This window comes from Aphis gossypii, chromosome 3 (genome assembly GCF_020184175.1).
Source record: "Aphis gossypii isolate Hap1 chromosome 3, ASM2018417v2, whole genome shotgun sequence".
Classification (NCBI taxonomy): Eukaryota; Metazoa; Arthropoda; class Insecta; order Hemiptera; family Aphididae; genus Aphis; species Aphis gossypii.
The window spans coordinates 1,216,867-1,326,090 of NC_065532.1; the positions used below are offsets into that span (position 1 = coordinate 1,216,867).

At 27.0% G+C, this 109,224-nt stretch overlaps 8 protein-coding genes and 1 long non-coding RNA gene across 13 annotated transcripts; 4 read left to right on the top strand and 5 right to left on the bottom strand.

The window, feature by feature from the left end:
* Positions 1–7,699: 7,699 nt before the first annotated feature.
* Positions 7,700–10,506, bottom strand: LOC126550959 (zinc finger MYM-type protein 1-like). The gene has a single exon (XM_050203703.1). The coding sequence runs from the start codon at positions 10,017–10,019 to the stop codon at positions 7,860–7,862; it is 2,160 nt and encodes a 719-aa protein (XP_050059660.1). The 5' UTR covers positions 10,020–10,506; the 3' UTR covers positions 7,700–7,859.
* Positions 10,507–17,420: 6,914 nt separating this feature from the next.
* On the bottom strand, positions 17,421–22,109 carry LOC114123089 (chromatin assembly factor 1 subunit A-like). The gene is made up of 13 exons (XM_050203702.1): positions 21,888–22,109; positions 21,545–21,792; positions 20,728–21,048; positions 20,576–20,661; positions 20,160–20,499; positions 19,845–20,052; positions 19,531–19,709; positions 19,274–19,450; positions 19,052–19,190; positions 18,805–18,954; positions 18,205–18,388; positions 18,000–18,149; positions 17,421–17,910 (listed from the first exon to the last, which is right to left on the bottom strand). Exons 2-13 carry the CDS (start codon positions 21,773–21,775, stop codon positions 17,622–17,624), a joined length of 2,454 nt encoding a protein of 817 aa, XP_050059659.1. The 5' UTR covers positions 21,776–21,792; positions 21,888–22,109; the 3' UTR covers positions 17,421–17,621.
* A 3,157-nt stretch (positions 22,110–25,266) lies between these two features.
* On the bottom strand, positions 25,267–31,370 carry LOC126550631 (protein AF-9). The gene is made up of 4 exons (XM_050202535.1): positions 31,085–31,370; positions 30,623–30,800; positions 29,045–29,271; positions 25,267–27,787 (listed from the first exon to the last, which is right to left on the bottom strand). Exons 1-4 carry the CDS (start codon positions 31,118–31,120, stop codon positions 26,384–26,386), a joined length of 1,845 nt encoding a protein of 614 aa, XP_050058492.1. The 5' UTR covers positions 31,121–31,370; the 3' UTR covers positions 25,267–26,383.
* Positions 31,371–32,529: 1,159 nt separating this feature from the next.
* Positions 32,530–37,618, top strand: LOC114123098 (microprocessor complex subunit DGCR8-like). The gene is made up of 12 exons (XM_027985960.2): positions 32,530–32,966; positions 33,632–33,713; positions 33,778–33,926; positions 33,997–34,087; positions 34,154–34,241; positions 34,304–34,422; positions 36,062–36,199; positions 36,271–36,479; positions 36,558–36,658; positions 36,720–36,888; positions 36,956–37,136; positions 37,377–37,618. The coding sequence occupies exons 1-11, from the start codon at positions 32,874–32,876 to the stop codon at positions 37,130–37,132; spliced, it is 1,416 nt and encodes a 471-aa protein (XP_027841761.1). The 5' UTR covers positions 32,530–32,873; the 3' UTR covers positions 37,133–37,136; positions 37,377–37,618.
* A 1,633-nt stretch (positions 37,619–39,251) lies between these two features.
* On the bottom strand, positions 39,252–43,360 carry LOC114123095 (uncharacterized). Its single transcript, XM_027985957.2, has 7 exons — positions 42,914–43,360; positions 42,528–42,848; positions 42,150–42,393; positions 41,932–42,078; positions 40,025–40,268; positions 39,653–39,958; positions 39,252–39,587 (listed from the first exon to the last, which is right to left on the bottom strand). The coding sequence occupies exons 1-7, from the start codon at positions 42,994–42,996 to the stop codon at positions 39,421–39,423; spliced, it is 1,512 nt and encodes a 503-aa protein (XP_027841758.2). The 5' UTR covers positions 42,997–43,360; the 3' UTR covers positions 39,252–39,420.
* A 584-nt stretch (positions 43,361–43,944) lies between these two features.
* Positions 43,945–78,073, top strand: LOC114123090 (cadherin-23). 2 transcript variants are annotated; one of them, XM_027985955.2, is made up of 29 exons: positions 43,945–44,361; positions 67,380–67,611; positions 67,684–67,832; positions 67,910–68,128; positions 68,412–68,576; positions 68,709–68,838; positions 68,957–69,132; positions 69,197–69,536; positions 69,649–69,904; positions 69,971–70,245; positions 70,303–70,637; positions 70,756–71,070; positions 71,144–71,417; positions 71,504–71,668; positions 71,742–71,990; positions 72,058–72,146; positions 72,217–72,374; positions 72,446–72,630; positions 72,762–72,985; positions 73,084–73,272; positions 73,347–73,479; positions 73,566–73,726; positions 73,813–74,052; positions 74,143–74,468; positions 74,542–74,740; positions 74,809–75,010; positions 75,078–75,219; positions 75,533–75,631; positions 75,678–78,073. In XM_027985955.2, exons 2-29 carry the CDS (start codon positions 67,461–67,463, stop codon positions 75,682–75,684), a joined length of 5,553 nt encoding a protein of 1,850 aa, XP_027841756.2. In that variant the 5' UTR covers positions 43,945–44,361; positions 67,380–67,460; the 3' UTR covers positions 75,685–78,073. The 2 variants fall into 2 exon arrangements, with proteins under 2 accessions (XP_027841756.2, XP_027841755.2); XM_027985954.2 differs by having other exon boundaries at positions 43,948–44,361; positions 75,703–78,073.
* LOC114123092 (uncharacterized) lies at positions 60,241–61,489 on the bottom strand. Its single transcript, XR_003592326.2, has 3 exons — positions 60,993–61,489; positions 60,619–60,929; positions 60,241–60,556 (listed from the first exon to the last, which is right to left on the bottom strand). It is a non-coding gene; the product is annotated as an uncharacterized LOC114123092 (long non-coding RNA).
* A 2,944-nt stretch (positions 78,074–81,017) lies between the features above and the next one.
* Positions 81,018–87,518, top strand: LOC114123101 (uncharacterized protein F21D5.5-like). Of its 4 annotated transcripts, XM_050202537.1 has the most exons (8): positions 81,018–81,142; positions 81,210–81,378; positions 83,618–83,952; positions 84,022–84,339; positions 84,399–84,689; positions 85,009–85,302; positions 86,586–86,647; positions 87,300–87,518. In XM_050202537.1, exons 2-8 carry the CDS (start codon positions 81,216–81,218, stop codon positions 87,415–87,417), a joined length of 1,581 nt encoding a protein of 526 aa, XP_050058494.1. In that variant the 5' UTR covers positions 81,018–81,142; positions 81,210–81,215; the 3' UTR covers positions 87,418–87,518. The 4 variants fall into 4 exon arrangements, with proteins under 4 accessions (XP_050058494.1, XP_027841765.2, XP_027841764.1 ...); XM_027985964.2 differs by lacking the exon at positions 87,300–87,518 and adding an exon at positions 85,373–85,480 and having other exon boundaries at positions 81,022–81,378; positions 86,586–86,636; XM_027985965.2 differs by having other exon boundaries at positions 81,023–81,378.
* A 7,393-nt stretch (positions 87,519–94,911) lies between these two features.
* On the top strand, positions 94,912–107,300 carry LOC114123102 (cytochrome P450 4C1-like). The gene is made up of 11 exons (XM_027985966.2): positions 94,912–95,214; positions 101,352–101,458; positions 101,627–101,717; positions 101,809–101,997; positions 102,135–102,204; positions 102,282–102,408; positions 102,509–102,575; positions 105,084–105,265; positions 105,727–105,895; positions 106,057–106,236; positions 106,327–107,300. The coding sequence occupies exons 1-11, from the start codon at positions 95,028–95,030 to the stop codon at positions 106,485–106,487; spliced, it is 1,530 nt and encodes a 509-aa protein (XP_027841767.1). The 5' UTR covers positions 94,912–95,027; the 3' UTR covers positions 106,488–107,300.
* The last annotated feature ends 1,924 nt before the right edge of the window (positions 107,301–109,224 follow it).

The following is a 109,224-nucleotide window of genomic DNA, read 5'->3' on the forward strand; positions in this document are numbered from 1 at the left end:
TTATGTAAAATCAAGTTAAACTATAACGATATATTGTTTTGAAACTACCTAACGTCACACATCGATTCCGTTAACCAAAAACCTTGACTAAAAAGTAGAAACACAAACTCATCATAAATATATGTAAAAATATTAAACTCGGAGAAAATACCAAGAAAAAAAGAAGCGTTATCTCGCCAAGCTATGTGTATTTCAGCTCCTCAGGTTGATATTATATCTTTATAGCTGCAAAGAGTAAAGCATTTTCTTGACCCTTGGGTGTGGGGTGAGTACTGTTGTCTGTGGTTAGAAGTGGCAAAGCGGTAAAGCTTGTACTTGGTTAGCTGTAATTCATTTCTGTCCCTTATACATGAGAAAAACTCGTAGGAATTTCCCAAAGGTGCCCTAGTTGCAACAGTGGCGCGTGCAGGGCAGTGATGGTGAGAGAAAGAATGGGCGAAGAACGAAAAATATAAGATATATATGGGGAGTGGAATATATGACAATACCACATAACCTCATATATATATATATAACCATCGTGACCACTCGATCAACTGTTTGATTCTATTACTCCCAATACGCCTCTATTTTTCACTATGTACACACACACACATATACACATAATACACCACAACAACGACCCTATAGTACGTTTTCTGCCGATCTTTATATATTGTAAATCACTAATAATAAAACGTATATATATATTATACCCACGTAATATACTTTAGCCACCACGCTACAACCCCTGAGTACATTATATTATATAGTTTGTGGGCCTTTTACGGTTTTCTTTACCGCAATGGTACTTACGGTTAAGAGTTTTATTCTTTTTTTATTTGTGTAGGTATAAATACGTATGATATTAAAAGTTAAAACACACTGATGATCAAACCGAAAGTGATGATAGTCTGACTCGTATGAGCAAAAAAAATATAAACATATTCTATACTGAAACTGACGAATAAAGTGCACCTACCTATATCATTCTTAACGATAATCGTATAGGCTGCAGATATTTCGTGCACGCATGCATATTAATGTATTACTAATGTAGGTACATATAAATAATTATAATAGGAAATTTGATCAACATACTCTCCTATCTCTAGACTATCTTATATTTAAGTTAATACACATTTATTAAAACCCTGTTTTCAAATATTTTGATTTTTTTATACTAATTAAGGTGTACCTTTCTGTGAAAATACATACTTCTTCCTTAAAATAATAACCACCTTTTTTTCAAGCAAAACATTGTTTTTAATAAATTAATACATAATGAATAAAAATTCAATCTAGTAATTTGCTAGTTATTAAATTGTACGTAAAATAAAAATATACTCGTAATACCCAATATTAGTTAATGGCTTTACATAAAATATCATACATATATAATATTTAGTCTATAAAGTATACACCACTTAATAAACTCAGAAAATGTTTGAAAATTCTAAAATTCAAATAAGTTAATAGTATTTTTACTATAATTTTAAAATTATCATTGTCCTCCAATCTTAAAACAAATTACCATGCATCATTATCCTATACAATATAGTGTTAAATATAACTATAGAAGTTCAAATATCTAGTTATGCCAATATAAATTTAAAAATTGCTTATCAATTAAAAGTAAAAAAGTTATCAATTAAAAAAAAAGTTTTTATAGATGCATCAATTAATTTACATATAAAGTAAATATTCATAGCATGTCTAATGAGTCATACTATAAATAAATAAAGTACAAGAAAGTTTATTAAAAGCATTAATACGAAACAAAAAATATGAACTGTTTACTGAAATTATATTAAGAATTATACATTTTAATTAGATAACTTACCATTGTATTTTAAATTTTAAAAAGCGGCTTCAATTGGTTAATAATAAATTTAAAAATTATGGAAGATATAGAGGCTCTACATTTTTAATTTTAAAACAACACAGCCTGTCGTCTTGGTTTGATTATATTTCAAAGCAAAAAACAGCTCGCTATATTATAGGTAACCAATAATAAGGGCATCATTTGCGAGATGTAATGTTATGCATTTGAATTCCGTAGTAGGTGAGTATACTTAAAAAAAAAACTATCTTAAATTATCGTCTGAATTTTATTTTATTTTTTTTTTTTATGAATCATTTTTAATAAAAAAAATATTAATAATCTTTTTTTATTATGTACTTATAAGTTTTTATTTGTAACAAAGAAAAAACAAACATTTTTTTTAATCCTATTTTTAGGATAGCTTTGATAATGGTTAGCTATATTCGTAATTTTATTTGCACATCTTGAACATTCTGAATTGACGCTCATGATGGTACCATATTCATCTTTTAACTTAATTTACCTATACAATATAGTATAATAATAATTATTAAGTATTTGGTTACTTATTATATAGATTAAAAATAAAATGTTGTTACATAGACACGATATTATTAAATCTTTCCATTCATCGAAGATACAAATACTTAAGGCAAGACTTAATTGATTGGACTAGAATTTTAGAATTATTTTATGTGGAATTAAACGTAAACGTTGATTTTACGAATAAAATAAAACTTTAATTCCCATTTAGGTTAAGAACGGAATGGATTTAAATTATACGATTCAGCTATAATTCGGATAATTCATATTAATTTATTAATTCAATTGTATTAGAATTCTTAATAAAAAATAAAAAAACTGAATATAATAAAACGTATTATACATAGATCAACAATAATATTATACATTTAATGTATTCAATATAAAATGTTTCTTTATTTATAAGTACTTTCGATGAAAATCAAATTAATTATAATAAATGATATGAGAAAAATTTATATTAAAATACATACATATAAAACACATTCGTTGGTAAAATAATTGTTTACAAAAATATATCCTAATAGATATAATTTAATAATAAATGATCATTATTACGAATGGAATGTTAATTAAAATCATTACCTAATTAATATTACGAATGTGGGAATACATAAATAAACGAAAAACAATAATATTAAACATTTAAATACAGCTGCAGCCTTTGTAATATATTTATGCTTAGGTACTTTTGTTAATCGTTCCTATTTTTCCTTTAATTTATTATATTTATCTAGTATCTAGGAAATGCTAATTTATCATATGAAAAAAATGTGACCTATCAAGAATTCACTAAGATGAAATAATTCACCACAAAAAATTACGCGTTTTAAAGTTGTGTGATAGCAAGAATTTATTTATTTATTGGATAATAAAAAATTATTACATAATATTGAAGTGGATTCTGATGACTTTAGTCGTTGTTTATTGTTGTCCGCAAAATTGATGTTGTGAGAGAAGTGAGAATAAAACACTAACTATATCACTTTTTAGAATTACGAAGTATTTAATTTATATTTATATTTTATATGACTTTTAGCCTTTTGGTACACATTTTATTTCTAGTCCATTTTTTAGCTAACCTAGGTTACCTAACCTAACCTCTAAAAAGCAAATAGTATAGTTGATATAACTACTGAACAACAATAATCATGAATAATTTTTTTCTTTCTCAGCTCGAGTTTTTTATGACACTAAAATTTCAAAGAGTTTTTCAGCCCGAATACAAACAAGCAATATAAATAACATTCTTGATTTCATGCATTATTCGGACGTTATAAGATGACGTGAATTGATAATGAATAATTAGCATTTAGTAAAAAAATTCTTGTTTCTGAGTTACACCTGTGCTAGACGAGTGCAGTGTTTTACACTACACGCTACAGACTATACCTTATAAATTACAATATCACAATTTTGAAACAAAACAAAAAAATTAAAACAGCCCACATATTTAAATATTTCGTATACGACTGTAGTTGGTGTGAATACTATTTTATATACCCTATATAACGGTCACGGTATATAGGATTTAATTATACATATTAATATATTATGTATAATACATAAGTCACACAGCACACGATAGAAATAACAACCACGCACGCACCGTAATAATTCTATATTATAAAATACGATCTCACACTCAATAATATATCGTTATTATTACTATTGTGTGTTTATATATCACTCGTATATTTGTGTATTTCTTGCTGATCCATAGCGGCAGTATACAGTATGATTCACCAAACATGCTTATTGCTTACTCCCCCCCCCCCTATTTTTTATTTAATAATAAATTTATTCAAATTGTTGAGATTTTTTGTACTACTTAAGAAATTTCCAGAGGAGATACAAACTTCTGTTTGCAAAATAGAATTTTTTTTTTTTTAAATTGATATATTTAGTTCAAAATTTGAATGAGTATCTTAGTGATTGAAACATCTATATATAATATATATACAATATATTTAATACAATATCCAAGTCACAATATCTTCATCATGTCTTTCAAACTCATTAGTCATTACTCATTACTCATTACTCATTACTATGGACCAATATTATCCTTAGTAATGTATAAAGCTAAATAACTTATTTATTCGAATTTTGATTTTGATATGTAAAAATTCTCAGAAAAATTATCCACTTAATAAAAGACTTCTCATTTGCAAACAGAAGCTTGGGTTTCCATAGGCACTACTTATTAGAGAATACAATAAAATTTCAAAAGTTTTAAAATATAAATATGATATTTGTGTATTTTAAAAAAACAACAAAAATCAAATTTTGAATAACTGCAATATTGAAAAAAAAAATAATCACTAATCATGTTCGTTGAATCACCCTGTATATTTTAATGATCCTATACCTAAAAATATCATAATGGTATACATATTAATGTACATGTAATAATCGTATGTACTCCAACGATAATAATAATATATAAAAATGACTACGACAACGCAAACGACGACCGCGGTTGAGGCATACCTACCTATCATATTGTGTATTATTATTATTATTATATGATGCAGCTCGTCATTCGTCTGTCACTCGGTGGCGGCTCGCGACCTCTTAACCTGACCGCGTGAGACGAACAAGTAACAACCGATCTATAATAATAATAGGTATAGTACATACATATAATATATATAGGTGTATTAACTATTGAATATATATTATATATATATAATATTATGTACCTATATAAGAATTATACCTACATGAATCTTATATTATAAATAGGTATGGACTATAGAGTATATTATGAATCGAACTTCGAAGTTGAAATAGCGTTATTGTCGTCCACGTTGTATAACTATTGTTATTAATACTATCATATAAATAAGTGTCACACCAGTACACCACTGGATAGAGTATAATATTTAATTTATCGACAAAAATATTCTTGATATTTTATCACTGGTCAGTGATCACGAATATTAAAAACATTTCACTGTCTTCAGGTGCGAATAATATTGAAAACTCAGTTCACACACGCATGTTAATAACCTATTGATGTTCATATAGCTGGTGAATTATTAATTATTATATGACTATACGCGACTGATTAAATTGACCAGAATTTGCAATTACGATATAGTTAATAAAAATAAAATAAGGCAGTTATCTACAAAAAAAAATTTAAAAATATGTGTACAACAATCTAAAACTTTTATTAATTAATTATAAAAATTGTACACAATACTATATTTGAAATTATTTTAATTTTTATGTAAGTATTATTATACTTTTATTAAAAAAAAATAATAATAATATATTAATCCTCTATCCCTGTTTTCCCTAACTTGTTTATCTATTGTCGTCCACATTTTATAACTTTTGTTATTTTTTTTTTTGTTATAAAAACCTTTACAAAAGATTATAAATAGAAATTCTGTACAAAAATAAAAAATTTTATTAATTTGTTTGATCCGATTGAGGTTGTAAATATCCTAACTCCTAATAAGTATTATTAATACAAATTGATTGTTCTTACCAATTAGTAGGAAAAATATAATAATAATATGTCATTTACGGCTTTTTTGAGAAATCTTATGACCTATTGCGCTTATTCACATACCTATATAAGATAGTTGTTAATTGTAATTAACAAGTTAATCACTCATACAATCAACGACAAAATCAAAAATTAAAAATATTTAAGAGGCATCCGCTAAAAGTTGAATCAGAAAAAAGTTGGGACAAAAAGTCCCAATGTTAAGTTTTTTTATAATCATCATGCAAATAATTATAAGTTATTGTTACTAAGTAGAAATAGTTTTTGTATTAGTTTCATTATAAAACTGATTTATCCATAGAAGCATAGAACAAACATTTTATTTTCATAACTAATGAATTATTATACTTTTACTCGTTATAAATAAAAATAAATATCTAACGCAGGTACCAGTGTTAGGTTAGGTACAACACTAATTATTTCGAATCATGTATTCATGTATATAGATTGAAATGATTATTATTCTTTACGTAATAATATTGTTTATGTATAGGTATGATGTACACTACGTGCATAATATATTATTTAATTATCGATATTTTAACGACAAATTCGAACATCGAAAATCGCCTCTATATAAAACTAAAAAAGAGGAAATAGATACTCTTGCAATCAGTTTTCAAAAATCAAAACTATCAATACCAAGCCTTGCAATGTTGTTAACTACGCAAAATTGATTGAATTGAACACAAATTTGCCAAATTTTGTCTATTTATAAGACTCAGTTTTCATGTAATACTGGTAAGATATTGCTTACTCTCATTAAATTCTCAGTTAAAAATGAAAATGTTATTTGTAATACTAAACAATAAATTCAATTTTTCCACTTAACTAAAATATACCCAAGTAAAAAAATAATATAATTGAAGAAATGTTATGATAATGTGATAGAAAAACCCTCTAACATTTTGTTCGTATGAACAAAATATCAATGATAAAAGTGCTATTATAATAGACGCGAACTATAAAGGAGTTGAATATCTTAATTCTTATTCCGTCAATATACAAGTGTATATCATTACATAAGTTTTAATGAAATACCCATTGTCAGTACTCACTTGGCACCAATGATAAACAAGAACAAGAATATTAGATTTTACGTGTTTTGTCATTACGCGTTTTAAACCGCGTTTGACGTAGGTGTAATTAGTTATATTTTTCATTCTATTTTGGTTATTTTTTCAATCATAAGAATGTACCTATGGATGAAAAAATTCTACTCATATATCTACACATATTTTACAGTTGTTCACGACCAATAATCACACACATTCTCATCTCAAAATTATATAGGTACCTACTGACTTACCGTACCACCGCACTGCCGCCTCTGCACTATTGGACACACAAATCGCACCGGTCGATCGCTCTGCATAATATTATTATTTTTACATACACACACACATATAGGTAATATATACAATATACATACACGGTACACACACACACACATGCACACACGTACACATTACACGCACCAGACCTATTAATAACCAATGGCGTAATTTGTTTTTTACCTACACCATCACGTCTGCAGCACTTCACATATTTTATATTATATATATTATGTTGTACGTATGACTATATCTCGTGTATATTCGTATTTATATGTATATAAATATGCACGCGCACTTATGTGTGTATGCAATGCATATAGGTACAAAAGTCGTCGTCATTATATTATACATACGTCGTCCCAATAGAGCGTCTCCTGCAGCGTTACCGATATATTACCGTTGCCGGTCACGATTGGCCGTGGCCATCAATCAACGGTCCGTCGGTCGTTTTCTCTTGGAAAAAAAAATCACCACACGACAAGAGGCACCAGTGGCGTGGCGTGGGTTGTGAGTGAGTGTAAGCAGTGGTACATTTTAATTACTCCCCCCCTGCCACAGACACAATCACTGATACATACAAATTACAAGTTAATTTATTTATACATTTTACAATTTTATTTAAAAAAAACACATCATAAATAATAAAAACACTTTATTTATATATCAAATCGATTCTTCTTGTTTTTTTAGTGAAATCATCAATTACATTATCATAAAATGAATTTTGATTTTGAATTGTGGTTAACAATCGCTTTTCAATTGTCAAAAGAGACAGATCTGAAAGTCTATTTTGGGACTGGGAGTTTCTGAGATGTGTCTTTATTCTTTTTAAACAGGAAAACGAGCGTTCAGCTCCTGCACTTGTGGCTGGAATAGTTACAATCAATGATGCTAATTTTGTAACCTGTGGTAGGCTATCTGATAAGCCAGTAGATTTGAGATACAACCAAAGTTCATGAATGTTTACTTTATGAAATTCAGTTGATGAGTATATAATAGATAGTTCACTTCGTAGAATTGCAAAATCAAAATATTCACCATATTTATCTTTTAACGAGTTCATTGCATTTGTAGGAAATTTGTTGATATACTGTTCAAAATTTGAAAAATCTAATAAAGAAAAAAAAGTCAGTTGAGTTATCTCTGTAAATCTTTCATTAGTTTTTGAAATTAATACGTCGATGATTTCAAAATAGAGCCTTCGGTAATTTGTTTTTCTATCTACAGATACTTCAGCCACTCTTTGCCTTTTTGATCTTAACGGTAAATCTGTATGATACTGTTCCGATTTCAACCAAACGCGTTCAAAATCATTTTTCATATTTTTTAAATGGTTTAAAAAATCAAATATTTTTTTATTACAATAAGTCACATCAAATATTTTTGTTTGTATTATATTAAAAAGTATTGTTGCTTGAGGTAAAATATTTCCAAATATTATAAGGAAAAAATTGAAGTCAAAATCTTGAATTGTTTGACAAAATCCTTTAGCGCACAATAATGTTTCACTATCCCATTTTTCACCATTTTCTACGATTGAGTTCATGAGATTTAAAACTTCTTCTCTGTACTCAGACATCATTTCAATAAGTCTACTATTATAATTCCATCGTGTTGGAGCCACAGACGGAAATCTCTTTTTGACTTCTTGATCAAGTGCATGAATTCTTTTTGTTGATTTTGAAAAAAATGATGAAAGACCAGAGAGCGTGGTGAAAAATATTTTACATTCCTTTATATAATCAACAGATTGTTTTAATATTAAATTTAATTTATGAGCATAACAATGTACAAATATCGCGTTTTTACATTTTGAGCGAACTAATATCTGTAAACCGTTATGTTGTCCTGACATGACGGCAGCTCCGTCATAAGTCTGTGCAACTAATTTATCTATGCATTTATATTCATTTAATAAACGAAAAACATGCTCAGCTAAACACTTAGCAGAGCGATCATGACTGACATCTACAAATCCCAAAAATCTTTCTTCTACCCCTTCATTAGTCACATATCGTAAAATTGTAGATAACTGAGATTTGGACATAATATCTGTTGTTTCATCCATAATTATAGAAACAAAATTTGTATGTTCAATTTCGTTTTTTATAGTTTTTAATAAAACATTAGAAATCGATTGAATGAGATCATTTTGTATGTCACCGGAAAGTCCAGAAAAAACCGTAGATGTCGATAGATGTCCACTTAATTTTGGATCGAGTGTACCCATTAAGTGTATTAGTTCGACATAATTTCCTCTGTTGATAGATATAACTTGTTCGTCATGTCCGCGAAATGAGAGCTCTTGTTTTGCCAAAAAACATGTTGCATCAATTAATCGACTTAAGACGTACCTATTATTTTTAACAGACTCATTATGTTTTTCGATACTTTGTTTATATGCATCACTAAGACATGTTTCTATTCTAATATTACCAAATTTCTTTAAAGTAATTAATGATTCAATATGAGAACGATTTATTTCGTGGCGATGTTTTAAATTATGATAGTTGTTTAAATCACTACAGCCATACTTAGACCAAGTATTTGATTCATGCGAAAATAAAATACACGGCCAGCAATATAATTTTTGCGTTTTTTGACAACCAGACAACCATTTGTTAGTATTATAATAAGAAGGATTAAAGTAACGAAAATTGTTTTTACATTTTGATTTTAAATCCTGAAGTGTTGGTGTAGGTCTCCCGTTATTTATAATATTTTGCTTTTCAATAAAAGTATTCGATCCAAACGATTTTAATAGTAATTTTTCAATAATACAATTGCATTCGTTATTACCTGAAGAGTCCATTTTTTCAAAAAACGTAGTTCTATACAGATACACGTCGTATTTGATGGTTTGTAGCAGTATAGCGAATAAACAGTGTCGCGTTACACGGTCGCGTATGCATTATGAAAAGTGCTTACGAACTATGTAATAATACGTGCCCCCCTCCAATGACACTTTGTCTATGTCTCTTTAGTAGGCTCGCGTAAGCAGTTTCAATCCGCATTACACGGCGACGGCATGGAGTATAAACTATAAATAAAGTAATACGAAAATAAATCGCTAATAATTATTATGGCCATCGATAATGTATACGACGGTGGGAGTGGTGGCTCGGTGGCCCGTACCATTACTTGTGTAAGCAACCATCAAACATGTTACGCACATCGTAAAAATAACTGATAACTTTTGTAAAATTATTTGACTTGATTTTATTTGAAAACTTTTTTTTCTTTTTTTCAAGTGTAAGCAGTGCTTACAGTGCTTACATGTACGCTACGCCCCTGAGAGGCACACAGGACCAATGCCGCCGCCACTGCTGTGCCGTCTCCCGTAAGTACATTATATTATTAAATATCATTTTTTTTCTACCGAACCGCCGCCACCGTCTTGACTGTATCTATATAATATATACATACTATACATATAAATGCTATTATATACACCGACAGTCACAGACCGTCGTCGTTGTTGTTCTGATGAATACAAGTTCGTTATTATTATTATGATTATTCATCGCCTCGGACACTATTTGACAATGTATATGCGTTTATATTATTATTTTGTCCGTTATTGGCGTCTATACGTCTACATATAATATTAAATTGTCGTAGGTGCATAATATAATAATACACAGGACGATTCATCAAACATGATCGTTCTTTTTTTCCCTCCAGTAATGTAGTGTTCAAAATCTGATTTTTGGAACTTTCAAATATATTTGAAGGCTCAATTCTTAATTTTTATTGTAATAGGTACCTAAGAAAACCATGTAGAGACACTAACTTATACTCAATGAATAACCTTCTTTTCTACTAGCTATAAATTATTTAGTGGATAATTTTTTCTGAAAATGTTCACTTAACCTATCTAAATCAACGAATAGTATTTGAATTACTTAACTTTTGTACTAAGTATATAATATAGGTTTATGAATAATGAGTTTGAATAGTATAAAAGAGCTATATAGTGACTTAAAAATTGTGTTAATTCATATTAGTCTATCAGTAAAAAATGGTGCAAGTATTATAATAAACACTAGATTAATTAATATTACATCTATTTTATATTTTTGTAAATCAATTTTCAAGGACTTGTAAGTATTTTAATAACTGAAAAACTATTCATTTGAATTTTACAGTCAAGTATGCAAAATCAAAATTTAGTGGTCAATTCCATATTTAGTATTATGATTTATCAAGATTATTAACAAAATGTTAAGAATTAAAAGGAAAAAAATTGCTTAACATACAAATCCGGGCTCTACTCATAAATCATGATTCATGACCAACAAGAGTAGTGTTTATTATATATTTAAAATTAAACGAATGATTAAGTTTAAGTGAGTATACTAATTATATAAATAGTAAATTAAGTATTACACCTAATTTATAGTTTATGTAAAACTATTATTAAAGACGGTTATTCTTTAATTTTTAAACAAATAATGAGTATGTAAAATAAATTAATTTAAAAATGCTCTTAACTCACTTAAAAATGTAAATACTGTAGAAACTCATAAGAAAATAGAAATAATGTTTTTGCCTTTAAGTTTGATAATAGGTCAATTCGCTCTATTATAAATGCTTACTAAACAAAATTGGAACTGCTAAACAGAAAAGGACTAGCAATATTTAACATTTAGTTAGACAGAGAGAACACAATAATGCGAATGTGGCATCCTCTTAATAATTCCCTTAAAGGTTAAAAACTTGGAAACTATTGGTTCAAATTTTATATGTATCACAGTTTTATAATTAAATAATTATATCTTTAGACTTTAATAATATATAACTAAAATTAGTGGTTCCAATTTAAAAAAAAAAAAAATTGGTCACAGAATATTTTGTAAATGGTACAATAAAATCAAATTATTTTAGAATATATTATTCTTTTATATAATAAACTATTAACAAAAAAAAGGCGGACAAAAGAGTTAAGATTTTCTGTATACATTAAGTATCGAGTTTGTCGCTGTAATGGATGTATTAAATTTGATATTAATGAGGTATCATTGTATAAACAAAAACAATTCTGAAGCGGAGACGATCTGCATATTTCATTTAATAATAAATACCTACATATTTTTATATACCTAACTAGCCATTAAGGTAATTTATTTTATTATTAAAATTTAATAATTATATTTATAATAAATTTAAAAAAAAATGATATTTATTCATTTTGTTTTTTATTTAAGTATAAACTTTTATGTTATTTTAAATTTGTTGTAGCATACGTTCAATATTTAATACTGCTATTAAAGGATGTTATTTAAAAAAATATTATTATTGTTTTTTTATAACATTATATAATCTATATATTTAATATTATTGTTATTAACTTTTGTGTTAATACCACCTACTACCGTAAAGCAGTATGAATAATACAATCTACATTATAGATAATATCTATAAACTATATTACCTACCTAAACATGATAATTTTTACCTTAAATTTATATTTTTACTTTCAGACAATATTATAGATAGGTATGCACTTACATAATGAAGACCAATATTCATTATTGTTCAATCATAATCCCTTAAATTATATAGCTTTACAAATTATATATTACGAGGATAAGAATTGAATTTTGAAATACTTCCATGATGCCGTAAGTATACAAATTAAAATAACTCTTTAATACTTTTACCCAAGATTCCCTCCATTATTATGCCCCTCTACACACAAACAACAAAATAAATACATACCTATCTAAACTTTATATATATGAAATGTAACGCTTAACAATTGTTACAGATGCATAATGATGTCTAAGTGTCTCACAACAAATATATTAAACATATTGTATATTTTACAATTTTATTAATTATCTGGTCAGAAAACATATTAATATAAAAAGTAACAATACAAAAATCTATTAAGTGTCGCACTCTATCGGTCTGCAAGATATGTTTATTATGACAGAATGGCAGATACCGTGGTAGGTACCATGGACGATATATTAATAATATAAGGCAATGTTTGTGTAAATAGATTATCAGGGCTGCCACAACGCAATTGCAAGATAAGCGACCGCTTAAGAGTGGTACCAGCAAGTTACTTAGAGCAGAAAATTTCAAATAACCCCATGAAAAAATAAAACTGTATTTTTTTCTTATGAGCAACCTGATAAATTTGAAATAATCGAAGGTATAATTTTATTTGACTGAAAGGTTGAAAGAACTACGTCTTGACGTCTTGTCTATAATAATAAAAGTGATATGTAAATATTTTTTATTATTTATAATTTTTAATTTGGAATATTATGCTTCCATCGTTATGATGACTTTATAAAAGTTGGATGGCGACAAAAAAGTTATTATTAGAAGTAAAAATGATTTTGTCATCGAAAAATTCTTCTACTGGCATTTAAAGAGAAATTGGTTGATCAGACAAGTATAAGTTTTAAATAATATGGAAGACAATGTAGCACCTAGAGGTACTCCGATTTGGATGGATGCAAAGTTCGAGATCTTAGAAGTTAGAACCTACCTTTGTTACAAAGTGACGATTTTCCAGGTACGATTTGAAAAATAAGAAGTGTTATCCAGTGTACCAAATCTTGTACACACTTTTACATACATAAAATGAAATTATTCACACTATTAATAATTTTAAACCTATTAACATTAATATATTACTATTTACTATGGTATAAAATATAATATTTATTATTATAATAATTATATACTAACTACGATGGAGGCTATATTTTGTCGGAAATGTATGCTGTCTGTAAGTTCAATATTTTTAGAAAAAATTATATTAACTCACCGTAAAAATAATAATAATAAAATTAATAATAGCTATATCGAAAAACATTTAGTGAAATATGCCAACAGGCCCGGTCACTTGAATTAGGTTAAAAATGTTAAATCGTATAAAATTATGATATATCTTTGAATTCAAATTAACAAATCTATTACAGTAACCCATTCTACACTTACTCAACAGCAGAAAACTGCCCATCTTGCTCACCTTTTTTTAATTAAAAATATTCTTCTACACCTAGGAGTGGCATAAATTAGATATATCCTATGTAGAGCGGCAAAAAACCAAGGTTAGCCCAATACCTAATTTATCCACAACTAAATCATTCGTATTCGTGGTTTTGAAATTCAATACTCGAGGGTGTGCACCTTGATGCATGGGCGCCTATAAGTAAAATTTTAGGAGGAGGAAGTTAAAATAAAAAAAAAATCTCAGCATAATGAAGATTTATTAAAAAATCTAAAATAGATATGTTATTTTCACATATAAATGTAAATATGTCATATTTATTGAACTACAAGCGCATAATATTTTTTGCTCAGGAGGCAAATTCCCTATCTTACCCCTCCCACAATGGGTGCCGACATAGGCGTAATTTGGAGGGGGTGAATGGGGGCAACTGCCCCCTCGACAAAAAATTGGTGGAGGCATTGCCCCCGCCAACTTAAACATAATATTATAGTTAATTGCAGGCTGTTCTGACTGTTCCTAATATTATGTTCATTTGCTAAAAAAATTACTAATGCCCCATGTGAAAAGTCCAAGTTACGCCTATGAGTGCCCATGCTTTAAAACCAGGTTTTTAAATGTTTAATTTTAAATAAGGCTCACACAGAGATTCGTTTAGTCACAAAAAACGATTTGTAGGTTTATACGGTCACCATATGTATTTTATATTTGGTCAAAACTAAATGTCTGTTGGTATTTAATAAATTGGCATTACTATATAGAATTTTTCATTAATCGTAGGTACTTTATTTATTTGAATAATAAACCATAATAATATTAAGGTGCCCGGTGCCGATGCGATTTTGTACACAAAAATACACTCTACGGGAATAGGGATCCTGTTCTGTAGAATCAACCAAATCTGATAATTTTTTTTTTTAACTAATAGAGGGTAATATTCTACAGGCCGCATCGATATCCGTTTTTCAATATTTTAATCTCAAACTTTATAATCTGTCTTCAAAAATAATAAAATTTTAAGCAATTTTGTATACCTGAGAATTATTCCCGTGAAGTCATTTTTTCAATATAATACACCCTATCAAACCCCCTTAAACAGACATCGGGTAGTAAATTAGTGGAAAAGTATTATAATTAAGGTGGTAACTAAAATACAAAATTTAATTTTCAAATTTTATAGAATTACGGAAAATTTGAAAATCTGGCACCGGGCCCCTTTAGAAGTAACATAGAAAATGAACCCATAGCAGTGGTGTAGCTGAATAACCTATCCAGTGCGCCGTTTCATTATTATAGTAGGTATTTTATTATTATTATAATATTGATATTTCTAAAATACGTCTATACAACAAAAAAATAGCTATTCATTATACTCTATACATTATGTTTTACAACGATAATCAAAAATATCTAGATAAGATAACAGACAATTAATTTAAATTTTATCTAGGTAATATTATAGATAACACAATAACACATTAACGATTAACACATAATATAATGTTTATCTAGATAATAGATGTTCAAATATCTGTAAAGAAAAATAGATATAACATATTATAATTTAAAGCTTGTATTATTAAAACAACTTTTATGCTATAAATAAAATATATAATTTATATTTGTATATTTTGTGGTATACCCGTATTGCAGTATACGTGGTATAAATAACTAGGTACGTCTTACCCTCGTATTCTCTAGTTAATGACACTCTCTAGTCTCTAAAAATCAATTAGAATGGCACTGTTAACTTGTAAGGTACGATGGTATGCGCTTGTCGATTCTACGCTCCTATTTGGTGGAAATGACTCAAAAATTATATATACCCGTGGTACGTATATCCCGACGCTGTATCCTATACAAAGGTAAGAACGTAAAATGACTTAAATAATATTCAACTCGGGTTGTTCAGGTCGGAAACACTTTATTAAATTAAAAACAAACATAAAATAAAACAATGAGAATACTATATCGCCTAGCCCGTACTACGATCACGCGTGATCGTCGTACCTACGTTCTTGCCGACTTACTCAGTGACAATGCCACAACGGACTGCCTGTGCTTGCACGTACGGCGGTCTTATATAAAAAATTTTCTTGTCGCCTTAGCACATTTAGCTTCAACGGCCTCTCTTATGTTAACGATTTTATTTAAAAATATTCTCCCATATATATTAAATAATAATTTTTAGACGACTGTCTATAATATACGACAATTTATACTTAAATTTTCACGATCGTAAATAAAATTGTGTCTTAAAAACGATTACTCGACGGAAGAATTTCCTACATATTTTAAGAATGTAATAACAAGTAGTCATGATTGGTGTTCATACAAAATGAAAGTGGAAAATAAAAAAAATTTTCTAGTCAAAATATTTTTGTTTGCATATTTAAACATTCACACATTCAATATTTATAACAATTTATCAAACACTTTTTATGGACAAGATTCATACATCTAAAATTATTTTTTTAATCTTTTTTGGGCTAGAATGGCATTTGGTAAGTACAAAATCCACAACCCTAGCCAACCCTTCTTCCAACTATATTGAACTACCATATCCAAAAATATATTATTCAATTGCTTATGTATGCCGTAAACCCATTGACTATAGTATTTGTTACACTAAACTAATTTAATACATCAATAAATTAACAATTATACATAGTCAGGTATTCATAATGCATGATAGAAGTATGCACTTGATTACAAGATAATAATTCATATACAATAATAATAAATATTAATTTAATATTAATTCTTTATCAGATCCTATCTTGAATGTATTAGGCTATCCTAGTAGGAAATAAGTTGATATAAATTTTAAGTTTATTCAAAGAATTATTAATGGTAGATATTATGATGTACCCACCATCCAACCCTATTCTCCTGTATTACAGTTGCATTAGTTTCCGAGTTAAATTTAAAATTTAACACATCTATTACACAAATGTGGTCCCTAGTCCCTGCGGAATATACTAAACAGCAGAATGAATTTCCAATGAATTTTAATCCAATAATTATTCAACAATAATAAATATTATTTTTTGAAATTTATGAAAAACTATTTAATTTTAACATGATATTTTTAAAATTATATAGTTTTAATACATAATATCATATATTATTTTAAGAATACATTTTGTTATTTGGAACAAAATATAATTACTAGTTTAATAAAAAATTCACGATTTCAGTAGAATGATCAGTTACCATTTAAAGAAATAACACTATTCATAAAAGATTAATTTTAATTTATTATTTCGTTATGTTATGTAACTTTTGTTACAATACTATAAAACTATAAAAAAAACTTCTTATATTCATTAAATAACTTATAATTAATAAAATAATTGGAATAATATAAACAACATATAAACAAATGTATTAACAATTCTAACTGTAGACACCTACATTTTACAGAAATATCAAATAATTTCATACAGTTTTAATGTTAGGGATAGATATATCTTCACTAACTTCATCCATGTTGGGGCTCAAAGATTTTTCCTTAAATTTTCTATCTACCATTGATTTTAATTTTTTTTTTGGCGATAAAAGAATAGGTGTAATCCTTTTTTTACCTCCAACAATGTTGACTTTTTGTGCTTCCTTAGTTATGTCGATTACTAGTGATTTTGTGCTCTCTTCAGTGTTGAATAGGTTTTTTGGGATAAAAACATCTTTCTTAGACTCAGTCATATTTTGATCCATTTCACCACATGGCCTAATTTATTAATAACAATGAAAAGTAACTTCAAATTAACATTTTGTAAAAAGGAAGGAAAAAATACAAATTATAAAGGTAAAAATTACTTTTCCAATAAATTGGCTTTTGCTTTTTGGCTTTGAGGTGTCATAAAACTGGTTATTTTTTTAACAGAAGTTTTTAATTTAGGAATTTCATTTTCTAAATTTGTAGGATATTCAACTCCATATTTCTCAAAGTTCTCTTTACTTACACACCTAAATAAAAATAATATTAAAATTTTTTTTTAATAATTAGCAATGAGTAGATTACCATGGAGCAACATGTGTAGATTTTGTTGCAATAGATTTTATGGTTTTCTTAACAGTAGATAAAGAGATAGAGTTATCATCGTCAGTATTTCGGCCATTTTTGACCAATTCATCAATAAAATTCTTAACAGCCAATTTCATGCCATTTGTATTACCATGTATAAATGTAATTAAATCTGGAATAACTAAAATAAAATAAACTGTTAGTAAATCATAATATTATAAATAATATCAACATAATATCAATCAGATAATTGAAGAAACATTGATTTAAATTACTTGATTTTAAAATTAGTTAAATGGTATAAACAACTATAGTTTTAAAAAGAACTCAAAACTTATGATACTTATAAGTCTTTCAAATATTAAATACATATATATATCAATAATTCAGTCTACTCTTTTTCAAAACGATAAACATAATCATTTAATTAAAAATTCCATGAAGTGATTTCTAAAATATCTAAAATCTATTACTGTTTTACTAATATTCAAATTTCAAAATTATTTTTTCAGATTATTTATTTTTAAACTTCACAAAAAGGAAAACTATAAAATAACATTATAGACAAAAAATATTTTATAATATTAGTAATAATACTTGAATCAGGAAGTATTTTAGTCTTTTTGGTTTCAGTAGTAGTTAGGTCTTTAGGTGAATCTACTTTGATCTCTGCTTTTGTTATGATAGGTTCTTCCTCGTCCCAAACACAACGATATTTTAGTAATGTATCAGCTACTGATTTACTCACTAAAATTAATAATCAATAAAAAAAAAATAATAAAAAAAAGTATAGATAATTAAGGATTAGAAAATAATTAAAAATATTTCAATATTTATTATTTACCATTATTAGAATTTGTAACATTATTTGGTATCCATATACAACCAACTAGCCTTGGCTTAATACGCTCCGTTTTTTTCTTGATTTCAGCTTCAAATTCTTCCCCTAAAAGCTTTAGTTTTTCTTGTTGTACTTCTTCAGTCTTCAATACAATAAAAAAGTGTTAATACATCATTATATATATATATATATATATATTATATATGTATAAAATCGCATACTAACATCGCTATCATTATCTTGACCTTCTTCATCGCTCAAATATCCATGTGGAACAAAAACATCATTATCAACTTCATACTCATCCTCAGGTTCTTCTTCATTATCTGTACCATGTATACTTTCACCAGGATCTTCTTCTTCCCACTCATCATCAGAATCAATTTCATAGTCAAACATTATCTAATTAAAAATTATATTAAAAAAAAAAAAAAAAAACAAAATTAAATTAATGTTTGTAAAAAATAAATAATGGTTCATACTTTATCACAAGCAAATGGTCTTTTTGGTTTTACATAAAGACTTTTTTTTCTCCATGTTCCCCAATAAGGAGGACGTTTGTTTTCATCAAACTGTAACAGTTTCCAACGGAAGTTTTGAGAATTTTTTTTTAGAGTAGTACCAACTTTATTCACATCTTCATTGTTGGTTGAACCAGTTTCTAAATAAATTATGATGAATTTCTAAATTATTTTTGATTAAATAATAGCATTAAGTATATTATAATAATGAATAATATAAATAATATTATTATTAAAATTATATAAAATAATATAAATTAACAAAAAATACATACCAATAATAATGACATCTGTATCATTTTCAACTTGAATAGGCCAAGTTGCATCTGACTTAGAAGGCTTGTGTTTTCCAGTTTTAAGTAAACTTAAATATAATAATTCTTTATTTTGTTCACAGTGACTAATACATTTATCCACAACTTTTTTTTTATCAATATTTAAATATGCTCTACGTATTGGTGCTATTTTCATGTCTTGCTTAGTCTATAAAATTTAATTTAAAAATATATATTACATATTTATATAATATATTATAGCTATAATATTATAATAATTTCACGTAAAACAATACACAAAACGTTAGATATTACCTGAAAAGGCATGAAGTAAGTTTCTAATTCTTGATTAAATATCTCATCATCTTTTTTAGAAATCTCTAAATTCAAGTTTTTTGGTTTAAAAAACCCAACAAAAGCAGCTTTAACCTTTTCTTTTTTTTTCTTTTCCATTTCTTCTTTTTCTCTTTGTTTTTCTTTTTCTAATTCTTTAGCTTTTCTTTCATCTTCTTTTTGTTTTCTTTCTTTTTCTTTTTCCAAATCTCTAGCCTTCTTTTCTTCTTCTTTTTGTTTTCTCTCTTGTTCTTTTTCTAACTCCTTAGCTTTTTTCTCTTCTTCTTTAAGTTTTTTTTCTAACTCGCGTAGTCGTTTAGCTCTAATAATGATAACATATTATATTTTATAAGTAAAAATACAGATATTTATTTATATAATTATTGTATTATTCATACTCAATTTCAGCATTTCTTTTTTCTTCTTTTAAACGTTGTTTTTCGGCTTGTTCCTTAAGTTTTTCTTCTCGAGCTTTTAATTTTTCCTGTAGAAGTATTAAAAATATACTGCAATTTCTCGCCTAGGAAGTAATGTCTAGTATAAAACTTACCTGTTTAATTCTTTCTCTTTCTTCATTTCTTTTTGCTGATTCTTGTCTTTTCAATATTTGCTGTGGAGTAAGCTTCTTTAAAGGTGGTGTAGTATTTTCTAATTTTCCAGTATCAGAAGTTGAATTAACTGATGTATCATTACAACCGTTATCTGTATCTGATGAAGTAGAAATAGTATCATCAACATCTTTAATACTTTCTTTAATTTTTGGAATATTTGCATCATTTATTTCTTCACACACTTTCTCAGTTATGTTGTCTGACTTAATTATATCTGAACTAACAGATTCTTTAATACCCATATTATCTTCACTTGATTCCTGTGATAGAATAAAAATAATAAGTAATATTTGATATCTTATTATGAATATTAGTAAGCAAGTTGATGTATTAAAAATGATAAAAAAAAATAGTTAATGACTAATACATTTTTATTACAAAAAAATTTATTTTTATAATGGAATAGGTAATATATTTAAAATAAATTACATAAATAGGTATGTATTTTAGATACAGAAATACAATAACTATATAATTCAATATTCATAATTATAGCTAGATTATTAAAACTGTTACTTATAATAATATATCATTAAGTTTTTTTCAAATCATACTAAATAATATAGATATTATTAAATAAGTTGTTAAAAACATAATAATAATATACTTATGTAGTTTAAAGATAGTAACTGTATCTATATAAATAATTGTATACAGCCCAAATAATTGGTAATAAATCTCGTAATCAATTTAAGATACAAAAAAAGGAGTCTATGCCCAACTACAATAAATAATATTAAAGACTATGGTTCTTACCTCAGTTATTTTTTTATCTTCGTCATCAGATTTAATAAAACACTTGGTCCCTCCATTGAGCAGTTCAACCTTAGGATTTTCCACTCGTGTTTCGTCATTTTCGGTGCCACTAAGTTTCCGTTTACGACATTTGGAATTGGCATCATCGCCGGGTGAATTTACCAACTTGAACGGTAGACACTTTTGAACCAACTTCTTGGCAGACTTTTCGACAGCTTTGCTGCTGGACATGACTATACAATAATGTACTGCGAAAATCGAAAATTCTCAAATATTATTTTTATCAATGATACGTGCAACGTTACTAATTTCGGAAAAGAACATTTAATGACGAAAAACTCACATTGAGAACACAAATCAAAATTCAATTAAATATGAAAAAGCTTGTACTTAATACACCAGTGTTTAAAACACAGTAGTACTACACAACACAGTATAAAATAGAGTGCAGACAGAATCAAAGTACATTGACTAAATCTATACACCCTGAACAGCTGAAATACAGAAACAGAATTATAGAATATTTAATGAATTGTTCAATTGTAATTTGTTGTCTGTTTACCTTATCGGGACTCGAAAAAATTGTTTAACCTAACAATGCATTGTATTGCCGAGTAGAAAAGGCGCGAAATTACCATGTCGTCTTGGAATATAACATATTCTTACTTAATTCATGATTTTATTTTCCATGACATTAATAAAACGCGGAATTATTTTATTTTATACCCACCTTTTATAAAACAGTTCATGTAATCATGTCGCTCATAATTCATAAAAATATATTTTAAAATTTTGAATGTTTGTAGTTCGTGTACATTAGAAGCACTATTATTTATTTAGGGATAGGAAATTTTCCTCTGTCTGATTATAAAAATCTGGAGTTGGTATAAAAACATAGGTACTAAAGGTACTTATCTATTTACTATTTTCATAACTAAGAAAATATATTATATTAGTGTTGGTTATTATAAGGAAATTAACAGCACATTTTTGCAACGGTAAAAACTAAAAAGAGCAAATGGTTTACTATAAAGTATAAATAATGTATAATTTAAAAAAAATAAAAATAAAAACAACAATTATTGTTTTAGGGATATTGTCAAAACTTTTTAATGTTTTTATGTTTACCAAAATGTTTGAAACAATTGCAGTTTAGCTACCAAGCGATTTTTAAATTTTTTTTATTGAAACGTGTATTTTAATAAGTTAAGAACGATGGTGTCAAAAAAAAATTTGTGCAAGTAATTATTTTGGAAGTTATATCCTTCCAAAGTTTGCGATTTTACGTTTTTACATAAGTAGGTACCTATGCGCACAATGCTGTACCTACATACTTACTTTCCTACGCGCGCCATGTCTATAACGAATTTTTCGATGTAATGAGTAATGGGTATAGGTGATTTTATTAGCTAACTAATAAAATACTAAATATTGTTCAAGGCTTTGCCCATGTTTTTTTTTTTCAAAAAAAAGAATTTATTTATTTATTTCCTATTTTCCTACGTGTTTTGATTTATTCTTTAAAATATTAAATACACACGTTGTAATTGTATTTACAAAAAAATATTGTTTTTATTTCGTATTTTTGAGTATATAAATCATTTGTTAAAAAATAATGACTTTCAAGAGAGATTAAAATGAAGAGGCAGCTAAAACAGGTCCAATAGTTTGTAGTTAACTAACTAGTACGAAACCACTGGGAAAACTCGAAAACTATTTGAAAAACGACGTAGAAAGATATAATAAGCAACTATATAGATTTTATATCATATAGAGAATAGCATCACTAGCATCAGAAGACAGGCCGGATTGAAAGAAATTGGTAAAATGGTCTCAACAACCAAAAACCTAAAAAAAAATTAAATATTTCATTTTCATGTTTTTATTACACTGGCATATGCCATATTACATTGAACTAAATTGAAATTTAGTTTAGTCGTATAAGACTTAAGTTTTAAAATTAAAATTATTATTAAATTATTTTTTTTAATTAAATTTTTAACTGGTATTATGATTATAGTGACACATACTTAATTAAGATTCAACTTTCAGGTGACATCTTTTGGATCGTCTAAGATTATCGTTTTAGCAAATGATGAATTACGATATCACAAGAAGTATAATATACGTATATCTACCTAATATCATAAAATAAGGACTTCCAGATCACAACGATTAGAAAAACACGACCCTAGAGGATCCATTTTTAATAATTTTTTTTTAAATTTAAGCATTATTAAAATTGATTACACAATATTTTTAGTAACTTCTATTTTCACTTTTTTTTTTTTAACTGTGAATTGTGATAAAAGTTAACAAACGACTGTCCTTACTAGCAAGTAGCAAAGAACAAACTAGTAATACTATAGCACAGCAGATTATTATATGATATTTTACCTAAATGCATGGCTTTAGATGCCTAAATATCCTAAATTGTAGTATTGTACGATGTCAAGTTTATACATGAGTTATACGCCTATCTTGCTCTGCAAATGAGTCTGTACCTACTAACTTTATTGACATTCATTAATTTTTTGCATACCTATATTTTCCTAGGTATAATAATATAATATTGTCAATGAATAATGTCACAAATCCATAAATTTATCCTACCCTATTGAACTCCGACTATCGGGCGCAGGCATAGGCGTGCGCACAAGGAGGGCAGGGTGGGCAGCTGCCCCTCCTGCGGGCCAAATTTTATCTCCCAAATATAGTTTTTCAAAAAAACATTATGATTTAATTTTATATGAAGAATGGTACTCTAAAGAAATGAAGAGCTAAGATTTACTTATTTATATTTTATATTAAATTTGTATACTAATATATTAAAAATAAACTTTGAAGTGTCAATTATTCTATTAAATTTGTAAATAATTAATGGTATATAAAATAAAATACTTCCATTTCTAATATTGATTGAACTACCTAACTAATAACCAAAATAATATTCAATTATATATTATATAGTACCTACCTATATAATAAACTGTATAAAATAGTATAATATTCACTACTGTATAATATAATAATATATAATAATGTGTAATATATTATACATTCTGCCCCCCTGCCAGCAAGGTCTGCGCACGCCTATGGGCGCAGGACTATTATAATTAAGAGGACGTGATACCCACATGATGTGTTGTCTCTATCTTATACAAGCGTAACATAGTTAAAAAATGTTTTGCGCGGGATAACATTACTACCTCGATATTTATATCAAAATTACCAAAATTTTAAATCTCACTGAGAAGAACTTTACATATGATGTAGCGTTTTTATTTTTTTGATAATAGCAACCAATAATTTTTAATGATTAAATGAAAAAGTTATATGTTTGAGAACTTTAAGTTTTTTATATTGACAAAATTTTCAATTGTTGAATAACGTTGTTTTATTATTTATTCATTTTACTCTGTTAGCTTGACGATTAGCTGAGGAAACAGTGTATCTACATGGATAAAATAAGTTTAATACAATTTATTGATACTTTTTAAAATCAAAAATGTTAAATTAAAGTAGATAAAATATACATAATTAGTGGTGAATTTAATTATTGGCTGAATATCTGTACTGCAAACACATATCCATTGTCATCGATAAACACTTATTTATTGGACTGCAAAGCATTTAAAAAATTATAAATAGGTATTATATTATATAATAGGAATGTATAAATCAAAACACATGTTGGAATAATTAGGAATAATTTAAAAACATTTTTAAAAAATTAATTGTTTTATTTTTTAACCAACTACCAAATATTGGTAAAAAAAAATCTATAATTAATTATTCGTTTAGCGTCAATCTTATACATATACGAAATATACATAACATTTCATAAAAATAGAACAAAATTAGTTTTAATATTTAACGTATTTAAATTTAATAAATCCGGTCACGGCAAAATTTTTTATGTCTGCTTTCTCTCCCACCATGATGCACCAAGTACGTTATTACAAGATTTGTAACAATTTAGGGGTAAAATATTATATATCTTGAAGTGTTTGTTACCATGTTGATTCTAATTAATTAATTATACCACTAATGATTCGGTTTGTTTATGAAACTATACAAATTAACTATACAACATTTCATTACAGCAATATAGAAGTAAACTTATGAAAATTTAAAAAAAAACAATTAACTCATAATGCAATATTATGATTTTTAAAATAATTTATAATTTAAAGGCAACAAAAACATCAAACAATACTTGTTTCTAAAATTAGGCAAAAAAAAAAAAAAATAATAAAATAAAATAAATAAATAATATCAATAACTTAAAGTAAATTGATTACTTACAAATGATTAGTCATCAATGTAAAATACTTGATTACAAAATTTTAAGAATTATGATACATACAGTAATTCTAAACAACCATTCGGAGTTCTTTGGCAGTTTTGAACCCCCCTCCCAAACAAAAAATAAAATAAAATATATTTTTAGATAAAAATAAAGCTTTTAAAATGATTTCTGTACAATAAAATTTCATCTAAATTAAGAGAAACATTCTACTAAAAAAAATTATATTAAAATTCACACAATTCAAAAATAAGTCCATAACAGGGAAATATTGGACGATATATTTTTTTGTCGTAAATTACATTATAATCATTGTTATTTACAATAATATTATCATTTATTATACCGTTCATTACAGTCATATAGACTTGTGCATAATACAATTTAAACATATTAAAAAAAGGCAATATATATTTATTTTTAGAGTTCTGCTACTACTAATGTAATCAGTTTTAATCAAATAAATATAAGTTCACATTATATATAAATATATAAATTTATGTATATGAATATATTATAAATTAAATAAACTAAGTTATAAGTTCTTGTAATTTTTTCACAGTAGTTTCATTCAAAGCACAGAGGTCAAAATCAAATGTTTTTGTAGTTATTTCATAATGACCAGTTTCAGCTATTACAGTAACTACCCTTTGAAGATCTTCATCTTCTAACATCATTATTTTGTGTTGGAGATGTTTTAATGAGTTTATATATTCATCAGTAAATTTATTGTTACTATGTGACGGTGATGGCGATCTTGAAATGTCTGAACATGTTTCTTGAACATGTTCAGAAATCTCCAGTCGGCTGGTTTTTGGTTTTGTTTCTTCTGTGTCACGTTCCTTCTTTTTCCGTTTTTTCTTTTTTATAAAATTATTGTCGGGAGAAAGTTTCTTTTTGGGTGGTTCTGGTTCTTTAAGTTTTGGTGGTTCTGGTGGTTGATAAGGTGGCTCACTATCCTCAGAGAGAAATTCTTCTTCAGATAGCTCAGGTTCATGAACTCTTGAAGAATTAGCTTTTGGTGGCGGCAAAGTCTCTAGGATTTCTTCCTTAATTTTTGGAAATTCTTCTACTAAAGTAGTAGTTTGAGGTATATCAAGGTGTTTATACGAAGGTTCTTGTTCAACAAAACTGGATTTTTCTTCTTTTTTGATTAATTTTTCTTCTTTATCTCTCTTATCTCTTTTCTTGTGCTCCTTGTGACTTTTATGAGGTTTAGATGATTTTTCAGATTTTTCTATTTTTTTATCAGACTTAATTTTAATTGATTCGGGCGAACTTTTATGTTTCTTTTTTTCTTGATCATTAAATTCAGTTTTTATATCTTGTTTAATAGTTTTGGTTTCATGATATGATTTTTCCTCTTTGTGAGACTTATCTTTATTTTTCTCCTTTACTTTATCTTCACGTTTACTTTTATCCTTAAATTCTTTCTTTTCTAATTTAGAGTCATTTGACTTCTCTTTAATTTTTTCATGATGAGTAGACTCTTTTTTTTCAGGTTTAGAACTACTTTGTTTGAGAGACTTTGATTTTTCAGAACTTTCTTTAGTTTTTTCTTTTTTATCTTTATCTTTTTTTATCTTATCTATTGATAATTCTTTCAACTTTTTTTTCTCTTTATCTCTTTCTTTATCTTTATCTTTCTTATCTTCTTTATTATGTGGGCTACTTTTAATTTTAACTTGTGATTTGTCTGAGGATGAAAGTTTTTGTGATGTTGATTTTGATGTAGTCAATGGTAACTTTGAAGGTTGTATCGGAGACCCAAAAAGTGTGGCAAAAGTATTATTTAGTTTTATATCTTCTTTTTTATTTTTTTTTGGTGGAGGTGATGGCAATCGATTAGTATTAGTAATTGATTTTTGTTTTGATATGGCAGAACTTGAATTGGAGTTTTTTGCTTCAGTTCCATCGTGTGATAAGACACTAGTCTAAAACATTAATATACTTATTAATTAGGTATGACAAAGTAAAATCATTGAATCATATATGATGTTGTTGGTTGCTATTACTGGCTATACAAAAACATAAGAAAATAACCGAATAACAATCAATAAATATAACATTACAACTTCAACAGTCAGAAAAAAAGTTCAAAAGCAGATTAAAATAAATAATTTTAATGATTAGACAATATGAGCTCATTAACAGGGCTCAAAAGGTTCTTCCAAATACATATCTTTTTTGTAATAAAACATCAAAAGTGAAATACCCAAATTGTTTTACACTTGCTTAATATGGTATAAAAAATTGTATTTACTGATTTTGGTATATTTACAATTTTTATTGTTATTATAGGTGTATTGTAAGGTTTGGTGAGGTAAACTATAAACAAAATTATTTTGATAAAGCATAATTCTATTTGTTTCCAATCATTGGTAATTTTTAAAATTATGCCAGATGGTATCAAACTATTAATCAAAGAATATAAAATTTGTAAAGTTAAAAAAAATCTTCCAATTTTTAATGTTATTTATTTCCCTTATATTGGTGTTTTTTACTACAACACTAAAAATGAACTTTATATTGAAATAACTTTCGAGCCTTGTTAAAATAACCACTTGATTTTATAAGTTATATCAAAAGCTATAAAAAATACTTTTTATAAATGTACACTAGTTTATTATATTAACATTAAAATGGACTAAAATCTGAAAATTAGTATTTTTTTAGTTTAGATGTAAAGCATATTGGATAAATAAATATACGCAGTATGTTCATGCTTAGAGGTACCATTAAATATTTTAGTTTGATGACCTTATATTGAAATGGGGTTCTTATTGGAGGAAAAATATCACTTAAATACACAATTTCAATTAAATTTTAAATTATTAACACTTTTGAATAAACAGGTATTTAACAGTATGGGAGATATTATTTCAATTTTCAATAAGTTGAATTTAGTTTAAATTCCGTTAAAAACAAATTATTTGTAAACATTTAATTTCACATGCCAATTTTGTAACTAGAAAAAAAATACTTTCAAACTGAAATATTTAGTGGTACCTTTTACCGTGATCACACTGTATATAATATAAATACATATTTATGGATCAAAAATAATTTGTCTTGTTATTCAAATAAAAATTATAAAATAATTTATAGATAATTAAATATTTATGGTAAACATATAATAGTGATTACTAATTAATAATTATATTAAGTAGGTAAAAAAAAAGTTTACTTACTCCTCCGCCTTTGATAAGCTTTCGCCTGAAATCTTCTGAAGGGTTAAATACATAGGTTTCTCTAGTCACTTTAGAAATAGGTGGAGTACCACGGTCATTAAGGCACAATTCATAATTAAATCTAATTTTTCTTGGTTCATCTTTATTATTTTTTACATAGATGTCAATAGGTAACGGAAAACCAGCATATCCTGATTCTTTCACAACATATGGTGGTTCCTTAATTACTGAAAACAAATATCAAACAATTATTAACTAAGATTAAATTAAAAGTAATAATACTACTGTATAAAAATAAATAGATACATATTAAAATTATTGATTTCTATAATATAATAATTTGGATACTATTCAATTGGGATATCATACATATTAAAAAAAAAAAATTGTGGTTTACCTATTTCGTTATACAATAACAGTATTGGCAGAAGGTATTACAATTTAAATTTTTTTAATTTTAATGTTCTACAAACACCATTTTAACAATTTAAAGTAATGATATCTTAAATTTTGTTAATGTTTGATTATATTTGAATTTGATTATATAAGAGTAGGTGTTAATTACATAATAATTGTTACATTAAGTTGAACTACTGTTTATTTAAACAATAATTTTAAATGGTATACTAGTAATTGCTTGATATTGTTTTAATAAATAAGTATTATAATAACAACTAATTTGCTTTGTTTTAATAATTTTTAATGATTGATTCCCCAATCTGTGAGTACTGAGTACAGAGTAATATAGATCACAAGTTATATTGTTGAGAAATACCAAAAGCCAAGATTTGTAGATGGGGTAACAACAGTGCATGATTATGGATTAACAGCAGTCATATAAATAGAGAAACTTGATGTATAATTTTAAACTACTAAACAAGAAAACCTATTATATTTTATTATTTTTTTAGTTTGTTTTATTTTATTTCATCTTATATTCTATAAATTTACCTATTAAAGTTATTAAATTTAAATTTAAATATGTTTTTGTAATTTTCAAGTTGAGTGTCAAATAAATAATTTTAATACTGTAACCTAGTTTTCAATATTTATTAGTAATTTAGAGTACTGATTGAATTAATTGTTTCTAATATAACAGTAAATACATAACATGCATCAACAGCACCAGATAGGCAAGGTACCAGATTAGTAAGTTATAAGATTTCAGATACGGCTATCATATGGCTTAATGATTTAATTTTCTACTAGTGTATGTACTAATTTATCATTGTTATGAAAAAAATAAAATTTACGATCAGTCATAATCAGCTCATATTATAAATGGTCCACCTAGATTTTCTAAGTAGCTTGCCATCTTAATCTGGGCCTTAGAAAATAATTAAATTAAATTACAACAATAATATATTTTATCTGGAAAAACTAGTTTAGTTTTAAAATATTTATTATTTTAGTATACATATTGTTCATATGAAAAAATTTAAAAACTATTTTAACTACATACTTATGGAAAAATACTCCATGTGTTATTCAACAATAAAATATAATAGGAGAAATAAAATAATATGAAGCAATAGTCTATTCAAGACTAAGATATTCATTTAAGGAAAAAACACTTGCCTCTTTTAGGATTTGGAAATGTTTCATGTAAATGGAACACAACCTTGTCAACAAAGTAATGTATATCTGTGTTATCAGCACCACGAACAAACAATTCCCAGTCATGAGTGAATCCCTCTGGTGTTCGTTTGTTTCTAACAGACGCCTCATGACCAATTTCAAATATCACTTTAACGAACTGTAAAAAAAACAATTATAAATATAATGAAGATAATATATAAAATCCATGAGTTTAAAACTAGCACCATTTCAAAATGTAATAAGTCGTTGCCTTTGTAAACTAAGACTGACTAAGTAGTGTTGTGCCATCGGTACAGTAAATACGATAATAATGATGATAGCCGACATTTACACCATTGTCAAAAAAGCAAACAATCTGCTACATGGGATTGAGTAAATTAACCCACTACCTGTAGGGAGCCAAAAACTTGACTGGTGAAGAGACTGAAAAAAAATACTCACTGGAAATGCCATCATGGACTCATCATCTGGAATCATCTGGAATCATCGTAACCGTACCAGCGGGTGGTTATTTGAAAAACTCTAGTAATAGTTGATGTTTGAAGAGATCCACGATAATCCGGTTGGCAGCGAGAAATGTTGGCTGGTCTTCCGTAAAAATAATATTACAGGATGAGGACAATATCAATATAATTTTTTCGCTCAAGAACAGAACGAATAATCGAAAATCCAAACGACAGACGAGCGCGTATAAGATAACAGACGTCGTAATATTATATTATTATCTACTTTCCAAATAAAAACACTCTTCCTGCACGCACGCACGTAAATAAATCAGAAACGAAAACAACAAACAGCTGATCATCCAGGCGGGCCACAACTCGCACAATTACTCGGGAAAATACCGTCATGATGATTGTAATTTGTAAATAATTATTGTAATTTGTAATTTATATTCATTATTCAGTCTTTTATCGGACTTTGATCATTTGCTCGTATTTATTTTATTTTTTGTCTAATGTTTAAAATGTACTATTTAGTATTTACTATTACTACTAATTTTATTTATAATAATAATATTTATTTCAATAATTAAATATACCATATAGTAATAACTAACATTTTGGTTGCATTCTGAGGGGCAAAACTTAGTGAGACTAGAGTAACGTTATTTTCTTAACTACTTTTAAAAGTTTGAACTTTTGAAGGTAAAGTTTTTGTGGCCTTTGTACTTTGTAGTTGAATTAGTCTACAATTCGCTGTCATTGGTACTCATTATTGTCTGTGGACAGAGCTGTGTTATACTTTTGTCTTTTACATTATACAATAATAATTACTAATTAGCATACTTAGTAATTGAGACAAAATTTAGTGTTCTGAGGCGCGGGTATCCTTCCCTAACAGTACATAACCGTGGTAATAGTGAGATAGTAGTAACTACTACAACCCCGGTCGTATATAAGGTTAGGTTAGGTCCCCCCAGACATTACCATGGCTAAATATATATATATAAAAAATATATATATTTAGCCATGGACATTACATTGTGGGCTGTGGTAACGTCTGGTTAGCATATGAGTTGTTGATTGGTGTTATCTTAATTTTTAGTTTAGACTTCAACAACTTATATTTTGTAGTTCGCATTTGTACACGAAATTTATTATTTAAACATTTTAAACCGCCTATTGCTGATCAACATTTTTTTAATAGACACTAACAAGACTGAGTAAACTAGTGAGTACCTATTGGCTACTACCTGTTTACCTATAGTATACTTCTCATATATACGGTATACAGACATTAATCTAAAATCTTAATCATGAACTTCCTATAATAGTATTAATAGTTATAAAAATTATCAAGTTTCACTGTAAATGTTGAATAACTAATAACTTATATTAAGTTAAGAAGTTATTATTAATTCTATTGTATAATTCTATTTACAGTTTCCGTAATTTTCCTACGTAATTAGTTTAGTATCGTACTAATTGGTATTAACAGTTAACAGTACGTATAACCATCTATCACCGTACCACTGTTCATAGTAGAAAATTAAAATATTAACACTTTATTTAGTATTAATTTGTTGTGTGTCTAGTCTTAAGGTAGGTGTCTGTACGTCGTGCGTCAACTATCGTTTGTACTGTGCAATAATTTTTATATCGCAGCTAATCTTAGTTAACGCTGTCGTATTGACACCTTTCGTACATACGATAAGTTTGCTGACAATTTCACTACTGCCACAATCTGTGAAATACTACTGGTAATCCGTTATCTATCTTGCTCACTGATGATGTCTGAAAACAACAGTTCTAGTTCCAGAGAAGAAAATACAAATATTGAATCCGTGTCAAATATACGTGATTGTGATGATCAGCAGCAGGTACCTGTAATACTTATTTTTTATTGCTTCATCCCAGTGGTGTGTTTAAAAATATTTTGAACAAATCAAAATATACTAATATTTTTAGTTAACTGATAATTCATATTTTTAAAAAAGATATAATAGCTTACCATAAAGTATCTAACTGCTCCATTTATTTCCATAAATATTAGTCAGTACTTGTGCATTATCGCGACTACCTTGATGTCAAACGCATGGCATGCAATTCACGTCTTTTTAATACGTTTATAATAATACAAAACTACCCAAAGCTAATGGCAATATCTTTATTGATAATGTTGTTAGCAAATTATGGGCTATGGGCATCGTTTTTTTAACCCTATGACCTACCGTAGGTGGTGTTCCATAGCATATTGAGGGATATTTTTGTTTTGAATGTCCGAGCGAGAGATTGGCAATGCTGGTCCCTAATTATCCCTAATAGAATTAGAAATAGAATTCACTTGCAAAATGCAAATTAGAGTGGGACACACCGTTGCTATAATCCATAATATGTGGTAGTCACGATAACACACAAGTACCTAGTAGTCTTCTGTTAATAGGTATAATAATATAATATTAATAATTGATATTTTGACATCTTTCAATATCTATTTAGTCGTATACACTTAACTTATTGTTAATATATTGATGGTTTTATTTAGGCTACAATTTCTACTGAAAATGTAACTGTGAAGCTTGAATATCAAAACAGTGAAGTAACTATTGATGAATCTATTACATATGGTAAATTTAAACTTGCTTAAATTAACGTTTACTTATGACCATTAGCAATATTTAAATATTTTAGAGTTAGATGAAGATGGATGTATTGATGACGATTTACCAGAAGGATGGATAAAATGTAAACATGACAGTGGCATGCCAGTTTATTTAAATGAAGAAATGAAAGTTTGTTCATTTTCTAAACCATATTTTCTTGGGGTCAACAGCCTCAAGGTAAGAATTAACATTTTAATATTATATATAAAATATAAACAAATCTAATGTATTTTTTTTATTTTTATAGAACCATAAAATTCCGGTAGCTAATATTCCTTGTTTAAATTATAAACTACAATTAGAACAAATGAATGCAGAAAGTAACGGAGAGTTAAACAGTAATACTTTACAATAAATATCTATTTATCTGAGTCATCTATATTGTTTTTAAAATTATTCTTTAGGATGCCCCGTAACATTAAGCCATGAACAGTATCGAGAATATTGCAGTAAACTATTCAAATTCAAAAATATTAAATTTATGAGATTTAGGTGGAGAAATTATTTTATTATTAAAATTATAGAATGTTAGTATAGTAATTTATCTTGTTTAGTTCTTGGGATAAACGACGTGAATATATTAGAATGGTAAAAGCTGATCGAAGACGTAAAGATCTTCCAAAATTAAAAGATAAATCTCATTTAATGTCTTTTCCAGTTCAAGAACATGATGGTGAGTAAATTAAAAATAACAATTTTTAATATTTATAACTAAATTCTAGATATATTGATTAATAGTTCTTGTACAATTATTTGATTTATAAAGTGTACCTGTATGGCTATTTCCAAAATTATAAATTCTGCTGTTATACATTATCTATTTTTTTTTTAATTATATTTATGACATGATCAATCATTTACATTAAAATAATTGTGAAAACGATATAAGACTAATAATAATGGCTTCTTATTTCATTTTTTAAAATAAATTTTGTATAATAACATGGAACATGTAGATGCTCCTCTTCTTTCTCTACCTAGTGAAGTCTAAAGTTCTTTTTTACTCAATACTCCGGCCAGTGAAAAAATGCCACTTGTTGACACATTTAAATGAATGAGCTGTGCAGTTTCATGAGCAAATTTCTCCCATTTTAATATCTACTCATACCATAAATTCCTCCACTCACTACACGGTTACAGTGGCTAGTGTTTGGGCAGGTTTAGTGATGAGAAATGTGTGAGAATGGACGAGTTTTGGTTGCCACCCAATAGTGTTCTCTTGCTGGCTGGCGTATGGGTCTTATTCTTTTATTTTTGTTCCATTTCATGACACCAATTATAGTAGAAATATTCTTATTCACCACATAAAAGCGTATTTATGAGAGACAAAAAGTCAAGCTCTTGGAAAAAAAAGTGACTCAATCAGTTCAAATTTGTATTATATTAGTTTCATTTGTTATCAATTCTTTGTTATTATATTATATACTACAGATATCAATCATGTAAAATGGATATTTCTTCGTTTCTAAAAAATATAGGTGTCTTGAGTTAAAAATTAGTTGTTCCCCTTGATTATTAAAGTTTGGACACATCTGTGATTCACTGTCTAATACTTATGGATAATGAGTACCTTATTTATCTTAAATTATAAATAATATATTTCTTTATTACCACCATTTATTGTATTATAGATGCATATTATTTGTTTTTGTTTGTATAATAGTTGTGTTAAATTCATTATTAAGTAATAAGTTCAATTATGAATAATTATTACTATAAAATATCCTACACTATTCAATTGGAAACCAAGCTCATTGTTGTATATAAATGAATATTATACTGCATAATTATCTGTGAATCTGAAAATAGTTTATTATTTTGTTTAAGCGTAACGGCTAGACGATTTACAGATATTTATACAATATAATATTCATTAATAATAATTATTATTATTACTTACACTTAATATTGTCTGTTTTTTTTTTTACTGATAGAATATACAATTGATTATGGTAAAATTATGACCTCGCTGTTAAGTGTTTGATAATTAATAATAGTTGTATAAATACAATATGGATGTCATGTAGGAACAAAATAATTGGGGTTAATTCTCTTTGAGTCAAATTTAAAAAATTTTTACATTGAATACATTTAGTTATCAATTATCATATCATAAACTAATTTGTATTTAAATAGAATTTCATCCCTGTTAATGTTATGATAAATCTGAAATATTTCATTGGTATTTAGACTGCTTAAAAGAGTTTATAAAGTATATGTCAAATTTATTATTTTTTTTTATACCTATAATAATTATCATATTGTATAGTTTATAGTAATTTGTATAATTATGTTAAAATAATATATTTCAGTTAAAAGTGATTGTAATACATCTAATCCTGATGATCAATGGACTATTAATCTAAATGGTAAAAGCTATGTTAGCATATTGCACGAATACATTCAACGTGTACTTAAGACACAGCCATCATATGAGTTTAAAGAACTTGGTTGGTATAAAATACTTAATTATTAAAATTTATAAATGTAAATCATTAATTATAAATTGTTATGATTTAAGAGAATGCTAGGTATCCTTACTTAGCCACAGTAATATTAGATGGTATGCAATATGGTATCGGTATTGGTTCAAGCAAAAAACAAGCTAAACTTGATGCGGCTAGAGCTACATTAGAAATATTATTACCATCTGTTAAAAACCATATTCAAATTAATCGTAGACATGCAATGAATGAACGTCAAGGTTGCAGTAATTTTGATGGCGATGTAGTAAGTAATTTTAAATCTACTTACTAGTATCAGCAATTTACTTATTTATCAATTAAATCTTACATCATAATATTTCAGCTTTTTGACAAACTTAACATTAAAGACTCTAGAATACCAGAATTTTGTGCCCAAGCTGCTGAATCTATGCCGTATGATATGTTACAGATTTGCGTAAAAAGGTATTTTTTTTTAAATTTGATTAAATAACCTTTTTAATATTTATTTGGATTTGAATTATAGAAATTTTGGCGAAGATGCAAATGTAAAGTGTGAAATGCAAAGTATGCAAAGCGGATCTGATTCTGAAATATTTTATCGTTGTACCATGACTGTCAAGGAACATTCTGCCACTGTTATTTGTAAAAATAAACGAGAAGGACGCCAAAAAGGAGCTCAAGCTCTATTGAAGGTTTAAAAATACTCATAAGAATATTTAAAATTTAGATCAACTCTAAATTTGTTTTATATTTACATAGGTGTTACACCCTCATATTAAGTATTTTGGGTCTTTATTAAGACTGTACAGCCATCAAAATGTTGGAAGTGGTTGTGAGAAAAAACTAGATGAACCTGGAAATCAAAGCCCAAAGCCTAGGAGTGGTCCAAATTATGAAATACTTAAAAAATTGAGAGCAGAAATGTCCAAACTATAATTTAGTAATAGAAATTAAAGTTAAATTGATAAACTTAGTTTTAATTATGCCAACAAGAAATTTTAGTATAGAATTTGATGTATTTTTAATTCTCTAGTGTATTTAAATCAATAAGATCATAATACAATTATGAATACTCAGTTTTAATTTTTTTGATAAGTTACATTTAACAATTCTATCAAATTAATTTCAAAGTTAATATTTCTGTTCTTTAGTTTTAAATTTATACTTTTGGTGTTTTTAGGTGATGATCAGTTGCACAGAAAAATCAGTTCCTCCAAAGTGGCAGATGAATATAACTAGTGCATTGTACACAACAGATTTTTAATCGTTCAACACCAAATCGTCATCTTAAAAAAACGAAAGTTATAAATGAAGTGTGTCAAAGTTATTTTATTATAAAATAATAACTAGCTATACATTTCTTCACTTAATGTTTTGTTTTCTTTATTTTCAGTCATTAAACTCTGTGCCATGTTATTTTTATTTATTTTGTATTATTATTATTTTAACTCAAATTATAATTATAAATACCTTTGGTATAAAATTAGTAAATTAAATACAATAGTTATGTGGCTACTTGTATGAAAAAAATTTTTACTGCTAGATTTATTTTATTATGAGTTAAGATCACTCAAGTATTTTACGGTATTATAAGAAAAATAAATGTAAAAACTGTTTATCTAGAACAAAATTATTTCTAATGATACTATTTTAAAGTACCTAACTTTTGAACTCATCAAACTTTAAAAAATGAATTGTCAACTTAAAAAAAAATCCTAGTGTAACTTTAAAATACAGTGAAAGAGTATTATAACAAATATACTTCAAAAAAATTTACCTAGCGTAAATGAAATCAATTATTTTATAAAGGTAATACACAACAAATCTAATACATTCTATTAGTTAAATGTAATATTTAGAAATTATAACTAACAACAATAGTATTGATAGGTAGCATACCTTCCTCCAGGTTAGGAATATCTTATCTGTTGTACTAAAATAAAATATATATATTATTTAAATTGATAAATAATATATTTAAGTATAATTTTACATGTATTATATTTATACTTTTAAAGTGATTACATGATTTTAAGTGATGACTTCTGTACATTTGTATTAAAATATGTCGATCAAAGAATGTATGTATATTTTGTTATAATTACCTATACCGTTTTATAATAATTCAATACAAAAAACATTAAATTCAGAACTAACTATGACAAGAGATAGAAGCTAAAATATAAGCCAGAGATTCCCAACCAGGATGCCGCAAACTTTATTTAGGGTTCAGCGAATTCATTTGAAATATATTATTTATGGAATAATAATAAAAATATATAGTTAATTTTCAATGTAGAAATTTGTTATATAAAATATAATACTATAGACTATTTTTATACATATGCACTGCTAAATAAAACCGAAGTAGTCGATAGGGTGCCTCCGGATTTTTTGAAAATGACTAAGGGTACCGTGAGTCAAAAAAGGTTGGAAACCTCTGATACAAACATTAGATTTACATTTTGTGTTAAACTTAATGTTTTAACCATTTTTGATTTATATTGAATTCCATTTAAATTAAAAAACATTACCTCATATTTTACTTAGTAAATTAAAAACAAATTAACTGTGGCTGAATTAGCTTACCCAAGGAATGTGATTTTTAAATTATCTTAAATTTTTGTTGTATTTTATACTTCATTAAAAGGTATGAAAATTTAGTAAAACTAGTAAGATTTTTCAAAACAAGAATAAGTACTGAACACTGAAGTACTGAATTTTGTAGTAATCAAACACTGGATGTACTGTAATACGGATTTCAATCAGATTGGTTTTAACTTATTTACATTTTTGATAATATAATTTCATGAAATATACTTTCAAAAATTAGCATATACATAATATAGCATTAGTATACTTTTAACACTTTACTTTCAATTCATAATAAATATAAATATATGTTTATTTTTATACTCAAAGGATTACATTCTGTTAGTTAATACTTAAATGTCGGAAATCAATTGTTTTTTTTTTTTTATCAATCTTAGTTAACCATACCATTTTTATAAACATAAAATATATTACACTAATAATATTTTGTTGGTAACATTGATTGGCTTAATTATTATTTTATTTCACATTTTTTATGAAATGTTATATTCAAATATAGGTTACACAATAAAATACATAAAACAAATAAAACAATTTAACATTCATTCAAGTATTATGAAAAATATCTTGACAGTTATAACTTATTGTTTAAACATAATAAATAAATACCTTTATTTCTTGGTATCTATTAGTTCTGGCACTGATTTTAATTCATGGCTATAATTTGATGATGTTTTCATTGCTAAAGTTATACCACTTTTATAATTAGCTGGTATGACAATATGATTAGTAAATTTGACATTTTCTTTTTCTTCACGTAAAAGATTTACCACTTGTCCTAAAACAACAGTTATTGTGAGTTATTGTTGATGACTAAAACAGAAATTGTTTAAATATATATACCTAACACATTAAATCTATGCCAATGTCGGCTAGGATGTGTGGCCAAGGACATGAGATCTGTTTGAGGGGTCCACCTAGACAATATATCAGCTCTTTTAATCATCAATGAAGATGGAGAAAATAACTGTGGAATTAATGAATCCATGCACGATATGCTCAGTGGGTTTGTTAAGTAAATTTGAGCAAATTCAGGACGTAGGGGATTATATGATACCCCATAGACCATTTGATGGTGCCAACTATCATGCACAAGAGAAGGTGCCACGTCTGCACGTTGGAGGTTTAAAGTCAATATGGGAACAGCACCTATAACAAATAGTACAAAATTATAATATAATAATAGTAGTTGGAATTTCTTAGTTATTTAACTACCTTTTTTTATCCAAGTTGCAAGCCATGGAGCTAGAGGTAAATCCAAATATTGATTAGTAGCAAAAAACCTAGCACTGACTTGTGAATCTGTTGCGGTTTCTAAAGTTCTAACCAAATCTTGGGCCATGCAACCAGCTACAGCTCGAGATTCCAAATACGGAACAAGTGGAGCAGTCTCATCACGCAAGCGGGTACCAATAATCTGAACTATACGGTCTAAATTGAATTGTGTCCTAAGAGCCAACTAAAATATATTTATAATAAAATAATTTATACACTAAATTTAATGAGTATAAACTTATAGTTAAATTGTCATATTATAAATCTATAGGGCATCTATCAGTGCAGTAATGACCAAATATGGCCCGCATGAGTTTATTTAAAATATCAGTGTACCTATATAAGATGCGCCAACAATAAAATATTATATTCAATTAAAAGAAAAAATTTAAATTCTAGGACCGCCCAGATTTTTTTCTTCTTATTTATGGCCATTGGCAAAAAAAGGTTTGTTGCCACTGTATTAGTGTACAGGCGGGGCACATTTATTTTAAAATCATAACTATTTCAATAAGTTTTAAACAATGATTTATTATACATTGAGAATTATCAAACAGTTAAACATGAGAAAAATCACTATAAAAATTCTACTCAGATATTAAACTACTTCAATTTCTCATTAATAAAATTTCTTCCTGTTCCCGCCTTAAAAGAAATTAATTGACTAGCAGCGCTTTAGGTATAATCCAAAAAATATTCCGCTTCAAAATATGAAATTAAGAATATATATTATTTAAAAAAGTTAAAAGTTAAAAAAATTATAATGGTAAAAAATATTGTCTTACTTCGACTGAAAATCATATAAAAAATATACAATCAAAAACATGATTAGATTTTGAAATAATGAGTCTTCTTCGCCTTCTTCCCAAATATTTGGGGTAGGCCAAATAAATCAACGGTTTTACAGCTGCTTTTTAACTTCAAAGTGACATACTGCTTTTAGAGGACTGTTCCCATTTTCCATGTCAAGGAGTCGAAGATGGTTCTGGGTTAACTAGATAAGTCTAGTAAGTTTAGTATACGAAAAACTAGGCATTGTCTAAATGATTAGACATCTAACCATATTACTGATTTTATGTCTTGATCTTGAGGTTTATTTATTTATATCAACAAGTAATAATTATAGTAATGGTTTATTATAGGAAAAGTATAAAATATAATATTTAGGAACTTATCACATTTGGCACTTTGTTAGTTTTTATTTGTAAAATATTATATTTTTAGGGAAACTATTCTAGAATCCTTTTCAAAAACGTTTTTTTTTTTAACTCCGGTCCTAAAACATTTTAGTGTTAATATTTTTAGAAATCAACAATGCAACAAAATACTTAAATATTTCAACACATTTTATATAACTCTCTTGATCGAAACGAATTATTATTATTTGCATGGTCTAAAAATATTTTTTCCATGCCCAACTATATCATTATGTATGGCGTGAATGCATATAAATAATAAGAAGTATTAATATTTAACACGTTGACTATGTACGTCTTTTTGTTGTTCTCACTCAGTGTATAAGTCACTTTTCTAAAAATAACATAAATAATTGTTTCTATATGGTCAGGTTAAATAAATATTTTAAAACATGCGTTTAATCACAGTAAAAATAATAAAAAATAACATTCAGCAACGTGTAGGGAATTATAAACCATTTACTTTAAATATATATTGGACGCCAATCGTGTTAGCATGGTTCTAAACGCATTGTTGTATGATCCTCATGACGCCAATTGGAGTCAGTATGCAGTTAACGAGTTAAAATAGTTTAAATTAAAAGATGATAATGTCATATTATTTAGTATAAATCTTACTCCTATCATAAAATATTTAAATTACAAACTTACCAGAGTATTTATAACTGCAGTTGCCCCGCATGCTGATACACCAATTTGATTTACTTGAAATTGAGCGGCCTCTTTTTCTGACCATACCATTTCTTTAATCCAAGTTAAATCATCAACCCGCATTCTTTTCATTTTTTGACATACTTCCTGATGAAAAATATTTAATAATGATAAAAAATAATCATAAATTGAACTAGATACTAAACATTTTATATTACCGTGGTATCAGAATTACGTCTCATACATCCATTACGTTCTTCTTTACAAACAGGAAGATTGGTATTAAGACTCCTAAAATATTGAGTAGGTATAATTGAACTCGATATTGGCAATCGAGGGATTAGGTTTGGATTGGTTGGCTCATGAGTCACACTATTTGTAACATCAAGATGGTTTTCTTCAAGATTAGGATCTACATCGGAACAAGAAGTCAATAGGTCTTTTAATAACTGCACTGTACCACTGTTAAACAAACAAAAATAGTAATTAGGTATTTTTTATTTTTCTGTAATTAATAACTTTCTATATGCTATAAAGCCAATTACATAAACAAGTGGCATGAATCTAATATACAAAACTTAAAAAAAAATAAATACTTTGAGTTATTAGCTATTGGTTCAGTAATCTCTTCGTCTTCAGATACATTGTTAACAGTTGGTTCAGGTTCAAAGTCCATTTCCAAGTAATCCATTAAAGGTGACGTACTTCTATTGTCTATAGGTAAATTTTCAACTGCTGGTTCTTGCCGATCACCACGATAAGTGTAAATACAAGAATCATTATCCGAATCACTATCTTCCTGGTCACAACGTACCAAACTAGCAGCGATCATGTGGTCATGTTGTTCAGGGGTATCACAATCAAGACAACTTTCAGTATTAGAACCATCATGGCTATGCGCTACGTTGTTATTCAACCTAGAACAAACCAGAAAGACATTGTAAATGGTTACAAATGAATTTTAAATCTAGCATTTAGTTACCTAGATGATTCTTTCTGATCAGATAACCCTTCACGGCTACAGCCAGGTCGGTGCAGTTCGTCGTCGTCGTCACCGTTCTTCATGTCTCTTATCAAGAATATTTATAACCCTTATGGCACGTCTGGCTTGACCAGAATGGGCGATAGCGAACCCAACATAGTGTAACAACAAAATGCACAAATAATACTTGCGATAATCACAACCTACTGCTAACAGTCGTTATTAAATTACGTTTCGTCCAGAATTATTGTCAATAGACGACGCGTGACTTAGAATTCATAGACCATCGTCGGCACGAACGCGGAGCACGATAGTGCGTAGCGCATAGAATTGTAAAAAACATTAAAACGTAAAGATTTTATGAATGAAAATTTTTTTTATATTATGTTACTATATTTATATATCAATATCTCATAAACATTAAATATTATAAATAATAATAACAATCTTTAGGGACTTGATAACGTCGTCGTCAGATCAGTTCTTGATAGTAAGTTGATATCTAAGCTCTTAAGCCGCGTTTTACTTAGTAAAGTTTTACTCGTTGTGCCATGAGTTATGACCAAAATATCAATGTTTTAATTTTTGTAATTTTTCAACTTAGTATACAAAGCTTAATGTATAATTAATATATCTTTAATCGTGATAGTGACGACAAATAAGTATTGTTGGACCGGTTTTGGTATTTTTGGAGGTAAAGTCTGTACGCTGTAAAACGTTCTAAATACTTATATTTATACTGACTTTTAGTGATGAAAATTCAAAAAAAAATGTTAACATACAATTATTTAATCGACAAATAAGAAAATAATATAGATCATGGATGTACTAGCGAAAAAATACAGATTACCTATAAATTATAATAATTAATTAATAGGTTTATAAAACAAAAAAATAGAATAAAACGTTTAAGTTAGAGACGGCCGTTGTCACAGTGCCGGCAAACGTGCTATAACGAAATTCTCAGGATCATTTCATCGTGATTGGCAGCGCTGTAAGCCATCGCAATCAAGTAGGAGACCCGCTAAAAACGGATGAGAATTGAATTTTCCGGTTCACATCACGCGCGCGGCCCATCGACACGTTCGAGTTCATCACCGTTCCCGGCCGACGACACTAAAGTCTGCACGGTTTCGCTGGCCTCAGTCTCACGCCACACGCGTTTCTAACTCGTCGCGTGTTCCTACCTCGGGTTGATTATGATATTTTTCCAGTGCACCGACAATTGGTTCGTCAGCTTTCTATGTCTGTGTGGTTGTCTTAAGTGACAATATACTCATAAATAATAACATAATAAATACGTCAAATTGTTGTTATAACTTTACATGGGTGCATACGACCGGCCTGTGACACTCGCAACTAACGCATTAAGTTTACAATACATTTTTCTGTGAAGCTTTTAGTTCACATTGCAGCCGACGAGAAACCGTGGATTATTCTTACAACGGGTGAGTTTTCATACAGGAATTATTTATGTATATAGTACATGTCATAGTTTATAATATACAAATTTATGTATACTTTTATACAATATATTAAGTAATTACCTTTTTAAATTCAGAATTGAAAATGTTAACAACAAAAAACATTTATATTTTTTAGAAAATAGGTAGGCGTTTAGACTTATATAAATTATACCTAAATTGATATTTATTCCAGAATTTATTGTCCCAATTAAAACTATTGATGAATTTACTAGGTACTAAACTTATAACAATAGAAGGTTGTAACTTATAGTTAAAACTTAATTAAGTGTCTTCTGAATGACAATCAAATGTTTTATGCAAGAATACAAGAGCTACCTCAGATAATCTATTAAAAAATAAATAAAGGTCTGATTTTATAAAAAAAATTATGATAATGTTGGTTCTTGCTGTGAAAAAAAATACTGTAATTCCATGTTTAAGAATTTTTAGTTTTTAAATTTCTTTTTTGTAGGTACCAAAAAAGTAGGTATGGTATTTTTAATTTTTTTTATTAAATTCTAATGATACGTAATCACTAATCATTATAAACTATATAAGTAAACAAACTATCTATACAACAACGTAAATACATTGGCATGGTTAAGTAATTGTCATTTTTAATATACCTACAGTCAATATAGCTTATAAATATAATATAGTGTATACTATTATACATCTGTAGTTTATAGTTTAATACGTATACCATAAAATGTATCTGCATCAAAATCGTTATCGTCCGCATTGCTATGCATAATTACTTCACCGTGACGAGTCAAAATGCTATGAGTGTACTTATTTTTTGTCGTTATACTTGTGTATATTTTAAGTATGATGTCGTTAAAAAATTATACTCATTATAATATGTGAAATAATAAAAATTTATATTTATTTAAGAAAAAACACTGTAGGAATTTGCTGTTGTCGAATTTTAATTACCTATTGAAAGACGATAAATAAATCTATTGTTATATAGGTGTTTTTAACTTTAATAGGAAATATTTTATTTAGATTAATTGAATTAGATAAATACCCTCAAATCAAATAGACTGGATATTTAGAATGATTAATTAATAAATTTAAAGTATCGAATATTATTATTTATTATAATAATTATTATATTATTAGGAAGTTTAAAGTTTTCTATTAGATAGAAAATAATATTGTATTTAAATTACTTATAAAAAAAAAATGTATTATAATATATTTTACTTAAATTACTATTGTTTTAACTTCTAAAATATTATCCATTTTTGGACCATAAATATTAAATATTATGTGATGAAGATATTTAGGTATACGATTAATTTTAATTATATTTTAATGCTAACATTGCTATTCTAATGTTAAGTGATCACTAAAGTAACCTAATAAACTAGTTGCTGTACTAAATTTAACAAACTTAAAATAAAAATCCTAACCTAACTCTTTAAAACATGCAGATTTATGACAGTGAATTAGTCTTAAAGGAAACTTATCCGACACATTCAATACTAAATGCTTAAAACACTTGAACATCTACCTACCACTAATAAGATATATTCTACATAGTTATTAAAGGGATTACGTATTACTTGTTAGTTATTATTATATAATCTGATAATGATGATAATACGAGTGTTATGTATTTATAATGCAGGATACCTATATAGACCATAGCAGGGATGGTCAAACTTTTTTTAGACACGATCTACTAAAAATATAGTAATATACTTAACCTTAGATGATTGACTTTCAGAGATTTTTTTTTTTTTTTTTTTATTATATAAATATAATTATTAAGAAATATGTAGGGCGCGTGACCCTAAAAATAAATTCTAACATGATCGACTGTTTGGCCGCCCCTGGACTATACTATATTTAATATTGTATTAATTGGTATAATGGATATTCCCGGGTATTAAATATGTAAATTAAGGTTCATATTTACCGATTGATTAGTTCGATTAGTCCCGATGGTTATTGGTAAGCGAATAATAGGTACCTACTGTAATTAAAATTGTCAATTAGAATACAATAAAATACATACGACACACGTGTACCTATAAACGTATTTATCAATCATTATTATTGTTTATAAAATATGTTATAGTTTATATATATATACACCTATATTCAATACTTAACTCGAGGTAGAACATAGACTCTATGTTAAATAGATGACATAGATCAGCGGTTCCTAATCCATGGACCGCGGTCCACTTGTGGGCCTCGAGCAAGCTGCATGGTACTGGGTCGTGAACAATATAATATTAAATATATATTATACACTTTATGCCTATGAATACGTATATATAGGTGTGGTATTAGTGGGCTTCAAAGATTTTTTTTACAAAATTGGTGGTCCGCACAACTAAAAAGGTTGGGAACTGCTGACATAGAGTATGAATATAGTTGTGTATAATTATTAGCCAAATAGCCAATATAGGGTGTAAATACAAATTGTAGGTAATTTATTGTATTTATAATATTTATATCTACTATCTTATTAATATTCAAAACTAACGATACAATAATTATATTTTTTAGAGTAATTTAAACAGTTTATTTAGTTACAGTCAATATGGTAAAATTTGTATTTAAATAAACCTAGGTGTTCATGTATTATAAATTATAAACATGGATGTATTATTTAATATTATAAAAATATATAATAGCTAAGTCTTGTATTCTTGTACTTGATCACGTATTATTTTTAAAAAAAATGAAAATACCTTGAGCAATTTAAACGTTTAAACTTATTACTTGTTAGTTATTAGTAAGGTATTACCTAGGTTAGGTAACTTATGTATATAATATATACCTACTATATTTATTGTTATTTTCTTGATTTTATAACCTAAACAATACTAACCTTAACCTAAAAACACACAAAGACGAATTCTTATGGTACATTTTTTTTTTAAATAAAATTATATTTTATCTAAGATTATTTTTTAAAAATAAATATTATTATTTTATCGTTTTTTATTATTTAATGAATTACTAAAATATAATAAAAATATAATTACTATTAAGTAAAGTGATCAATGCCAATATAATATAATATGTGATTTAGGTAGGTATACATTTTACAAGAAAAATGATTAATAGGTAACCTCCTTTATGTTTACAGTATCAACCTTAGATCATTTACTATCTAGTACCTATATGAATAAAATATGATCAACATAATTATTCATTAATTTATTTTTAATTAATAAAATAAAACTACATTCCACATTGATCATACTGTTTTCAGGTAGATATATTGATTAAAAAAAAAAAAAAATCTTAAAATGTATAGTGTATGGCCATTTTAGTTATTTTTTGATTGTTATTTCAGATATAATAAAATTCTACATGAATTTAAAATAATATCCCTACTTATAAACTGAAAGAAGTATTAACCCATGAGTCGTTAGACTTAATGTATAAAACTTGACTTATAAATAAAATTTCACCGGACCTCAATAAATTATAATTGTCTATACATTATAATATTATGTTAACTAATTAAAAAAAATAAGAACTCATAAAACCAATTTTTACATTAAAATTTATATAGTTTGTCTATTATAATTATTAATATATCAGTTATAAAAATTCGATTGTCTCAAATATACCTATATGTATATATATAAAAAGTCGTATACTTATAAGGTATAGGTAGCTCTTATATTTTAAATTTATTAAAAAAAGCCACAAGTTGATGTTTAAAAAAAGTAGATACCCAAGTAATATTTTTAAAATCTGATCGTAAACAGAAAATTATAATAAAAACATTTTATAAAAATTTCAAGTACGAGTAACTACAGCTATTTGTTTGAGTTATATCTTATATCGATTATGCCAATTTGAGTGAAAATTCCTCATTTTCCTTATTTTTTTTTTTTTACTTTAAATTTTGACTTCTCTCAAGTATACAAACCAGATTCTGCGATTTCCTATTTGAAACCACATTCAAGTTGAAAATTAAAGTATTTTATTAAGTACTTATCGTGTACAGTACACGTATACACACACACACACACACACACTTACAAATCATTATAAAACCAATCGACTCAGATTTTAAAATATATCTAGTTTAAAAAGACGTCTTACCCACATATTTTGTCTCCGTCTTAAACACTTACGACATGGACAAAACGCATTATGCAGTCTCAGTAGAACTCGCTCAATTTTGGTTCTAGAGTAAATATACCTATTATAAACTTGAATTGTGATAATTTTTCTGAGGGAAAGACGCTACGTTTTTCTATTATTACCAATATAACGTTCATTATATCGTTTAAAAATAGCGAAAATGTCAACATTTTTAAATGACTTTTAACTTTTCAAAATTTAAATTTAAAAAAAAATGCAGCGTCTTGTCCTCAGAAATATTGTCACAATTCAGCTTTATTATAGGTATATTTACTCTATAGAACCAATATTGAGGGAATTCTACTCAGGTTACGTAAAAGCGTTTTATCTATGTCATACGTGTGTAAGATGGAGACAACACTACGGGTATAACGTTTTCTTAATTTAATTACTACCTATTTAACGTTCTGGAAATAAAATTTTAAATTTGACATGCCCTGTAAACAATAATATAATAATATATAATATGTATAATGTATAAACACTATAAACTATAAGTTATGATAATATAGTGTTCATATATTGAACCAGGATATATAAACATGAGTAGGTGTGACCCACAGACCGTGAATGGTCATCGTTTCCACTCGGTTGGGTTCATCTGCCCAGTGCATGTAGGCTCTGAAAAACGTTAATGATTTTCCATTTAAAGCACCCACGTATACATTTAAGAAAGAAAACTAAACCGGGTTACTGTTACGTTGAAACAACAAATGCCAATTTAGATACCTGCATACCTATTTTCAATAAACTTGTATTATTTTTCTTGTATCATGGTCAGATGGTGTGTAATTAACAAATTGCGGTATGTTTCCGAAACAGCTATTTCTAACGTTCAGTACCTTTATTTTTTCTTAATCACTAGATGTAATTAAAAATAGATTCCGTTAGATAAATTCGTCACATCTATAAAATTGGATAGGTGACATCGCGTATCTATAAAATAACATATCTCATTTTTAAAATAATGACTAGCGTATTATATAACCTAAAAAATAAGAAATAATTTAAAAAATTATAAACTATGTTATTTTTAATATATTTGTAGGTTTTTTAGCTTTTACGTTTTACAGTTATAAGTAAAATATTAAAATATATGTGCTATGTAGTATTACAGTGTGTTTTCTTTTAAAGGTAACATGAAATATTTCAGTCGATTGACCTCAGATTGATATGGGGTTTTCGATAGGAAATAGAGAATATAAAATTATACATTTTTTTATGGTTTTCAAATTTAGAATTCTTTCAGTGTGAATATGCGTAATAAAACTTGAATTTTTTAAAATAGCAAATGTTATTTTCAATAGCAAATTTGAATAGAACGAATTTTTTTTATGTCATTAATTTTTTAACAAATGATTAAAAGGTGACATTGTGACCTTTTGTTAATAATAAAAGCAGGCTGTATCGAAATGGATTTACTCTGATGTAGTCGGACTAAATCATTTTGAAATTCATGTATTCATAATTTAATTTCTTTATTCTTACCAAAACATAAACTTTATTGTTGTTACTTTTATTGATGTGAAAAAAATCTGTTCGAGATTACAAAGAATGACGAAATATGCTCTGATGATGCTAATCCGTTACATATGTATTCAATATTTAATATTCTACAGTAACTTTTTTGCAAAGTTACCAAAAGTTTTGAAACATATTAATTAGTCTATAATTTTTTTTTCTATAAAATACCTTTATATAAATTATTTATTTAAAAGTATTGTAATAAGTATTTATGATTTACGGAACACAATATTTTCTCGGGTCAAACTAACTTTTTCATTGGTCCTATGATAAATAATTATTATAAATTCGTATGATTGTTACTTTCATGATAATTGATCATTTACGCATCTTATTATTCCAATTGAGCAATAAATTAGATGATTAACTTGCAGTATTTCTTATATCTGGTTTAGTTCTGAAAAAAAAAGGAATCACCTAATCTAACCTAACCTGTTGATGTGTGTATCGTTAACACGCGCTCTGCTTTCCAAAAATCAACCGGCTGTAAACATTTGTAAAAGAAGTAGAAAAGAGTATTGTGATTATTTATAAACCGTATCCTTTTTCAGGTGCACAAGTCTACTACAGGTATGAGGTAGCACTTCATTTACAAGTTCAAATGTCCTTTTTATTTACTTATAGCTCTTCCCTCAATCATTTTTTATTATAATTTTATAGTTAACGTTATGGTTTTTGAATACAACTATGGATAATAATTAATAATATACAATAGTATCTATAGATTTTGATTGAGATGTAATTTTTGGCGATATTTGGATTAAAATTGTATGTAATTGTATAGAAAGGACAATGGACATATATCCAAACTGCGGAATAAAGTTGAAGGTGATTACTATACTACCTAATAAATTTTTATTTCACGTTTTCGTCATAAATTCGTGTGTAAAAGATGTTCACGAATTTTTTATTCGTGAAAAATATTTCATGATATTTTGCGTTTAAAGAGATAGACTTACGAAATTATATTGCATACCGAAAGAGAAGAAATAATAATTGAGTTCAATATTTCGTACGATTTCAGGATATTTCGTGTATTATTATTGCGTAAACAATCTTTATTAGAAATACTAAATCCAAAAAATATGTATACCTATATACCTTTATGTTTATGTATTAACCTTTAAAGTTTAGATGTATTATAATCTTGTTTTTAATTCCCAGATCTGCAATTGAATATGATATAACACGTCTGACGTCTGTCTGTACGATTTTTGAAAAATAACTGTTACTCTAAAATACTTCGACTTATATAACAATATATAAATCTGACGTGAAGAGTATACCTACTAAAAGACGGAAATCGTGTTAATTTCTGCAATCTAAATGGTATATAGAATATATGTAGATTATATATAGGTTCTTTACACGTTCTTTTAAAACTCGCAAAGCCAACTCATTAATTGCAGTCAATATAATATATATATATATATGTGTGTGTGCTGTATGTATATACAATGAACTATGGATATATAGATACCGTTTAAAATGTTTAAACTTATGCGCTTAAAATAATGGCCTGTATAATAGCCGCACCAAAACGTACACGGATAGCGTGTTCCACGACAGCCTCGATTGCCCTTTAAACAATAGATAATAGTATTAATAGTATACCTTATTATTATATTATAATGGTGAATCTCATGAGATACGTCCTGTATAATAATATATTGGACATTGAATTGAATATGTTATAACTTATGATACCAGGCGAATGTACATCACTTAAATAATATATTACTTATAATGTATACATATATAAATTATGTTGTAAAAACTAAAGAGTATGAACTATGAAGACACTCGACGTTGACTGGAACACAATCAATTGTACCAGTTTAAGGGAGGGAGGGAGTATGGAATAGGTCTTTCTAAGCAAAATGCACGTAGGTATATAATATACAATAGATTTAAGTATGATAGGTACTATTGTTATCATATTATTTATATCGCACAAATGATATTCCATTTATTGTATCGACATTGGTTTTTGTGCTTTACTATATAATATTATTTAGCTGGTAAGTTGGATTTTTATGGTTGGTGGCCCAAACGGAACGAGTAGCGAGGAGATGATCTTCTCTTTTGTTATCCGCGATGTGTACAAGGTCGTTCATATTTCGGGGAAGAAAATAAAACATGTAACGATGTAACGCTTCAGCCACGGATTTTTCGCGTGACGGCCTCGGCGGTTGGAATAAATCTCGTGATGACTGATGGTCCAGGTATATATAGCTGAATGAGATAGAGAGTACTTACGACGACGTACTGCTAAGTGTATGAGTGTGAGTGTGTATCGGACCAATTATGACTAGAAATTATAGATAGTTCATAAATAGGTACATAGTACATACGACACCGTGACCTATGCTCGCAACCGGAGCATGGGAATATTGTAGTGGACGGCGCTTATAAGATTCATTTTTGGACCAGCACAAAGTGAGCTTTATAACCGAATGAATCTTATAGGTTAAGTGGGAAAAAAACTTAAACACACATTATAAAGTATGAATTGAAATCTGCATTAATAACCAACAACAAATTGTAACTTTTCAAAACCAATTTATTTTTAAATTTTAGCCAAAAATATTTATTTTCTACCATTTTTTTTACGAAAGGACACATCCGAATTGTCCCAGACAATTTTGAGTCTAATAAGTGATTGAACCCTTATATCCATGAGTCTAATTAAGCGGTGTCCGCTAGGTATATTTGTAAAATTAATCGTTATTACCCTCATATATATACATAAAATGTGATTTCACCCAAAAATAAAAATTTAAGTTCATCTATAACAATAACTTTGGTATTTTGATATACCTGTGTTGAACAAAAATAGGTTTACTGCACTTAACCTAGCCTAACCTTAACCTGTGCACTGATGTATCCTTGACTCTTCTGCAGTCGTATGTAAAATGCATTATATATTAGAATTAGCCAAATAAGGACTCGAACTTTAATTCTCCGAAAATTTATATGCAGTTAAGTATCCATTTAAGAAAAAAAATATATGCTTACTATGATTTGCTTTTTTATTGAAGCTGTGGAGCGATAAATATTTGGTTTTACAATAATTTATTTGTTTTGTTTTTTTGATTATAAAACTATGGTACGGTAAAATATGTTTTATCTGAGTATGAGTATAACGCTATTCGCCGGTTATTACGTTATTGTTTCTTACAAATAGGGAAATTTTACTCATTTTTTATGAATTACGTTAATAACCGTATGAAATGGGAAATTTTGATAATAATCAGACACGGGATATTTATGAATTATTATTATTATACTGTTACTATCATCATTGAATGATTCTGCAGGTTCAGGTAAACTCACCAATTAAGATTGATTAAAAATAGATGATCAAAAAGTTGAGATGAGGTATTGAGGTATAGTTGAAAGCACATTAAATTAAAATTGTGTATTGTTCTGGTTTATTTAACATTGTATTATTTGTATTGTTAGAGCACTGGTTAGAGTTTTGTTGAACTTTCGTTGGTAAAATTGTTTTTAAGTGCATATTTAATTTTATAACTATAAAATATAATATTTGGTAGGTATTGAAAATAACGTTATTTTCCGTTTCATGTCATTTTTTACTGTAACATGAATACTTTGCGTGTTTGTTATCTTTTTTTAAAGCAGTGAAATGCCTGTCTTTAACTTTGAGAGCAGTTTCTGATAATTAATTAGATTTAATTGGTACTTTATGGGGTCAAAATAAAAAATAAAACATTAATATAGAAATAATTCCAAACACCTACTTTCAAAACATTATTGGAAAAACGGAAATTCTTTTACAAAACTTGTTTTTAACAACTCAATCTTCATTTTTTGTTATAATTCAATATAAATATAAATAATATAAAAATTATAAATATACAAATATAATATTTGTAGAAACACTATAGTAACTTGAATTTTTATCTAAATATTTATATTTATCATTTTAGATTCTAAGTGATGAATGTATTTATTATTATTTATCAAATACGATATTATTTTAAAAATATTTTGAATTTTTTTGTATTATTCATAGACGTTTTAAATTAACTACCTATGGATGAAAATGTAATAATAAGAGATTCCTTGCAAATTGTCCATACAGAAAATTAAGAATCTAAAATTCTAAAAAATACATACACACTAGTAGCGTAATTGAAGAGGGGATTTGGGTGTCGTACCCCCCCCCCCCCTCAACCTTTTTTATTTAAAAAAACTGGTTAACTACATTTATTTACTGATATAATTGAATATTTTGTAATTATTTGTTTCCCTGTCACATGTGTACATACATTTATTACACTGAAAAGAGATGCTTATGATAAATACAATTTTGGGGGAGGGGGGTGTTTATAGGTGAAATGTAATAACATTTCATACCCCCCCCCCCCCTATAAATATAACCAAATTACACCACTGATACGCACAATTTTTTTTTATATTTTATACTTAAATTGTTATGAAATATAGTGATTTTATAGTTATACTGCTATAATTAAAAAAAGCAAGGAATAGGGACTTGAAACTTGAAAGCTCTAAATAAGCAAAAATGTCACTAAAAGTTTTCATAAAGTTATGAAATCAATTTATATCTCATCTGCTACAGATTTACTGCAGTAGGTAAATCTAATCTGACACAAAAGCCTAATATATTATCATACACATAATATTAGGTATAAATTTATATGTATTTACTATAAATATAGCAGCATTCGATACCGTTTCTGACCATATTTATTTTGCCGGTGCTCTACTTACATTTTATTATTTACAATATACATACATGGCATAAACATACGTAAATATTATAAAATGCACTTGGACCGTCGTGAGTTCCTATAACAGACTGCTATATTATTATTGTAAATGATCCGCCAAATTATAGTATTTGACGTGCCGCGTAAATCGGTATTTTCACCGATTTTCTTGCCTGGATTATAACTAATAGCTAGTATAATAATATAATACGCCACGTACCATAACCACCGTCAAATGCAAACGTTTAAATAAGATGCACACGTTTCAATGGGCTTTCGCTAGATATATGGAGAAACATACCGCATTCGTATATCTGCTGCCTTCGCCGTTTCCACGACGAATCTTTAATATTATTATTAAATATTATGCCGTTGGATAATATGCGTATTATACTTATCTATGGGAATAATATAGGAAATAGAAACGGTATACCTACCATTGATTACCAGTGATTATTATACACATGAACTTCGGCTGTATTGTCCATCTTCAAAAAACCAGCTCTGCTCGCGGTGTATCTCGAATATTTATAAACCTCGCCTATGATCGCCTACACTGTACATAAATATATTATAACCCAATTTCGAACAAGTTTTCTATGCACATCTTTATTATAATGGTAATAAATAATAAAATATACAATATAGTCGGTAGTGAACGGATGTGAAATATATTGTATTTGTATATAATTATATTTATTAATTATCAGAAAGAAACAATAAAAACAAAAGAATACCATTTAAAATTATGATAATTTCCTGTACCTACTACTTAAAAATTCCAAATCATCTATTACTCATAATACCACAACGTCGATAAGAACAACTATTAAGTATATTATGTTTGCGTTATATATTAAAGGTATTGATGTATATAATAATATAAATCAATATATTATATTATATACCTGACAAATGTTTATTTCTGCAATTTTATACTACAACGCAACCATCATATTCTAATATAAATTTGGTAGTATTTTTATTGTAAATATTTTAATTCTTTAATTTTTAATTTTACACGGTTAGGTTAGGTTTCATTTATATGGAATATGACGAAATAAATAAAAAAAAAAAAAACGAGAAAATACTTCGCAGTTGGTACATCTTGAAGATATAATAGTAGATATATTAATATTATTATTATAATACTGCTACAGTATAAAGTTATAATTACATATTTATTTTCTTTAAATATTGTATAAATTATATATATTTTAACTTAACTGCTTAACTGTAGCAGATTATTCATAGATACCGAATACCGATAAATTAATACCATTCTTAAAATATTTAATCCTATATATTTTATATTAAAATCACTTTTAAGAATGTCTTTAAGTAAGAACTAAAAACCTAAAGTTCCTAACTGAATAGAAGATATACTTTTTAGATAGTGTTGTATTAAAAGTACTGTCAAGTACTATCGAAATGTTATATATATATGACAGTACATAGTCAATGAATCTATCACTACATAATATTTATATAATATGTATATTTAAAACGTTCCACTCTGAATTTGTATGGTAATTAACTAAAATTATAAATAGAATAATGTGCATCGGCCAATTTTTCGTTTATGTGAGAAAAGCTTTAGGGTGGGTATCGTGGCGATGTCGCCGTGTGCCATATAAGAGCAAATTTTTGATAACTTTATGTCTTTAAATTATATATAGTCTACTATTACTATACACACCGAATTTTTGCACGACATCAGTACATCATCTTACAGCGTTCTTTGATATTAATTTAGTGTAATACCTTATATAGCAACTGTGGTGTACATTTTAGGTTACACATGTAGTATATTTTTGCAATTATTACATACATAGACATTGGACACATGTCCTGTGTATTAATCACAGTTTAAGTTTTCCAAATCCAAACAACCGCAGCACGGTATCGTTCGTGTTGGTGTTGATTATATTAGAAATAGTATACATTTCCTAGTTTCCTACACCACATTCTGAAAATGGGAATTTTTTTTTTTTTTTGGAACTGACATTTTTGGAGTACGTTTACTATAAAAAAACACATGTTTCTGATTTCTGAAGTTGGATGGGGTGTATTTTAAAACAAAAACCTCCGAGCTATACCTTATAACTAGTTATACATAATTAATCCTTTTCTTTTTAAACGTATCAAAATGTATGAATGACTTGCATGAGTAATCCGTAGTAACTCAAAACCAACAATGTTATATTTAAATAGCTCTAAATTCTATATACACAACACATACCTACTAGATACTATAAAAAATATACTTTCTCGTGTGTACAAACTTAACCACATATAATTGATAAAATACCGCAATATTATGGATATACCATTAATAATATTATTGTTTTAACTCTATTTTCTCTTTTATATTGATCTTAAAATATGTAGTGTATAACCATTGCATTACATGACTCAATTTTATAATGCTAAATAAAGTTAGTCGGGAGAAACGCATATATTACATAAATACAATATAAACATAGGTAATATATTTTATAGTTTCATTTAACACTAAGATTAGGTTAACTAAATAATAAAAATGTTATTATTTTGTTAATTATAAAAATTAAAATAGGTATTACTCATTTTTTATCGTATTTTAAAACTATAATTTTTTTGTTTTATTACGATTATTTGTTGTTGTTTTTTCTTAGGTATGCGTGTGAATTACATTATAGATGAAATTATAGTTTTGTCTCGTCCGAATTATCTAATTTATTATATAGTATATCTTATAGAGTACAATTCGTGGGATTAGATATATTATATTATTATTAAGCCTCCAAAAATCGACGGCGATAACACGAAAATATTATTTTATTTTTCGATTATATCAGAAAATGTATACGAGAGAAATGTGGTCGCCACGATGACGAAAATAATTATTGCCGATCGTCCTGCACACGTTTCTTAACCGATTGCGGTTCGTTTGTGATGTACTGCAATATCGTTATGATTATAATATTATTACTAACGTTTCGTGTCGTTGTATATTATTGTTATGAGAATCGCAGCACTGCTGATCCGGGAGATCCGCACGATCTGATCCGTAGCATCCGCGTGATGCATTAGGTTTGCACGTTGTATACCAAATGGCCGCGGGTCGATGAGCCGGAGAAACCATATATTATGTTATATTATTTTGTATATGCGGTGTATACAATCCGGTATCGATCTAAAGATATGAATCCTTTACCCGTTCATATACAACTATTGTCTATTATTCATAGGATTCAGTTACTGTATAATATTATAGGTTCGTAAAAAATTGTAAAAGTGAATAGGTTTACATAAGGCTAAGATATATAGGTAACTTTGATGTAAGCTTATGTTTTAAATTTTTTGGGAGAAATAAAAAATTAATTTCATATATTTTAAACTTTCTATGTTTACATTTTATAATATTTTAAATTTGTTAAAAAGCTAATATTATAATAGGTAGGTACAGTACAGCTTGTACAAGTTTTATCAGCTTTATAATGGAAACTGATTCTTAATTCGGGAATTAGAATCTAATCGAAAAGAACTGGTACTGGAATCCAAAAACCCTTAAAATATTGGAAACCGAAACCTACATTTTTAAATGAAAAGTTTTAGTTTTTTGTCTTTGTGATGATTTTTACGGTAAGTCAGTGCTTTGATAAACTAACTACCTATATTATTTTTATTTATTTTTCGGGTTATTTTAAAATATAATCCATCGTATAAGATATTTGTGTGCAAAGAAATTTATATACGAAATTCCGAAATAGTTATCGCTATGTTGTATGTACGTAGTGCATATTATACTACGCACATTACACTACCAATTTCTTTTGTTGGAATCTTTCAACTACTACACAATAATAAAAATAATAATAATATATTATGTTAATGTATCCATCTAATGCACATGTCATGCCTTGCCCTTAATGATTAGGTTCACCGGACTAACTAAACGCCAAAGCCAGTGTTTTACAACCGTCAGGAACTTCGCGCTTCGTTGTACAAATATCAGTTATATATTGTTATTGGCATATACTTTTTTATGATTGCGTCTTAAGCAAAATAAAATAACATAAATACCATAACATAACTGTGTGGTAATTATGTAATGTACCTACGTACAATTTTTGTATATTATATATTATTGACTCCAGTCTGGTACAACAGTACATTCTCGATCCTCTTTCTAAATAGGTAGGTAATTAGTTGTTGAAAATTATTTTGGTTGGTCTTCGTTATAGTACAAAATTAAAATCCATGTCGGAAATTGGAATAGGTTGTATGAATTTTGCGTAAATAGAGTAAACAAACACGAACCTCGTGGCCTCGTATCTATATACAATATACATATGAACTACAATAAAAATTTGACCAAAAGTACATCTATATGGTAGCCTATATAGATTACCTATACATTTTATTTAAGCTATCTGAGTCTCATTGTGCTTTCATCTCAACCTTGACTCGTCACCGATTAATCTGCTTATTTAATAACGGATGAGTAGGTAACCAAAAATTTACTGGAATAAAAATATACAACTATATATAATATATAAATATATATATATATATATATAACTATTCTGTATACTAATACAGAATGATTTATTAACGAACTCATAAAACACTCATAATTTATTAATTACAAATTAAGTAAATTAAAATATTTTTTGAAATATAATGTGTGTATTATCAATTATTCCTTATACTTCCTAGTTTTCTGTTTGTATTTTTTGAGAACGTTATAATAATATAACATCTTATATAATATATACTATATATAGCATTGAATACGCTTTATTTTCAGTCATTCATGGAACGATGACTATATTATACGACTTTATGAGTTTTATTAAACATCACTATTTTTACATATTATAATTTATTACTACAATAGGTAATAAGATTTAAATAATAATTCAATGATCCGTAAATTGTGATATTATTATATTATACGTACTTTACATCTCTATATGGTGAATGTATTCAAACATTTCAAACAATGGGAATTTTTTAAATTATAACTATTTGGGAATTATAGATAATAGTTACATAAAAATAATTTTTAATAGTATATGTTAACTAAATTATGCACTCATGTATTAAACTACAACTTATGAAGTGTTATAATTTAATAATTGTTTTATATAAAACAATGATTTAATAATAAATCACTTTATTTAATTAATTGACAATGATTAGGGGCAACGATTACTCCCGATGTGTCAAAATTTGACCATCGTAAATTATTCTTGCTAACTTTTACCATAAATATAAATTATAAATTATAATTTAAACAAGTGACAACTAATCGTATACTAAACAGGTGTGAATTTGAAGTCTGCCCTTAACATACTCATTAAGTTTCATAGTTAAATGCATAATTAAAAAATATGTAATATATTAAAGAATTTTTATTCATAATAATATAATATTATTTTACATTTTTACATGTTCCATTCTACATAAAAAGTAGTAATTTAACAATTTTATTAATAATTTAAAAATAAGATAACAAGTTGTAAATAATCTTATCATATTATAATACACATTTCCTTGTTCTATACTTATATAATATAATATACATATTATATTGTAGTAAACAAACAAACTTATTTTCCACAAGACACAAGAGCAAGAAAAACTGTGTCAAATCACAAGGTATTATACTGCTCTTTTACGTCGTCGCGGTGCTGTATTAGTCGTATCGCTAACCGGTCATCAGACTCGATGAACCAAAACTTAATTTTTTATGAGTTGGTTAATGATTGGTGTTGTACCTATATTGAAAATCCCGTTGAATATACATTACTGTGAATATTATAAATATAGTTTAATATACTTGCATGTATTCTGCAGCAGTACAAGTATACATAAATATATACTTATGAATACTTTCGCCATACAAACTACGTGTTTCTAACACGACATCGCGCGATGAGTATTTTCACGTATTTTTTTTAATTTTGCCTTCATAAAGCGTCCACGTCCAATGGATAGTACAATAACGTGTGCTTGAAATCGGGGTTAAGTCTTGCCGCCGATTGACGGCCCCGCATAACCGTCAACAATATAATAATAATCTGCATAATAACCCCGGCTACGAAGCGTGTGCAAGAATCGCGTGGCGTGACCGGCCGTCTACAAGTGTACCTATATATATAAAATTATAATATAAAGGAACGGAAGAAAAAAATTATAATATAATAAAATTACATAAAAGAGACGGCGTGTTCCGCTTTGGCGTAGGAGGAAGAGCGACGGACACGGACTGCAATGGCTATACCACCGATAGCAACTGCAATCGCGACAGCAACAGTAATTATCGAAAGCCCCGAGGCGTGCGCGCACGTTATATTATGACACACTGACTGCTGCGGCGTATATGTCTGTACCTACTTGCCCACCTATACAATACTTACCGATACGAACGACGAACGAGCGTGACTTGGGACTGATGAGCGTCTCGTGTTATTTGACAGATATCGCGCTCGCACAATATCGTAACCTTATAAATTCGGATGAATATAATAATGAACACAGTTTTGACGTAGTTTCTCACAGTTTTTTTAAATTTTTTTCTTTTTTATTAATATTAATATTAAACTTTTATATTATATCTATAATTTTTATAAGCTGACGTAAAATTTTGTATTTTGAGCCATAATATTACTTTACAATATTAAATATACCGTATCCTCTCTCAAACCAAAATATATAAAAATATGTATTGAATTAAAAAATCCACTAACTTTTCATGTATTCAAAATTATCGTCTTATCGAGTCTTTGACTCAAATTAATCTTAAATATTTAATAGTTATTGTCTCCCTGGCCAAGTTTCCAGGACTAGTCAGTCTGGAATCTTGTGCGCAGTAGGATGTGGATACTCTTATCCAGGCGCGTTGCCACGCACTGAAAGCCAATAATTCTTTTATTTACTGCACGTTTGATATATGTGAGCTTGTGAAGTGGATTTGATTTGCATGAAGTAATAAATCCCGCGGCGATTCCATTTGACATAATATACTCCTTGCCTCTCAAGATTGTACGCTATATGTATGCAATGTTGCATCTCTAAATTCGTTCAGTCAATAATATATAAGTAATACTGCAATCATATGCGTAAATATGGTTAAAAATCTGAAGAGTATTAGAAATATTAATAAATACGTATTAATATCATTTATTATACTGACAGGGTAACTTAACAAATATTTAGGGAGCTTAAGAAATTTTCGGCGAGCTAAACCCCTTTAAGCCTTTCTACCACAAATTTACGTCTATATGACAGAAACAATAAACAGCTGCATCGTGCTCGAAGAACATAATATTATAATACGATTAATGATGTTATAATAATAATTATAAATCTATATTGTATAGTGAATGTGCGATTTTCTATCGTGTGAAACCGAATAATCGACATCTCTAAAAAAGAAAGAGTACAGAACATGAAGAAAGCCCAAAGAGACGAATAACACTTGGCAGCCTCGGTGATAGTTTAGTTACTATTATCGGTATTTTTTCTAGGTATTAAATCTTAAAGCGTATATTATGTCTAATACTTGTAAAGCAATTCGTTGTATGATAATAACATTATAATATATAATATATATGGGTTATATATGAGTCAGTTCGTGAAAAAAAATAACAAATAAATCGATATCGGAACGATCACAATATCGTTTATACTTTCTCAATATCACCCACTCACCTCCTCACTGTAGGTACTTACCTCGTATACACGCATGCACAGACGATCAGAGTGTTATATTATATATTGCTCAAACAGTTACATGGCCGCGCGGTGTATTGTTTGGTTAATTGGATAAGCCAATAAGTGAAAACCGATATAGTCATGAGACAATAATACTGTAAATATAATAAGTAATAACAGACTCCTGTCGTAGGCTATATACCTAAGCGTATGTGTATATAAATATTAAATATATATAATAAAGTGTATTGTGTTACAATCTATTGTATCAAATAAATTGCATGTAAACGTCATACACGACACCTAAACTATGTATAATTATTCCCAAGAGTTAAAAAAATAAATCGACGAGCTGTACTTATAAGTTATAAGCTTATACATAGCTAACCTATGGTTATAGTTATTATTAATTATAAAAATGATGCTATATCGCTAAATATAATATAATATTGTTATAAATTATAACCATTGTTAATAATAGATCTTAAAAAGATTTTTATCATACGAAATTATCACGATTTTTGTATTCAATGATTAATGTGAAAATTATTGAAATTGAAACAAAAAATTGTGGTGTCATAAAATGGTTAGCATTTAGTTGAAAAGTGAGAAAAAAATGAAAAGATAATTTTGAAGTAGGTATATTTATAACGTTCTATTTCGTTATTATCGTTTATTATTCAATTGCAGTCTTCACTTAGATGACTGTTATAAATTACAATTTAATTTAATACTTATACCTCCAACTATAAGGCCTTATAGGCTATGTTCTATATGTATTCTTATAATGTACTTGAGCTTTCACGTGCGATCAAATAAATAGATTAATAAAACTCTAATCAATAATTACGACTGCTTTAAAACAAATATGTTCAAAAAGTTTGCTTCGAGGGATAATGTACGACATGAGTCTTGATACCAATAGGTACTTAAAATATAATACTCCAGGATGAATCGTGAATCGATAAGCATACTTAACCCTATATTTTGAAATATTTGTATTTTTTATTCTTTATTAGAAGTATTTTGTGACGATATAAACTTACTATTTTCAAATGAAATTTTTTTTTCTCTAAGAAGCAATACGTTTTTTCTGTAAGTGTGATGTATCGAATTTAAAATTTGAACGAGTTGTTTCGGAGTTAAGAAAATGTATTAATTAAGAATAATAGTCCTTAAGGTAAGGTTAGGTATAGGTACTCGAATAATTTTTTAAATTATAAAATTCAAAAAGATTAGTATCAATAAGGTACTTGTTATAATGTTCGACTATCATAGTTCCGACGATCTTCCAAACTAATACCATGTACCTATATAAAAAGTAAAAAAAATGGTTGGTAATTTTCATTGTTTATTTCAACGATGATAATGTCAATAGTAATTATATAATACACATTAGGTACATAATACGTCATTATATCCTATTTTTGAATAATGTATTTTAAAGCCATGCCATCATAAATTTTATTACAAAATCTAGAAAGATTAAAACTTTCATATAGCATATCATTAGATTATTATCATCGGTCATACGAGTTTGACATAATACTAAATATTATTATTATATTTTTTGAACGTTAACATTGGTCGCTTTTATTATTTATATAATACTTTCATGAGTTAACGATATACTTAGCAATATTATAATGAGTTTAACTAATATTTTTATTTTTATTTAAGCCCTATCTGGAATTGCTTATTAAGCACTGCAACAATTAAAATTTTAAATTATATACTTACTCAAGCATTACATGTAGACTGTAGAATTAATTGAATTATTAAAAATAAATTATTTTACTCGAGTGCAATGCATTTTTGTGTACATAATTAAAATTATGTCCAATTATATCTTAAAAATACAATTAACGGTAATTATATGAAAATATATTTATTTAATTTATTAAATTAGACAATATTGTTCTTGTTTTTTACCCAACTTATGTTTTTAAGTAATAAATGTAGGTCAAAATATTTTATGTTTTATCCATTATTTTAATTCTTACCTAAGAGGTAAAATGCATATCGTCGATTTGTCATGGCAACATGAATTATTTTCTTATTTACTAAATCTAATAAGAAAATATTGCTGTTATTATATCTTTGCATCGTGTTCGTGATGCACGGCGCCTAGAAACATCTATACTCTATAGTTGAATAGTTCATAGTTGCAGATTGCCTTAGTTTTCTTTAATATTACGACACAATACGCGTACCTTCCTACACTAGTACTACGACGGTGAAAAAAATAATATCGAAACAAAATAAATGTCGATTATAAATGTTCTAGTGACTTACGTAAGACCAATTGAATGCTTAAGTCTATGTGAAAAATGATCGGATGAAAGTAGATACCCATCATATACATATATATATATATTATTTATTATATGAAGTAGGCTTATCTTCTTCTTCTTCATCAGCTTAGCGGTCCATTCAGGACCATCGCTGCCATCAAAATCTCTTTCCATCTGTCTCTCTAATATGCTGTTTCTAAAGTTGCGTTCGGGTCTAACATTACTATATTTATGGCAACTACGTCAATCCATCGGGTTTTTGGTCACTCTAGGGGTCTTAATAGGCTTATACAGAAAATATTTGATCAACCAAAATTGTATAATGATAATATAATATATTATATTATATGATTTTCAATTTTTAATCAGAATAATAATTAATAATTAATTAATGTGATATTATAATAAATATATTATATATTAATTAAGAGTTTGGAGTTTTACATTATACGACTGTATTATGTAGATAGTAGATTTGATTAAGTTAGATTATGTTTTTGGCTAAAATATAGCCCCCAATTTGAGCTAATTGCTATTACCTTTCGCTACAATTTATTTTTTTTAGATCTGATAAATAAAAATTATTTCTCAAGTGTGTTTTATTTTACCATATTATAAACATTGATTTTTTTATACTTGACTGATAATACAATACAACTATTAAATTCTGTATTAAAGTGGTATCGATCAAAATAATTCAAACAAGTTTATATGAACATATTTATTTATTTATTTATTTAGTCTGAATAATTACAAAGAATGTTTTATAAAAAAATAAATTGTGCTTATTGTATGCTTATCATACTGTTAATATATATTGGCACGTTTATTACTAAAGTGCCCAACAGATACAATTATTTTACTTCATACAGTTTTATTTTATATTTGCGTTCAGTTCATCATCGTCTTATTGTAATACCAACGCAAATTCCCTTCAACCATGACAATAATTTTAAATTAATATAATGTATATGTTACAGAAAGTAACTGGAACAAAATAAATTAATATGTCATACTTTCCATTAAATTTAGGCAATATATTCAATTGGATTACTATTATACCTATATATATATTTGTATTGTACATACCTCCCAGCTATAGTAAAAATAATAAGCAACTTATAAATTAGGTTCTAATCAAAATAATCCATTTTTTTGTTTATTGTATCCGTGAATATTATTTTATCTGCATTAAAATGTAAATAAGTCAATTAAAGTATAATTATAGTCTTGAATATTTAAACTAACTATTTTTTAATATTATTTTATACGTATAATGGACTTCAGACGGTTTTAGATTCATTTATTCATCACTATAAAAGTATACCTTTGTATTATTAGTATAAATCAATCATATTATATTGTTTAATTTTCAATGAAATTATCAAAGTTCGTGAGTACGTGAAGATGTAAATCATTTATAGGTATATAATAATTTATAAGCTATAAGCATAAAATAATATTTTAGTATACATAAATTCAAAGTGTTATACATTTTGACATACAGTTTAGTCAACACTTTCTCCGTATATAACGGTCATTCATTCTTTCTCGTGTAAAACACAATCTTCAGAATTGTTGACTGTCAAGAATATCATCTATCATAACAATATTCTCAAAAAACCTGCGTTTTCCCACACAAAGTCATTTGTCGTCTATTTTTGTTTTGTTTTTTGTAGTCATTATTTTGTGTATGTTTTCTTTTTAATTGTAAACCTACTCTTTTAAAAATTAATATGTAACTCAAATAGTTTGGTTTAAGCTCTTCCAGTGACAAAGCAGAATCGTGAATCAGCCAGACAAAATAGAACGTATCAACACCTGTTTCTCTGATAATTATTGATGGATAAATAATATGCCAATAGTGAAAAATATTATAGTTATATTTTGTCATCTCATTAATTTGATAAAATGCAGACTTTTGTCCGTGACTTTTTTCATTCTTTGATTAACGCAACTTGAAAGCAGATGTTTCGTGGAATCGTTAAATCCCACGTACTACCTATATAGAGATTTTGTTTATTCTCGTGGCTGCTGTTAACAGTATACAAAATGTATACATTATTATGTATTAATTTTTTTTCACAGTCACCGTGATTCGTCAGCATTCATGTTGAGAATCATTCAACCGTTGCAGGCATCTCGTTGTTAACCTATATTTTAATACATTATCATTCATTTACACCATCTAGAGTCCATCACATTCTCGTTCATATTATTTGTTTACCGATTTACCAGGCCTTATTACTATAGCGGCCCCAATTCCTTCTTCGTGTATACATTAACTGTTTATGATAAAATAACGATAATATAATACGTGGATATTCGGTGACAATAATGCACGTGAATGCCACTTTTTTCAACATAATAGACAACCATACAGATTTGAAACTAATAAAATAATGAACCGTGGAAATCAATTCTATAGAAATATTCGTTTATGTCTAAACGCCAAACGCCATCATATAAAGGTGGCTCCTTCGGCTTGCGGGAAGTCTGTGTAACATATGAAAATAACGTTATTGTATTTTATGTATCTCTAATAATGCGTATTACATTTAGTAAATTTTAAAATTTACGTGTTTTTCAGCTATGAAAACCGACAAGGTTTAATCGTAATAACATGTCAAGTTGAAAAACGGCAAATGATGTCATCGACCGAGGACGAAATATGGTTGTCTATCGGAATGGTTGGAAAATATATTGGTTGTCAGTAGTGATATTAGTGCAGTTTTCTGCAGCCAATAAGCCTCCACAATTTGTTACTGATTGGCAAACCGAAATTATTGTTCGGCTGAAAGAGGGTCCCGAGACTCCTATTGGTGAGTAAATTTTACCATGAGTTTATAAATGAGTAAAAAAATAACATATCCATAACTATAACTTTTTTTCAGGAAGTCTAATTTATCGGGTTCGTGGTATTGATCCCGATGCTGACAAATTAATATTTGGTGTACGAGAACCAGGTGATAAAGTTATTAGAGTTGAAAACTTTGGTAGAAGTGAAGCTAATATTTATTTGAAAATTGAATTAGATCGTGAGGTAATTGATATTTGTATATACATTTTTAAAGTTTCTATTTAGTTCAATTAAATTCATACTAAGAGTTTATTTTATAGACAAAAGATGAATATTCACTAGTGTTGACATTGACTGATGGTCACTTGGGAGATGGAAATTTTATTACTCAGAGTTTTTTATTAATTGTGGATGACATAAATGACAATGCTCCTATATTTAAGCCATATCAAAACACAATATTTGTCCCAGAGGACAGTCCGCCCACAGTGATTGCAACGGTTGAGGCCACCGATGCAGATGAAGGACCATATGGACAGGTAACATAGCAACAAATTAGGGTTTCACGGTCTGTTGATCATCACCCTCGTTCAAGTTCGTTTACACTGTATAGTACATATACACTATTTAAATTGTATATAGTGTTCATTAGACCATATTTTTATAATATGGTAAACAATGTATGACTCAACGAAACCTTCTATTTAGGGTGCCCAAGTAAAACTGATATTCCGCAGTATAAACTATTACTACGCCATTTATCAATATTTAATAACTGTTTTTAAAATAGAATAATTAAATATATATTTATTACCCACGTAGGTGGTTTACCATATACAAGACTCGGACTCAATAGAAAGTAGATTATTTTCTATATCTACAGTTAATGGCCAAGGCGTAATACGCCTTGTGGGAAGTTTGGACTATGAAAAAACATCGCTGCATCAATTGAAAATCTTGGCTGTTGATCGTGCAACCGTTGAGAAGGTTTGTATATTTATGACAGGCTTTTCCATGACCAAAATTTGAATATAAAAGTTTAAAACTATTAAAAATTATTTTGTTACAAAAATGTATTTACTTAATTAAACTAATAAATCAATATTTCCAATGTAATAGAGAAAAACTGGTACAGCTGCCATATTTGTGAAAGTACAAGATGTTGAAGATCAACCTCCCGAGTTCATTGTTGTTACACCAGTGGCAAGAGTAAGCGAAGATGCGCCACCAGGGACATCAATAATTCAAGGTTCTATAGATATTATTTTTAAATTTTTTTTTTATGGATAATGTTTTAAAGTATTTGGTTTAGAAACAATAGAAACAATTTTTTATGTATTAATTTAAATAAATGTTTTGATAATTAGTGAAAGCAATTGATGGAGATCGTGGTATAGATAACCGTATTGTGTATTCAATTACTCGTGGGGGCAATGGAATGTTACAAGTTGAACCAAATTCTGGTATTGTCTACACAACGAACATTTTGGATCGGGAGGATCCACTTATTATTAAAACTGGTGCCATTATTATTGAGATTATGGTAGATATGATAGTTATTTACAATTGTAAATACGTCTTATTGTATTCTCTCTGATATATTTTAGGCCACTGAAGAATCGAAGAACGTGTTTCCTAATCCATCAACAAAAACGGAAGTCACCGTAATCGTTACAGACGTAAATGATGAAACACCAACATTTCGTAGTCCTCAATACATTGCCGAAGTTAACGAAAATTCCCAACAAAATACTCCTGTGAATTTTATTGGAGACTCAATTCCCCAAGTTTATGATTACGATCAAGGTAAAAATGGAACTTTTCGTTTACGAATTCAACAAGGACGAATTGGATACTTCGATATTACACCTTCCGAAGGTATAAATGAAGCATCATTTCTAATCCGCGTGAATAGGACAGCAGATTTAGACTACGAACTTGTTAAAGGTATACTGAAACTTATAGATATACGTTTTAAAACTTAAATATATACCTATCTTGACTATAGTATAATATACTTAGATGATAATTGTTGTTGAATTTTTTTTTTTTTTTTTAGTTATTAACTTTACAATCGTTGCCATTGAAACAATAGCTAAAAATCCTAAATATAGTATTGTTCCCGTTTCTGTTTACATTCGAGATGTTAACGATAACTACCCAGAGTTTTCACGTCCTATTTATGAAGTTTTTGTTTCTGAAAATTCTGTATCTGGTAAAACTATAGGGAAAGTTGAAGCCACTGACAAAGATTCTGGTTTCTTTGGAACAAATGGTATACGATATACCAGTATAAGAGGAAGTTGCGCTGATTTGTAAGTAATAATTACTAAACTTTTTTTAAATTAAATTATGTAAAATATAATATTTATTTATTATAGTTTGAAGTTAAATGCAGAATCTGGAGAAATTATAATAAAATCTGATAGACCTGTATTTGATCGAGAACAAATATCCAAACACTTTTTAACAATTGAAGCACGGGATGATTTAGGTTTAGGAAATAGGAATTCTGTTCAGTTAATTATTAACGTAGAAGATGTTAATGATAACTCGCCACGATTTCTTTCTTCAAAATATGAAACACGACTTAAAGAAAATCATCTGCTTTTTGAATCTCCAGTCACTGTGGAAGCAAGAGATTTAGATTTAAATGGTATATTTGTATAAAACTAATCTAGTTATATTATAATCATTATTTTTAAATGTTTAGGTACAAAAAATTCGGAAATATCGTATCGCATATTGCATTCCGACTATCCAGTTGATTGTTTTTCAATTGACTCCGTTACTGGTGTTCTAAAACCGATAAGGCCAGTAGACTTTGAAAAACTACAAAATCGGAAAAGTACTAACAGTATTAACGGAAATCTTAGACCAATCAACTTAGTGATCCAAGCTCAAGATCATGGTTTGCCATCCTTATCCGATGAAACTCATGTAATTGTATACGTAGAAGACGTAAACGACTTTGGACCAAAATTTGAAAGCAGTAGTTATGAAACAATCATTTCTGAAGATTTAGTTGGTGGCAGCACTGTGTTAGAGGTAAGATCAAGATAAAATGTATATCTTATTTGTCAATTATGCAAATGTATCTTTTATTCTAAGATATTTTGAATTTGCGTATTTTATTGTTATTCATGTTGGATATCAAATTGTGTAGGTAAATGCTTGGGATGAAGACGGATCTTCTCCAAACAACATTGTAGTATATAGACTTAGCAGTGGAGCAGAAGATAAATTTGTGATCGATGCATATTCAGGAGTAATTAAAGTTGCACATGGTGCATCTTTGGACCCAGACAAGACTCAACCAAAGACATATGCATATTATTTAGAAGTTGTGGCAATTGATGGTGGGATTGGTGATCAACAACTCAGTAGTGTTGTAAATGTAACCATTAAAATTCAAGATGTAAATAATAAACCCCCATTTTTCAAAGAAATGGAACCAGTCCACGTGAATGAAAACGAGTTGGTTGGTAACTAGTTATATTAAAACTATCATAGATTATTTTAAAATCATACTTCAATATTTTTATATTAATTAGGTTGGTAGCGTAATTACAAAAATTGAAGCAGAAGATCCAGATGCAAAACCTGTGTTGAGATATAAAATTGATATAAACGCTTCTGAAGCTAGAAATGAAGATGGAGTGATTATTAGACCTACAGATTATGATTGGCCATCGGCATTTGCTCTAAATCCCGTAGATGGTTATCTAAGAGTGGGTAAGTTGTTGGACAGAGAAAAAGTTGAAACTATCCGGTTGGCACTTGTCGTCGAAGACATTGCTGCAGTTAATGGCAAACAAATTGTTCAAAGTAAGTAAAATGTAACATCTATTCGTAACTCATTTTTAATTAACTCGATTAAATACCTATATAATTTATATTTTTCATTTTAATAGCTATTTTAATTGTTCATGTCGATGACGAAAACGATAATGACCCAGTGTTCCGTCAAAAGTTTTATAAAAGAACTGTAATGGAAAACAGTCAACCTGGTGTACCTATCATTACCGTAATGGCAGACGATGCCGATAAAAACAGAACAATTCATTATTCGATAGAAGGTTTATAAAATTGAGTTTTTTTTTTAATTAATTAAAATATAACGGCACATTTAAACGCCAATTAATGTTTCAGAATCATCAATAGATGCTACAGATTTAATTAGACTTGATCCTGAGTCTGGGGAAATTGTCGTGGCTGGTCGTATCGATCACGAGCAAGTTCATTGGATAAATGTTAGTGTCCGAGCATCAGACAGTGGAATTCCAGCTCGATATTCGTTTGCAGACGTAATTTTACGTGTAATTGATGAAAACGACAACAATCCATATTTTATTGAAGATACACCTACCAACATTACTATTCCAGAAAATACTCCTATCGGTATGTATAATTATTCTTCTTTTTTTACAATAATTAAAAACTTATTATAATTTTTACATTTACATAGGGTCATCGATAGCGATAATTACAGCAATGGATGCAGATTCTGGCGATTACGGTAAAATTACATACTTGTTGGATCGTCTATCATCGCAGGTAAGTCGAAATTATTGAGATTTTTAATTAAAAAATAATATTCAAACACGTTAGCAATAATTATTTTTAGGGAAAATTCACAATTGATACAAATAACGGAGTATTGAAAGTAGCCGATACGTTGGATAGAGAACAAACGAGTACCTATAATTTAATTGTCGAAGCATGGGATAATTATCAGTTCGGATACGTTTCCGGCGAAAGTCGGAACGCCTTCAAACAAATTATGTGAGTACCAATCGTGCGTCACATTGCATGTTTTAAACAAACAATAGTTTTAATTACATTTATTTAAACAGGGTGATGGTCTCCGATATAAACGACAACGCTCCATTGTTCGACCATTTACCTTCTGAATGTGTCATTGTCACCGAGTTTCATACTGTTGGTGATATGATTTTATTAATAAAAGCTACAGATGCAGACGATCCAACCACAGTTAATGGTCGAATAATGTTTTCTATCGAGGATGGGAATGAAAGAGGTCGGTATTAACTATTATTTATAGCTACAAGTATTACGTAATAAATAATAATTAATAACTAGCAAACTTAGGATTATCGTTTGTTTACATTTTGAGAAAATATAAATTGTGTTTTATATAATATATTTTAGAGTTATTCGGTTTACATAACGTTGATTATTGGTCGGGTCGTTTGTATACAACGTCGTCGTTGAAAAACCTATATGGAAATTATAGTCTTCTCATTCGAGCACAGGATGGCGGTGATCCTCAAAAGTCAAGCTTAACCACTGTAAACGTTTGTGTCACAGACGTCAATGATAATGCTCCCCGTTTCGTGTCACCCCCATACAATGTAACTGTTAGGTTACTTCAAGTAAGAATTTAGAATATAATAATATTTATAAAAATATTAAGTAAAATAACTGATGAACGACTAATTATTTTTATAAACTATCGTAATTTTAAATGTAGAATATGACAATTGGAAGCCCAGTAATTACAGTTAAAGCTATTGATGACGATGTCGGTCAAAATGCAGAAGTAAGGTATCGTTTCAAACAGGATCTAATGGGTGATTGGAAGACATTTTTGGTAGATGAGATTACTGGCTTAATCACATTAAAAAAATCATTGAACAAAGAAATCCAAAAAATTTATCAGGTACCTGGCATTTATATTTTACAATGTTTAATACTGTACTCTAATTATTCATTAAATGATTTAAATGTTTATAGATTCGCATAGAGGCTTATGATCTTGGTATACCAACACCTCTATCGTCTGATTTAGAACTCACAATTCACGTGCGCAGTACTAATGACTTCCAACCTAGATTCTTAATTAACGAGATCACTGTCAATTTTACTGGTAATCTTGGTTTTCTTTAAAAAAAATTATATTTACGTAAAAAAAATCAAAAAAAATTCTGATAAATATATTTGTTAAAATTGTAGAACACCGCGAACCAGGATCTGAATATTGGCAGCTTATTGATACAGTTGATAGAGAAGAGTTAAATGATTTAGAAAAAACACCACCACCGGTTTGCTACTATGTGATTTCTGGAAACGATGAAAACCGATTTATTGTTGAACCTCTTAACCATAGAATTTCTGTAAGAAAAAATATTTATATAATAATAATAATTTTGTAGAATAATTTTAATGAACTTAATATTATTTATTTGAACATGGTCCATAGGTTGCTAATGAACTTGATCGTGAAGTTAAAGAAACGTATGAATTACTTGTGAAAGCCAGTGAGGATTGTTTGCATTCTCCACCACCTAGTCGTGATTTTATTCAAGAAGATGATAGTTTACTCAAAGTTTTGGTTTTCGTTAATGATATAAATGACCACGCGCCAGAATTTGTGAAAAGAGTATTTACTGGTGGCGTAACTACAGAAGCAGATTTTGGTGCAGAGTTTATGCAAATAAAGGTAAGAATAATAATACTATATATACCTATAGAAAATAACTGTCATTATTTATTTAACTTGATTTTTTGTATCTACGCTATTTATTTTTAGGCGATCGATGCGGATAAAGGGAACAATGCAGAATTGTCATATTATATAGTTCCTGGTTCCTTGGAAGTATCACTAGCAGAAGGTTTAGATAGTATACAATATCCCCCATTTTTGGTGGACATTGCTACGGGAATGATATATTTAAATTTTGATCCTCAAAAGGGAATGAAAGGTTACTTTGATTTCCAAGTAGTGGTTAATGATACTGGTGGGTTATATGATACGGCACGAGTACTTATTTATTTATTGCGCGAAGACCAAAGGGTCAGATTTGTTGTTCGACAAAATCCATCGCAGCTACGGGAGAAAGTTGAAATATTTAGAGAGTGAGTTCAAAGTTTTTATTTGCTATGCATTATGAAAAATAAACCAATGTTAAATTGTATTGTTTAATTATAGAATTTTAGGAAACGTTACTGGAGCTATAGTAAACGTTGACGAATACAAAGTTCACGAAACCCATGACGGCAGAGTAGACAAAACAAGATCGGACATGTACCTACATTTTGTCAATCATAACGATAATTCCATTATGGAAGTTCCACATGTGTTGCGGATTATAGATGAAAACATCGAGCATCTAGATTCTTTATTTAAAGTAATTTATTTTTAATAAGTGTATTTGACTATGAAATGATAATATTGAATGACGGTTTATCGTTGTAGGAGTTCAACGTACTCGATACACAAGCAGCTGAGCCGGAACCATTGCGTCGAGCTTCAATGAAAGACGACAATGTGATTTGGATGTGGTTGGTCGGTACCACTTTTTTCTTGGGATTACTATTAATAGTCGTCGTGTCTATTTGCTTGTCGCAACGTTCAAACTATCGTAGACAACTCAAAGCGGCCACTATAAATGCATTTGGTAATTTTAACATAATATAAGAAATACAATTCAAATATGTGTTCACTATGTTGTCGATGTCATATAGATCCTAGAACACCTGATCATATTAGTTCAGCTGCAATTGGTGGGCGCGTACCAAATACGAACATGCACAGTGTGGCAGGATCAAATCCTATGTGGATGCAGGCGTATGAAAATGAGTGGTATAAAGATAGAGAAACTTTAAGGTAATACAACATCTTTTCTGCATACTATTCAAATATTATGTTATAATTGACCAAACTGCTGATATCGTTGTATCGACTTACACGTTATACCTGCAATGATGCATTTTTGTTTTAGTCCTGAAAATAATCTTAAGGGTATTATTAAATATTAATTAGTCAATCGAATAGATGATTTATGTAATAAGGTCTGGTTTTTGAGCGTGATAAAATATCTGATTAAACTATTTTATTTAATTAATCTTTTTCGTTGAAAGACGCGCACATCTGTTAAGATTAGTAGCTGCAAGTATTTATTTAGCTTATTTCGTTACAGTCAAACGTCGGAACGTGACTCTTTGGACGACAATACCACTACCAGTACAACGTCGCCTCAGCCAATAGAGCGGTCAACGACTACATTATTTATCAAAAAGTTGGTACAACAAACAAATAAACACATCGTTATTATACTTAAATAGATTTTGAATTGATTTTGGGTTGCAGTAACGAGTGTAACATACACACTGACAGCACTGACGACTACTACGAACGGACAAGAATTACAGTGAAGAACCTGGAAACTACAGAGTTATGACATTCGGTTGAACTAGTATGATAAGGTAACTGCAGTTAAGGAACAACCAAGTTCCTCCACGCTCAATAATTGGCGACTGGGTCGAAGAATAAACCAACAACGACTAGCGATAATTTTATTATTTTTATTTTTACATTATATACCTGATATATAAAATATAAATTTAGTATTTTAAGGCTGACTACAGATCTTTATACTGTATTTAATAGAACGGATGAACTGCAATATTGTTGGATGATAACATTGTATACAATCTTAAAAGAAGATGTTGAATCGACAAAATAATATATCCTCTTAATAGAACTAGTAGTTTAGGTTCAATTCTATGATACCGTTTGACTATTTGTTTCCATACAAACCCCATTACAGTACCAATATAATTACCAACTACTTTTTTTTTAGTTTTCATTGATATCTGATACTAAGATGATTGCAAATGGTCAATATTAGATACTTATATTACCAAACCAAAATGCACCCATCTTTTTCCAATCCTTCCGATGGATCTAATCATACGATTTATTTTTGAAAATTGATATGAGTTGTTCATTATAACTAATTGAGATAAATCAAGATCACGTTATTAAACATGAGCATAATTATAATATATTGTATTCATGCTCGAAACACCTAACCATTAAGGAGTCTTGTACATGCTTGTTCAGGAGCGTTCTACTATTTGTTTCACACTACAACAGTAATACACACTATAATGATCACATATTACACACACATTTACAATTCACTACATGCACTTAGAAAATGCCTATATTGAACTCCTTAAAAATTGTCTGTTTGTAGTCATCCATTCCTCCTATATCACAAACAGTTCATTTTTAAGGAGTTCAATATAGGCATTATGAAAAAGATATTTAGTTTCTTTACATTGTTCTCTTTAATTTAATTTACTTAATCTTATCTTATTACCTTGATAATACTTTAATAAAAAAAACTGTAGGGCGTTATTGTAATAAAATAAAATTGTCTTTCATTAGGCAATCGCTCGTTGTTAGTGTGTCACGAGTAGTGTTAGTAAACCGTTTAAACTATAAAGTGTAGTTAAGTATCATTAGTAAATATAGCTATTCACTTGTACTTGTGATTTTACTAATATTTTTATTACTATCTTTACTTATTTACATGCGAGATGCTAGTGCAACAGATAAATTTCAAGTTACAATGATAAGTACTCCATATTTTATACTTGTAAGACAAGTGTGTGTTCCAGAATGTGTAACTTCCACATGCTACAATATGCACTTCCATATTCATAGTCACTCGGAAGAACGTCGTTTTTTTGATGAAAATATGAGTCTAATCTATCTATCTAGTCTATCTATTTCCATCTATCATGAAGTTTGATCCATTTTTTCGATAAGACTTCTAAAAAAAAATTTGAATCCGTCATTAATTTTAATGACTTTCCACTATTTGTATCTATTTATTTTATAGCTTCATACATAAATTCCACAATAGTCCTAATAATTTTAAATAAAATATAAGGAAGGTTGTTATAAATGTTAAAATTTTAAAAATTGAGAAAGCGCCTTTTAGATAAATCCAGATAAACTTTATAAGAAATTCCGATTAGGAGAGATGTTATCGATTTATTCGTTTAATTGATTTTAATGTATAACGGATAACCATAACATTCGGGTCTACTATATAGTATATGTAATATGTATTGATATATATTGTCCATTTACAATTCTTTTAAATTATGTTAATTGAGTGCTGTAATTTAATTTACGAACAATTTTACACCTTTATGCAATTTGCATACTGATAATCTGGTGAGAAATAGGTAATCCCAAATTTAATTAATATAATATAATGTTAAAGCAATGTCCGCGTTTTAATTTAACAACTTTTTATTGTGACAAACCATTTGAAGCCATAAGCACAATAGTATTCTAATCATTATAATATAAGCACGTTTGTCATAAATTACTATTATCTATATAGTTACTAGTATCAGTAGTATCTATAATAATATTATATTTTCATTATTCAATATACGCCATGTGTTCATGGGTGAAAATTGGGTAAAATTATTGAGTAACGTCTCGTGCCTCAAACACGTAAACAGCACGTTTACAATCTTATATTTATTATAAAATGTAATTTTAAATTTAAATTATGTATTTTAGTGACTTAACGTTCATACTGAATGTCTGTTTAATATAGTGTAAGACATAAGAATACATAGTTTAGTATAAATAATTTTTTTTATTTAATATTACCTATGATTAAATAATTAATTATTATTATTTATTTTAATTTTTAATTTTTATTGTTGTACCTACTACCTAGTACCTATATAATATAATCTTATTTATACGCGTTTGTATCGCATTTATGTATATATTTTATGAATCAAAATTGAAAAACCCTACAATATTATAATATGTTAATTATATTTCGTTTTAAACCATGACATAAGTTTTTAATTTTTATGATAAAAAATATTATTAACCGATTATTATGGATGATCGACTATTCGACTAGGTATGTGTGTATGTTGGACGATTTTGTCTTATATTATCATATTAACATAAAATCAAACGTATTAATTTGTATTATATTCAATCGAAACGCAACCATTCGAATCGCTTACCTTTACATGTGTAATAGATACTGCAGTGGTCCGTGATAATTATACGAGGACATTGAGCTCTGGCATAAGGTCACATGCTAATCATGTAATTGTATATCTGTGCAGAGTGAGTGAGTCGCGAATTGCAATTATTTCCTTTGTAAAGAATACATTATCAAAATCTGTGTTTAATACTCATGCTCACACCAATGCTCATATTAGATTTCCTGTGGTCATTTCATTAAAACCACGTATCTAAATACCTATTTATCTAAATATAAAATAACATGTCCTGAATGGCTGAATGACTGTTTGGTTCATCATTGCCTAGCCGGAACAGCTGAAGCTTTGAATTGAATATATGAAATTAAATCAGTAGTTTTGTTTTATGATGTAGACTTAGTAAGAAAATATTTTCCAAAATTCGTTTCCCAAAGAGAATAAAAAGTGCAATATTTTAAAAAAGGGTAAAAATAGAAAAATGTCTTGGTATAATTGTTTTTTAAACTTAGCATACATTTTCTGCAATATTCATTATAAATTATAATTGTATATAATTTTAGGAGTCTATTTTATATTTCATTAAACCTATTTAAATTACTATTAAAAAAAATTAATAAGTGTAGTTTTTATGTTTAAAACATATTTTATGCAAATTGTTACAAGGAACAACTTTTTCCACCGAGATCAAATATTGTTCTTCGTATAATTTAAGTATTTTACATTTTTACACTAGGAACAGATTTACAAGAGCAACATTTTTAAAATTGTTGAACCTTACAATAATATTTGAATTTGAAAATACTTAAATTCAGGAAAAAATGAAATTGAATAATGAGATTTTTATTTTTCGAAATTGGTAGATCTGTATTATTGCTCTTCCTCGATTTCATCGTTTCTTTTATACTGGGCACTGACAGATAGACTTCGACAAGATCGACAGTAGTACAGTACACTCACTACACTTTCGCCAAAACACTGCGATAGTAATCAAGCACTTGACTGAACATGTTGCACTAAGTTTAACTTGCGTCGACCTATCTCGCCTTATCGTCGCTCGGTTTGAAGTCGGTTTATCGTTTATGTACACGAATCAAAGAATTGAAAGAACACGGGACGTGCCGAGACCGTCTCCTAGCGCGGGAGTGTACTGCCAGAATTATGCATAGGTATTGTAGAGAATATGATATTAAATTGACTACGAATTATACTTAACATGACCATACGTTCTGTTTTGTGGAGGGTATGCGGGACAGTTCAACTTTTATGATAAATGTTCCAATGTCCCTAAAGAACGCAAAGATTGTTTCATTTTGAAAAGAAAAACCGGAGATTTGCATACCATTCTATAAAAAAAAGCACGTATTTAATTATCGTAATAGAAAATAACACTAGTTTAATACGTACATGATAATATATTTACACCATTTCTAACTAAACATTATTTTACTTATTTAAAATAATTTGTTTTAAATATATGTTTTATAACAAGTAACAACTATTATACTGTTGTAAATTTACATAAAAAATGTTTTGTTATTAAAATTTAGGTACAAACATTCCGTTAGGTTAGGTCTCGTTTTTATACCTAACCTACACAATATAGATATATGAAAAATGATATACATCTATGAGTCTAGAGTCACCTCTACGTGCTTCAACAGGATAATCTGGTTTTACATATAAATTATAAATCTACGGGATACGGGTCTATAAATCTAAATTAAAACATAAATCGTATATTTTTAAATATAATATTATACTAACTAATTTTTTTTTGAATTTCATTACCCAATCTTTTTACTTGATAATCTAAACTACACAGTATAAATTAAACCAGTAATTCCCAACGTGGCCGCTACCACTCCCCTTGTGGGCATTTTTTTATTTTGAAGGGGGCGTTTTTCTGAGGGAGGTGCTATCTATCATTTACGATTTTATTATTCATATTATTTATAGGTATTTAAATATAAAATTAACTAAATTGTAGCATTAAAATATTATATAATATTTTTTCTTAATTTCTTTAATTAAATAGCTTATTAACAAACTAAAATGTTAATGTTTTAAAAAATTGATGGGGGGGGGGTATGAGAACCCTTCTTGAGTCTGCTATCTTTCAAAGGTAGGCAACTTACTAGAGAGCCTATCTAGGACCTAACAGTGATTGGTGTTAATTATTTATTGTCTCATACATCTATAATAGGTTTGTTTCCAACACGCGGTCAAACTATCATGGTACTGTCGGGAGCATGCTCACTGCTCAGTAGAATTTTTCCGTTTCAACTCGTCCAAAACGCAAACTCGCCAAACTCAAACTATCGGATAGTTGTTCCAACATGTTATTAGATCAGTTTTATGATTGGTTAATGATAGTCAAACGATTACCATAGACCTGTAAACTACTGTAACTTAGTTTACAGGTCTATGCGATCTACGCCATGGATCCACGGATTCTGACCAGACTGGGAGTCATAATTCATGATCAGTCCACATTAGCGCATGCACTGTAAATCAATCATGGATCAGTTGGAAACTAATCTCAAACTCCGTGTTGGAACAAACCTATTTTTTTTATAATAAATTTGTGTTATCTCATTATTTTGTTATCAAAATAATTTCAATTCCTTGTCAGTTATCAGTTGGTCACTTTACTGTATGTACACCAATGTTCAAGTTCAATTTTCGATTTTAAATAATTTGAATTGTTTAAATATAATATTTTGACTAAGGTTCTGTTTATAGTAATTGAGGTATAGATTTTAAAGATTTATCTATAGACTTACTTTTACATTTTCAATATATCTGATATTTGCTCAGTTTAATATGTCAGAATTGTCGGTGAAGACCAATGACAATGTCACATTATGTGTTTTGGTATCTGATGAAAATCCAGAACTAAAATTTATACTACTGGACAATGAACCTTTAATATTGGGTAGAACACAACAGACAGGAATAATCGATCAAAGAATGTCAAAAAATCAAAGTAAATTAAAAATAATACTATGATACTACTTTTTTTTTTTATACATACATTTCAATATGAATTACGGGTACTTTTCGGTTATCCTGATTCCCCACTACTAGCCGATGCTGCGACTACCACTGGTTTAACCGCCATCTTCTACTACCTAACCAAATAACTGCTATTTAATAATTATTACTAACTGCTGAACCGCTGTTAGCAAAATGACAGGCATCATTTTTAACCATGTGACCACGGATTAACCCGTGCCTGTGGCCTACCATAGGTGGTGTTGTATAGCATATTGAGGGATATTTTAGTTTTGAATGTCCAAGCAAGCGAGTGGCAACGCTGGCCCCTAATTCTTATTTTCTCAGAAGTTATTTGGTTAAATTTGTGTGGTGTCGAAAGCATGATAATCCATTTATAGGTGTTTTAAATTGGATGGCTGAACATTTTTCTACTCGAGTTAGTTATTAATTTTGAAATTTGAATTTTATTTTTAGTTTTTGTACTTACTAGATAGTTTTAATAATTTTTAATTCATTTTTTAAAATTATGTCGTATAAAGAAAGGTAGTCGCGATTATGTGATATGTAATATAAGTTATATTATAATATACATTATATTAATTATATAAATGACAAATTTATGTTGGTTGAGGCTTTGAGGAAGTAGACAAGATAATGGAATTGAGACTCATGGTAGTTGGGATAACTGAAAAGTACCGAATTATGTTTATATGTAAAATCTTATAATTTACACTAGAACATGAGTTTATTCGTTTTTAATCCCATCTAATGTTCCCGAAGTGATACAATTATAATGATGTGAATATATCCAATTAAGTGTCACTGTGATACCTATTATTAAAAATGTGAAGTAGGTATATTAAATATTTCTTGTTTAGATATGCAGGAAAAAAATTCCAATACAATTTCAAATAAATAAACTATTGAAACATAAATGTTTTCAATAGAATTGGTTTTTAATACCCAAATAATTTTATACACATTAATTTATTTGAAATTGATTTTTGTGGTAGTTAAAAAAAATATCCATGGTAAAAACTCTAGAAAAAAAAATCATGGATATAAAAATTCATGCGAGTGTCATATTTTGATTGTTCTGTAATATTAGTTATTTTTGATTTACCAATATATTTTTTCTTCATATAAACTAAAAAAATGAATACATTTTTAACTTCAGAAGTAGCTATTATGCTACTCTAGCTACCAAAGTAGTGGAACAGTACCTACCTACATATTATGTTTAAATACTGAAAACCATTTGAACAGTCATGAACTGGTAAAAAAAGGGCAAGGGATGTTATACAATTTAAAGGGCAAATAACAAAAGTTATTATTCTTTCACTAATTCTTTGTATTCTTTATAATTGTTATTAATATTTTATAAATAATAGAGATACCTACAACTTTATTTGAATATTGTAACTTTCGCCTTCAAATTCACATTCATTTTAAGTATAGAGTAATCAAGGCATATTTATACCGATATAAGGGGTAACTAAATTTTAGGGCAAGGGATGCTGTAGCATCCCAGCCACTCTGAGCCTGCATTTGAATGTATCTTATATAGCTACCTTTCAATAAATAGTATTTATATTATTTACCTAATTATTAATAAATATTTGAAATTTTGGTTGGTTTGAGGTACCTAGTACAGTTAGTTTTATTTTTATTGATGGATAAGTGTATTTATTTATAGTTATACACATATAATAGATATATATATATTTCAATAAAAATGTAGATTGCATTTTTACTACCCATATTTATTATAATTATTATTATTTTAGATTCTGAGCGAAGAGATAAATATATTTATAATATTGTGTTATATTTTTAAATTTTTGTGGAGTTTTTGGGTAGGGGGGAATTTTCCAGTGACTTGATTTTAGTGTCTAAGACTTATAATATTATAATTATTTATATTAATATTTTATTGTAGATTATACTTACCAAGGTTTCTACTAGGTTACATAGGTTACTTTTATAAATTTATATTTAATATTTAATTTAATTTACACTTTTGACAAAGCTCATGTTTAAAAATTAATACAATATATTATAATATTTACAAAGAGTTTAAAGTGTTCCCATATTTTTATTTTTACTCATAACATTTTTTTAGAACCTGGTATCTTTAATTAAATTAATAAGTAGACTTAATATTATTTATAAGCTTTGTTCTTAATCTATTTAATTGTATGTAGTTAATCTTTTATTTTTTTTTTTAGTGAAATTTGTAGCTGACTATTCTACGGCTCGAGTATTGGTTGAACAATTAGGTGGTAACAAGTCGGCTGTTAATAATGAATCTATGATAAAAGGAGAAAAGAGACTTTTAAACCACGGAGACAAAGTGGCATTGTTGTTTAACAGCAATTATACATATCATTTAGATTTTGTAACACCTCCTACTTATGGTGTAGACTCCAACAAAAGAACAACCAATTGTTTAGATAAAGAAATTTTACATAAAAAACCTCGCTCAAGTTCTACACCTAAATGGGACTGTATAAATGATTCGTTAATGGTGTATAATAATCCAAATATTGTTCATAAAGATAAAGTAAATGTTTAATTAATTAATACTGTTAATTACATTTTTTTTATTTTAATTATGTATTTGACATTCAAGGTAGCTGCATTTGATTTAGATGGAACACTTATTGTTACTCGATCTGGTAAAGTGTTCCCCATTGACGAGAATGATTGGAACATTTATAACCCTGAAGTTATTACATCTATTAACAAATTGTCAGATGACGGTTACAAAATAGTGATATTTACTAATCAAGGAAGTATTTCAAAGTTAAAAGTAAATTTTCATACATTTAAAATTAAAATTGAAAATATCCTCAAAGTACTCAAAGTACCAGTTCAAGTATTTGTAGCCATTGAAAAAGATATATACAGAAAACCTGCACCAGGAATGTGGAATATTTTGATCTCTGATGTAAGGCTATTTTTTTTCTATGTAATTTAATATATTTTATTAATATATTTTTATTTTAGTACAATGGAGGTATATCAGTTAACATGGATGAAAGTTTTTTTTGTGGTGATGCAGCGGGTCGGCCTGCTCGTTTCAGTTCTGATGGCAAACCAATTAAAAAAGACCATTCATGTTGCGACCGCTTATTTGCCATGAATATTGGAATCAAATTTTATACTCCTGAAGAGTACTTTTTAAAAGCACCTACTGAAGAACTGTATGCATTACCAGAATTTAATCCAAATGACATTATGGATAATGTCCTCTATACAGATTTAACACCCCAAGTTTTGTTTTCTCCTAATAAAGAAGTAAGACATCTTCAACATGCAATTTTTAATACTTTAATATAGTCTGTCTCGCAAAAAAAGATGCTGTTTTGTGCAAGTAGACTAAGGTACAAACCTGTGCCAGCCAAATGTGGTAGGAATAGGCAGATATTAAAACGTAATCAAGCCACACCAGTGGTTTGAAGCGTCTTAAAATATGTGTTTAGATAACACATATGGCAAACCTACATAATGTTTATATAAACACTGTTTAGTGACATGCACATGAATGTCTGGTTTTCGCCATGACGTGTTACTTTTCTTTCCTTAGACAGACTATAGTAATTTAAGTAATTTTTAGATGATCATAATGGTTGGCTGTCCTGGATCAGGGAAAAGTTATTTTGCATCAAATAATTTATTCTTTCATGACCATATGAAAATAATTAGCAGAGATACACTGGGCTCATGGCAAAAATGTGTTGCTATGACTAAAAAATACTTAAGTGGTAGTAGTCGTAGTATAATAATTGACAATACAAATCCTGATATTGAATCAAGAAAACGCTTCATTGATATAGCTAAAAGTTTTAAAATACCATGTCGAGTATTTTTAATGAATGTATCCAAAGATCATGGAAAACATAATAACAAAGTGAGTATAAATTAAAGTCATTTTTAACTTTTAAATTTTATTTTATTTTTTTGCTTCACGTGCCATTTAGGCGCTTTGTAGCTTCTATCAAAGTTTTCCAAACTTCTCAATCCTCTGCATCTTCAATATTTGCTCCATTATGTAATGTCTTCAAGTCCTTTACTTGGTTTGTTAATGAGTTAAGTATAACCTGTCTTATCAGTCCACCCTCTGCATGCCATACATGACCAAATCACTCTAACCTTTTCATCCTCAAAAAATCTTTTAAATTGGTTGTATTAAGCAGACTTTTTAAGTCAGAATTTTTTTCTTTACTCGTATACTTCAGTATTGAGGTTTAATATAGACCCATATATTTTTCTAAGTATTTTCCTTTCGAAAGTCAATAGTTTATTTTCATAACCCTGCGTCGTGGACCATGTCTTACAACTGTACATGATAACGGAGTGTAAGTAGGCTGTGTATAGTTTTTTATTTTGTGTCTTTAGAACAGTAGTTCTCAACCTGGGTAACACGAAAAATCAATGAGAAAAGGAATAAAATACATTTTTGCAAAAATCATATTATTATACTCATATTAATATCAAGGTTTTTTTCTATGTACTATATTTTTTTTTTTATTATTTATAAAATAATTTTTAAATTTAAAGCTAAGATTGTTTATTATTTTGATGTTAAGGTGATGCAGTATTTGATTCTAATGGTTAAAGGTGACATGAATCAAAAATGGCTGAAAACTACTGCTCTAGACAGTAGTTTCGAAGTGAACATTTTTCTCATTACATGGTATCCACGATTAGGTTAGGTTAAAAAAACCATCTGTTGTAAATCTTCTAACAAAGCTTCGGAATGTGGATAATAATGGGAATTTAACTTTCAAATAATTAAAATATTATCTAGACATTATCTAATTTGTTCATTACTATACTATAAAATTTAATTTCTATATAATTGGTTATACCTATCTTATATAATATAAAAATAAGTTATAAAAATTGTATAATGTATTTACAAATTTGGTGACAGTCTAAATGTAGAACTGGCAAGATCTGTAGAACGTTTACCAAAGTAGTGCCCAAATTTTTATGCATTTTAAAAAGTATGTTTCCTTTATTATATTTTAAGTTTATTTTATTATTCAAAAAACTTTGTTTTTGTTAATTTTTGAAAAATTCAAACTATTAGGGAAGTTTTTTTTATAAATTATTTGATACAAATAAATAAATAAATACAATAAATATTTACGTAAAAAAATGATTTAAAATTATATATTTTTTTTTTAGTTTCGAGAATTGACTGATAAAAAACATCAAAAAGTATCAGATGCTGCAATTAATTTTTATTTGTAAGTATAAATAAGAGTATCTATAGTTTATTGTAGGTTAAGCCTTAGCATTTCCTAAATAGTGGTCTGCGGAACCTTGGAGTTCCATGAATGAACCACAAGTGTTCCGTGTTCCATCCAAAAATTAAGCAAAACTTTTGTGGAAAAGAATTACAATCAACGGTGGCATACTGACATGATTAGGTTAGATTCTCGCGCTAACCTATAGGTTAAAATGGTTAGATGCACACAAATTTCATTCTTCTCATTAAATTGATAAAAACAGGTACTTAGTTACATGTATTTCTTTGTGCAGTAAATGTTTTTTTATGCATAAAATCATTGTTTTACTTTTATATATTATTTTTCTTTCTTTTTAAATCAAATTTAAAAATATAAATACTACAAGTCAATAATTTACTGTTATCAAACTAGGGTTCCACTTGGAAAAGTATAATCAATTAGGGTTTTATAGAAAAAAAATATTGTATACACTTCATTTATTTATTTTTAATGAACAACTTATGTCTTATAAGGTATTGCATAGCCATATTTATAATCTTTTTATTTTTCTATTTATTTGTATGAAGATCAATATTATTTTAAATTAAAACATCACAGCAGTTCATAAGTTCATAATTATATAAAATAAATTTGTATGCTTAATTTTCAGTTCAAAATTTCAAGAACCAACCAAAAGTGAAGGTATTGACGAAATAGTTAAGATAAATTTTGTTCCTAATTTTAAAGATCCTGATCATAAGAAGCTATATAAAATGTTCTTACTTTGATATAAGTAATTTTTATATTTTTGTTTTTTTTTTTAAAGTGTATTATATTATATAATTTTATAACTCATTAAAAATGTTATATTAAATATTAGTTCATAACAAATTATAAATACATAAATAACTTTTTGAAATTTAATCATAATATAAATTAAAATTATATGTTTTAATTTAAACTTTAATTTGATTTATGTGTTTTGTTTAGTTGTTAAGCTATTTTTTTTTTTTTTTTTTTTTTTTAATAAAGTTAATAACAATCTTGTTTAATATATTATCAATGAATTTGAAGAACTGTCTTAAACTTTCTTTTACTTTTGTAATTTGCAATCATTAGTATATTTGTGAAGATGTTTTGCTGGAATCAGGTTTCCATAGTAAGTAGTAACTAGTTCTGATGAATTGAGCTGAGGCTGTGCCATTTTGAAATAATTGAGACAGTGGCATAAATGTAGGTTGGCCAAATTGACTCCCAAGATCAGAATTAAAATTAACATGTACTTATAATAATGATATATTCGTATTATTTTCTTTTTTCTTAGTTTTAAAACAATTTCTTAAATGTTTATTGAATAAACAAACATGTCCTGTTTCAGTGTTAAATAACTCCTAACCCCACTCATGAGTTTTTTTAAAAAAAACTGGTTAAATACATTTAACTATTGAGCAATCAAGTATTATTTTATCACGGATTGACGAATAGGTCAAATTTAAAAATATTTCATCCCCCTCCCCCAAAACATGTCCAAATTACACCACTGTCCTGCTCACTGATTCATCATCGCCTTGCCGGAACCACTAAAATTATGAGTTTAAACCTTGATCCTTAGTTTAATTTTATGATGTAGAGATTCATTAAGAAAGAATTTTTCCATCCTAAAAGGGTTTAAAAAGTTACTAATTGGTAATTATTATGTCATGTTATTATTAACGCTTTAATTATTTGTGCCAACTATTTACCTAATTGTACGTAATAGATTGTATAAATTACATTCTAGTCAACGTGTGTTTCACGGCCATGTGGTTTTCTATAGTAACCAGGCCCGGATTAACATTATCGTAGGCCTATCGTAGGCTTATCGTCAAGTATTCAAATTAGGTATTAAGAAACCTTCTCATTGGGAGAGAAAGTGTGGAATCTCTGTGTTAAGCTTTTTAAAAAAAAATGCATTTACAGCATAATAATCAAATCTAAACATTTATGACTTTTTACATAACAGTTTTAGCAAATCCTAAAAACAATTCGTTTTACTCCAAAATATATATAATTAACTGTCAAAAACTTTAAAACAAACCACCTTTTATTAAACCATTTTGCGTTTTACAATAAAATCATAGCCACAATTTTTCGTATAGGCACTAGACATAGTGCCTATAGTGCATATGCGTTAATACGACCCAAATAGTAATATGTCATGGAGCAAATTCATTTCAAAGGAAAATTTAAACATAATGGTCACTAGGCTACACACATATAATTTATAAACAAAAATTAGTATACAAATTAAGCAGTCTTAATAACAACATAACACCTAATGTATGTTTGATAAGTAATAATTGGTTACAATTTAATACACTGTACTAATTTATCAATCTAGCGACTTATGGCCAAAGAAATAACTACATTTTTTTCTCCACTCTGTAAATTTTGCGCCCGATGATGGTCTAATATGGTCTTAACTCTTAATATGTTAAAATATTGTATATAGCTCTATATATTTTAATTTTTAAACCAAGGTAAATAAGAGATCTTCGTCTATACATGTTTCGTGATATAAAGTACCTAATATTGGAAAATAACATGTAAGATATGATCAATGTAAATTCTACGGAACTAAAAAAACGAATAATATTATAACATTTTAAATTATTGATAGAATTTTAAGACTTGGTAAATTTATTCGGTACCTAATTATAATGATAATTCCTAGATAAATAATCCTTATAATATATAGAAACTTAGTAATTTTATATTTTTATATTAATTTGAAATTGAAATATTAAACATTTAATAGTAAATATTTAATTATAATAATTGTTGTATAATAACATAACGTATAAATTAAAGCGTGTCCTCAAATATACCTGAATACAAAATTAAATAATTACTACGTAATATTTAATATTGTAAATATATTAATTTTATTAAATCTAGGATTTAGATTCTTATGCATTTGTATGTTTTGCTAATCGATTTTTTCAATGCCATAAGTACCTATAAGCATAAAATATGTTTCATAAAAGTATGAATTATAATAAAATACCTATTTTAGATAAATAAATAATTATCAAGCAAGTAATTAAATATTTCTATGCCTATAGATACCTATATTTAAATATTCTGAGAAACGCATTGTATAAATATTCATCTTATAATACGTTATAATTACAAGGATACTAAAATAAATATAAAAAATCTACCTATTGACTAATGAACTAAAATATATTTTACTATTTTATTTGGTGACAGCAAATTGTCGCTTAGTATAATAATAATACTTAAAAATATATAGACTAGTTTATACTTTTATAGTCAGAATTGTACTGGCTCACCGGAAAACCGGATAAATGATGATTGCGTTTAAATTAAGATCTTTTAGAAATATTGACCTCCGAAATTTTCCGTTAACATCTCGATGATTTTCAATTCTATATGTAATTGAAAAACGTTTTTTTTTTTGTGATATTTAAAAAGTAAAATTTAAGAAATACCTACATACATAATATAATACTATTTGATAACAGTTAATATACAGGTATACCTTATGGCTTATACCGAGGTATACATGAAGAAAACACCTTACTTAGTTGTTTAATAAATATTATTTTGATATCTAGTGCAATATTTCAAATTATATAGAATGTTTAATTCAAAAGTAAAAAATGATGAACTGTTTCTTTAAAAAAAATTGTTCTATCTCGAAGGTTTAGTTATCAGGAAAAATGGTGATACATCAAATGCATCAAAAAAATGTACCAATTATTCCCTAATGTAGATAAAGGTAAACTTAAAGAAGAACTCGAATTATTTATTATATTATGGCCATTGATTGTAATGCAAACTTGCATATATGCATATATGCATTTCATAATTTAACCTAATAATTATTTATATGAAGTTAATATTGCTGCAGATAAATGGATATACATCGATCTCGATAAGACTAAAAAATCTAATAAAGATGAGGCAGGTAACGGATGTTAGAAATATTCCTTACGTATATTTACATAGTTTAATAAGTATTAAAAAATTATAAAATTTGAAGTCAACCATACGTATATATAATCAATTATTATATTCAATTTTCTTGAAGATTGGCTATAAGTTTTTTTTACTCACTAGGAAACTTAACGCTATGAAAATCGAAAAATATTTTTCATAAAATTTTTAATCTTAACTCTTCAATAATAAAAATTAAAAACTGTTGCACATTACTCAAAACTTTTATTGTACAGAATATCACAATTAACAAAAATTCTAAACTACGACAGTACTTAACTTATTATGCACGATGTAAAGATTCTCTACATCATGTTATTATGTATATTGTATATATATTTGGATATTAACAGAATTACACTAACAAAGTGCTCAATATGTTTTGAAAATATTGTAAAATGATTTGTGAATTTTTAATCATAGCACATTAATGTATTTTTACTTACCTATGCAAACATTACGAACTTAATAAATACTTCTTTCGAAAACTTTATTATGATAAAATAGTAATCTTTATTACCTTTACAGATAAATTGTTTTTATTACAATATTCATAAATAGATGTATAGGTACTGTTCAGTGCTTTTTTAGATTAACAGTTGATAGTTTTATACCCTGGCTTTTTTAATCAATTCTAATTTTATTCAAATTATTTATTTGTATTTAATAAATTTGATATAAAAACAGTATAGGTATAATTATCTAAATTAAGATAATTAAAATTTTGTCCTTCAGCTAACGTATTACGTTTATCTGAAATGGTGATAATGTATAGGTAATGAGTTAAAGTTGGTTCTTATAGGTAATATAGGTATATACAAATATTTTTTATTTTATAATATATTATGATTTTATCCTTCCTGTATTCTTTGTAGTATCTATATCAATAATTAATAATAATTATAATTACTTACTTATTAAAATATATATGTTAATAAACTAGTGTAAATTCAAAGTATCTTTATAAATAGGTATACCTAATAATCTAATATGTTTAAGCTAAACGATTTTGATGAAAGAAAATGTAAATTTGTATCTAGGATCAAGACCTTGGAGAGAAATAAATTGAAAGGTATATGATAAATAACAAATTATAAATTTATCATTAAGAATATATAACTAACACTAAATTACCAAATATTCTAATAAGTATAATACCTAACTTATTTTATAATTGTATTTAAATATTCAATTACATAGGTACTAGATACAGTGATTTACAGTGATTAGTTATTTATTATAACTAGGACTGGAGTTTTGATGCAAAGACTTCTTTTATCTGGTGTTTTGAATCGATGGTCCGTAAATATAAAATGTGTTTTGGATAATAGGTACTGATTATTTTAAAGTAATTTTTTTTTGCATTTTCTTAGTTTTTAGAGCATTTTTTACGATTTGTTCTTAAAATTAACGAAAATAGTTGCGATTAACAAGAGATTTTCGATTAACTAAACAAGTAACAAATATTTAGCAACAATACCATAAAAATAAAATATAAAGTTGTTTTTTCCAATTTTTAAGCTATACTAAAATATAATTTAAATTCTTTTGAATAGTGCATTTTTTGAAATTTTTTAGCGCATTAAAATCTCAGCCCTAATTATAACTAATAAATTATTTTTGCTATGATATAAATTCTAATAAATCAGTAAATAAGATCTATCTACATTATTACTAAAGTAGACTTAAATGCACTAAAAGATGATCAAATAAACACTTCTTCATCATAAAATTAAAAATTTGAAGTTAAAAAAAAATAAATATATAAATATATAATTATTACAATTTCTAAAAAATAATACATTTAAGTTACATTTTTGTGTGTACCTACATCTATGTATAAAAAACAATTACACAGCTAATACAGATCTCATTCTTTATTCAAAATTATTATTATTATTATTTATTAGTTAAATCTGCATTCGATGTCATCCGGATAGGTTATTGCATTGTGTGCATTTTCATCGTTTCCCGTAATTTGGTTGTGAGTGTGTGATTAGGAGTCCATATGAAAATAGTAGAGTGATCGGTATAGAGTGCTTAACGAGTAGTATTACCTATACTTTTTATTTTAATGAGGTCCAGTGCTTATGATATTGTCCCTGCCTCAGTTAAAATTTTTTTTATCTATTTTTATTTATAATATACGAGTACATAATCTGTATACAACTGCACAATAAGAGTATGAGCTAGTTGACAGGAAGATTGAAAATTTTGAATGAAGAAGCCACCCACTGATGACACTTTCGTCTTTTAGTTATTTTGTTTTATACAATTATGTTTTTTGTTTTGTTTTTTGGATTAAGGGTTTAGTAGGTCTCTGCATTATTAAGGCCCCTGCAAATCCCATCAATTTCTTATCAAAAAGATCTACGGGACTAAAAGAAATTTAAGTACTTCTAATTGTCCAATTTAAAAAGTGTAAAGATATTTGAATTGGTAAGCAAGTTTACTTTGCATCGGAAGGGGCATATACTTATTTAATTTTTAAAATATTTTTCAGTATATTCAATACTAAAAATTGAAAAATGTATGCAAATTAATTATATCTATTTTGATTTATTCTCGTCAGGAATTTGATAAAATTGAAAAAATGCTCCAACCAATGCAAAGTAAACTTGTAGTTTACCAATTAAAAAATTTTTACATTTTTGAAATTGGACAATTAGAAGTACTCAAATTTCGAACTTATAGCATGGACAAGTAATTTTGGAATACTACAGCTGCTCCGACACCGTTTTCCATTTTAGAGCCATCCATGTAATTTTCGGTGAAATCATAGAGTTCGTAGAGGATTGAATGTAAATGCTGGTTATAAATGATGGGTAGGGTGTCGTTCTTTGATATAGTTCACTAAGATCTGTGTTGAAGTAGTTCTTTAATATAACCGTTGTATGATTTAATTTTTAATAACGTCCAGATGGGAGAAAGGAATGTCTTCCAAGGTGTTTTGGATTTGCTTCTTTACCTTGAGGTTATTTTGGGTACATCTAGTTGCGAGTAGCATGGAGTTGGGAACCCCCTGGTTAATTCGTAAAATATCAAACCTATAAAGTATAAAGACATACTAACCTAACCTATATAGCAGATAGTCGAATGTACATCGCCATTGAGTAAGTTACTGTAATGCGTATGTGTATGTAGTAAATCAATATAATATACGAAAAATGGTTTTAAGTAGACGGTTTGTCTGTCTAATAAAGCTTTAAAATTTTAACACAATATAATACATTTTCAACTACCTACAAAATAATTTGCACATTTTTAAGATTTTGATTTATTTTATCAACATTTGAAAGCTTATAAAAACATATTGTAACTATCTATGTATATTTCGATTTTTATTATCGATATTTTTTAACTGATACCTATAATATAAAAAATGTACAAGAAAATTGAAATATTGTAAAAAAAGTTAACGTATAAAAAATACAGATTGTTTTCTTAATTTTAAGTTAAATTATTTAGATTAATTTGTTCTAATATTAAAGTTAACAACATGATATTAGTTCTACTAAACACAAATTTTCTACATTGAACGTGGTTCAGAGAAAGAAAACAAATAAGTATATATAGTATGGCTATATGTGATTATCTAAATACATTACAGCTGGTTGCATCCAAAATCCGTATACTTTGAAAAGGTCAATATAGGCAAAAACCATACACTATATTGGTTTTTTATATGTATATAAAAATTTTAAATATCGCATACTGTGTGTGTTAGGTTAAAAATATTTACTCTCATAGTCCCAACTTCCAAATTCAATTTCCGTTTTTAAACAGATACTGACGAAATCGGAAATTATTTTAATCTTGTTTTTTTTTTTTTCAGATGATCACCCTAAATTCTAAATTTATATTTTATTTTTTAACTATTTTCAAAATATTGACCATCCTATTAATTGCATGATCATGTTTATTATTGTAATTTTTGTTTTTGTATAGTTTATATAGCTACATTCGTCTCTTGACTTTTATTCCAATAAAAATACACATTGATTCTTTTGTATACAAATTTAATTATATTCTAAACAAAATACTTTATTACACGTTTAGAATATTTATGGATCTATTTCCAAATTAATGAAGTGTGCAGAGTATAGCCGATTGTACGAAATATCAATGCAGTAAGATTTTAGCAGTGTAGTGACTGGGGGGGGATTATACTATAGATAGTTTCCCAATGTTTGTTACTATAATGAATTAATAATCCCCGCTACTAATAACACTTCCTTATAATAATAATTAATATTATTTTAGGAGACAATCGTATTTGTAAACCATTTCAATTACTATAACATCGTCAGCCTATTTATACATAAGTCGTAGGTATTTTTTGTTAAACCAATTTTATTTAAAATTTTTATTCTTTCGTCGTTATTTTACTAACATCATGACAATTTTTTTGTTAGTAAGTTTGTTATTGGTTTTTATAATTTTAATTTTGATATTCACAACGTGTTTCTGTGCTCGGAGACCCAAGGAACATTACCGCTTGTGTGCAAAATTACCATCCATGCAACGAGGATACTTGACTGATTTAAAGTTCTCTTTTCAATTATCTACACTCAAATCTAAAGGTTGGTTACTTATAATAAAAAATCTATTTTTAAGTCTTATTTATGGATTTTTCAAAGATATTATTTAGAATTTGTTCATATTAAAAACATAGGTACCTATAAATGATTATCATATAGGTAAGTATTAAATTTATCTTCGTTTGTATATTTGCAACTAGTATGTTCTATATTGTTTATTTTAAAGTAGGTAGAAATATAGTATAAATATTTTGGTAAAAAGATACCACAGATAACTATATTGTATTTATTTATTTTTCAATAGGTACTGCAATCATTATTAATAAGTACTATAATATGTACATATATATTATATAGTATGATAGAATTTACGAAAGTTTTGTTGTAATAATAATCCTTTTAACCAATTTGAAGAAACAACAAAGTTTTCTTTTAAATTAACTCAAAATATTATATTTTACGATATTAGATCAACAATTACTGATTAGTATAAATGATGTTCGAACACAAATTTGTAAGTTGTAATAAATTGAATACCTTTAACATTATTTTTAGTCACTTTATTATACTTAATTCAATTTCGTTATTTTCTTACTAAAGATTTTAGCAATTTGCGTAAGATTTTTGCAATTTGCGTACATAGTTCAAATTTTTTTTTTAATACAATTCTTTTAACATTAAAAATAATAAAATATTATTTATATTTAATTCCTATGGTCTATTTACATGTTGTAATTTATAATATGTATAAAGTTTTTTTAGGTTAGAACGTTAAATAAATAGTTTATATTATGCGATTTAAACATAAAGTGATGTAATAATTATTCTGATCAATATAGAAGTATTGCGTGTAACTTTTTGTTGTACTTTTATTTATATTTTATTTAAAATATTATAAATAACTGGCAAAATTGAATTAATTATAGATATTTATTAAGTTATTAATTCATATACCTACTGTTGAGTATTGACTTATTATTTCTAATTTTCAATACAATTTATACATTTTTGTTTTAGGTTAAAATTGATGAAAATTTAATATATTTATACTTCTAAAAGCTGAGTAATAGTGAAGTTTTTTCAAAAGTATTAAAAACCCTATAATTAGCTACAAATTAAACCCAAACTCAATGTATACTGTATAGGTCCTTAACGTATTTTCGTATTGTATTGTCTTATAATAAGTATTGGTACCTATACAATAATGTGTTTCTAATGTTTATAAGTACCTACTTATTAGTTATAGTTAGTAAATACAAATTAGTAAAATTAAATATTAATAACTGATTTCACATTTTCATTTAAATGTATATAATGTAATTTTAAACTTAAATAAATCTTGCAAAATGTAAATTGCAGACTGCAGTTAGTATATAGAAAATGTTTACAACTTTCTATTAACTTACATTTCAAACAAACACGTCTACATCATTACAATGATTAGTAGAAGTTATATTTAGGTAGTCTATATTTGACAATCATAATATAATTATCTAACATCATAAATCGAATAATAAATGTGATCGTCGCAGTTAATTATACTAAGCCATGTTTTTCATATAGGTACGTACATCATTCGCTGAGTTCGTTGTATTAGGTTAGGTTAGATCAGAGATTAACCTCGATATATACATACATATTTTTGGTAAAAACAGTAGAACTTGTACTATTATTTTATCAATTTGTGTAAATAGGTAGTATATTTGTATAAAATCTCAATTTATAATATTTTTACGTTAGTTACAAATATATATAATTAAATGTATTAAATGTTGAAAAAATAAAATTGGATATATGATTAGATTTTGAGCGATGCAATGAATTTATTGGTTTTACAATGACGTGTTGTGTGTGTCGATGTGTGCATGTGTATCATGTATATTGAATTATACTTGAAAGTAAAAATTTTTTTAGAAAAAATATTTTTCAATTTTAAGAATTAAGAAAGTAACTGGGAGGTAGAAAGTTATGTAGGTACTCAAACTTGTACTTTGAAAAGTCAAAAGTGGAAAGGACTGGATATATTTAAATAATATGGGAATGAACAAAAAAAAAAATAATAATAATTATAAATTATAATATAATAATTGAGCAATACGGGAATAATGGAATATATTGTATATAACACTTTCGATTATTGTCTCTTATTGATAATATAGATTTTGTTTTTCTTATAATAATTAAAAAATGGAAAACCGAAGAGATCTAAAACTTTTCCCAAATATTAAAAATTGAATTTTTTAGACATGATACAATTTTTAAAATATTTTTGCTCTTTGAGATTTCTATCCTTATTTTAAATTCTTTATAATTTTATTTTTTTTTATTATTTTGTTCAAAAAATGTTTGTTTAAATATTATAATTTATATTTTCTATACTATTTATAACTTATAACTTAAAAGTTAACTTCTATAGAACCAATGCAGACCTTGTAAATATTCGTATTAATTTACCTAGGTTTCAGTGTTATCAAGTAAAACTCTGTCCAAAATTAATTTCAATAATAGTATCAAGTAACACTTTAAACACTTTAATATGATTTTAATTTGCTAAAAATTCGTGTAAACATTTTTGTTCCTACATGATAATTGATAAATTTAATATGTGTGTTGTACTATTGTATACTTATAATATAGTTTTAGCGCTTTTAGTTAATCATAAGATTTTACCACTTACCTGAGTAGTATGTATATTTTATATGTACTATGTAGCGTATACTTACCGGCTAACTCCAAAAGTGTAAAAAATATTATATAATATATACATATTATTTTTAACTATTATATAACTTTATTATTTTATAAGCAATTACTAAAATTTTGAATTAATGTAGTTATTCTTATAGGCTCTTTTCTTTTTTTTTTTTACAAATGTTTAATGAAAACAGAATATTTTGATAAAATATTACACATAAGTGTTAAAATTAAGCGATATTTTTATTTTAATTTTAAAACTTTCTCTACCTATTTCAGTATTAAATAGAAACCTATACTTATTTTTCAAATGTTCAATCATATAAAAACACATGTTTTATTAGTACATTAGTAATTATTGTTCATTTGTTTTATTATAATATTATGAATTTATGATCTTTATAGATTTCACGAAAAATGATTATTAATATATGTATTTGTTTAGGATGATATTTGGTTTTAGATTCAAAGATTCGAGTTCAAAAAATTTGAAAATTTATAGGTTTCATAAAATGTGTTCTTACAATAATTCAAAATTATCAAAAGTTTCATATAAGCACGATTATTGTCTTATAGACCTCTGAATTTTATATTTTGACGAAATTGGATATTTACGAAAACTCAATTCTATTTGTCTAATAATTTTAATTATTTTGCTGGAATTTGAAAAATATTAAGTAATCATAAGGACTGAATGAAACTTTTCGTAATTTTTCAGGTTATTATTTTTCATACACAATTAAATGTTTAAAATACTTAGTCTAAATTTAAGCGCTATTTACACCACAAAAAATTGTTCAACCTATCGAATATAATGATGAGTATATGATGGAATTTTGTGGTAACCATTTCTATGGTTTACTTAATTGAGTAGGTACTTGACTCACCGCCATAGTATCACAAACATTAAAAAAATGTACACTGGTGTAAAATTAATGCATTCTTCACTTTTTTCAATGTTTAAAATGTCAGAAGGCATGTATAGTTAGTGAGGGTTAAACTCCGCATATTATTTTAAATTAATAACTTTGGTAAAATAATATAATTATGTAGCTCCCAAAACTTTTAACTTTATGTTAGGTATATTTTGTAAAAAATGCACATACTCTTCTTAATCTCATTACATTAATTTATAATATATCTATAAGGAGTCAGTGTTTTTTCTCAATTGTCATTACACACACAGAGAGTTCGTGGTCATAACATCTACCTCTGTAACCTTTCAGAACTTAAAAAAAACATAGAAAACGTTAATAATTATATATCAAAACAGTTATTTAGGTATTTAAATATTTAAATAAATTAATATTATAAATAATAACATACGAAAATAAATAACAGTATATAAATATATTATTTTATTTAAAGTTATGTAAACGAAATTACTGAGTATAGAGATCAGTATAAAAGAAACTGTGTTTTTATATATATTTTTATAGTATATATAATATAAACATAATAGTTTGTATGGTTCAAAATTTAAAACTAGAATTATAAATCATATATAATTTTAAACTGTTAAAAAATACCCATTTATTTTGTCAAGTGTTTAAATTAATCATAGTACAGATTCTGTAAATATTTTAAATACCTAAAATACCAAGTATACATTTAATTTGAATTTAATAATAAGCTATATTTTATAGTGATTTTTAAAATTTTGAAAAATTATTAAAATCTTAAATTATGGTAATGGTATTGAATAGATAGTTTGTAACTATTATTATTTGATTTGAACGCACGGTGTTTTTTTGATAAACTTTAGTCTTTTAGACTTGAATTTCGTCTTTTGTAATTTTAATTTTAATATTTATAATATTTTCAAAGATTCTAAAGTAATAAAACCCTTTTAAAATATAAACTATAGGTTCGTTTATTATTTATTTATGTTATTGTAATATTATTATTATTATTCACTTTTTAATCATGTAAATAAATAAAAATAGTTAGTAACGAAAATTAATACGATCATAGAATAATAATAATTTTATATTGACCTTGTATACTTGAATATCATTTAAAATTAAATATTATTTTTGTACAAATTATGTTATAATTTATTTATAATATTTAATTATTACAGTCACATACTTGTCTGAGATTTTTTTATACTTCCTGTAAGTTATAAGTTTTAACAATAGCTAGTTCGATTATTATTATATTATTAAACACGTGTATATTAAGCATGTAATCACTCTTGAGCTTATCAAGAATATATAAGTACATAATAACTAGGTATATTTATATATATATATATATATTTACATGTATAAATCTAATACTTTAGTTTTAGCCTAATAAGACTTAATGTTCTTTAGGTACCACCAATGTTTAAATTATGATTGTATAGATAAATTCTATCTATCAGTATTTACAGTGAATTAAACTTAAAATAAAACAAATTTCGAAGCTTATATATTTGATAAATTAATAATAATAATAATAATAAAACGTATTATGTATTTTAATTATTCTAAAATATATTATGGATTTATCGAATCCAATAATCCAATAATTTTAATGTTTATGGTAATTAATGTTTATAATTTATCGAATTATTATATATTTGGCAAGTATTAATTTTTCATGTGTTGATTAATTTATTATTACTTATTATATGTTTATTTTTAATTAATTATATTACCCGTAAGTCGAAAATTTCCCCTTCGGCCTTCAAGGCTGCTGAAATAGGTAGTTTTGATTCAATTTATAATACTTTTGGGATTTCTAAAATTGTATTTAAATAAGATATATTAGGTATTTACACACATATTATTTTCTAAAATATATTTTATGTTATATAATATGGAATAATATGATTTTTTATACTATTTTAGAAGACACTTTACCCGCATGTGTTGTCTTTGTCTTATACACGCGTAACATAGTTAAAAACTATAGTTTTCGTGGGGCGACTTTACTTCATCGATATTTATATAAAAATTACCAAAATTATAAATCGCATTGGGAAGAACTTTACCTGTGTCGTAGCGTTTTAATTCTTTTACCTAATAGTAGAAATAAATAACTTTTAATAATTAAATGAAAAAAAACCTAAAGTTCTCAAACCGATAAATTTAATTGTATTCATGTTATCAAAAAAATTGAAATGCTGCGACACAGGTAAGGTAAGATAATAACAAAAGATTTGACAAAAAAATTCCTTTATTATATACTCAAATAAATTAAAAAAACATACTCCTTTTAAAAAATGTGCACCTTTATTAATACTTTGAATAACTATTTACAACTTATTCAATTAAAGAGTTATTTAATTAATTTACAATTGATAAAATTGACAAAAGATTATTAATAGAAAATGGTATTACAGGAAATTTGTGATGGTATAAGATCTCACTCTTAATAAATAAAGTTTCACCCAAAGCAACAGCCTACTATGCCTTACCAATAAATTCGCCATCGAATAACATTATCGTTATTTGATAAAATATATATAATATATTTATACGTTTTATTATTTTCAGATGTGTTGCCGTTTTTTAGTAAAATCTTTAAACATCATGGGCCATTGGTGCATATAAATGTATTGGGACATTCATACGTGTTGTTAAACGATCCAGACGATATAAAAGTACTTGTTTGCTTTTTTATTTTTATTTTTATTTTTATTAATATTATCACACAAGACTTTAAATTATAAAAATGTGTCAGATGCGGCTTATACTTCTAAGAGTTAGCTTATTTTTGTATAATTTATACTATCAATCAAATAATAAGGTACCTACAAAAATATTTGCAGGCTTTATTATCCAGTCCGCATCATATAAACAAAGGGCCAGAGTATGGAATGCTTAAACCTTGGTTAAATAAAGGTCTTCTAACAAGTGGAAGTAATTAAAAAATAAAAGCTTAATGCTCATACAACTTGTGTATATACTTTTAATAATTATGCATAACAATTTTTTTATACATTTAATATAGGTCTAAAATGGCAAATGAGAAGAAAATTGTTGACGTATACATTTCATTTTAAAATATTGGAAACTTACATCCCTACGTTTAATAAACATGCTCAGTGCTTAACAAAAAAACTTGAAAATATGGCTAGTAACAATCAACGTGTATCTATTTATACTCATATGACACTTTGTGCATTAGACATTGTTTGTGGTGAGTTTAAATAACAAAATATAAATAAAATCAATCTTAAATACAATCTATGAGCTTCACACATTGATATTTATTAAATTATGGCTATTGATATTACATTATTAAAACTTAAAAGCTGTGTAAATATCATGTTATAGACACAATAATGGGAACTGAATTGCGATCTCAAGAGGGTAAATCTATAGAATATGTTAAAGCAATAAATACGTATGTATAATAAATTTGATAAATTTAAAAACTGCAGTATTGATACTTAGATACTCAATAAATTTTATTTATTTCAGAGTAACTGATGTCATGATTAAACGGATATTCAAATTTTGGCTTTGGAATGAAAGTATTTTTAATCTAAGTCAAAATGGAAGAAATTTTAATAAATCTCTTAAGGTTTTACATACGTTTACTGAAAACGTAAGTAAACATTTAAAATATATTATAATGAATTAGTTAAATAATAATTCTTAATAATAAAACTAAATTTACAATTATACACATTTTTTAAATTTTATAGGTGATTAAAGAAAAGCGAGCTAAACATGAAACTGTTAATTGTTTAGAAACTGAAGAATTAAGTTTTGGTAATTTATTAATATACAATTTTATAAAATATACATAGGTAATATCTTATAAAATACAATATAATACTCGAGTTGATGTAAATATTAATAAATAAAGTTAGTACGTTATTAGTTGGGTATCCTATTAGAATAATTGAAAAATAAAATAATTGACCCCAGCCAAGTTACGTATTTGAGGGTGGGGAGCAATAATTGAAGCCCTATTTGGAAATAAGCCTAGTTTTTTTTATGTATTTATAAAAATGGTTTGTTATAATAAAATTGGCATGTATTAAATAAAATAAAAATAATAAATAATGATTCTTAAAAAAAAATTAAGTCGATTTTAATGGGAGCTCTCCGTAATCCATATTGTGATTCATAAATTACAATTATAATCATTCTTTGTCTCAGAGACGAGCTTTAGTTACGCTACTTATGAGCAACCGAATTCTATAACTATAATAAATAATGTGTTGTTCATTTGTTATAAAAACTAAATTAAATTACTATGAATACCTAACTCATAAAAATGCGCATTATTAATGATGTCTAGAAATAACGTTTAGAATAATATAGGTATGGGTAACCTAAAATTAGCAGACATGTACCAGTTACCCTCAACATACTATACACCACTCTTGGCGTAAAATTAGTGAAAGTAAATTTGTAAATAAATGAAACTACAAAATATGCATATAATAAATTAATAAATACAATGTTTATAATAATAAGTGACATATTATATAAAGTATTTTTTCAAAAACAAAATTAGGTAATATTAATGATTGACAATTTTTTTAATAAATTACCAGATATTTAGTTCATTATTATAAAATATATTGTATTGTATTATTTTGTGTTAAAAAAATCGGGAAAACCAAAAAAAAGTAACGGAAAAACGAGACATTTAAACATTTTACGGAAAACCTGCAGTTTTCAACAAAATCGATTTTTTTATGTACCTAGATGTCACTCAAAAACTAATAACTGTAATTACTTGAATTGTCCACTAAATGTTTAAATTAATGTTATCTATGTACAGGCATACAGTTAAATGTTCAAATATATTGTTTTTTTAAGCTATTTATAGACCACTGAAATTTTCGATTTTTCTGAGAATTTTTTTTTTGAAGTGTTGATAAACAAATTTGAAAATTTAATACAAGGTTTCTCATAAGTTATTCTTATTGTAGTTAAAAAAATCAAAAATCGTTTGTTATAATTTTTTATAAGTGTTCAAAGTTCAAAGTTCAAATTTTTATACGAAACATGTCAAAATCGCGAAAATTTACAAGTAATTTTATACCTAGTTGAAAAATCATAATTTTTTTGTATTTATATCTAAGGTTAAAAAATTCAACAATAGGTTTTCCATAAATTTTCCTTCAAATACCTTCGAGAAAACTTGAAGTGTCATTAAAGGAATAACGTTATGAGCGTTTGAATTTTAAATTTTCACGAAATCACGTAACCTAACGAGTTATCCTCAATTGATATTCTATATTTGTTATTATTAAAAAATTATAAGTTGTAGGTACTTGAAAATTTTACCAGTTCTTTAGTTTGTCATTTTCTTTACATAATTTAATTTTTTCAAATATTATTTCGCTTATTATTAAGACTATTTTTATGCAAATATACGTTTTTGCTTAGTTGTTTTTTTTTGTAAATATCGATAAAAATGTTTTGGTTAAATCAAATTACTTGAAAATTTAATACAAAATTCTTCATAAGTTATTCTTATAGCGATTCAAAAAATTATAAGAATACATAGACACAATTTTTTTTATATTATCATTTGAAGTTCAAATATTGACATCAATTCGTCAAAATCATGAATATTTTAAAATTATGTTGAAGTTATAATTTATAAAAATTTTTGTGTAAGTATAGCTAAGGCCTAAGAGTTGACAATTATTAATACAAGGTTTTCCATAGGTTTGGCTTACAATAATTATAAAAGAAGTTGAATGTTGGCCAATAAAAATTTTTTATCCTTAGTTTAAATTTTTACGAAATCCAAAATTCACCCGTAAAATAACGATTTACTATCAAATAATTTTAGATTTTTGTTAAAGTTAAAAATTATTAGTCGTAGAAACTTGAAACATATACCAGTAGTTGTTTAAATTAGTATTTTCTATACATGATTTAATTTTGGGGTATTTAGGTCATTAAAATATAAACTACCCTTTTCTACATCCAATTTAAAATATATTCCCCAGGTTGGCAAATCATCTCCGTTCATAATCGTTTTTCTTATACAATAATACCTATCATTGGATTCAAATTTAATACATTCATTATAGTGACCTACTGGCTACTATACAGTAAAGCGTTACTCATTTGACCACCTTTTATTTTTTTTCTAATTTCATTATAAATACAGCAATTAAGTTCATTGATCATTATATTTATCTTTATAATATGTATATAAAAATCTACATTAATAATAATACCTATTTAACTCAAACGTCAAAACTCAAAAGTATAGTACAATTAAATATTAAGAAAGTTGAATTACAGGAAAAAAACGAGTAGAATCATTTCTTGATCTTCTAATTGGAATATCAAAACAAAATCCAGAAAAAATGACAGATTCGGATATTAGAGAAGAAGTTGACACATTTTTATTTGAAGGACATGACACATCATCAACTGCCATGACAATGGCTTTCATACAATTGGGATTGCATCAAGACATCCAAGTAAAGAAGACGTTGCAGTGGTCGCACCCGCATGTGTTATCTCCGTCTTACACATGTACGGCATAGTTAATGTTTGTTTGCCAGTTTCAATAGTGTGTTTTTAGTTTTAATATAAGAGTGAATTATTGACCTATTATCAAACTTTTAGGTAATGCTATTATCTTATATTTTTCATACCCATAACTCACTTAAAAATTAAAATATCATAAAACGAGAGAACACAGATAATGTTTTTACCTAAAAGTTTGATAATACCTAGGTCAATTCACTCTAATATCAAAACTAAAAGCACGCTATTGAAACTGGTGAACGAAAATTAACTACGTCGTACGTGTGTGGTGTGCGATACGAAGACAACACATGCGGGTGAAAGTCCTCTTAAGGCTCTGAAGTTATACAAACTCAGTTTAATGTATTCTTAATAATATATTGATATTATGTAAAATTAATCTGTATTGTAGGACAATGTAAGGGAAGAATTATATTTAATATTTGGAAATAGTGATAGAGAAGCAACTATGGCAGATCTTAAATCTATGACATATTTAGATCGAGTAATAAAGGAAACTATAAGATTATATCCAAGTGTTCCTGGTGTTACTAGAAAGCTTAGACAACACCTTCAAATTAGTGAGTAGTGTACTTGTAATCGTATAATATTGATACAAATATAGTTTGCTTAAGAGGACGCCAAACGGCACACCGAAAGTAAAACGTGTACAACGGCCGAGAGAACGCAAATAATAAATTATTCTTTATTTTATATTTTAATAATTTACTTATATTTTAAGGGGAGTACCAAATTCCACCACAGTCAGTAGTTGCAGTAATACCATACTTACTACATCGAGAGGAAAAACATTTTCCAAACCCTTTGACATTTGATCCAGATAGATTTTTACCCGAAAACAGTATCAATAGGCATCCTTATGCCTTCATACCATTTAGTGCTGGTCCAAGAAATTGTATTGGTAAGTTTGATATTCGATATTTGTTTAAAATATTAATAAGTATAAATAATTTTTTTTTTTTTAATTTTAATATTAAAAACTTATTTTTAGGACAAAAATTTGCCATGCATCAAATGAAAACTATAATATCAACTGTTATTAGAAAGATGAAAATTGAAACATTAGGAAGTCAAGATGACATTAAAATAGGTGCGCAATTGATTTTGCGACCTGAATCATTACCTGATATTAAACTAACCAAGATTAAGTAATTTTTTTTTTGATTAATTTGAAATATAAAAATTGTTGATTTTTATATTTCTATTATTTTATTTGTTATAAAATACCAATTATTATAGAAAGAGCCAGAGCTGAGTAAGATGCCTTAAAAAAGTATTTTTATATAAGCTATATTTATTTTTAGAATCTAAGTACCTACAAGATACTCTAATTATAAGTGTTCAAACATAAATTTTCGATCTAATGTTTTATTAAATGTATTATAGTTATTATGTATTATTTAAAACTAATGATAAGTGCAAGATCAGTACCATTATAACTATAATTTCAATACATTTGTGTAATTTAGTTATGTTAGAATAAATAAAATAACTACAATCGTAGTTTTCTACAATTTTGTAAGTTGTGACCAACTAGGTAAAATTATTAGGATATAATTTATGATAAAAATTGTTGAATTTTCTCTAAAATATGGGTATCAGATGTTGAACATGACATGTCTGCCTGCTTATTGTCAACTTAATCTTTCTTTACTGTCTATACTGATAAACTACAAAATTAATACTAATCAAAAACATTTAAATGATGCTATCTAGTACAAAATTCATTCACTAATTCTTTCATAATTTAATTATTTTTAAGTTCTTTTTCAACCAAATTAACTTATCTAACCTGTCTAAACACATTCCTAGATACTCTATAAATTACACATTAATTGAACCGATTTGTAGTCAGTTTCAGACTCCTTCTTAGAATACCTACCTAAGTCATAAGAATATATTTAATATTATCTCATTACCACAATATATGTACTCTATATTTGTAATTAAATGTTTTATTATTTATGTATTGTCTATTTTATATATGTAAAAAAAAAACTTGTCCATTATTAAAATTTTTTTATTTTTTATTTTTAAACAAGAGAATTGTACAATCTGTAATTTAAGGTTTACAATAAGCACAAGTGATATTAGAATAGAATAATATTGAAAAGATGAAATAATAAGGTAATAAGCAACGGGTTGATAATTACAATTATTTAAAAATTCAGACAGGGGGCGTGAGAGAAGAGACCATCCATTGATGGGACTTCATGACATGTGTTGGTGGAGGTTAGTCTAAAAGTAAATCACGACACCACGTTCGTTTTAGTCGCCTTCTGGGGTCACCAGGAATAGTGGGGATAGATAGTTCTGAAATCAAGGGATTGCGGTGATTGCGAAGATTGGTGTGCATGTGTTTGTAGAAGGACTTGGCAACATTTTTGACAGTTTGGATGGAAAGATCTTAATAGAGAGTATCATAGAGACATAAAATGGGGCATTAGTTATTTTTCGAAGACATTTTGATTGAAAAGTTTGAATTTTATTAATATTGGAGGGTTTGGCAGTACCCCATAATTGGATGCCATATGTCCATATTGGTTTGAGAAGTAATTTGTATTAGAGAAGTTTATTTTTAAGGTTTAGATGTTTTGATGTTAATAGAAAGCGTAATTGACGAGTCCGATTATTTAGAGCAAGCCGTTTTGTGTGGATATGCGTTGCCCAGGTTAGCCAGCGGTCTAGATGAAGTTCTCATTATTATACATAAAATAACAATTATGGTTTTTATATGTTTTGATTCAAAAATGATTATTGAACAAAATTTAAATAATAATAGTTAAATTGAAATATGGTTATCACTGGTTTGTTAAAATTATAAATTTGCTGATTGCACTACTCAGTGGCAACTAGAACTACTCTGTGGGGGATGATATAGATATTTTTTATTTGTTAAAAAAAAACATTTATAGGTATCTCACAAATTATAATTCATTATATTATAAAATAAAAAAAGTCTGGGGGGTGAGGTTGTAGTATATATCACCTACATCACCCCGTAGTTATGCCAGCATTACAGTAATAGATAAAGAACTATTTTTTTTTTAAGTATTATAAGTGTGTGTGTGTGTTTTTTTTACTTGGGAGGGGTGGCTATTACTTTTAAGAAATTAGAAACTAGTTAAAAGCAAAAAATGTATCTAGATTCTAGATACAGTGTAAATAAATTTGGTAGCACCTAAATCATAGTTTGTGTCAACACCATGAACTGTATTTTGCTATTTGATAATTATGTATTATATTTAGGTATCTTAGGTATCTATTTAATATTTTACACTTAGAATACACATATAAATTATAATATATGTATATTTGTATTTTTGAGCAATAAATAAATAATAATCATAAACATTACAAAACAATTATATTATAAATTAGGAATCTAATACACAATAAGTTACTTACCATTAATTAAATGATCAATAATAAGTTGATGTACCTAGTAAATACCAAATTGTAGTACAATTATATTTTATAAGTACAGTTTGTACTTGATAATTAAGTATAATATATTATTATTTTTTCCATTTTCTATCCATAGTGCATTTAATCAATTTAAAATAAGAAATTCGATATTATGTATTATTGGTATTCTATTCTATTATCTTTTTCCTATTATCCCAAGCTTCTTAATAATGTGATCAGTAAATACTACACAAAATCTTAACAGCATTAAAAAGAACATATTAACATAATATTGCTATTATCTTTTTACCCATTAGGAAATAAAAATTCTAAAGTTAAAAAGGCAAACACAAAATCAAGGCAACACACACTCCATGTACTTTTACTGATGATACATTTTTATTGAATATAGATTGATGTCACTATTAAGACGTGACAAGTGTATTTTATTAAATTTAACTTAGAGTTAGAATAGTTAAAT

What these genes read in the sequence shown, in the direction of transcription:
- LOC126550959 (XM_050203703.1), bottom strand. Translation starts at nt 10,019, where the DNA reads ATGGACTCTTCAGGTAATAACGAATGCAATTGTATTATTGAAAAATTA.
- LOC114123089 (XM_050203702.1), bottom strand. Translation starts at nt 21,775, where the DNA reads ATGTCCAGCAGCAAAGCTGTCGAAAAGTCTGCCAAGAAGTTGGTTCAA. An exon ending in TAAAATACTTCCTGATTCAA is followed by an intron (nt 18,389 to 18,804) that starts GTATTATTACTA and finishes ATTTTATTTTAG; the next exon opens with TTATTCCAGATTTAATTACA. An exon ending in TCTACACATGTTGCTCCATG is followed by an intron (nt 18,150 to 18,204) that starts GTAATCTACTCA and finishes ATTTTTATTTAG; the next exon opens with GTGTGTAAGTAAAGAGAACT.
- LOC126550631 (XM_050202535.1), bottom strand. Translation starts at nt 31,120, where the DNA reads ATGATTCCAGATGATGAGTCCATGATGGCATTTCCA. An exon ending in AGTCCATGATGGCATTTCCA is followed by an intron (nt 30,801 to 31,084) that starts GTGAGTATTTTT and finishes TTTTTTTTACAG; the next exon opens with TTCGTTAAAGTGATATTTGA. An exon ending in ATTTCCAAATCCTAAAAGAG is followed by an intron (nt 29,272 to 30,622) that starts GCAAGTGTTTTT and finishes ATTTGTTTTCAG; the next exon opens with TAATTAAGGAACCACCATAT.
- LOC114123098 (XM_027985960.2), top strand. Translation starts at nt 32,874, where the DNA reads ATGATGTCTGAAAACAACAGTTCTAGTTCCAGAGAAGAAAATACAAAT. An exon ending in ATTAAATTTATGAGATTTAG is followed by an intron (nt 34,242 to 34,303) that starts GTGGAGAAATTA and finishes TATCTTGTTTAG; the next exon opens with TTCTTGGGATAAACGACGTG. An exon ending in GAGCTCAAGCTCTATTGAAG is followed by an intron (nt 36,889 to 36,955) that starts GTTTAAAAATAC and finishes ATATTTACATAG; the next exon opens with GTGTTACACCCTCATATTAA.
- LOC114123095 (XM_027985957.2), bottom strand. Translation starts at nt 42,996, where the DNA reads ATGAAGAACGGTGACGACGACGACGAACTGCACCGACCTGGCTGTAGC. An exon ending in GATCAGAAAGAATCATCTAG is followed by an intron (nt 42,849 to 42,913) that starts GTAACTAAATGC and finishes GGTTTGTTCTAG; the next exon opens with GTTGAATAACAACGTAGCGC. An exon ending in CTGCAGTTATAAATACTCTG is followed by an intron (nt 40,269 to 41,931) that starts GTAAGTTTGTAA and finishes AATATATTTTAG; the next exon opens with TTGGCTCTTAGGACACAATT.
- LOC114123090 (XM_027985954.2), top strand. Translation starts at nt 67,461, where the DNA reads ATGGTTGTCTATCGGAATGGTTGGAAAATATATTGGTTGTCAGTAGTG. An exon ending in GGGTCCCGAGACTCCTATTG is followed by an intron (nt 67,612 to 67,683) that starts GTGAGTAAATTT and finishes ACTTTTTTTCAG; the next exon opens with GAAGTCTAATTTATCGGGTT. An exon ending in TGGCAAACAAATTGTTCAAA is followed by an intron (nt 71,418 to 71,503) that starts GTAAGTAAAATG and finishes TCATTTTAATAG; the next exon opens with CTATTTTAATTGTTCATGTC.
- LOC114123101 (XM_050202537.1), top strand. Translation starts at nt 81,216, where the DNA reads ATGTCAGAATTGTCGGTGAAGACCAATGACAATGTCACATTATGTGTT. An exon ending in ATATTGTTCATAAAGATAAA is followed by an intron (nt 83,953 to 84,021) that starts GTAAATGTTTAA and finishes TTGACATTCAAG; the next exon opens with GTAGCTGCATTTGATTTAGA. An exon ending in ATGGAAAACATAATAACAAA is followed by an intron (nt 85,303 to 86,585) that starts GTGAGTATAAAT and finishes TTTTTTTTTTAG; the next exon opens with TTTCGAGAATTGACTGATAA.
- LOC114123102 (XM_027985966.2), top strand. Translation starts at nt 95,028, where the DNA reads ATGACAATTTTTTTGTTAGTAAGTTTGTTATTGGTTTTTATAATTTTA. An exon ending in AACTGAAGAATTAAGTTTTG is followed by an intron (nt 102,576 to 105,083) that starts GTAATTTATTAA and finishes GTTGAATTACAG; the next exon opens with GAAAAAAACGAGTAGAATCA. An exon ending in TGGTCCAAGAAATTGTATTG is followed by an intron (nt 106,237 to 106,326) that starts GTAAGTTTGATA and finishes ACTTATTTTTAG; the next exon opens with GACAAAAATTTGCCATGCAT.